This window comes from Rhinolophus ferrumequinum, chromosome 8, assembly GCF_004115265.2.
Source record: "Rhinolophus ferrumequinum isolate MPI-CBG mRhiFer1 chromosome 8, mRhiFer1_v1.p, whole genome shotgun sequence".
In the NCBI taxonomy this organism is placed as follows: Eukaryota; Metazoa; Chordata; class Mammalia; order Chiroptera; family Rhinolophidae; genus Rhinolophus; species Rhinolophus ferrumequinum.
This window is the reverse complement of record NC_046291.1, coordinates 33,584,503-33,721,883: the sequence shown is the minus strand read 5'-3', so window position 1 is coordinate 33,721,883 and position 137,381 is coordinate 33,584,503. Positions and strand designations below refer to the sequence as shown.

The 137,381-nt window shown below is 35.2% G+C and overlaps 3 protein-coding genes and 1 pseudogene across 3 annotated transcripts; all 4 read right to left on the bottom strand.

The window, feature by feature from the left end:
• Positions 1-16,423: 16,423 nt before the first annotated feature.
• On the bottom strand, positions 16,424-43,473 carry GTF3C3 (general transcription factor IIIC subunit 3). The gene is made up of 18 exons (XM_033112759.1): positions 43,249-43,473; positions 42,209-42,320; positions 39,017-39,204; positions 37,980-38,103; positions 37,483-37,674; positions 36,823-36,988; positions 32,899-33,046; positions 32,312-32,384; positions 31,137-31,240; positions 30,127-30,298; positions 27,479-27,681; positions 27,042-27,143; positions 26,276-26,411; positions 23,989-24,226; positions 23,165-23,355; positions 21,413-21,537; positions 18,143-18,295; positions 16,424-16,850 (listed from the first exon to the last, which is right to left on the bottom strand). Exons 1-18 carry the CDS (start codon positions 43,348-43,350, stop codon positions 16,728-16,730), a joined length of 2,652 nt encoding a protein of 883 aa, XP_032968650.1. The 5' UTR covers positions 43,351-43,473; the 3' UTR covers positions 16,424-16,727.
• A 4,361-nt stretch (positions 43,474-47,834) lies between these two features.
• C8H2orf66 (chromosome 8 C2orf66 homolog) lies at positions 47,835-51,274 on the bottom strand. Its single transcript, XM_033112760.1, has 4 exons — positions 50,988-51,274; positions 50,662-50,793; positions 49,371-49,569; positions 47,835-47,955 (listed from the first exon to the last, which is right to left on the bottom strand). Exons 1-3 carry the CDS (start codon positions 51,087-51,089, stop codon positions 49,390-49,392), a joined length of 414 nt encoding a protein of 137 aa, XP_032968651.1. The 5' UTR covers positions 51,090-51,274; the 3' UTR covers positions 47,835-47,955; positions 49,371-49,389.
• A 15,941-nt stretch (positions 51,275-67,215) lies between these two features.
• Positions 67,216-137,101, bottom strand: PGAP1 (post-GPI attachment to proteins inositol deacylase 1). Its single transcript, XM_033112414.1, is given in 28 exon segments — positions 67,216-75,011; positions 76,428-76,532; positions 77,737-77,924; positions 78,393-78,443; positions 80,198-80,355; positions 81,276-81,472; positions 82,378-82,405; positions 82,408-82,467; positions 84,772-84,865; positions 88,254-88,292; positions 90,071-90,179; positions 90,606-90,672; positions 91,172-91,223; positions 91,322-91,395; positions 93,141-93,216; positions 98,988-99,065; positions 102,536-102,587; positions 103,011-103,057; positions 105,500-105,583; positions 106,968-107,023; positions 107,750-107,855; positions 111,460-111,526; positions 113,712-113,764; positions 116,829-116,986; positions 120,546-120,717; positions 127,385-127,560; positions 130,705-130,858; positions 136,763-137,101. Coding segments are annotated over 28 exon segments (2,787 nt in total). The 5' UTR covers positions 136,910-137,101; the 3' UTR covers positions 67,216-74,872.
• On the bottom strand, positions 97,168-98,962 carry LOC117026011 (heterogeneous nuclear ribonucleoprotein H-like; annotated as a pseudogene).
• Positions 137,102-137,381: the final 280 nt, after the last annotated feature.

Genomic DNA, 137,381 nt, shown 5'->3' with positions numbered 1-137,381 from the left:
GCAATATAGACCTCCCTCAAAAAACGAGGAAAATTTCAAATAAACTTTACACCTAAAGGAACTAGAAAAAGTACAACAAAACCAAAAGTGAGAAGCAAGGAAAAAATAAAGATCAGCATAGAAATAAATGAAATAGAGTCTAAAAAACAATACAAAAGGTCAATGAAACCAAGAGCTGTTTCTTTAAAACGATAAACAAAATTGATGAACCTTTAGCCAGACTCATCAAGAAAAAAAGTGAGAGGACCCAGATAAAAAAAATCAGAAATGAAAGAGAAGTGACAACTGACACCATAGAAATACAAAGAATTATAAGGAAATACTATGAACATTATATGTTAACAAATTGGACAACCTGGAAGAAATGGACAAATTCCTAGAAACATATAATCTTCTAAGGCTGAGTCAGGAAGAAACAGAAAATATGAACAGACCAATAACCACTAATGAAATCAAATGAGTAATCAAAAAACTCCCAACAAACACAAACCGTGGACTAGATGGTTTTACAGGTGAATATTACCAAATGTTCAAAGAAAAATTACTACCTATGCTTCCCAAATATTCTAAAAAAGTTGAAGAGGAGGGAAGGCTCCCAAACTCATTTTATGAGGCCAGCATTAACCAAAATCAGGCAAAGACACTACAAAAAAAAGAACATTATAAGCTAATACCCCTGATGAACAGATGCAAAATCCTCAAAAAAAAAAAAATTAGTAAACCAAATTCAGTAATACATTAAAAAGATCATACATCATGATCAAGTGGGATTTATTCCCAGGATGCAAGGGTGGTTTAATATCCACAAATAAATTAAGATGATATACCATATAAACAAAATGAAGAATAGGAATTATATGATCATATTAATAGATGAAGAAAAAGCATTTGACAAAATCCAGCATGCATTTATGATAAAAACTCATCAGCAAAGTGGAGATAGAGGGAACATGCCTCAATATAATAAAGGCCATATATAATAAACCCATAGCTAACATCAAACTCAGTGGTGAAAAAGCTGAAATCTTTCAAGATCAGGAACAAGACAAGAATATCCACTTTCACCACTTTATTCAACGTAGTATTGGAAGGCCTAGCCACGGTAATCAGACAAGTAAAAGAAAGAAAATACATCCAAATTGGAATGATAGAAGTAAAAATGTCATTATTTGCATATGATATGATACTACATAGAGAGAACCCTAAGGAATCCACCAAAAAACTATTAGAACCAATACATGAATTCAGTAAAGTAGCAGGATGCAAAATTAACATTTAGAAATCAGTTGCATTTTTATATTTCAATAATGAACTATCAGAGAAATTAAGAAAATCCCACTGGCCGGCCCGGTGGCTCAGGTGCTTGGAGCGCTGTGCTCCTGATGCTGACGTTCCCCAGTTCGATTCCCACATAGGCCAGTGAGCTGCACCCTCTACAGCTAAGACTGTGAACAACAGCTCTCCCTGGAGCTGGGCCGCTGTGAGCTGCCGTGGGCTGCTGAGTGCTGCTGTGGACTACCATGTGCTGCTATGAGCGGCCGGTGACCAGCTTGAGTGGCCAGCAGCCATCACGAGCGGCTGGCAGCCTGCGAGAGCTGCCATGAGCTGCTGTGAGCAGCGGACTGACGACACTGGTGACCGACTGCCTCAGCGGGGAGGAACTCAAAGCTCATGAAACAGCATGGGCCAGGAGTCTGTGTCCTACACAACTAGACTGAGAAACAACGGCTTGAACTGGAGTGGGGGAGAATGGGGGGGGAGGTGGAAGAAGGGGAAAAAAGAAAAGAAAATCCCACTTATAATTGTATTAAAAGAATAAAATACCTACGAATAAATTTAACCAAGGAGGTAAAAGACCTGTACTTGGAAAACTATAGACACTGAAGAAAGAAACTGAAGAAGATACAAATAAATGAAGGCATATACCAGGCTCATGGATAGGACTTAACATCGTTAAAATATCCATACTACCAGAAGCAATCTATAGATTCAATGAAAGCCCTATGAAAATACCAATGGCATTTTTTCACAGAAATAGAACAAACAATCCTAAAACTTATATGGAACCACAAAAGACCCTGAATAGCCAAAGCAATCTTGAAAAAGAACAAAGCTGGAGGTTATCACACTACCTGATATCAAACTATAACTACAAGGTTCTAGTAATCAAAGCAGCATGGTACTGGCATAAAAACAGACACATAGATCAATGGAGTAGAATAGCCCAGAAATAAACCCATGCCTATATGTCAATCTATGACAAAGTAGGCAAGAATATACAATGTGGTAAAGACAGTCTCTTTAATAAATAGTGTTAGGAAAAGTTGACAGTTACCTGCAAAAGAATGAAAGTGGATCACTTTTTTACACCATATACAAGAATAAACTTAAAATAGATTAAAGACTTAAATGTAATACATGAAACTATAAAACTCCTAGAAGAAAGCATAGGCAGTAAATTCTGTGACATCACACTTAGTAATATTTTTCTAAATATACTTGGGCAAGGAAAACAAAAAACAAATGTGACTACATCAAACTAAAATATTTTTCCATAGCGAAGGAATCTATCAACAAAACAAAAAGACAACCTACTGAATGAGAAGATATTCACCAATGATACATCTGATAAGGGGCTAATACCCAAAATATATAAGGACTCATACAATTTAACACCAAAAAAAAAAAAAGAAAGAAAGAAAACAATCTGATTTAAAAATCATCAGAGGACCTGAATAGACCTTTCTCCAAAGAGGACATACAGATGGCCAACAGACATATGAAAAGATGCTCAACATCACTAATCATCGGGGAAATGCAAATAAAAACCACAATGAGATATTACCTCACACCTATCAGAATGGCTATCATCAACAAATGAACAAACGTGTTGGTGAGGAGGTGGAAGGAAGGGAACCCTCATGCACTGTTGGTGAGATTGTAAACTGGTGTAGCCAGTATGGAGGTTCCTCAAAAAATTAAAAATAGAACTACCTTATGACCTAACAATTCCACTTTTGGGTATTTATCTGAAGAAATCCAAAACACTAATACAAAAAGATACATGCACCCCTATGTTTATTGCAGCACTATTTACAATAACCAAGATATGGAATCAACCTAAGTGTCCATCAGTAGAAATTGAATAAAGAAGTAGTACATGCATACATACAATGGAATATTACTCAGCCATAAAAAAAAGAAATCTTACCATTTACAACAACATGGATGAACCTAGAAGGTATTATGCTAAATGAAATAAGTCAGAGAGAGACAAATATCATATGATTTCACTTGTATGTGGAATCAAAAAAAAACCAAAACAAAATAAGTGAACAAACAAAAGAAAAACAAACTCATAGAGACAGAACAAATTAATGCCTACCAGATGGGAGGGGCGTTGGGGGGAATCAGTGAAAAAGGGGAAGGGATTAAGAAGTACAAACTGTCAGTTATAAAAACAGTCAAGGGGACGTAAAGTCCCCCTTGCATAATCAATAATATTGTAATAACCATGTATGGTGTCAGATGGGTACTAGACTTATTGGGGTGATCACTTTGTAAGTTACGTAAATGTCTAATCACTACGTTGTATACCTGCAACTAATATAATATTGTATGTCAACTGTAATTGAAAAATGGAAAAAAAATTTTGAGTAAAATAAAATAAAAAAAGTTAAGCAGCCCTCCACTTAAAAAAAAAAAACAGCCAGAAATTCTGGTGTGTATAAATAATAACTGTTATCTCTGTGCTTAGATCTTTATTTCTGAAAATAAAGTATGCATCATAAAGCAAAAAAAAAGCCACAATGAGAAAGCCATTCTAACACTTGTGAAGTCATATTATGGAAAAGACAACAAATAAGTGTTGTGAAAATGTGGAGAAAAGGGAACCTTTTACACTGTTGGGATTGTAAAGTAGTACAGCCACTATGAAAAACAGTACAGAGTTTTTCAAACAATTAAAAATAGAACTATATGAGCCAGCAATTCCACTTCTGACTATTTAACTGAAGAAAATGAAAACACTACTTCGAAAACATATATGCACCTCAATCTTCTTTGAAGCATTATTTATAATAGCCAAGATATGGAAGTAACCTATGTGTCCATTGATGGATAAATGGATAAAGATGATGTAGTATATACCAGGGTATATAAAATGTGGTATATAAAACGTGTATACAAAAAAAGTATACACATTTTAAATGATGTTATCTATGTGTTACTTTTCAAAGTTGAATTGAATTACGGTAGCAATGTGTAGTATGACATTTGCTCAAAAGATGGCATTAATCAAATGAATGTTAGCGTCACCATGCAACAGGCAGGACAGTCAAAGAAAATGGCGGAAGCATGGTTGTCATTTGAGGAGCGCAAGACCATTTTGAAGTAGTATTTGAAATTGGAGAACGTTGTGGAAGTACAACGACAACAGAGGCATGAATATGCAACAGAACCTCCAACACGCCTAACAATTGCACGTGTTCGTGAAAGTTTGAGAAGCATGGTACTTCCCTTGTGATGTGCACAAGGGAAGATCCAGGAGGCCTCGCACAACAAGTCCTGCTTCTTCTGTTCTGGTGTTAGAACAGTTTACGCTGATGGTAACCACTTTGAGCACCTCTTGTAATTGCAGAAGCCAAACGTGACTTGTATTCATCTCTTGTTATCCGTATATATTGAGTATTACAATTTTAATACAGTTTTCCTTTCTTAAAATGTGTATACATTTTTTGGCACCCTCTGTATATATAATGGAATATTATTCAGCCATAAAAAAGAAGGAAATCTTGCCATTTGCAACAGCATGGATTGACCTTGTGAACATTATGCTAAGAGAAATAAGAGAGACAAATACCATAAGATCTCCTATACATGTGAAATCTAAAAACCAAATCTAAACAACAACAAAAACCGAACTTATAGAGACAGAGAATAGATGGTGATTGCCAGAGGCAGGCGGTAAAATGTGGGCAAAATGCTTGAACAGTGTCAAAAGTGACAAACTTCCTATTATAAAATAAATAAGTCATGGTCATGTAATGTACAGCATGGCAACTATAATTAATAATACTATGTTGCATATTTGAAAATTGCTGAGAATAAATCTTAAAAATTCTCATCACAAGAAAAAAACTTTTGTAACTGTGTATGGTGATGAATGTTAACTAGATTTGTGGTGATTATTTCCAGTATATACAAACATTGAATCAATATTTCACCCCTGCAACTAATATGTCAATTATATCTCAAAAAAACTTAATGGAAAAAATTATATTTAAAATGTAAGGGAGAAAGTCATCATTATTTACATAGATGCTGAAAAAGCCTTCGATGAAATTCAACACCACTGAAGATACAACTATGCAAGAAAATAGAAATAGAGAGGTTTTTTAAAAAAACATCAAATATGTAAGTATAAATAAAAATATACATTTATTTTATATAAAATCTTATTCCTGACACCAAGGCAGGCATGCCCACTATCTCCATCGTTATTTAACATTGTATAAATAGAAGTATTAAACAATGCAATTAGAAAAATCAAAGGCATAAGAATGGATAACTAAAAAGTAAAATGATCTATTTGCAGATGACTTGACAGTGTACCTGGAAAACTTTAGGGAATTAACAGTAAAACTAACTCAGTAAAAGAATTAAGTACCTAGTAGGATGTAAATCAAACATACAAAAATCAGTAGCTTTTATAGAGGTTCTATTAGGAAAGCACTGAGTTTTATTAAATAAGGAATAAGGCTTCGCACAGTGGGGAAGTAGGAGGGAGCAAAGGTCCAGAAGGAGTAGGAAGATCCTAGCAGTCGTTAACCAGCCTTCCTAAAGCCGTGATGTGATTTGCAGGGGAATCTGGAAAGTCAGGCTTGTCCAGGGGCCAGAGTGAGAGCACAGAGGGTAGCTGGTGAACACCTATGGGAAGCTGTGGCGTGTGTGTAGGTTTGGGGCAGCAGAGCTGGCAGTAAGGCAATGAGCTGGAGGAAGGGCCGAGAAGAGCAAGGATAAATGAAACCCACCAACACCGCTGCATTTGTCCCCACATCTAACCACCATGGTTAGCACAGAATAATGGCTTCTGCTTTACTTCCATGTTCTAAATTTCTTGCAGATTCCCCTGGCCATCTCTAACATGGGACCACAGAAGGAAAGGGATTCCAGGAAACATAGTTCCAACTTAACCAAACTGACACGGTTAAAACCACACAGGGCCATACATCCAGGAATGGGTGTGGGTGGCCTATAGGGGAGCCGGTCACCTGCTTCTTGATCTCGGTGGTGATCTCATGGCTATGTTCACTTTGTAATAAGTCACTGGCCCCTACACAGGATTTGAGCCCTTTTCCTTAAGTACTTATACATCCATTAAACAGTCATTTAAAAAAGAAACGTGTTATACAGTTACAATCATTAAAATAATTTGGTACTGGCTCAAAAATAGACAAACAGTTTTAATGAAACAAAACAAAAAGTCCAGAAATAGTCACCATTAGAATTTGGTATGTAGATGATTGGATAAAGAAGTTGTGGTATACATACATAATGGAATACCTTTCTGCCATAAGAAAAGATGAAATAGTGCCATTTACGACAACATAGATGGATCTTGAGATTATTATGCTAAGCAAAAAAAGTCAGACAGAAAAAGTCAAGAACCATATGATTCCACTGATATGTGGTATGTAAAACTGAAAACAACAAAGGAACAAGACAAACAAATGAAGAAACAAAAACTCATAGACACAGATAATAGTTTAGTGGTTACCAGAGGGTAAGGGGCTGGGGGGTGGGAGATGAGGGTAAGGGGGATCAAATATATGGTGATGGAAGAAGAACTGACTCTGGATGGTGAACATACAATGTGATATATATAGATGATGCATTATAGAATTGTACACCTGAAATCTATGTGATTTTACTAACAATTGTCACTTCAATAAACTTTAATTAAAAAAAAAATTTGGTATGTGATAAAGATGATGTGAATAAAGAATTAAAACCCTTTCTCTTTTTCCGGGAGGAAACGACCTTGGATTTACCCTCTCCCAGCATTCTTTGCCTGGAAACCTGATAGGGTGGAATGTCAGCTGTGTTACCAGGCAGCGCTGCCTAACATAAAAGTGACTTCCGATGAGGACATTGCACTTAGACTGGAGGACTAGAAACGGCCACCAACGATGGTGGGGAGCAGGGCTCTGAGCCTTCCCTGTGCAGCATGAGCTCTCAGACACGTGTGACCTTCCTTGCGGGGGTCAGGAAGTGATCAATTCATGGGCTCTTAACAGGCAATATTGGTTCCTGTGATGGTCTTGGTTCCTGTGAGGCCTTGTTCTCTTACACCTGCGCTGTCACTTGGGGGCCAAAAGCCAAGTCCTGGGCTGTTGTAAGATCCTGATGCTGCTCTGGTGACATACTGTAATTCCTGTCCTGTATGCTTCAGCAGAAGGAAGAGAGGCTGACGCCAGGTGTGGCCTTTTAGTCGTGTGAGTGTCAGTGTCCCGCTGAACCTGAGCTCACTGTACTGGAGACTGGACACTGCACATGGCATCTCAGAACAGGGGTAAAAGATTATTCAGTGAAGTCCATTGAGACAGTAAGCTAGTTAGTTGGCCTTTGGTAAAACAAAGGTGGGTTTCCACCTCATCCTACCTCACAAAACAAATCTTTATGTTCAGCTAGACTCGCAGGGGTGTCCAAATTTTTTCAATGTTTTTCACCAGGGGCCATATGCGGTAAAATACACAAACAGCCGGGCCACTCACTCGAGGTGAAGTACGTATTGCCTCCCCTGGTTTATTTAAGTAAACTAAAGATATTTTTGGTATTTGCTGCGGGCCAATTAAAAATGGATTGCGGGCCGCAGTTGGCCCGCAGGCCGCAGTTTGGACACCCCTTAGCTAGAGTATATATTTAAGGGGGAAAACACCACTTCCAGGTATACACCGAAAAGAATTGCAAAGAGGGACTTGAACAGATATTTGTACCCCAATGTTCATATCATTATTCACAGTAGCTGAAAAGTAGAAAAAACTCAAATGCCTGTTCATGGATGAATGGATAAAAAAATACAATATAGACATAGAAAGGAATGTGATTCAGCCTTAAGGAAATTCTGACATGTGCTACAACATGGATGAACCTTGAAGACATTATGCTATGTGAACTAAGCCACACACAAAAGGACAAATACTGTACGATCCCACTTATATGACGTACTTGAGTAGTTAAATTCATACAGAAAGTAGAATGTGGGTTGCCAGAGCATAGGGGCAGAAAGAATAAAGAGTTAGTGTCTAAAGGATACAGAGTTTCCGCTGGGGAAGATGAAAAAGTTCTGGAGATGACAGTGGTAATGCTAGCACAACAACGTGAATGTACTTAATACCACGGAACTGTACACTTAAAAATGGCTAAAATGGTGACTTGTGTGTGATGTATATTGTTACAATTTTAAAAAGGTGGGAACAAACCATAAAAGTACTAGATTATATGAGTGTAAAGATTTGTCATCTTGTGGAGAAAGAGACATTTCTAAAAATGACACCAAATGCAGAAAATCTAAAGAGAAAAAACAAAGACTAGAAAAAGAGCCTGTGTTACGAACAAACTGAACAGGCACGCAACAGACCCAAGTTTTCTCCCCCTCTTTCCTGTGTCTTACACCTGTGGCCTGCATGGAAAGGGTCAAACACAAGGCCCCTGTGGCCGTCAGCACAGACCTGCATGGAGCCTGCATGTGTCCTACGACCACTTCAGTCTAAAGCACACAGGACACACAAGGCCTCGCTGTCAGATGCAACCATTAGCACATCCCACAGGTTTTCCTGAAAATCTTCCTGAAAGAAAATGGTGCAGCAAGCAAGACTTGGGAGGTTGGGAGGGGTGGGGGTGGGAGGTTGCAAAGCCTCCAGTGGCATGTGGGCTGCTGCTCATCCACAGGGCAGCTACTGTTCACTTCCTAGTCCCAGGAGAGGTTCTCGTGCTGCCCAGTTACTCGCGTCAAACTGGTGATTTCAGGACCGTCTCTGACAAACACCCATAATTCCCACTGAACTCAGAAGCTGATGAACCAGGAGGAAAATCTATGTGAATTCGATGCTTACTAAAAATGATGTGTCTCGCATACTTCTCTCAAGTGCAAGAGAAATTACAATTATCAAGTGACATTTCTTCCCTCATTTCCTCTAGGAGAGCCAGCATCTCAGGGACTTGTCTCTCACGCTCTTTCAAAGCCTTTCAATGTCACTGAATCATTATCTACAGTAGCATCACCACCTTACTTCATTTCCTAACCACGCAGGGGCTGAAGACAACTGGGTCTTCAGTGACACCTCCTGCTCACAAATGTAAGCTGTCTTCTCCACCGTGAGCATCTGGTAACACTTCTAACACACGGTTCCCGTCGGGCAGTCCCGAACATCCTGACCTCGGGGTACAGTGAACTGATCAGTCTAAGTCCGTGTATTCAGAGACCTGTAATTCACACACAGCCTCCACCTCTTGGGGACTATTGGAAATGCACAAGGAATTTAAAACTCAGATATAATGCCATTAACTAAGAATTCCTTAATGTGGTCCCTCAAATCTATATAGTCCAATATGGGAGCCAATGTGGCAATGTTAATTTAATTAAAATTTTGTTCCTCAGTCTCACTAGCCACGTTTCAAAGGCTCAATAGTCACACGTAGCCAGTGCCCACCAAATTAGACATCACCGACATTTACAGAATCACAGAAAGTTCTATTGGTCGGCACTGCTTTAAGTCATGCACCTCTGACCGTACTCTTGCCAACATTCACCAAATGTCTGCACTTCTATGACTCTGTTATTCCCAGGTGCAGACAACACACCTGTTCCTAGCCCTCAACCTCCATACTAACCTCCTTTCCCTTTCTAGGGTGGATGCTGGGGAGTGCCAAGCACTGCCCTGACCTCAGCCCTCCTGGGAGCCCTGGGAGACACTGCTGGCTGTGTTATACAAAGCGTACATCAGCATGTGTGTGTGACCTTCTTCAGCCTGTTGCCAACAGTAGCGGGTGCAGGAGCTGGCTGTAACCGGCTCACCTACTGCGCTGAGCCAGGATCTCTGGCACAACCGTGTACCACGTCCGCTTCTTCTCTTACCCGACAACATGCTCTGGAAATGTGTAGGCTCATTACAGGCTACGCCAACTATAAGTAACTTTCTGTTTTGAAGCCACAGACACCTTACAAGTATTAACGTCTAGAATGACTAATAAAACATAATTAGTTGGGACCAGCAACTCTAGACATGGTGACACAGCTTTTCACCATCCCTCCAATGTAGAAAAGGGCCTGAAGTGGAGATTGAGGTGAACTGGGCAGAGTCTCTGTGGATTAGTCAGGACCCCAGTCCACCTCCTGACAGCACTTATGCACCTTCCAGTACCGAGGGCGGCGCCTTCGGCCAGGCAGGTAGAGTTTGCCACCAATAGTAAGGATCCAGCCAAAGGGGATTCTGTGATCTCAGACAGGAGCTTTCTTCCACAGGTGAGGTTTCTGATTTCTACTGCCTGATATTCTACGCAGGTGTTAACATCTCTTCCCACACCTTTCAAGGCCACTTCTGCCTCAACTGCTTCAAGATGTTGTATTAGCTGAGAAGAGCTACCCTTTGTTTTCTCTATTTCTCTAGCTCCAGCTTTCCCTTCTTCCATCAGAATCAACAAGAAGAATCTCAAGGGTGTTTTGTGGGGTTTTTTGCCTCTTAAGTTGCCTGAAGTTGGCCCGCAGATGCCAGCACTTACACGACTCCTCCCTGTCTCCACTGCTTTTAAAAACATATTTGATTAAGTTCTTGACTCGTCCTAGAAAAGACTTCTGGCTTCACGATGAGACTGGAATTGTGTGTAAGGCAAAGCCAAAAGCTCGCTGCAAGGGCCCTGCAGCAGTCAAGCACACGGGCCATGTATTTTCAATCCTTACATCTCAAAGAGGGCCTTGTAAAGGCTTCAAAATCCACCTCCGCCTCAATTTCCAAGAAGTCCAGCCGTATTTCTAGAGATGCCTCTTCGCTCCTTCAGCACCCACTTTCTGCTTCCAGATCCCATTAGCTTTCCACCCAGGCTATTTCAGTGGTCCTGAGGTTTATTCCCTACTTCCTGTCAGTCCCGATGGAGAGGAGGCTGGCTCTACCTTCTACTGGGACCTTCCTAAGATCTTCCAGGATCTTCCTTACTTTCCTAAACACAACCCAACTTTCTTCTGAGGTTTCATGTTGGCCAGAAAAAGGGGGGTAGGAGGTGGGTGATTAACAAATTGACAAATTTGATTATACCAAAATTCAAAATGTGAGTTTTACAAAGAGAGACCATAAATAAAGTGAAAAAAAGAAGTGACAAAGACTTAATTCCAGATTAAATAAAGAAGGCCTACAATTCAATAAGAAAAATAGGACCCACTTTTAGAAAAAAACAAAATGGGTAAAGGATACGACAAAAGCAATTCAGAGAAGAAAAAATACCCAAAGGGTTTATAAACATGAGAAGATAGATTTCAACCTTACTAGTAATGCAAATGCAACAACCATTTTCCACCTGTCAATTGGGGGAAAAAGATCAGGTTTGAAGTGGGCAAGGGGAATCAGGTATGCCCACACAACTGACACAGCCACAGGAGGGCAACTTGGCAGTACGTATGAAAACGCCGGTACTCTGCAAGCCACTAATTCTGCCTACACACAGAGAGACTTGCACAGTTCTTTTCTTTTTCCCGTTAGGGCTAAATCAGTTCCTGCAATTCCTATGCATCCTTGGAGGAAATTTTTAGGTCTTTCTGCATGAATCATATGCAAGACGAACAGACCTTTATGTTGTTAATATTGACTGACAGAATAAAACTTCAGTGTGTCAACATGGCAATCCATCTCTTTTCTCAAGCTTACCAGAGACCCTGAGAAAGTGGGGAAGGGAAGAGAAAAGAGATTAAGGAGAGAGGGAAGAAAAACCATCCTGTCATTTAATACTGCTGAAGTTATCAGTATATTTTTAGGCTTTGATATTCTCCTGGAAATACGGAGTCAATGTGAACTGTTTCTCACTCACCCCAAAGCTGGTTCTCTGTGTCTGGAGAACGAATCGAAGGTAGTGCTTTCAAACCTTTTTCAGGGTGAGGCACACAGCTAAAAAGGCAGTATTTATAGGGTACACCAGCGGCTCTAGGATTTGGCGGCCTCCCGGGCCTGATGAGGTGATTAGACTGCTCCTAGCTGGAAACCTTCCGGCCTCTGGGAAATTCTGTGCGTGTCATGCTCCCTCTAGTGGTCAGAGTCACTACCTTTCTCTTCCTTTGGTCAGAGGAGAGGAGCATCTGTAGTGGAGATGCACTCTCAGGCCTCAGCCACAGCACCAACTTACCGTGTGTCCTGGAAAACAAGACCCAGCCGGACCATCAGCTCTAATGCGTCTTCTGGAGCATAAATTAACATAAGACCTGGTAATATTATATATTATATTTAAGACACGGTATTAATATTATATTACATTACATTATATATTATATTAAAGACATAGTATTATATTGTATTGTAGTATATTTTATATAAGACCGGGTCTTATATTAATTTTTGCTCCAAAAGACGCATTAGAGCTGATGGTCTGGCTAGGTCTTATTTTCCGGGAAACACGGTAAAAGAAGTATCTCTGTCCAAACAAGACAGAACTAATACTGGAAAGCAAGAGATTAGAAAAATATTTATTTCAGCTGTCTATATGTATGTAGGTGTACTTAAATAAGAAACACTTGTTTTGCTGCATTCAAACCACTCTGAAACTAGAACCTGAAATTAGAATCTTTAACACTAACTTTAGAACAAAGAAGAACCCTCTAGCAGGATTGACGTATACGCAGCTGTGGGTCGCTGAATCGGAGGTATCTGTTTAGCTCTCTCTTTCCTCTCTTCACTTGCTTGAACTCTTTTCTGAAATATAAACACCTGTCTTTACTAAAATGCCACATGGTCCTGCTTGTTGTCACTCTAAGCTTGTTTACCTTGAGTCGGCAAACAGGGTAAATTTCGGGTATGATTTTCAGGGTGGGATTAGATACTTTTTGTGCATGATGTGGTCAAGGCTGAAAAATGGGCAAAAAACACACATTAGATTTCCGGCTGTCCTTTCAATGCTATTGGAGTTCAGTGCAAAGGGACAGAGCTTTGTATATATTATTGCTCAAACGCCCAGGATTTTCCAAACTGAATTTTTCTATCCAAATGAAAAATGGGTGACACCTGCCTTGCATTTGGAAGCTGCTAGTGTACTGCTCACATAGCCCTGAGGGGCAGCACGTGTGGCCCACATTTGTTACCCTTTTCTGAGCCCCATTTCTTACTGTTGCGCTTATTTGGAAAAAACTAGCATCACAAACAAAAGTGGTCAGTCACTACCTTTCTCCTCCTTCCTTGGTCTGAGATAAGAGGACCGTGTGAAATGAAGATGCAGTATCATGCCTCGCCCACATAAATCCAAATAAAAACTTAATCCCTCCCAAAATTAAGTTCATTTTTTAGGAAAATGTTAAAAGTTGGTATCACTGTACTTGAAGTACAATTCTAAATTTATAGAAATGTGCTGCCATCTACTGCATAAAAAGAATTCATGGCAGGAGTTTGTTCTTCCACTGGAATTACTGATAATCAAGCAAACACCTTGAAGTACTATAAATTAATTTATAAGGTATGGTGACTGTCACACCAGACTGTCACAAAGAAATTGTAATTTAGACTATTTTGTAACCTTTCATTTTCTCATCTGAAATTTTCTCATCTCTACAATGTTCCATTTTGTCTTTTTAAAATTCTAGTTTCTGCACCCCTTCCATTAATTGTGGCAGTTACATTTTTAATTTCGTAAAGCTCTTACTTGAATATTCCTTTTTATAGCATTCTTCATGTGTACAGTATTTTCTCATCTGAGGATATTAATTACATTTTATTTTTCTACTACCACATTAGTTCTGTTCCGTGATTGCCCCCACCCCCACCCATGTGCTTATATGGATCTGTCATTTCAGAGGCTTTCTTCAGACCTGCTTTGCTCTTTTCCTGTGTTAGTCACCAAAGCACCTTTTGTACCCAACATTTGCTTCCTGGGAAAAAAACCAACCAGTATGCTAGCTTATGTATGAAAGAAATGTATGGGAAAGATATAGTTATCTTAGAGAATCAAATGAAGAATTCACTTATACCCTTCCTTCTTGTGAAAATAGCTAAAAAGCATCAACACTAAATGAAAAGGAAGATGGAATGATAGGGGATGTTAGGACTTTTTTTTTTGATGCAAATAACAGAAAAACTCAAGCTACTGTAAACTTTAAAGTGGAATTTACTATAGAATCAGGGATATCTTATAGGAAGAACCTATGGGTAAGAATGCAGCCTTAGAAAGGATGGAAATGGAAAACTGGAAAAATCTCTGGGAACCCAAGCAGTGCTCTCTCCATTTCTCATCTCTGCTTCTCTTAATGTATAGGCTTTATTTTTCTTTCCCAACAGAGTGGATTAAGTGCTAGTCGGCTCACAGGGAAAGCAGAAAATGGCCTCATAACTCTCAAGTCCTAGCTCAACAGAAAGGCTCTATCTCACTTCTAAATGTCCCAGGGAAGGAAGGAGGCAACTCTTGATTGGCCCAGCTTGTTTCAGGGCAGACTCCCTGCTGAATCAACAGTGACCAGTAGAAAAGAATCTCATTGTATATAGTAGATATCAGGATCTTATCCGTGACTGGGCTGAGGATGATGGGTAGGAAGGGAATAGCAGTTTTTAGAAGACACCCCAAAAGATGTTTTCTACAGGGGCTTTTAATAGGCTGAAGGGCTGAAAGTCTCCCTTATCTTTCTAAAATAAATTTATGCACAATTTTGTGTTGTTACTCTGAACTGGGGCAAGTATGTTCCCCTGAAGGAACATCTCTGAGTAAGGAGTAGCTTGCTAGTGATCTTGAACATGCTGTGTAATCTCATATTTAAGATGGAGACAATAATAATAACACCCATAACACCTACCTACCTTGCAGGTGATCCTCTGAGAATCGGAGCGAACCTAGCTGTATCTGGCACTATACTTAGCACATAGTAGCATGGCAAACACTCAGCAAATGGTGGCTATGATTTTAAATGCTCAACAAACTCATGCAATTGCTTATCAACTTCTTTTCTTAGAAGACTGCTAGGGAGATTTATTGTTTCCTCCAAGGCTGTTCAGCAGATACTGCAGTCACAATCCCATGAATTTAATGGAAGAGAGAAATTGTGAACTCAGGATACTCAATTCCACAGGATTCTAAGACACAAATGTCACTCGTTCCTCTACCACAGTTAGCTTTATCATTGCCTGCAAATGGCACGAAATAAAATATATACAAGCATGTGAAACAATTCACTTTCATTATAAAAATAAAATTTATTTAAATATCTATGCATATATGTAAACACATACAGAGGAAACAATACATTTACTTATTACATACAAATTCTGCTTCTCAATTACAAAGTTATATATACAATGTAAATAGTGGTAAGAATTCCTAAAAAGCCCCCATTGTATTTTTTTTGATCCTATGTCTCATATCTACTTACCTCCCACAATTGGACTCCATTTTACAATCCATATGCACATATAGCATTCATTTTTCCCTGAAAAGAAACTAAGTGCTGTTATTAAACCAATAGTATATTAACAAGTATTGTTATTTTAGATTAAAGAACATACAATATTGGAGATAAGTAAAAGGCTTTTATCTATTCTTTTTATCAGCAATACTGCATTCCACATCTACAATTCCCCCATTCTTCCTATCTTCTCAGTGATCTTGAAATGGAATCCAGCTCATGTTATTGAACATGGTCCTCTCTTTTCTTTTTCTTTGTTTCTGTTTTGTCAGAAAGCCATTGACAAACACTAATAATGCATTTTTTAATTAGCCCCGGAGCGTGGTATTTTGAATTAAGTCCAGCTTCCCAGGTCATAGTCTATATAGTTAAGATACATACAGACGAAAAGTAAAAAAGTAACTCAATTATTTGTCTTCCTACCACATAACCATTTTAAATAATTCTGTTAGGAGCTAAGTGAATTACATAATTGTGTTAACATTAGAAAGAGTCCCAGTTTGTCTTTCCCTTAATAAGCAACCTCATTTTCTATGTATTTGAAAAACTATCCATGCAATAGTAACAGGGCACTAAGAAATGCATGACTGACAACAATGATGACGGATGTAGAAATGCAGCACATATTTCTTACAAATAAGTATATGCTCAAGTCCTGCATTTAAGGAATTGTATTGAGAGGTCACATATATCTTACTACTGTATTCCTAGCACCTATCACTGTGCCTGGTATATAGTCGGTATTTAATATATAGCATTAAATGCACAGGTGAATAAATGGTATGAGTGAAAAATTAGTGTATTTGACTCCAAGCTAACTCAAAGATTATTACTGTCCATTTCAGCTTTGGGGACAATTTTACTAAAAAATGCTAAAGGAAAATGACAGAACAATATACAAATTCTTATAGGAATGATAATTTTTGCACATCTACCAAAAGATGATTATCACATATCAAATATGAAATACACGGTTAGATAATTCTGAAATTATCATTTCCATTTTGGGGCTAATAATAAGCCCTGAGACAGAAAACACTGGTCCACGCACAACAGCTACTCTGTGCTCCTTTTCAGCCGAGGTGCCCTATATAGAACAATAGGTATACAAAAGTTTTTGTGCCATTGCAATATTCCCGCTGCCCTGATAAATGATAGATAAGTTGTAGGCAATATCTCTTCGTAAGTCGATCTGATCAACTTCTATACCCTAGAGGGGAAAATACATAAATAAGGTATATTTCAAACTGACAACCAGGACAATTTTATCGCAAATAAACAGTTTAAATCATAAGCGTAAGTGTTCAAGTTAGTAAAATTCATAATACTAAAAAAATTATAAAATTATGCATTGACCTTGATTCTAAATTTTTATCAGATTATGCTGATTCAGTTAATCATTATAGCAACTGTATCCATCAAATGTTTAAAATTGTCTAACCAATAAGTTAAGGAAAAAGTCTGACCCACATGCCACAGCAGAATAAACTCCAGATGAATTAAGGATTTAAGAATAAAAAATGAAATCATAAAAGAAAAATATATAGTTGGGTAATATAATATAATCTTGGATAGGAAAGGCCCTTTTAGTATAATAGCAAAAATAGCAACTGTAAAAGGAAAGATTAATAGCTATGACATTATAAAAAATGGAAAAAAATAAGTAAATTACAACACGAACAACCAGATGGGGGCAAAATACATGTACTATATAACAAAAAGGCATATACAGAATATATCTAGGAGGGCACACACCAAATTGATTATGATTCCCCTAGGGGTGTTATTACCCAAAATTTGGGGATTAACAGAAAAAACATCTGCAACAATGAAAAATGATACCTGTAAAGCTTAAGGAGCAATATGTAAAGGTATTAATGAAATAAAGAACACCAAAGTGTATGTATTTCATTAGAGTAACTATAAAAGTATATATTCATTTGCTTAATAACTAAAGTTAAACAAGGGTACTAGAAAACAGTTGTAGGGGAATGTAGGGATTATGAGTGTAACTTTAAAAATTTAACAATGAAAACATACACTTTTCTTCAGAAATTAAAATAAACTTTACCCCATACTGTATTATCTTGAAACAAACAAAATTACATCAATACTGGTCTTTCATCTTTAGAAAGAAGTATGTTAATTACACTTGAACTTGGAAATGAACAATGACTACTATATTACTCAAAACTAAGGTTTCATGTCTACCAGCTCATACCTGTAAACTACAGGGGTTATCTTAGGATAATTAAAATGGTCATAACCACAAGTCATGTATGTCCACGTGGTTGCTCACCTAGTCATAAAGCCAAGATGTCAAAGATTGACTTGTTGCTGAACATAATTACATTAATACATTCGATAAGGGAAAAATACATTTTAATATATAAGCTGATATTATTTCCCTGTCTGGACCATAACACTGAGCTAACTACACTTATCTACGAGTATATATGAAATGAAGTGACTCCTCAGTTTTGAAAGTAATTCATACAATACCTCTACCACAAGTGGAGGGAGCTCCAGGGCCTTCTGATAATAATGGATTGCAAGATGAATCAGCCCCAGCTGGTGAAGGCCACGGCCCAAATTGTAGAAAGATTCCTGGCAAGGCCCACGTAGACTGAGGTATCGATTAAGAAAGGAGAAGCCCTACCAAAAGAAAAAGACAAACAATTCAGTATTTCACTCACTTGGCAAATATGTACCACCATATGTGCCAGGTGCTGGAAATATTACCAATATTAAAAAAAGAGACACAGTCCCATCTGAAAAGAACATGTGTCTCTACTGTTGTGTCATATCACAGTATAGTCGAGAGCTCTTCTGGAGATGTAAAGGAAAGATTTTTTTTTAAGCTAAAGACAGAAATATTTACGAAAACAAGGTCAAATGTTACAACTAGCTGTCAAAAATCTATAATCTATAAGAACACAGGATATATTTTTTCATCGTTTCAAATTGGCTTTTGTGGCATTAGAAGCCAGTAAACTTTTTGGTTTGAAATACATGTCTGAAAACTTGAGCAGAATATAAAATCTGAGCCCTTATGATGTTAATTTAGAAAGGTTTATCATCTGGAACAAACTCACTTGAGTATACCTAATCCTTCTGGGTAAATGGTACTTCTCAGACCTTAATAACTTCTTAACCCCAAAAAGCTTGTTTTTTTTCCCCCTGAAAGCTTCTGACTCCAGGCTTTATGGAGAAAACGATTATTTCAGAGCACGGCTATAATAATAATGCAGGTTCCCTGTGTGTCACAGCATCCCAAAAGCAACTTGCTCCTCTGCCTCTTCCCTTAATTTCATTTTCCCCTTTAATGCAGCTGCAACTTTTATCAACCACAGAAAGGTACACACAGCAAAGGTGCAAGTGTCCTAAGAAATAAGTAAATATGTTATTGAGAAGAGTAAATCCACTAATTTGTGAGTATAGAATTTAAAATGCAAGTATTCCCTGGTGATCTATTATACAATAAATGGCCACAATTGTTCTTCATAAGTAAACAAATAATGAAGTTAATGAATTCTTTAGAATTAATGCATTTTAGGGACAAAAATAGTTATGTTCAATAAACAAATCATACTTCTGCATAATAAAAGAACCCATTTGTGTATGTGAATATGACTTCTACTCTACTGAAAACCATGGTTCTGTTAAGTAATAGAAGATAAATTATTAATCTCAGAGAAATATCAAATCTTTATATTTTAAAATGACAAATTTAAAGGTAAAAATCTGAGAAAGAAGGAACGGAAATACCAGATGAATTGTTGCAACTCAAATGAACTTGTACGTCTTCTGATACAATAAAAGGAGTTATCTGCTGTATTTTAAGAAATTTTTAACAAGTTGAGGAGGATAATCTCCCTGACAATTGAAGGACTATTCAAATATTCAGTGATTAAAAAACTAGGTAACATAGGTGTCCACTTATTTCTTAGATTGAATCATCAAATATAAAACTACAAAAAATGACAAATAAAAACCTTTAAATGGAAAAGAGAGTTCTTTTTACATTAACTATGTTACATATCAAGTATTTTTATCACATCACTCACTAAAGACCTCAAGTATATACTGTTTAAATAATCATAAAGGTAGAAGTAAAGAAATGTAAGGTTTTACTCTTAAAATATGATATAAAGGTAGGAAAGATAGTAAAACATATGAAATTAGTTTTTTTTTAATTAGTGCAAAGGAAAACTATAATCCTGTAGCATGAAGAAACAGATTCATGCAAAATTATAACAATTTAAGAATCACGCTCTTTAGAACAAAACTTACTTTTTAAAAACCTTTTTCAATGGAAAATGTCTAACATACACAAGACACTAGTACAACAAATTCCCATCTACTGATCACCTCGTTTCATCTCTAGCCCCAACCATTTAAAATCTACTATTTAACTATCAAAGTGACTTGAAATTTAGCTTCCAAATTACTCTGAAATACAGTTAAGTCCTTACTTAATGTCATTGATAGGTTCTGCAACTTTAAGCAAAATGACATATAAAAAAACCAATTTTACTATAAGCTAATTGACAGAAACACGAGTTAGATTCCTACATCATCTCATCAGTGTTATAACGAAATGACATTTAATGATATGATGTTATTCAAGGATCTGCTACATGTAAATTTTTGTCTTACCAGGCCTAAGTTATTCCACAAAATTTTCCTGTCAATTTTTACCAGAATATAAGTTTTATGAGGGCAAGGAATTCTGCCTGTGTGCTCACTCAATGCCATGTTCCCAGTAATGGTACAGTGGGTGCTCAATACATGTTTAATTTGTATAATCCTATATTACTTAATACAGCAAGGTATCCATTAAAGAAAAACAAGCTTAGAGGAAGATGTGAAAAAAATATTATAAGTAAATACCCAAGAAAAGGAAAAATCCAGGTTTGGGGTTTTTTGTTTTGTTTTTTCACTTTTTATTATAAAAATTTTTAAATATATAAAAGTAAAAAGAACATTATAATGAATCCCAATACCCAGTTTTAACAATTATCATCATTTTAATTTAGGCATTCTTTTTACCTTTTTTAAATTTAAAAATTTTTTTTTAAATTAAAAAATACTTTACTAAATCCTACTAACCCACTCAAGCCAACCAACATTTTCTCTCTTTCTCTACTTAAAAAAACATGTCTATACATACATCAAACATATAAACATAAAAACAAAAGTGTTGATGATACAGTGGTAAACAAGATCTCTGATCGCTTGAGTGTGTATTCTTATTAGAGGAAACAAACTATATAAAAAGTAAACAAGAAAACAAAAAGGTAATCTCAAATTGCTATATAAGAAGCATGAAAACTTTAAAAGAGCAATTTGTTGGTGATAATGTTTGGAAACAGTCACACATTCACATATTCATCTATTATTATATATATATATATATACATATATATATATATATTATTATATTTTTAAAAACTAATTTAAAATAAATCAATCTTGAGGACCTGCAAGGCTGGAGGACTTAGAGCGTCCATTGTATAAGGAAGCCTGCACACAGGTCCCCGAGATTCTGCCTGAGTCTTTTTCCCTTATGATCTGGCTTTGTTCCCTTTCTACACGGCTGCATAAGTCTTAGCCAGCAGTACTCTAGGTGTCGTGTCCATGAGCGCTGAACATAAGGATACGTATTGGGGATTCCCAACACATGTACTAAGCCGTTATTACTTTTGAAGCAGGATAACAAATGTATCATTTTTAAAGATAATCAAGTAATGAGAAATCCAAATAAAATACCTGCACAATAAGAGCATGTCTCCTTAATACATACTTCTGAGATGCCATGTGAATAAAGGTTAGGCCTATACAGAGGTTATAGAGAGGTTCATCGGGACGGGAGCGAAAGGCTTGTACATACTGGCCTGAAAAATAAACAGTGATGTCAGATGGTGTGACAAGAACATAGTTCCTTATTTCCTCAACAATTATTCAACTATAGTTCAAGGCTAAACAAAAACATTACTGATATTAACAAATGCATGGTGTACATTCTATAATATCAACCAGGTGCAAATTTGAATTTTAAAATAATATATAACATACAACAAAATTAGAAAGATTTACCCATGAATGTATCCTGACTATGAAGATGAAATATGAATAACTAAAAGTAATATTCTTTTAGGCACAGCAAGTCATTTTCATGTAGAATAATACTGCCAAAATAAACAATTTATCAATTGTGATCATAAATCTTATGATCTTAAATCTATTTAAAAAACAATGGAGGGATGTGTCTTTTGTTGAATTCTTTTGTAAAATTAATTGATTTGTCTTATAAATTCAAATGTAATGGATCATGGAGGTAAAAAAAGAAAAACAGTTTTGTTTTTTAGATTATGGGTATTTCCCCAAAAGTAGCTGCTACTATGTCTTTCCTCAGAAATGCTAAATGCTAAATAAAATAAGAATGTGCAGTTTTGTGAATTCCATGTATTCTGCATACGTAACCATTTCATGTCAAAAGCTTACCCATATGAGATAGAGGAATTTAAGTAATTTTTCTTACAAAGGAATGACCTGTAATTTACCATATATAGATAAAAGTTTCTATTCCAGAAGGAACTGAAATCTCTTTAGCAGCATAGATGGTGGACTGACATTTGGACTTTAGAAACCTGTAAGTTTCTAAATATAGGAAAATAAGATAAATCTCCATTTTATATTTTCTTACTATAAATTAATAATTCCAAAAGCACAAACAGTGGAGGCAAGTGTCAACATCTGATGTTCAAGGTAACTGGCTGAACAATTCTAAAAACACCACCCATACACAAAGAAATACAAAAGTATTAAAATAGCCAAATCAGTTTATTCAAAAGAAATGAACTTGGCAACACTAGCTTCTAGACAGCAGGAAACATATGCCTCACTTTAAGTTTAAACATTTGGTTAGGTATTTTTCTACTTATTTGTTTCTGATTTCTTATTACAGAACTTTGTTCTATATGATTAATGAATTTTCCCTGAGTTTAATTAGAATTAGGAAGCACTCTGTAAATAAATCTTGATATAAAGACTTTTCTCCTAAAGGAATGAACTATCAGCAAGTCTTAAATCCTTTGTATAGCAAATTAAAATCAGGTAGGAAATCATCCATAATTAATAAAAATTAATTTAAAAATAAACAAGCCTAAGTAGGGAGAATGGTTGACCTTTAAAATTAATTGTAAGACCTACTTCAGCCTTTTGAAACCAAAACTTCATAAGAAAAGTAAATTATTATCATCGTTGCTAACATAGCCACTTACTATATGTGCCAGGCATTGTTTTAAGTACTCTATATTAACTCACTTAATTTTCACAATATCTACAGGATAGGTCCAATTATTATCTCCATTTCAGAGGTAAAGCAACTGAGGCAGAAGGAGGTAAGATAATTTGCAATGCTAGAGCTGCTGTTTGAACCCAGGCATTCTCCGATCCAGAGGCCAGGCTCTTTAAGTACCACACTGTTCCTGCTTGACAAAGTCATGTCCCAGAACTTACCAAGGGCGTGTTTAAAACTACCAGACACGAATGCATTGTGTCCATTTAACACACACAGGGCATGACTGTCTGGGTTTTTCAGCATTAAACGGAGACAGAAACGATGATGGCGTACATCTTGAGAATGCATGGTAACTTGATTGAAAATGTTCCAGAGCTGGGGTTTATTGACATTTTCCATTACCATTACCCTAAAATTACAGAAAGAGGGTTGGGGTAAAAAATAATGTAAAAAGAAAACCTTCCTGATTTCTAAGAATGAAACCCTTCAGTGCTATCCTATCATTGAAATGTACTATCCCCCACCAAAGAAGAACAGATTGTTTCTTCCTTTTTTAGCAAAACCAATTATACAGTGAAAGATTTTTCCCAGAAAATTCTGCTTTGTAGTTAGTATTTCTACAGCTTGTTTCTGCTTTTTAACAAAACATTTAGATCAAAACACAGAATCAAGTGGTTTAAATTTTACCTTTTCTCCCTGCCCACTACAGCTGCAATACAATGAACACTGAATTACATGTGTCAGGCATTGTTAAAAGGATTTATATATGCTAACTCATTCAGCCCTCACAATAATCCTATAAGGCAATCGTATTATAATGTCCATTTTATAAATGGGGAGATTAAGGCATAAGGGGTTAAATATATGAATGCATGTTCTCATATATTACCTCTGAGAATCACCAATGAACTGAATTAACCAGTAAGTAGCAGGAGAGCTAAAGTAAAACACTTCATTAATTCTTAAGCAAGAGAGACAAAGTAAAAGTAAATATACATACCCTATCAGAGAACCTAATTAAAATAAATTATTAGAAAATCACCTGATATAGTTGTATGCCTTTCTGAAATTTTTGTCCAGAATTGCAGCAGAGAGACCAAAGTATTCTAGTTCTTTGCGTTTTTGTCTGTCATCGTAAAATGAATAATATTCCAATGAAGAATCCACAAGTAACTCAGCCTCCTGAAATCGGGATAGGTCACATAAGGAATATATGGCCTTCAACAGAAGGTTCCACCAGTCATCTTTCGTCAAAACACTCGTGAGTACAGCAAATATTGCTACAATGAGACCAATGAAAAACAGTTAGGATACTGTACTTCTAGAAACAGCAGTATTAGAAAGAAAAATTCACATAATTGATTTCAAGGTTAAATTTTAAGGTTAAATTTAATAACCATGGTCCTAATAACACTCTTCTAACAATGACGAGAAGTGGGTAGTTGCCTGTTTACACTCCAACACCAGCCCCTCTGCTCTGCCTAACAATCTGCAATTCCAGGTGATTCTCACTGCTGATTTGTTCTCTAAAAAGTCCAGCTACCTCATTTGTGTTTCTCAGTGAGAGCTGGGATATATGGTCCTCCATGCAGAATGAGTGTGCTTTCCATAACTGAGGTCAGATACGGATTTTGCACATACAAGGCATTCAAATGTTTGCTCAGCAAAAAACTTCAAACTTTGAGATTCAGATTGTTCTTGTCCTTTTTTTATAACCTTAATTTTCTTTTCTCTGCCTCAAAATTTCTCTTTTCCTTCAAAAATCTTCTCTTATTTGTCTGTAAAAAGCCTTCCTTTTACAGCCCTTGAAAACCACAAAAATGTTTTAATCTTTGACCTAGTAATTCTCCTTCTGGGAATCTTTTCTAAACAACTAGTCAAAAATATGGATAAAACCATAGGCATGAAGATGATCACAACAGTATTATTTATAAAAGAAAACTATTGGAAGCAACCATATATCAAAAAATAATGACAGAATGATTAAATAAATTATGGCACTGCTATCCAATGGAATATTACACACATTCCTTAACTATAATAGCTATCAAGAGAATAGAGCAACATGAGAAAATGTTAAGTGAAAAAAAACCGGAGGACAAAGACATATGTAACGGCAAAGATGCCTAGCTCACCCTGTCCTGGTATAATGCGATCCCCACTGGGGTAAAATTAACTAACAAAGCAAAACAGCAAACACCTTATGAGCCTAAGAAAAACCAGCAATGGAGCTAAAATGAGGAAATACTGAAAAGAAAACAGAGAGGATCAGATATAGAGATAAATATGACTTCAGGAAATAGTCCAAATACAAGCTGCAGAGGCAGAGGCCTTTGGGATGAGCTCAGAATCAGTGAACTGAGCAGCTAAGCACTCACTCCCTTCCTCTTGACTCTTCCCACACACCTTACCTATCTTACATCCTTGTATCATGCTAATAGAGATTCAGCTCCTCTGCATTCTAAAACCCTGGCCATTGCACACTGCCATGCCTGTAGCAGTGATTTAATAAATGTCTCTTGAATTAACAATGAAATAATTTTCTACCAGATTGATCTCTCTAGTTTATAGCCTAGGTCTTTTCTAAAGTTCTCTAAGTAATAACCTCACCTAAGCACACTTGATGATTTTCCAACTAAAAACAAATGGTTTTTAAAGTCAGATTACTTGAGACTGCATCAAATCAACTTATTTTCAGCGTTTATATGACTACTGCTACATTTGTCAAAAATGAATTTAACAGAGAATGGAATATATGTAATTGAAGGGCCTGGACAGATAGGGTAATCTGTACTGTCATCTAATCTTCACAAATTTCTTAAAATAAGACATACAATGGTACCTCGGTTTTCGAACGTCTCCATTGACGAATGTTTTGGTTTATGAATGCTGTAAACCCGGAAGTAAATGCTTTCGTTTTCGAACACGACTCAGAAGTCGAACATGTCACACGGCTTCCGCTGAGTGCAAGATCCTGAGGCCTAGTTGTCAGCTGTTTCGAACGTTTCAGAACTCATGGATTATTCGAAAACTGAGGTACCACTGTAATGTCTTCTTAAAAGTACAAATTAAAAGTTTTGGTTTTTTTCCACAAAAAGATCCAAGCAGATGTTTTCCTCTTAATTTTGTAAAAATTATTTACATATGGCCTTTCTTTTCTTTTTTAAAATATCAACTTTATTATATTCGAAGGATTTAGATGAGAAAATTTCATTGTACTTGAAAAGGGTATAGTTTCAATTAGATTACTGTCAGGTATTAATTACTTCCTGAGTCTTTTTTCTAACTCAGCCAAGTTTTATGTAATAAAGCAAATGAAAAGTAGTTACCTTTTGCATCACAATTTGCTGTCTCTTGGTCATTGTTGTCTGATATTTTGTCTCTTGACACTTTAATGAGGTAGAGATGCCTCTCTCCAGATTTGGAACTGGATATCAAACAGACCTGGGCTCTATTCATTGCTACCTACATTAAAGATAAATTGAGGGTTTTTTAGTCATATAACTTTTTTAAAAAGTTGATGGGCCACAAGTACCACAGTAGTGCCTGAAAGCTTCTGAAATAAGGAAAAAAGAGACCAAATTACTGCGTATATGAACATCTAAAAAAAGACTGAATAGATATTTTTTCTTATCAAAGGAATCTGGGTTACACTACACTACTCACAAAGAAGGCAATTCACATCAATTTTATAACATACTCGTACACACACACACATATACATAACCACCTCCCTGCAAAGCTAGACTAGGAAAGGATGTCATAATCTGGAAAACATTTTTACAAAGTGAAAAATTTTGACACATATTAGTGTCTGCAGGGCCAATAACATAAAACTATGGTTCTCACTTTTCTAAATATGTACTATGAAGGATTTTATTTCACTTCATCTACAGTCAAATTTACATACTTTCATGTAGGCTTTCAGTAACATACCATTAATCTTTAAGCCTTTTGTCTGTATCTGACTTTTACTTTAAAAAGTTTGAGTTTAATAGAGTAAAACAGTTACAAAATAGCTATAATCTATGTTTAAATAGAATTCTAAACATTTAAAAAGCAACGGCGTTAATATAAAGAAAGATCATTACCCACCTTTAAAAACATAGCTAACATGGTAAGTAGGGTGTCCACATAACCATACATTTTGCCTTGTGAAAACAATAGAGTAGAACGATGAAGCAATAACTTCAGTTCCTAAATAATTAAGCACATGATAATCAGTGTGACAAGATTCCTTTACTGTAAGTTGTTTTGTTCCAACAGAAAAGTTTTATCTTAGAAACCAAAGTTTAAGATCATTTGTTTTATGGCCATTTTTTATAATTAAGATACAATCTTTTAGAAACTATAATTTATGATGTCTAATGAGTGGCTGAAACTTAACACTCAAAATCATTTTTCAAAAACATTGAATTTAATGCACTAAAATAAAACGTTTGGATACAAACTGTACAGACATCCTTAACTGAGGAGAAAGTTTTAAAATGTAATCCACTGACAGAAACTTCCTTCTAGGATACATGGCCTACCTGCTGTGCCGCATTTGCATCCTGTGCTAAAGTGTCTGGATCATACATTGGTTCAAGAGCTTCCAGAGCTTTCTCAGGACGGCCCAGCTGCTGCTGAAGGGTGGAAAGTGAAATTCTTGCATCCAGATGGAGCGGAGCCAGATCAACCACTTTCCCATAGCTTTCAGCAGCACGTTCCATGTAGCCTAAGGCCTTTAAACAGTCTAAGATGGTAAAATAAAGTATAAATATGAACTGCAGATGTGTAAGCTTGCCAAAACTATCCAATTTTTACAGACATATTATAGCAATATCAAAAGAATTATAACAAGAAATAAATGTATGCATATTTCCAGTACTTTATAACAACTGTTGGTTCTAACTTCTATCTATTGATTGATTGTTCTATTAAATCCCCTAACTAAATTCAAATTGCTATCAGGATGTAATCAGCATATATATACAATTTGAGGTTCTGCTTTATTCACTTAGCATTATGCTTTCAACATTTTTCCATGTCTTCATTGGCATTTTGAATGTTATAACATCCAATTAAATAGATTATTTACTTAAACATATTTTTTGACATTTAGGTTATTTCTAAATTTTCATTCTAATAAATAATACTTCAGTAAACATCTTCATGTATCTAAGCCAGAATTCACAAATTGGAAGACCAGTTTAACCCACAGATGTGTTTTGTTCGGTCACAGTGCTGTTAAATAAATTATCTACATTTTCTAAATTTAGGATTTTTATGAAATCCAAATCACTCGATTCTTTTGAAAAACCTGCACTTGGCAACAGTGGGTCCCGCATGCCCACACGGCACATGAACATCTGAGAAACAGCAGCATCCTTCAGACAGGGCTCTCCAGCTCTCACCCTCCCCAGTCCTCTCACTTGCCTTGCCCACTTTATTCATTTTTGTTACCTGCCAGGCTCCTGAGTTTTGTGATCTCCAGTATAAACTATCTCCCTTCCCCTCACTCAATTATTTCCTTGGGATAAATTCTCAGAAGTGAGGTTATTGGGCCCTATTCCTCAAACTTTGTGCTAATCAATTATTGAACTTGAAAACATCGCTATAAGCATTTCCTCTCTCCAACCTAATAGCTATAACACTAATGTAGGCCCTTTTCATCACTTTTGTCTTTCACTGCAATTATCTGCTAAAATGGTGCTTTTGCCTCCAATCGCTCTCTCAAATCTCTCCTGACCATCATGTTTAGGTTAAACTGTGATAATAAGGGAAGACTACTAAATATGGACGGATCATCACAGTGACATTTCTCATATTTTTTTATTTTTCACTTTTAAAAATATTTTGTTATGCTAAGCATTAAATTCCTCTAATGATCTTTCTCATATCATCATCCCAAATTTCTTTATGATGTTGAGATGATTCTAAAGTTTTATCTTCCACTTGTCTCAAGCTACACAGTCTCAAAATGGAAACAGTGTCTATCAGCATCATGATCATAATTACATAGGATTTGTAAAGTACCTACTATTAGTAATAGGAGCAGATTCAATATCACAGCCTTAGTTAGGAAGGCAATAAAAATTCCAATTCTCTGTTCATGTCTTTAAAAGTCAAATTCCACAAATAATATAACTTTTTACGATGTTATATTACATTTGTATTCATATTTACTCAAAGTGTTATATTAATCATTAATATAATGATTTATATCTATATTATATTATATCTCTTTGCTATTTTTTATCTGTGATACATCTCAAAATATCCCTAAATGTCAATCAATGCTTCTCCAGAGAACTTTCTGCCATCATGTAGTATTTTAAAGACTATTCAAATTTTAATGCATCTTTTATGTTGATTCAATAGGAAATCCTATTAGAATATTTTTGGCTTTCATATGTTTAAGAGATGTAGTTGTTTTTCTTAAGCTACTTTTCCTACTCTACATGATTCATTTCAGATTACTGTAGACTTAGAAATAAAACGACAGATAAAACCCAATCTTGATCCTATTTTCAGCTCAAAGAATATTGAAAATACTTTTTTTTTCAAAATAACATATGAAATATAAATCCACAAAAGCTCTTCAAAAATTAGATTGCACCCCAAGTCTATCAATCTACTACAAGAAACCAGAGTCTATGGTTAAGACTGGTAAAAGATAGGTATTTAAGGTATTTTTAACAGGGACACATTAGTCCTGTTTCACTCTGCTACTATTAAATGAATTATTCATCCAAAGCATTAGTGAGGGATAAATCATTTAGTGACATACCAATTAAAAATACTAAACTTCAGGGGCAGCCAGATGTCTCAGTTGGTTAGAGCGCGAGCTCTCAACAACAAGGTTGCAGGTTCAATTCCCGCATGGGATGGTGGGCTGCACCCCCTCAACTAAGACTGAAAACGGCGACTGAACGTGGAGCTGAGCTGCGCCCTCCACAACTAGATTGACGGACAATGACTTGGAGCTGATGGGCCCTGGAGAAACATACTGTTCTCCAATATTTCCCAATAAAAAATTAAAAAAAAAAAAAATACTAAACTTCAAAAAAGTACCCTGAAACCAGAAATACTTTCTCTAAGACATTAATATTTTATCATAATTATTACTATGTTGTGAACTAAATTCCTGTTTCCTAATATGTGATTACAACTTCTCCCTCCCACAAAAAAGTATTACCTGCATGCCGAAGCCAAACTACTGCAAGGTTGTATCTTTCAGAGCAGACTAGTGCACTAAGGAGAGGAAGTGCAGAATTATATTCACCAACATCCAGAAAAGCTTCAGCAACATCTAAATAGAGGTCTCCCATATCTTCAGGATTCTGTTCCACTAGTGTTGTCAAAAGAGGCTAGACCGCAAAATTAAAGCCTGAAGTCAAACATTTATTACAAACGTGCACATCTATGTCTACTTCTCTTTTAACATATATATCAGTTATCTGGGGCAAACCTAAAAATTAATAAAAATAGCTTTAAATAATTTTTCTATTCATTTTTTGTATCTCTATTAAAAGAACTCATACAGCCGTTATTCACTCATTCAACACATTACTTTTGAAGCCCTGTTATAAGGCTGGCATGGCAGAAGCTAAGACAACACTGCTCTTCTGTGCCCTTTCTCTAACAAGTCAAACATACCCATGGCCTCTGTGTCAGACCTTTCCTTACCACCCTATTTAAAACTGCAACTCCTCCCATTCCCAATGTTCCCTATTCTTCCTTGTTTGATTTTTCTCCAGAGCATTTATCACCAACGAACATCCTATATTTTACATATTATTTTATTATCTATCTAATCACATTAGGACAAGATCCACCAGGGCAGGGATTTGTATATTTTATTAAATACCTTATCCTAACGTCTGCAAAGTAAATGCTCAATTTTTTTATTCAATCAAATACTTCATCGGAAATTGGCAAGAGAGAATTAGCTGTGAGAAATTACCAACTGTCTAGAAGCCCAATCTCAAATTCTGATCCCTCGGTTGTTCTGATTTTAAAAGAAAAAGTATTACAAGCCTAGTTCCAAAATACTTTTAGCTTTTATAAGACATTCACACAAAGATGCTTATGGTAACTTCCTGGTTATTAAGGAATGTGAAATCTGGGGTCAACTTCTTGTCATCTAAAGAAAACATTGTGAACTCATTCTGAAGTATCTCAAGTACAGATCTTAATGTCACTTACATTAAGTGGTTCAAGGATGTTGAGATGCACCAGGCAGACCATCAGCTTCACTGTGATATCTATCGGCACTCCGTCAGGTATAGCACAGGTAACGTTCTCCCCAGCTGTGCATTAGCAGACAGACAAACAGCAGTTCCTATATGCAAGCTTAGAATGTGGGGCAAATGGAGTAAACTATTTTCTTTGTAAGATCTCATTTACTTAATTCAAAGGAAATGATTCCATAGTCAATTCTAATTTGGCCAACTCTAGTACTACTGTGTTTCCCCGAAAATAAGACCTAGCCAGACCATCAGCTCTAACGCATCTTTTGGAGCAAAAATTAATACAAGACCCAGTCTTATTTTACTATAATACAAGACTGGGTATAATATAAAATATAATATAACATAACATAATATTATATATATATATATATATACACACAATATAAATATAATATAATATATACATAATATTATGTTACATTATATTATAACACATCATGATATTATATTGTAATATTATATAAATACTGGGTCTTACATTAATTTTTGCTCCAAAAGATGCATTAGAGCTGATGGTCCAGCTAGGTCTTATTTTCAGGGAAACAGTAGGTACTTATACCTACCTACTTATCCAAAACCTACATAAATTCCCACACCTTCTATCAAAACTACAAAGAACTAAAAAGACAAAAATGACACTATCTTTTCTCTTCTTGAATTCAAGCCTCTGATAGTCTTCACCACAAAGAGGCTGAAAAGAAATAAAATAATACTATGCTTAAGTTTGAAGGACGATTTTATGTGCATGCTTAAGTTTGAAGTAGAAGTTTTTCAATGCATAAATTTGAAGTAAATTAGTAGAGAGCATTTTAAGTCCTTTTTGAAAAATAAATTGCTTTAATACACTGTTCAGTAATCCATTCTTTTTTCACATAGCACTAAAAAGACCCTGGTTCAGTGAGAAATGCCATTTCTCACTGAGGAATGAACAAATTGAGGACAAATTGAGGAATAAAGGGGACTGAAAAATAATTTTTTTAAAGATTACAAAAAGATATGACATCTCTCTTAGGAAAAAAATGCTTCTTGGGAAAACTTGTTATGAAAACATTAACTATCAATTTCAAAATACTAGACTATAAAAAGACAGGATTAAATGCACTTTCCTCTGCAGAGGAAAACTACAACCTTTATTGTCTTCCGAAGTGCCTTCTTCTGCAGTTTTTTTTTCTAGCACGATTCCAGAAAAATCTGTAATTACCTAAAAGCACGGGGGGAGGGGGAGAAAATAATACAATAGGTATATGTGAAAAACTTTTTCATAATGCAAAGATTTCTATAGTTAATTCAAATATTCCTTACAACATATAAATGGGCTATAAAAAGCAATAGTAAGTCTCTTTAAAATAAGGAAGCACTGTGATATGTCAACATTTTTATATCATATTAACTAATGCTTAATCAACAGATTAGGAATTTAATCGTAGTAATTAGTCTGGCTGCTGAGTCCTGCTACACTGAAGTACAGACATGGCTGACACCTGTGATAATGGTGATAGCTTTTATCATGTGATACTACATTTTATATTTCATATGGAATTACAATAGAATGTAGAAATGTTTCCATGCAGACTTTAAATATATATTAAATATATAATTTAGTACATAAGTAATTTAATATATATAATTAAAATGAGGAATTGTCAATTTGCAAGAATTTCTAGAACACAGAAGTGTGTTTAAAACCTAACAGAGAAAGACTTAAGTGCTCCTACCTCCAAAGCTTTGTCATATTGTTTGTTAGAAATGTATAGTTCAGCTGCTATGTTAACATCTTCCATGGAGACTAGGCCCTGGTGTTTTGAGAAAGCTTCTTCAATTATGTTAATAGCTGAAGTAACATCATTGGCTTCATAGTAACTCCTAAAAAAGTAAGTAGGAAGGTGAGGGGATTAAAAAGCACAAATTGGTAGTCACAATATTACTACGGAGATATGAAAGACAGTTTAGGCAATACAATCAATAATGTTATAAAAATTTTGTAGGGTGTCAGATGGGCACTTGTCTTATTAGGGAGACCACTTCATACCGCTGAACTGTACACCTGAAGCAGAGGCTGAATGATACTGAATGTCAGCTATAATTTAATATATATCTAGCCATGAGATATGGAGTACAGCATAAGGAATAAAGTCAATGGAATTGTAACAGCTATATACAATGTCAGAGGGGTAATAGATTGGGGGAGGAGGGTTATCACTTTGTGAGAGGTGTAAATGTCTAACCATTACATTGTTTTGTACACCTAAAACTAATTTTTTTAAAAAAATCTTCCTATTGCCATTAAAAAAAAAAGTAAGTGGCAAAATGGATGAGTGCTTATTTAATTCTGATTATAAATTTCATTTCCTTGCTTAGGCCCTTTAGCTATTAACTGTGATTTTCACTTTCTTAAATTTTGGGACGAGAAGAAATTCTTCTTTAAAATCATAATCAGAGCTTATCCAGAGAAAAATGTGCAATGTCAATATAACAACGTCATAATGTCAAGCATCTCACTCTCCTAGAGCTACCTCATATTATTCCCGCTCATTCCCTCTGTACCACAATAGCAACTCGTCTACCTCAATAGGAACTACAAGGCATTGATCCTACCACTTTTTCACTGTCTCTGCACCCTTCCTGTTTTCACTCCCCTCCTTCTCCATGCTCCAACATTATAATTACTTCCTCAATTCTCCTGCCCCTCTCTCCCTTTAACAAAATCATCTGATAAAACTCCAGCCCTAGTTAATTCAAATATGCCTACTCTTCACGACCAGCTACCCAACTGACCATGCTGACTGGACTCATTCTAAATTAATGGCCACTAGCCTCAAATGGGTACATGGTGCTGAGCAGCAATCTTGTTACAGTTATTTAGTCCAGTACTTTTAAAACTTGAATGTGCGAATCAACTAGGGATCTTATAAAAAGGCTTATTCTGATCCAGTGGTGCTGGGGCAGGGTTGAGTTTCTACAACTGTGACAGGCACCAAGGTGATACAAATGCTGCCACTCTGTGAGGTAGCAAGGTCCCAAGGACCTAGACACTACGTCACATGTTCTCCTCTCTAAATCTCCAACACTCTCCTATCCTCACTCTCACCTGATGACCTGGCTTCTTTTACAGAGAATTAAATCCACCTACTTACCCATATCTTACAGCCGTATCTTCTCCCTTCTCCTTTATATAGCTGATTCCCAACTAGCTCCCATTCCCTCCAATCTAGTCAAGGATATCACTCAAGCAAATAGTCCCCTCTCTCATGAATCTTCAATATGTCCCTCAGTTGTGAATCACTCCTATCGAAATACAAATATATTGCAATTTTTCCCAACTTAGAAATTATCTCTTACCCCTACAACCCATTCCAATTAGCGTCCCATTCCTCCGCTCCCTTTATAAATTCCTCCAGTTGCTCATCCTCCAGAAGCCCCGCCTGTCTTCAATGTCCATACTCAGTCCTCATTTTACATGATCTATCTACACTATTTCACACAGACGACCGTCCCTCCTCCTTGAAGTGCTTTCTTTCTTTTTCTTTCTTTCTTTCTTTCTTTCTTTCTTTCTCTTTCTCTCTCTCTCTCTCTCTCTCTCTCTCTCTCTCTCTCTCTCTCTCTCTCTCTTTCTTTCTTTTTGTTGCCTTTGTTCTTTTTTTGAAGTGCTTTCTTAAATAAAATTCTAGAATGTGATGTTCTTTTCATTTGCTCCTATTTCGTTGCCCATTTCCTTTCAGCTTTCCTACTGTTTCCTCATCTTCCAGACTTCTAAACACTGTTGTACGTCAGGGTTAGGCCTCAGAATTCTTCCTGTCTCTCCTCCTCTCCTCTTCTCTTCTCTCAAACACACATGCACATAATACACCTCACATCCAATATATCAGAAAACACTGAGAGCTCAGCCTTCAAAATACATCTAGAATCTGATTACTTCTCACCACCTCCTGCTGCTTTTACCCTGATCTAAGCTACCATTATCCCTTCCACGGATTATTGCAATACTTTCTTAACTATTCTCCCTGCTCCTGCCCTTACTTTTCCTTAATCTGTTCTCAAAAAAGCAGCCAGAATTGATGCATTTGAAACTTAAGTCAGATTATGTCACACTTCGACTCAATACCTTCCAATGGCTTACCGACTCATTCAGAGTAAAAGCCAAAGCTCTTACCGTGGCCCAGAAGGGCCAAGTGATCTTTTCCTCAGACCCCTGACATCACTCCCGCTATACTCCCTAAACCTTCAACTTCCATGATGTTTCTTGAGCACTCCTTTGCACTTACCATTTCCTTTGCCAGTGATACTCTTCCCTGCTATCTGCTCCCATACTCCGTTCACTCTCAGGTCGGTATGACCATAACGTAGGGAATTAAGTCCTTCTCTAATCACCCTACTTAAAACGACAGACACACTTCTATTCCTCAACTTCCTATCCCGCTTTCCCTGGATCATTTTTCTTCATATCACTTATCAACATCTGACATACTAAATATTTAGTTGTTCATTTGCTCATTGCCTATCTTCCCCCAACTAGAATGTAAGCTCCACCGGGCATGGAATTTTAAAACTCATTCAATACTGGATCTCCTGGTACCTTGTACAGTGCCTAGCACATAATTTTTATTCAATAAGTATTTCTGGAGGGAAAGAGAAAGCTCAATAAATCAGAATTTATACTAACAGAATTTCATATAGGAAAGACTTCTGTGGAAGTGGCAGAACTGTCCCTCACTACCCTGTCCCAACAATAAGATTATAAATCATAAAGTGGAAAACAAATTTACTATCTAATAGTTCATAAAGTAGACGATCACTGGGCTAACCACTATGAAAACTAGAGATTTAATTAACAGAAAAACCTGTCCTCAATGCTCATTATATACATCAAGGATCAATTTAGTGTTGCCTTGCCTCAACAAATGTCCTAAAATGCTTCCAGTAATCCTACATAACCCATTCTAGGGAGCACGGTGTTCACAGCTAAGCATCATCATGACAATGGCCATGGAATTAATAGGGTTAACCCGAAGATACCTATATCAAGATGGTTAATCCCAGACTGAAATACAGTAACAGATATCGCTAGAATAGAAAGCATACCGCAAGGCATTACTTAGTCAAAATGTTTCCTGCTTTGTTTTGCTTTACAGTATATCAGAGAAATAAATGTAGTTGGGCATAATATTTTAGAATAAAATATATACCAAAGTCAGTCACATGTGCCAACTACAAAGAAAATTTTTCATCTTAAAATGTTATTCTAGTATTGGCTCAAGATAAAATGATTACAGAAGACCCCAGATCCCAAACATTTCATCAGCACATTTGCAATAGTTTATAATAATATTACTGCAAATGTGCCTAACTTCACATAAGTTATAGAAACCTTTCAGAGTATAATTTATTTTTCAGCTTCTGAGCACTTGAAAGGTATTTGTACATACAAATTTTTCTAAGCACTCATACAGTTCACTTGGAAACAAAAAAGTACTAAAACAAACAAACAAAAAAACCCCCCACCTCTACATTTAAGCACAAACACAGGAAGCAAAACACTTCCTTGAACCTTAATAAAAAGTGCATTCTAGTTCAAATATACTTTGACTTCTAAAATAAGATGATTAATAACAACATTTGTACACATTTCACTCCGAACTTACTTTGCCATATCTCTAGCCAATTGCATAAATCGTTCTCCATCAGATGGAGACAAAAGGTTTAAAATACGCCTATAACCATCCATTGCCATTTTATGATCTCCCATCTGTTCGTAAAGACTTGATCGCTCCCACAGGTAACGGACATTAGTAGGTTCATATTTAAGAGCTAAAAAGTAAAAAAAGATTTATCATAAAATGGGGTTCATGGTACCTGGGTGTGACCCATGTTGTCTTCAGAAAATTTAATAAACACTCTAATTCTCCTATGAAATCAAGTGGGTTATTCAGGAATATATCTACCTTCACTGGAATTCTCAACAAGGTTTGATCTAAAACCAGATAGAAACTGAATCATATTAATCTTAATTTGATCACTCTAGTCTGATATTAAACCTCAAGGAACAGCTTAGAACCGACACTGACCTCAGTGGGAAAATTAAAGTACTGTTGTTCTTCTTACTTTTATGCTACATTATCTCACAATATAAGTAAAGTTGCTGATTTTACATGAAAACAGAGGAACCCCAAAGACTTAACTCTGGTATAACAGAATATAATGAATAAGTATATTTCAGTTAACATCACCCCAAAGTGACAAGTACAATTATAAAAAAACCTATTATGTAATATGTTATCAAACAAGAAAAACATTTTAATTACCTTTTGTGTAGCAAAAAATAGCCTGCTTAATATTATCTTGTTCCAGAGACATTTCTGCCAATCTAACCCATTCTTCAGTGTCACTGGGATTTAAATGTGCAGCAATCAACTCAAACTGCAGAGATTTCTCCATGTCACCTTGGTCCTCATAGATCATGGCAAGAGTAGAGAATGGCTCATAAGCCAGGGGAGCTATAAAAAATTTTTAAAAAAACAAAATAAATTCTATTGGTTGACGGAAGAGGCTTGAGCTGATGTCAATCTTATGGCTCAAACTATGGGTCATTTTTAATATTTAAAGTCTTTAAATAACTCTATCAGAATTATATAAACTACTAAATGGAATTTAGAATAAGCACTAAATTGTATTATTTTTAAAGCATTCTCTTCTCTAAACAAAATGTAATTTCATGGAAACCCCTATTCTACACCATGCCCCTCATGAAAATCCCCCTTTGCTAATGCTAACCTGCAACTATCAATAAAACAGAAAGCACCTTGTCGTATGATTTCCATGCACATCAATATTGCCTCTTCATGTTCTCCCCGAGCAAAGCGAATGTTGGCTTCCCCCATGAGACCTCTCAGAGCTCTGGGAAGTTTACTCCGAGGCCTTTTTTCCTGTACAGAATAAAAATGACAGTTAGGTTAAAATATAGTAATGTCTGAGATTTCAATTCCAGCTATATTAGTAAATACAGACCATAATGAAACTGAAATTTTTCTTTAAAACTTTTAGATCTACATTCAGAACTAAAGACTAAATGGCTGTAATTCCAACTGACTCATTAACATTAGAGTCCATATTTCAAGAAAAAGTCTAAAACTCAATCATAGGAAACAGAAATTAATTTATGATACTCTCCAAACGGGGCACACCTCAGAAAATTAAGACAAAAAATGAGAAAATTTCCTATAGTTTAAAGCACAGTAAAATATATAAAGAAAGTAAACCAAAGAGTCAGGAATTAATAAGTTACTAACTGGAATAAAAACAAATATACAACTGGATGCTGCAAAATGAATTTATGTGCCAGGAGACTTATTATGATGCAGATCCTACTAAAGATCCTCCTCCTTTCAAATTTATCTACTAAGAATGAAGTATGTTAAAAAATATCAAGTTACAATATGGACCTTTTAATAGCAAAACTATAGTACATCTCAATAATTAAGGTTTTACAGTTTAAAAAAAATCTCTAAAATGAGACATAAGAAACCAGTAACAGCTGTCTCATAATATTTCCTTTCTTACAGTTTGAATTCTTTCCAAATATATGTATAATTTAAAGATTTATTTTTTTATTTATTTAAGTGTGTTTGTCCAGGACCCATCAGCTCCACGTTAAGTAATTATTTCAATCTAGTTGTGGAGGGCACAGCTCAGAGTGGCCCATGTGTGGATCTAACCAGCAACCTTGTTGTTAAGAGCACCACGCTCTAACCACCTGAGCTAACTGGCTGCCCCCAATTTCTTTTTCAATGTCACATTTTTACATTCTCTTTATTAATACCAAAATAAGTAACAATTTACTTTCATCATTTTCTTGGTTTCACGATTAAGGACCATCTCCAACACAAACACATCTCCTGCAGTGGGTTGCTCAGGTGTTTCTTCTTCCTCCTCCTCTTCTTCCTCTTCTTCCTCATCATCTTCATTCTCTCCAAGCATGGAAGCAAAGACTTTGTGAACTGACTTACTAACTCCATCAGATGTTTCTCCTGAAAAAAGACACATAGAAATGGGGGGGCGGGGGAGGGGAAGAGGTTTAGAATGCTCAGTAGTCAAAAGAAAAGAAAAAACCCAGTATTTTCTGGAATATAAATTTCTACCCCAGCAATACCAAACTCAAAAGTAAAAAAGAAACAAATGAACACTTCCAGAAACAACCCAAAAAAGAAAGCTTTCACAAAGCCATGTATTTCGTTCTGTAGGAATTACTGATACATCCTCATCTAGATATACATACAGGTAAAATTAAATAGGAAGTCAGAAGTACACACAGAAACAGTTAAGAGTAGAGAGGGAAAAAAATTAAAAATTGTAAGATGAAGACCTAAGAATCAAATAAGTCAAGTGGTCCAGAACCAGGTGATACAGCATAGTGGTTAAAGGTGAGGCCTCTAGAGCTAAGCTGTCTGGTTTCAAACTTCCTCTCCATCTCTCACTAGCTGTGTGACCTTGGGCACATTACTGTAGTTTTCTGTACCTCAGTTTCCTCATTTGTAAAAAGGGGTTAATAATAATGTCTGTGTTATAGTGCTACTCTAAGGATAGGTTTTTATTTATATGCACTTAAAATAATGCCCACCATGTAGTAAGAAACTTAATGTTATTAATATTAAAATAGTATTATTAGTATTTCAGTAACAAAATAACGATATACTTCATTTCTATCTAAGGATACCACTACAGTGCAATGATTTTTGTAAGTTCATAATGATAATCTTCAATGACCAAAAAAGTTAAGTTTAGAAGCCAATTTTCTTTTAGAGACATGTAACATATTTTAGAGAGTTCTGACAAAATAGTTAAAATTTTAAAAATACATGCATCTTTGTGTTAAAAAATTCTTAAGCTTATTCACTTATGTGAAAAATCTCAAACCCCAAAGATGCTGGGTTAAAGAGATAGTCAATATGTTTACGAAAGAACAGAGTTAAAAAAACCCACATGTTCTGAGCAACAAATAAGTAATTACAATTATGAAGTCTTAAGAATCATCTTCAAGAATTCTGAACATCCAAAATAAATATGAACAGAAATGTGTAAAACAAAACACTATCAAGCAATAAAATTTATTACAGTCACAGGAAAAAAGGAGGGAAAAAAATCATATGATCATCTCAACAAACACAGAGAAGTATTTGATAAAATCCAACACATTCCTAACAAAAATTCTTAGTCAACTAGAAATGCAGTGGGATATCTTTAATTTGATAAAGAATATAATTTTTTTTCCCCATAAATACAGTTAATGGTGAATTATTCAGTCACTGGGAATAAGACAAGTATGCCTGCTATCACCACTCCTTTCAACATTTTACTGGAGGTCCTAGCTAATGTAATAAGGGAATAGAAATAAAAGGATAAAGATGAAGGATAAAAATAAAGGATAAAGGAAGAAATAAAACTATCATTATTCACAGATACAATTATGTACATAGAAGATCCAAAAGAATCTACACGCAAACTGTCAGAATACATGAACTTAGCAAGGTTCCTGTATACAGTGCCAATAAACAAAAATTAATTGTACAATAGTTTTTATATCAACAACAATGAACTGAAATTGTAATTAAAATAAGGTCCTATTTACATGGTGTTCAGGAAAGGTGCTTAAGAGCAAAAATTTAGTAGTGTTATTCAACAATGTACAGGAGGAAAATGACGCCACTGGCCATATAATCTAATTAACTGACTTTGAGTAAGCCTGTTCAAAACTAATCTCTTCTGCTCTAAATATGTGCCCATGCTCACCAAGGGTCTTGATAAAGTTCTGAAACAATTTCATCCTGGGAAATTGGGAGTTTTATATCTTAAGCAGTCTGACGGAATTATTTGAGCCGAGGCCATCCATTCCTTCTGTGCCTTACTGCTCTCATGATGAGTTAGAATTCGATTCAATTTACCCCCTTTTTCGGGAGGGCCTCACAGCCACCTGTCAGGGGCAGCTTTAAGCAAGAGGACTAGCAAGCACTTGTGGCTGTACCTCCAAGGACCTGATGATGGAAGAGCAAATAAGGAAGGACCTGAGCAGATAAGGAAGGACCCACAGGTTCTTAAAACAATTTCAGTATGCTTTCCCACCCCACGTGCAGGGCAAGGTAAGAAACAGTAACCCTAATTTTCTCTCCTCTTTGCCATTTCTTCCCAACTTGGTCCAAGGAGGCAGGAATGAAGCCTGTTTGTTTTCTGTCCACCCTTCTAATGTGTTTTCTCTGTGTAAAGACTTATTTGCTTAGAGTGGGGAAAACAGCCTTTTCTACCTTCTAGGACTAGAAAGTTTAATTTAGTTCTCAATCAGACGCTATACAGGAAGCTACATTCTAACTGACAGTTCATTACCCCAGGAAATTTGATATGGGGAATGGATAACATGAATTATTAATAGTATTCTGATCATTAGAAATAGTATGTAGATCACTGGAAATCAATGTATTCAGACTAATTCATCAGTTAAGTTCTGATGAGTTTAATTAGTCTGGATGCACTAACAAAATCTAATACCTGGCCAGGCAGAGCTAAGGACTGAATCCCGGAATGAGGTAACATACCAAGATACCTACGTTATGTGTGCGGCCCCATCTGAGCAGCCAACTGGGCTTCCACTCTGACATTTCTGTCTCATCTCCTATAGCTAACACAGTGTTTTGGAAGCCACTTTGTATAGAAGTATATAATTCATTACAATTTTAGAAATATAGTCTGGAAGTAATTAGTAACCAACTGAGAGAAGAAATTTAAAAAATAACTCTAAAAAGGTTCCCAAATACTGATGTCAATTTGAAACATTTTTCCACAAAAATAACCCATAAGGCTAACAACCACCATATTCAATAACTCAACAAGTATGTATTGAGTACCTACTGCATACTAAGCACTATGCTCCTAATAAACCAGATAATCAACAACAGAATGTCACTGCAATGAAAAAATAACATTTTCACTAAATTATTAGGTACTCTTAAAATGTAATGCAGGTAACAAATGATCTTAACATACCTTCACTGGCATCTTTTTCCTGGGATTTGGTAGAATCAATTCCTGATGATGATGGAACTTCAGAGTCATTTGGATTTTCTTCAGCTGATAACTTTCCTTTTTCCTGAAGACTCTGTGATTGAAAATTGATAAGTGATTCCAAAAACTAATGTAGATTTAGCTCTCTTCAGTTGAGAATAGGGCATTTGCCTCACTTTCTATTTCTATAAAATTTGACTTTCCACACATATAATATGTGGGATCTAAATTTGAATATTGTCAAAGCATTTCAGAGTACTTAGGTCTCATCCTTTAGACTCAGTCATTTCTAAAAAACATCTTGAGGATTTCATTAGCCTACACATTGTATCCTAGTTTTTTAAGTGAAAAGAAATAAGGCACTATTAGTCACATGAATTAGGAAAGAATCCACCAATTAATTTCAAAAAGTGGAATTTCATTTTCCATCAGACTTCAAACAGAGCAAGTATATATATTGAAAATTCTAATATTTCTTCATAAGTATGAAAAATATGTATGAGTGAAGATTTTGTTATCAGACAAGAAAATTCACTTTTTTTGTGGAAGATTACATCACACCATTGGGAGACTCCTCAAAAAAGGGAGCTCAAATCCCTCAGTTTAGCTAGAGAAACTGAGAACTGAAGAAGAGAGGTGAGTTGCCCACCCAAAGTCACAAAAAGACTTAGTGGCACAGCTAAGGTTAGAACCAGATACTCTTGACTCCAAATTCGACACCCCCCGCCACACACACACACACACACACACACACACACACACACTTCCCCATTTAACCTACCAGCGTTAAGCTACTTGCAAGTAAAAATTAGTAAATTTGGCAAAAGAAAAAAGAGAAGAGGTTACAACCAAGACAAAAGCTTTTTGGTGGGGGAAATGTTTTAAAGAGGATCCTGGCACAGGCATGACAGGTAAGAAATGGAGTTTCGGTAACAAGGGGAAGAAACAGGTGGGTCCCCCACATTTTTCTAAGCGTATTAGGGTGAAAATCTGAGGGGCATCCTGGCCTAGCATCTCCTCACTTTCTTCTCGCGGGTTTTTCTCTCTTCTCTCCGCCTTTCGAACTCCTCAAAGGAGATCTTCCCTTCCAGATAGTCGATGAGCTCCGGGCTGAACCCCGACATGTCTGCGGGGTCCGGATGTGTAGCCCCAGGAACCCAGACAGTGAAAGAGCAGCGCCTCTCAAACTCAAACCCGCACCGGGGAGCCGAGAGCAAAGACGCGGCGTCCAACGGGGAAACCAGCCCGGCCTGCGCCGCAGCTGCAGCGCTCGGGTTCCGCCGGAGCGCCCGCCCGGCCTCCTTCCGGGTGGAGTGGGCGGTACCCTTGGGGCGGAGCCTCCTTGCGCCCGGCTCTCGCCTCTTACTTACTACTGGGAAGATGAAAAACAAAATGTGCCTTAAAGAGAGTTTCCTTAATTTAGATAATTTCCCTCAACCCTCCGTTAAGATGTTCACTCCCAACCCATTTCCTTTTCTGAATGTTTGTGTAAATCAATTTGATCTTGGCTGTAGTGATTTTTTTTTTTTTTAATTAAACCAGTTGCTCTGTTAGGTGCATGTTCCACTTTCCAGTTCTCCCCTAGCACAGAAAGCTCAATTCCTCCCCCCAGTTTACGGTCTAAATCTCATTTCCTCCAATGAATGGCACCATCACTTTTCTCTTCTTCCACAAATCCTCAAACACTCCCTTTCCTCAGCCTCCTTCTCAATCTGTAAATAAGTTTATCTGGATTTCATGTTCCACGCCTAACTCCCACCCAAGGTTTCTTCTTTTCTTAACAGTCAAATGCTTGATATGATCACCACACGCTTGCCCATATACTATAGGCCAGTTCTTACGCATATTGCATACGTAGCACAAAATAATTCTTAAAAATGGATGCTGTTATTCCTAATGTCAAAGTCCCATATCTAACCAGTAGTAGAGCCAGGATTTGAACCCTGGCCTTTCTGTCTCCAAATCCCATGCTTGGAATTAATATGATATACTGCCTCCCCTCAATGAAACTATTCTTCACCTCCTACATGCTCCTGTGGTTTGTGTTTTACCTTGTCTTATAACCATTTCTCTGCTGTCCTACTCTAGAGACACTAGCTATCAACATCTTGAGAACAGTGCTACCTGATCTATTTTTGTGAACTCTCTATAGCCTAGTAATCTGGGCTCAAAACGCATTTATGAATTAAATTGGATGGAATTGAAAGTGCATTAGGAATGGGCAAGGGCGTTGAGGTATGGGCAGGACAGCCCAGCGTGCAACTAAGGTTAGAGAGACAAGTTACAGGGAGCCTATCACCTGGCCATTGGTGCCTCTTTATGACAATACAGACGAGAATAAGCAACAATAGAATGGCAAAGGAGGAGGGGCCAGGATCTATAAGAGGGGGACTACCAGGTCAGAAAAAAATATTTCACAGCTAGAAATCATCCCTTTTCTCATCATGAAGGATCCTCAGGGCCCTAGCTGGGTATAAAACATGGGGGCTAGCAAAGTGGTTGGGCTGAGGTAATCCACAGAAATCACTCACAGGGAAATGCTTCCCTGAATTTCTTCAGGCAATCAGGGAACTGCATTTAAGAGGAAGTCAAAGGTGTCTAGGCCTAACTCTGCTAGAGGAAGGGAATCAAAGGAAGGAGAATGCTCTCCTAAGATCCAGCTGGCTTAGGCTGTCTTGTTTATTGTTGGCTGCCTGGAATATAGGAACAACAATTGTGAAGATATAGATTCATGTAGAGAATTAGGAGTGGGGAGCAAGGGACGGAGAGATAGTTTTTGTGCTATCAGATACCTTTATGACATGAAAATTATTTTACAGGTCCGAATGGAGCAACATAACTTGAAATTGTAATCTTTCTGTTTTTCTTTTCTCTACTTCCCTGTAAGAGATTTGTCCCCTGGTGAGTCAGAGACATCCACATTACATTGAGATGTCGTGGAATTGTTATGACAGTAATGAAAATAGCAAGAAGAAACTCTTTACACTTGCAGACTCATTTTTGAGAATCAAAATGGAATGTCTTGAGACAGCATAACATTGAATTTGTGCCATGACGATAGAATTAAGAGTACAGAAGAAGGAGATGAGTCCATCCTTTTTTCCTTGTCAAAGGGAGAAGCCAGAATGGGGTGTGTTGCTTCCGGGGAGACAATTTTTCGATGGTTCTCTCACTTTTCTATAAAAGCTTGTGACAACTTTCATCCAGGGCTGTCTTTTCAAGGATATCTGTAGAACAAACAGCCTTGAAAGACAGAGATATTGTCTCTCTCTGGGGCAGAGGGAAGATTTGTTTCCTGACTAGTATAATAAAGATACTGTTTCTCTCTGGGGCAAATGTTGAGCTTGTTTGCTAGTAAACCCCTAACAAGAGTGGGTATTTCCTATGTTTGGGGTTCCTCCGCTGTGGTACAAACCCACTTGTGCACAATATACATCTGGACCCACCTCCACATGGCCCCATGATACTTGGGGGATAAGGAGAACCAAGGCGAATGTAAAACTCATGCTTCCTACTGCACCATGAGTAATCAAGTCCCTTGCTTCCGACCCAGGAGTCTCATGTGTCTGCCAGGCTCTGAGAAACTACAGCAGGATAACATGTAGCTTACAAGTAGAGTAAAACCTCATACCCTTTACAGTGCTTTACCACCCTATATCTGGGATCGGGGACAATAGGCCATGTCCTAAGCATGGGGAATGTGGTACTCATCCAAGAGGAACGTCAGTGTTGAGAGGCTGTCAACGTAAGACATGTCCAAACCTGTAGACAAGTGTTATGAGTTTATTTGAGCCAAACTGACCACATATGCCAGTGAGCAAACTCTCAACCGCTCTAGAGAATCACAGCTTTGCAGCTTCCTTTATGCATTTGAAATTAAGGAGGGAAGGTAAGGAAGATTACATGGAGGTGGGAGAAAGCAAGGTGGGGATTGGATTATAGGACAGTTAACGAAATTATGTGCTCTCTTGAGGGCGGTTAGGGCTTATTTCAAAGCTGTTTAACCTAGATGCACAGAAACACTGGACAGGGCTTGCTTAAGGCAAAGATAAACCTTTCACTGAAAAGTTATATGCCTGGGGTGTGACTACCCGGCATGACCTGCCCAGTTAGGAATTCGTGATCTGATAAATCCTGTGAGATTACTTTCCATAGAACTCCCTTTTTTCTCCCCATCCACAAGGCTATCAAGGACCTATGTAGAGAAGCACCCACGGATCCCTTGAGAGCCTAGATCACCTGCAGAACATTTATTTCTAGAGGAAACACTATACTTCTGCTGTGTTCCTATCAGTGGTTCTCAGCTAAGAGCAAAATCACTTCTCCAGTGGGCTTTTAGAAATGTGTGAAGGGAGGTTTGGTTATTAAAATAATAGGGCAGGGGTGGGAAAACTACTAATACATAGTGTCTGAGGAGCAGGTGTGCTAAATGGTCACATACAGTGAGCAGAACTGGACAGTGGTGAAGCACTCCCTATTTCTCTACCATTTATCTGAATAGGTTATATTTTTATGAGGAATAGCTCATCAATAGTTACTTATATATTTCAAATGGTAAAAAGAATATTCTTGACATTAACTAGAATCAGCTTCCATTGGTGTGTGAATAACAACAGAATAGCACACATTTGCTTCAATTCAACAAGTATTTATTGAATATTTGCTATGTGCTAGGCATTGTGTTAAGTGCTGGAGAAATAAAAATGGTTTACAAAGACCTCACAACTGTCCGGTGAAAACAGACACATATGCAACTAATTACAAAAGAACATATTAAACCAGACGTAGAATCTGTTCTTGCATGTTGTTACACTTGATATTCAATATCAATCATCCACAAAAAAGCCACAGAAAACTAATGAGGAATGCACAGACTAGTGTTATTAGGACACAGAAGTTTCTTTCTAGTACAGTGTTCCTTTTGCAGGAATCACAGAGAAAATGGTGCAGCTCTCCATAAAGATACAGCAAGAGTAGTGATTCCAAATGAGAATATGAGAATCAGAACAAGTCAGCCCAAGTAGGGAGGGAAAGGAGAAGGTTAGCTGTAATTCGTACCAGTTTCTACTCTCCCTTCTTGAGGAGTCTGTGTACCAGAGCTCAGACGTGGCTAGGATATTTTGGTGTAGCACAATGTCCACCTCTGAACACAGTGGCAGAGAACATCTCCCAGAGACCCTAGCAACTCCTAGAATCCCATGTTTCTTTGCTTTCTATTTCAACTTAATTATGGATATTTATCACTTATCTTTCTTGGTATGAAACTATGACTAGGAGTCTTCCAATAGAATATGCTGAAAGTACAAATGCATCTTTTTTCTAGGAAAAAGACAAATTTTAAACCCAAGTCCCTATTACATATAATAAAGTAAAAACAAGCAATGTCCCTTTCAAATAAAAATAATAAAAAGTAATAAACACATATAAGATAAGCTTAAAGGAAACATGTAATTTAGAAGATCATCATTTCTTCTGACTATATGGTATTTTTGTAACTCTTGCAATATATTCAGTGCTCTACATGGATATTTATGGTTATAAAGTGGAAAAAACACCAAAAACATACACATAAGTTGCATAAATCCCAAGGCAAGCATTTTATATGTAAACTTGGAAATGTAGAATAAATTCATTACAAATTGACAAACGTGGAGGGGGAAAAAGATTAGCCATGACCATGATTGAATTTTTCTAATAAGAAGCTTCATCTGTAGTTTTAAAATAGACATCTGAAAGAAGAAGAAGATATCATATATAACATAGAAATTGAAGACTGTACAATTAATACAAAGACTCAAAGATCAGCATCCTTTAATGAAAAATCTTTTTGTCTTCATTTTCTAATCAGAGATATTAGGGAAGGAGAGGTTATAAATATGAAATATTCTCCAAATCAGAAGCTTCACTTCTTTCACACAGTTGAGTTATTCCCCTTATAATGCAATACCACCAACTGGGTGCTTTCTCTGTTCCCTGCCCTTACACATGACCTCATTCCACGCTCACATGAAAGTATGTATTTGATATTTTTCTCTGATCCTTTCTATGAGTTGGAGACTAGTATCTGCAATTTATAGATGAAAGTAAGGCTTACAAGCAAATGTACGTAACACTGCTTCATACCAAAGTAGGTACTGTGGTATTAATAGCTAGTCTCTGTTTTAGTGTCTGATAGCCTAGGGTCTAAGTGTAAAAAACAGCCAAGGGAACCCTTCATTAACATCTTTCTGTTCACACTTTTTTTTTCTCATTGCAGGACAATGCATATGCCACAGGTATGTTTCATCTTCTTTTTAGAATAACATCATTATTTTTTTTAAATCATCACCTTTGACAGAACTGACAATCAAACTCCTTTCATATGCACAATAAAGTGTAACAGCAGTATGCTTGCTCACAACATTATTCCTACCTTGTGGATGAATGGGAGTAACTTTTAATTTTGATTCAGTTCCCTGCATTATTCAGCTGAACAAAAACCCAATAGATTACACTCAGAATGTATTTTCTTGGAATACTCCATACCTGTTTATTTTTTAATGGTAGGTATTTATTTGATAGGAGTGCTAAAGTAATAAGAATAATAAAACTCCTATCTTAAATGTAAATAAATTTTAAAAAATTTTCCTATGAGACAAATCCATTTTTACTAATATTTTACCATTTTTTCCCTCTAGATGAGGAAGTTCAAGCTCAAAATAAAATATGCTTGCTGCTTTCTCCTAAAAAGAACCATTCTTTTAACTTTACTTTCTATTTAATGCAACTGGACAATTTGACATAATTTCTTTTTATATGATTTTCCACATAACTTGGCTATATGACCTCACCTGAAAAAAGGGTATAGGTAAAAGTGTGTGGCATTCTATTACATTTAGTAATCCTATTAAGAGGGATAATTCTATTTTAATATATTTCTTCCTCGAAAACTATGCTTAAAAATTCATAACTGTCATTTCTTTTTAAAACCAGGTCATGAAATACCTGAACCATATCCAAATCTTACCAATGATGAATATCTTCTGAACTAAGCACTTATTTCTATAAGGAACTAAAATCATTTTTCAAATAAATACTTTCAAAATCTCTTTATGAGTGAGTTGTATGTTTGGACAGATCCTGGGAATAAAGAAGTAACTTTTACCTGCTCGCAGAAGAAACATTCAGCCTTTGAGGTAATTGGGAAAGGAGTTTTTCTGCTCTTCATAATCTGCAAATGCAGAAGCAATAAGTTCTGATTGGAAAGAGAGAGGTCTGGGATTCTTGTTCATGGAAAATATATTTGGAAACCTTTCAAGATCAAGACCTCTTTCCTTAAAATATTCCTGAAGAGTTCTGAAAAGCTGAAGAGAGAAAGAAAACATTCAGTTACCATATATGAATTAAACACCAAAAAACTTCCCCTCTTTTTTCCCCCCTGAATTGATGTTAGGGCTTATCTAGGAGGCAGGAGGTGAAAAACTCAGACATAGAAGCCCAGCTTTGGCTGCTTCTCCTCCCCCTCCACTGTCCTCCAGCCTGCCTTGTTTCTGACATTTCAACCCTAAACAAGATGATAATTCACCATTCATGGTGGAAATCGAGAGAGGAATATCAATTATTTAGCAGCACCACTGTCAGAGGGTTCGTTGTAAACCAGCCCTGAGTAGCAATGTCAGTGATGAAATTGAACTCCACAGTGATCAAAGCTTGGCACCTCCTCTCTGACTGAAAATAAGACCCCAATCATTGTCTTCTGAAATAGTTTCTTTCCAGACATGAGTTTTTTGTCTTTCCTTTAGGAAATAAATACATAGAAGCTGAACAAAGGGCTATTTGATTGTTTTAATCCTATATTGCTATATTTCACATCATTTTCCTTAGGAAAAGTGTATTTTGAAATAGCAGTGCCAGCAGTTTTATTGTATTTGGCATATTTTTTAAAAAAGAGTATTTTTACAGATATTTTCAATTCTATTTCTTAGATAACTTTCTGTTGAAAATAATGCCTAGTAAACTGATAAGAATTCAGGTCAACTTTCATTTTTTTGCAATTGTGTTTGCAAGTGTGGCTTACCTGAGAATCTGTTTTATTATCACTTCAATCTAAGCTGTGCAAAAAGCAATTCCCTGTCATGCTCTTGATTTTGTATACGTGTTAAAAATCAAGGTTATAAAGTCAATGTGTATATACGATCATTTACAAATGTAATGTTCTATGTGTGTATACGATCATTTCTAAATATAAATTTGTTTCTCCATATAGAAACAAATGTAAATTGGCCAGAGGAACAATAGGATGCCAGCTAACAAAACTCTCATCTGATCCTGCTGGTGGAATCTTCTCAGCCCTTGGTAGCCTCTTCTGCACTGTGCTCTAGCAGAATGCAGTGCACATACATCCAGAGATGCTGATTTCACCCTGTAGCCCAGCATGTTCCAGTGAAAGTTCTCACCAGATCTCTGTTTCTGGGGTTGTTGAGTGGCTTCCATTTCTCTGTGTTTCTCAACATGGCTCCGTGCACAGGCCCAAGTAGCACCAGGGCAATACACAGCAGCAGGAATGCTTTGGACATGGTGGAATGAAGCTGAGTGAAAGGAAAGATGAGGAAATGTCCTGGAGAGAGAGAGAGAGAGAGAGAGAGAGAGAGAGAGAGAGAGATAGAGAGAGAGAGAGAGAGAGAGAGAGAGAGAGAGAGAGAGAGGTGAGAGAAAGCAGAAAAGAGAAACAGGAACCATTTTTAAAGTAAGACAAGAAAGAAGAAATACTATATTGGTTCACCTGAATTTTGCAGCCTTTGTTTTTTCCAGATTCATTTGCACATGAGACTTTCAAAATCCAGTTGATTAGCTTAAAGGAGTCCATGATGATGAGAACATTCATTATACAATGATAAGCAAAGTAATTATGAATACAACCTACAAAGTTTGAGTACGCCTTTTTATCTTTGAAAAAATACACTTTGTTATCTTCAAAGGAAGTGAAATTCTTAAACAAACAAACAAAACACCCAAAACCAATCTTAAATTACTCATAAGTGTTAAGATAGGAGTCTCAACAGAAAGAAAGAGAGAGAGAGACCCAAACTTTGAAATGCACCTTACACACACGTCTGAGACAGACGCACACCACACCAGCATAAGTAAAGATTGTCTCCCACCCCAAGGTGTGAAATGGAAACAAAACACATATTAAGGGCTAATAAAGCTTACCAGGAATTTGGATTGGGCTGGCCCTGGTTAGTTATCCTGCAACACATGGGAATTCATGGTTTCTTATAACCAGTGGATTGGCTGCAGGTGGGAGTCACTGACATGAGCAGAAGAAGTTCAAAAATAATGATTCCATTTTCATCTAAAGCACACAGACCCTTGAGAACCACATCTTCAAGCTTCTTCAGGGGTAACCAATTTGTCTTATAAATATAGCAACCACTGAACATTTTATGTGGATTTTATAAAACACACAAGGCACTTCCACACAGCAAAGAGGCTTTTTCCTTTTTTACTTTTAAGAGGTGTATACACAGCAGCTGGGACTATGAAGATGATTATTCCATCTAATAGAATTCTTTTTTGGAGATGTCAGCTTCTGAAATTAACAGCATTTTCTGAACAGGAAATTCTATTGCAAGAGACAAAATTGCTCTTTTTATGACCTACCCTTTATATTTCTTCTGAGAATCTCAGGAATCTTTCCAAGTTTTAAACAGTGGCATGTTTTATCATCATATCCCTTCCAAATAGAGCTGTAATATAGCACGTTTCGTGGAAAAAAGAACAATAACTAGACCTATTGCATCCCCTCGCTGAATAAATGCCATCATAGAAAATGGTAGAGTTGAGAGTTGTTTTGGTTCCAATAATTCAGACAAGCTCTTTGTTGAGTAGGTTAGTAATCTGGACTGGAAATTAGAATTTCTGGCTAATATCTCGGCCTTCCATCTTGACCTTGCGCAAGTCACTATGACCTTCATTTGTTCATTCCTTTGTTCATTCGTGCAGCAAACTCTTACTGAGTGCCTACTTTATGCCAGGCACTACACTAGGCTTTAAAGTTAAGTGATAAGAATAATCAATATAGGTGCTGTCCTCATTGAACTAACATATTACTGAGCAAGACAGATGTTAATCAAATCATTATACAATAAAATGTATAAATACAAGTGATGATAATTTCTACAAAGAAAAACTGGGTGGTATGAGAGTGTAGAATACGGAGATTTGGTTTAGTCTCAGGGGTCAGGGACAGCTTCTGTGAAGAAGTGACCTTATACCTGGAAGTAGGAGTTATGTAGGCAACCTAGGGAGGACAGAGGCAGACGAGTTTTAAATGAGGTGAACAACTGTACTAATTAACCCTGAGGCTGAGAGCAACATGGCACATTGAAGAACTGCAAGTAAGTTGGTATGCGAGGAGTAGAGAGAGCAACAACGAGCCCGATTCCAGACCTGGCTGGAGAGGTAGTCAGATTATGATCCCTCTGCTGCAAGCAATGCTAAGTAATTGAAAGGTTTTAAGCGTCCAAGAAGTTTGATCAGACTTGCATTTGTAAAAGTTGGATCAAACTTCCCAGGTTGCAGTGGGGAAGGGTGATTGAGATAGAGAAGAGAGATGAGGAAAACCAGTTCGGTGGTTACTACAGATGTCCAGGCAGGACAGAATGCTAAGTTGGATTAGGGCATTATCACAGATGCAGAGATGTGGGCCGATCTGAGCTACTTAGAAGGTACTGCAATGTACGGTATACTATGGAAGGCAGAGCTAAGATGAATAGTTTCAAAACCAATCCCTAGGTCCAGGATGATGCTTGAGTGGACACTACAGCACTTTTCGCTGAGATATCAAACACTGGCATGGAGGGATGAAGGTCATGAATTCCATTTGGGACATTTGAGCTTGAGAAGACTTTGAGATCTCCAAGTGGGGATGAAGACACACAATTGGATGCACAGGTCTGGAGCTTAGAGGGGAGGTCTGAGAAGGAAATGTAAATATGGGAGTTGTTGGCATATAAGTGGATGAGATTACCTCAGTAAAGATTAGAAAATGAAAAGAAAAGGTTTCCTAGGACTTGAGCTTTGAGAAATTTTAATGTGTACCAGCCATGTACAGGAATCTATACAAAAGAGACTGTGGAGGTAGGGGGAAAACCAGAGAGTATGGAAGCAAGAGAAGAAAGTATTTCAAGAAGGAACAAACTGAATAAAATAAGGGCTGAACACGGTCCATGGAGCATTAGAGATGTTTTGGTAGATGGACGTGAACGTCAGATGAGAAGTGAGTGGGTGATGAGGAAAGAGAGATAGTGACTACATCACGCTCTTGAGAAGTTCAGCTGTGAAGACAGGGGTCATAGGTGGGAGAAGGCGGTACCTGGAGGGGGAAATGGAGTCAGGGGAAGGTGGTGTCATCACTGTTTTTAATGTGAGAGATTGGAGGCTGTTCAAATGTCAGCGGTTAAGTGAGTAAGTGAATACCCTGGCATCACATTACATCACCTCTCCTTAAAACCCCAGGACTTTGAAATTAAAGCACGCAACAATGTTGAAGCATTAAATTGTTAATGAGATTTTAGCAAAGTCACTACACTGTAAACTCCTTAAACAATGCTCACCCTTACCTTCCCAGTGCCAAGCACTGAGCCCAATACATAGACAATGTACTTTTCAAATGGAAAAGTCTGAAAAAATTAGGATAGATTTTCATAGCCATTTATCTATTAATACATTTTAACTGTAGTTCCATTTGTATAAAAGCATAACCCATTTGTTCTCCCTTTTAAGAGCTCTCCGCTTAAGAAATATTTAGTTTCTCAAAGAAGCCATAGACGAAAGGCAACATACGTTTTACCATCTTGTTCACAAAGAGTGGAGTTTCCCTGATTGTTAAAATAAATTATGTATTTAAAAAAAACAATTGTTTTTAATTCCTTTTATTGTTTTTTAATCTTAAATCTTTGTTTTGAAGTGCAGAATGTACTATTGCGAAAGCCGATGATGATGTTTTCTTCAGAATGTATGAACACAGCACTAAGTAGATGTTTTGCAATTATTTGGTTGATATGGGGGGGGGAATCAAAAGGGAGGGGGAAATCAAAAGGGAGGGGGTAGTTCAGGTTACCAAATTCTTAATTTCTGGTGTAAACTATCCTGTTCAGCCTCTTTATTAAATAGAGCATTTGCAAAAGTAGCCGTTGAAATATTCTAGGCAAAAAGGTCCTTTCAAACCCAGAGGCATCTGAATGAAGGTCTTTGCTGGCATTTCTCGACTAGAAATTGAGAGAAAAATAGAGTATTCCGCACAGAGCTACATATAAAAAAGAAATCCAATAAATATGTGTTGATTAAATTTCAAACTTAATTATAAGTTCAAACACAATGGTAAAGGTGAGGAAAGGACGCTAAATGAAAAGGATATTGTGGGAGGCAGAGAGAAAATTTTAAAACTTTCGCTGTTGGACTATATAACCTTTTCAAATCCTTCCTCTATTCAGGAAAAAAAAAAGACAGAGCTGATGTAGCTATTTAGCTGTATTACGAACAGGGACAAGAATTTCATCTCCTTTTTCTTCCCTCTGGTCTGAGGAAGGGAAAGGGAAAATTATTGTTTTAGGCTGCTTCCTCAGTGAGGATGAGAACTTCAAAAATAATGGAAGGATTATTGTCCCCGTGATTAATGGAGTAGGCTAGGTACCTTTTGCTCATAGCAATCCTAACTGCTGTTCGTGGCAGATCTGTTTGAAAGCAGAATAAAGAGAAGAGGGGAGAACAGAGATAAGCCTCTTCCCATTCACAGAAGCAAAGAGCTGTGAGTCAGAGGACCACAGTGACCACAATGGATGGGAGAGATGCTGACTCTGCATGTCCTGGGGCCACATAAAGCTTCCAGATCCTGTGAGACCCTGGGAGGTGAGGGAAGGCCCAGAAACCACTGAAATTGAATTTCTCCCCCAATCTTCCATTCAGATATGGGCTCAGAGTCAGACAAAGTTGGTTTAAAAAAAAATATATATATATATATATATTTAAAATATTTATATATATTTTAAATATTTTAAAATATTTATATATATATATAAAATTCTCAAACACCTCCACCATATGGTTACCACTTGTCCCTTTCGGCAGTATCAATAGTGTTAGTAATCTGATTGTATAGAGTTGACCCTTAGAAGTCACTGTGGAGAAATGTTTTATTCTTTGCTACCCTCAGTTTTGTTATTAAAATGCTAAAGGGGTATATTAAAGAGGAAAAAAAGATCTTCTATTTAAAACGTGTTATAGCTGTTTTACCTGTTAGGGCCAGTGTGTGAGCCAATTCTAGAAGCCGGGGCCTGTAAAGGAAAAATAACACTGTCTAAGTGGGGTGGCCGTCCTTTCTGGAGAGCGTTTGCTCGCAAGCCCAGCCTGGCTTCACTGCTTCTGCTTTTGTCAGGTCTTCCTCATCATCAGCTGGGACTCAGCTGTCCTTTCTCCCATGGTCCCTCCCCTGGTGCCACTTCCTCTCTGTCACCAGCATTTCCAAAATGCAAACGCTATAATTTGGGCTAGTCAGAGAGGGACAGCCCACACGTGTCTTTCAATTCTGCCCTAAATTCAAGCTGTTTCTCCTGCAACCAAGATGAAGGAGGAGAGACAACAAAAAGTAAAAATCATGAGAATCCTGCCTGATGTGAAGACAGCTCACAGAAACAGAGCGAGAAAAGGCACATCCAGGTTCATTCAGGTTCTGTGTGAACTGAGATACAAACCGAACTCCCTCAAGCTGGATTGGAGAACCAGGTTACCAATCCAGTGTGTGCTCAGGCCACATTGGTATCTCCAAAGCCATAATAAAGGAGTAAAGGATTTTTCTGAAAATATAAAAGGCTCAATCATTTCTTAGGGCTTTCGAACAGCTTTTCAGCAGGCAGTCTGCTTTCGTTGCAGAGAGCCTGAGGTGGTCGCCAACACCTTAGGCCTTGCAACTGACTCTGGAGCAGAGACAACAGATAAACAAGGTCACACTGATGAGGAAGAGCTTACTAGCATCACATGGCCTCCAGTGGCTTCTTGATGTCCATAAGATGAAGTCTAAACTCTTGACTACAATGTAAGAGTCCTCAGTACGACCCATCTGACCCACTCCTACCATTGCAGTCATTGTACCTCGTCAGTGAACACCACCCACTCTTATACCCCAGTGCCTTTGAACTTGCTGGAATGCCTTCTCTAGCTTGCTGTGCCCTCAGAACTTCTCCCTGTCCTTCTAGGTCCACCTCAAATGTCACTTGTTCTGAGAAAAAGAAACCACTTAGTCACTTCAACAGCTCTTACCTGTTGCATTAGGATGACTCCATTTGCTTCCACGGGTCTTGTTTTTTACAAGATAAGCTCCCTGAGGTAGGTGCCTCGTCTTTTTTATCATTGATTCTTCAGAGCTTGGCATACAGCCTGGCATAGAGTAGGCAAGCATTCACAGATGTTTATGGAATTAATAACTCTTAGGTAAAATTTGAGCTTAATCCTGACAGTGTCCTTTTGAAATTTGAGCCTTGGTGCATTTCTACTTTGCACACAAACCAATGGAGATTGGGGGGAATGTGTCACTTTTATGACCACACACACACCTTTCTATTTAAATTGTTCTGGAGTTGAAGCCATAAACCAAGGAATGTGGGCAACCATGAGAAGCTGGAAAGGGAGTGCAGCCCTGCCCGTACCTTGAAATCAGTGATACTGATTTCAGACTTCTGCCTTCCAGAACTCCAGAACTGAGAGAAAATAAATGTCTCTTGTTTTAAGCCACCCACTTTTAAGTAATTTGTTACCTCATCCACAAGAAACAAATACAAGGAATGTCAAAATGTCAGGCCAGTTATGAAGGAGGAAGACCTGTAGCTCAACCACAACTGCTTTAGCTTCTACTGAATACATTGCACTGTGGACAGACCTAGAAGCTGGATTTATTAATAAATTCTTTATTCCCTTTTGAGAAAGGTGGAGCTGCTTCTGTCATTCAATTCACAATGCAAAGTGGATTTGGGTTGAAATGTCTATTATGAACCTGAGGACTTATGTGAGTCAAATTATACTTTAAAATGTCTTTTTGATACAAAAAGAATGAGAAAATGTTCCATCTTAGACAACTAAATTAGACAGGACCCCATCCATGAGTCACATAGTTTTGTAATGGACCACATATTTTAAACCATTAATAAAATTGTTTAAGTATCTGGAAGAAAAAAACATTTAAAAAAAATATTACCTAAATTTCCAGGCACATATTTTGTACAACAAAGGGAGTAGTTTCAGAGAAGGAAAAAAATTGAGAACAATTCAGATGGGTATTTCTTTGTCTATTTTTGGGTTTAATGGGCAAATGATTCTCTTTCTTAGTGCTATTCATCAATTGTGAGCTCTGTAACAGAGCCAGTGAGCTTTTATCTTAGAAAGAAAATCAACAACCCCTATCTCCAAACCAAAAGCACCCCCCCCCCAAAAAAAAAACAATTGATGGTTAGGTCCTAGTATGCGGGGAGCTCTTTAGTACTCTAGGTACATAAAATGTTATCCAATTGTTTAAACAAAATAGAATAAATGGCAGACCTTTACCCACTCCCTTCAAATGTCATTCTGTAAGTCTTGTCCTGGGAAAATCCTTGAGAAACCTCAACAGCAGAGATGGTCACCTTTTAATCCTCCAACAATAACGTGCTCCCAAGTAGCAGTGGGGACATTCTAGGTTTCTGCTGAAAATATTACTTGCTGACTTCCATTTTTTAAATTGGGTTATTTGAGGTTTTGTGATTGAGTTGTAGAAGTATTTTAAATATTCTGAAAACAAATCATGTATCAGAAATACATTTCTGTCTGTGGTTTGTTTGTATATTTTCTTAATGATGTCCTTTGACGAGCAGTCTTTAATTGTGATACTATATAATTTAGCAATTTTTAAATAGTTGTTGCTTTTTTAATTTTGTCTAAGCACCTTTGCCTACTATGTCACACAGTATTCTTCTGTATTTTCCTCTAGAAGCTTTATAGTTTAGTTTTTACATTTAGATTTATGATTCATCTCATAAATTCAGTTTTTGCATGATGTGAGGAAGGGTCCAGGTTTATTTTTTCCTCCCATATGAGCTATTCCAGTTATTCCAGCATTATATGTTGAAAATATTTCTCTTTCCCCATTCGAGTATTTTGGCACCTTTGTCAAAGATCAATTAACCATAAAGATGTGGGTGTATTTTTGAAATGTTTTGTTCCACTGATGTATGCACCTATATTTCTGCTGATACCACACTGCCTTAATTACTGTAGCTCTGTAGTTAGTCTTGAAATCAAGTAGTGTGATTCTTTTTCAAAATTGTGACTATTCAAAATTGTTTGCTTTTCCATATAAATTTTAGAATCAGTTTGTAGATTTTTAAAATAATAACCTGCTGGGATTTTGATTGAGATTGCATTAAATCTATATATTATTTTGGAGAAAAACGACAACCTAAAAATAGTCTTCCAATCAATGACTCTTATCTCTCTCTTTATCTGAGGGCTTTAAAATTTTCTCTACGCAATATTTTGTGAGTTTGGTACAGAGGTCTTTTGCATATTCTTAAGTACCTCATTTTTGTAATAGTGTAAAAGGCATTTTATAAAAATTCTTTCACAATTGTTTGATGCTTGTACATAGAAAATATTTCTTGTATATTGACTGTATTCTGACCTTGCTATGTGCAATTCTAGTCTTATCAGTTGATTTGTACATTCCTGAGGATTTTTACATATTGCTGGATTGATTTGTTACTTTATTAAATACTTTCACATCTATATTAACGAGGGATACTGATCAATAACTTTCTGTTTTTGTAATTTCTTTGTTATGCTTTGGTTTCAGGCTATGCTTGCTTCATAAATGATTTGAGAAATGGCTCCTCCACTTTTATTTTCTGAAATAATTGTACATGGGTGTCACCCAATGTTCAATAGAATTAAAAATTCAATAGAATTCGCCATTGAAATATGGGCCTGGAGTTTTCTTTGTGGGAATTTTTTATTTTTAAAAAAATAATTAAAAAAAAAGTTTGTTAATATGTAACATATCTATCCTTTTGTGGTGAACAGTTCCATGAATTTTAAATGTATATAGTTATGTAACCACCATCACTATCAAGATTTAGAACATTTCCATTACTCCCCAAAATTTGTTCAAGCCCCCCAGGCGTCAAACCTTCTGTAACCACTCATCTGTTTTCTATCTCTACATTTTTTCCCCTTTCTTCAGTGTTATATAAGTGGATTCACACCATACGGCATCTTTCACTTAGCATAATGCATTTGAGATTCATGTGTCAGCTGTTCACTCCTTTCTTTTACTAAGTAATGTTCCATTTTATGGATGTATCCATGCACCAGTTGACAGACACTTCGGTTGCTTCCAGCTTGGGGAAATTATTAAAAGTTGGTATTAATATAAATATCCACATACATAGGTTTTCATTTCTTTTGAGTAAACACATAGGAGTGATATTGCTGGTTCATATGGTAAATTTCTGTTTAACTTTATAAGAAATTGCTAAACTGTTTTCCAAAGTGACATACTATCTATTTTGTATTCCCACCAGCAAGGTATGAGATTTCTAGTTGTTTCAAAGTTTCACCAGCACTGGTGTTGTCAGCTCTTGAAAATTTTTACTTTAGGCATTGTGGTTGTGATTTACATTTTTCTAATGCCAATGTTGACCATTTTTTCATGTGTTTATTTTGCCATCCATGTATCTTCTCTGGTGAAGTGTCTGTTTAAGTATTTTGCTCATTTTAAATTAGATTGTTTTCTTATTGTTGAGTTTTGAGAGTTCTTTATATGTTTTGGATACTAGTTCTTCATCAGGTATATGTTTGGTTTTCTCCCAACCATGAACTGTATTTTCATTTTCTTAATACTGTATTTTGAAGAACAGAAATTTGTATTTTTCATTGAAGTCTAATTTATCAATTTTTTTATGGTTTGGGCTTTTATAATATGTACTTTTAAATTTCTATTTTAATTTCTCCATTGGGATTTTAGCAGTACCACTTTGTATAATTATTTTAGTAGTTACTTTGGGAATTATATGTAGTCTTATACATTGGATAACCACAGATAATAATAATTCTTTGGAAATAACTAGGAATGGCAAAAAATAAAAACAAATCTTTTCTCAATTATTTCTGTAAGTTTTTCTAAATGTATTAATCTACTTAGTGAATATACTCAGACCATAATTAAAATGTTTTCATTAGGTAAAACTCCAATACGAAAGTAAAGAGAACAGAATAATAATGAAGTCCATGTACTTATTATCACTCAGCTTTAACAATTAACACATAAGTTATGCATTGCTAAGTGTGGGAATACAAAGGGGTACTATATGGAAAGGGCCACGATACCTGCCTGCAAGGAGAAGACAATCTATTTGGAGAAACAGCATGGTGTCGTGGAAAGAACTTCAGACCAGTGTTCCACACTGGGTTTGGCCATTCCCTTGGTCAAATATTTAATCTCTCTGCACCTCAGTTTCCTCACCTGTGAAGTAATCCTACTTTTCTGTGTAAGAATTTGAAATGATACATATAAAGGGCCTAGCACAACATCTAACAGGTAGATGCTAAATAAATATCACTATTATTAAGAACTGTACATAAAGAGTACACAAGATCTAATGTGACGGTTCCCCTCGTGTATGGCACTATGACAGTAAGAGCTAGAAGCAAGGACAAGATCAGTCCTGATTGGCACCTGGTAGATTTCTATGGAGAAAAGTCTGACAAATGTGGATGAAGAATATCTTGAGCAAAGGCAGAGAAGTCGAAAAAGGGAGGAGATACTCAAAGGGGTGCAGTGGACCAGTTTGCTTGTGTGGCAGACTCTGCCCGTTGCTTCCTTTTATTCCTTTTTGCTATGGACTGAATGTGACCCCTGTAAGTTCATATATTGAAGTTCTAACCCCGAGCTGGCACGTTGATCTCGAACTTCCCAGCCTCTAGAACTCTGAGAAATAAATTCATGTTGTTTAAGCCCTCAGTCTGATATTCCGTTATAGCAGCCCAAGCAGACTAATACAGTTCTATTCTTAGATGTTGTTTGGGGTAGCAACATATATAGCTTGAAAACTTGCTTCTACAACCTTCCAGGTATTTCGTAGTGGCCATGTGATATTATTCAGGCCAATGGGCTGTAGATGGAAGTCGGGGAGGGTGGGAAAAGGAGAAGAAAGAATCTTTTCCAAATAAAAAGCAGAGCTCTTTGTGTTCCTCCCGGAATGGAAACATCACGCAGTCACCATTTTTACGAAAGTCATCCATTATGGACAGAGAACGAATGAGACAGGAGCTTTGGTTCTTGATGAATTCATGGAGTCTTATTCTGTACTTTCTTCCTGAAGATTTGATTGTTTAAGGAACTGTTTGTCAGGTTTCCTATTTCTTGCAAATGAATCCTAAGTGAAACAGCCTGTGTGGAGAGATGAGTATCTGGAAAATGGTAGAAGGCTGGAATTGTAGACTGGTCAAATTGTTAAGTTTAAACTGTATGGGGGAAGATTAAAAAGTTTTGGCAAAGAGAGTAATAATACTAAATTGCTGTTTAAAAAATATTTATGTGAATATAATATGCAGGATAGAAGGGTGAAACAGGAGAGGAAGACCACTTATGAAGTTGCTGTAAAATTTGTAATACTAATAGTCTAAACTAGTGCAGGAGCCCGAAAAGGGGCAACCAATGTAAGAGTCATCTTAAAATGCTAGACTCTTTAGGGCTTAGAAACCAATTGGATGTATGTGGTAGGCAAGAGAGAAATTCGCAAAATGAAAGGACTTTCAACTTGTGTGATTGGGAAGATTTAATAAAAATTTGAAAACTACAAGTTGCTATTTAGGGAAAGAAATTGTACGGTTAAATTTGAACAGTGAGTTGAAACTAGTTTTTCCAGTTTGGAGAAAACTAGAGATTGGCAAGTGAGGAAGAAAGAACCAATCATTTATCAAAGACCTACTATGTATCAGGAACATTTGGTACATTATCGCGTTTAATCCTTTCCCCAGGTTTATAAAATAATATTACTAGCTGTAATTTATGGATGAGGATAGTCTCAGAGAGGCTAAGTGGCCATTGATTCAGAGATACTTCGATATGCAACTGAGGGAACAAGTCTGTCTGGTAGGGTGAGTCATCCACCAAGAGTACAACACTGAGTCATAGAGTTAGATGGGATCTCTAAGACAAAGTGTAGAAAGAGTAACAAGGTAGACTGTGGGCACATCATGGAAACTTTCCTTTTTCTCAAGGCAAGAGGAATAGCTATATGGTCAGAAAAGATTGTGACACATAGTAGACAACGAATGAACATTATTACATTTTATAGGTCTTCAGTGGAAGAATTCTACTTTTTAGACAATCTGGTTTAAATTCTACCGTAAGCAAATTGCTTAAATTTTCTGAGACAATTTCCTTTCTTGTAAGGTGGGGAGAACAATCCTTGCTCTAAAGGTTTTTAATGGAGAGAGAAATGAGTACAATCAGTGCTCAATGAATGTCTGCTAAGAGGATAAAGTATCAGTGACAAGACAGTCTGTACAAACCCCGTAATATGGTCTGGAATGTTTTTATTGAAAGAAATTGCTTGTACTTTTTAGTTTTCCTATGTCTTGTTTCTTTTCCTTCAAAGTTGAATTAAAGCATATATTTCTGATTAAGGATTCCAGTTAGTTGCATTTTAGCACCCCAAAATCTTATTGCATTGTAGTCTCACCAGAACAACAAACTTGTTTTTTAAAAGTTAATTTAAAACTGTAAGATACTGCAACAAGATAAAGAAAAACCAAAACGCAGATTCAGAAAGCCCATTGTCCACTCTCTCTCGTGTCGTTACAGTACCTAACATCTTGAGGATAAGGAAATTAAGATAGACTATTGGCTGACGGCATCTTAAGAAATTTTAATCGTCTGCAGGATATTCTCCACATCACGGGAGCCAGACAAGGTCCCAGGTCAAATCTAACACAGAAGAAAGGCTTGTCTACTGCATCCACCTAATGGCTAAACCCTAAAAGAGTCCAAAATTTCAGGTCATTAAATGTTTCTAACAGTAATGTCAGGAGAGAGGGGCATTGTTTCTGAATTTTGTCAAGGAAACAATGATCGGGAAATAACGCTTCATGAATATTTTCACATTTCTGCATGGTTTGGCCCCTGAGCAAAGGAAATCAACATGCTGTAATGTCTCTTTTTCCCAGAAACATTTAGTCTTCCAAGTTCTTCTTCTGTTGCCTCCTGCTTGGTGCAGCCAAGTGTTTACATTTTATGGGGAGATGAAACCGGGAGTCATATGTTTACATTCCAAAGGACTGTGAACCATTTGAGAGCAAAGTCTTCTCTTGCTCTCTCAGGAGGGGAGGGCAGTGTGCGGCTTATATAAACTACCAGCATGATTTCAGAGTTCCTCTTCTGTGGTGCAAAACAAAACAAAAAACAAAAAACTCCTTTTGCACAGGCAGGGTTCACCTGGCTCTCCTCCCAGTGCCCTCAAGGGGGAAGAAAGGGGCAAAGGGAACTGATGTGGTTATTGCTTTAAGTAATAATACTCTGCTCCTGATCCAGAAACCTCATTTTTGCTTTCAGAATAACACACATATATTAAAAACCTACCACAGACAACCTCAAAGGGTTACACAATATATTCTAAACTAAGTTTCTCCAAAGAGGGTGTGTATATTCTAAGGGGTGTGCAAGACAACATATTGGGATGGGGGAGGAACACATACTCCATTTTCATGTTTTTAATCTAATAAATGAATGCACTGACATTTTATACATGGATTGAGACCAGGGACCTCACACACTCAGCCCTTATCATAGCTGATCACACATAGTGTGTGGGAACATTCTGAGAGAAGAGTGGGAATTCTGCAGCATGTGGGAAGATGACAGGGCACCCCAGTAGTTTGTTCATTTGCTTGTTCATTTTTAAGCCGCTTGTGACATTGCAGTGTATGTGAGCCAGTTAAAGGATTCATGGATTACATTGTTTATTACATTATCTAGTTTTAACTAAAATAACTATCACAAAATGAATGAGCAGCCGTAAAACTACTCCTCACAAGAAACTGCTCCTTACCACAAAACGTTGAAAATAATATCAGTAACGAAAGTACAAACCAACGAAAGAACTTATCAGTGCCCACCCTTCTGATCTTGTCAGGTTTATGAGGTCTGATAAGAAGCTACTTCTCTTTTAATGTTGAAAATTATCAAGATTTGAAAAATCTATTTATATTCACTATTGCCCTAACCGTATTTTCTGCCTGGAGATATTGGCTATTGATATTACGAAGCTATTATAATAAGACATTACAAATATATCCTGTCTAAATTTTCTATTTATATATTAGTATAGTAATAGTATGTGAGGGGAGGGAAACTTCAAACTTTTTTTTAACAATAAGGGTGTGCAATCAAAAAAGTTTGGAGATTACTGTCCAAAACAACCAATTTCCTTTTACAGTACTCTGTGGATCTGTAATTTTAAAATATAACTAAGTCTTTTTTTTAATTAATTCTACTTAAAAATTAGTTGGAACAAATATTTTTTAAATGCAATCAATGTTTAAATGCAGTAAATAGTTTAAAATGCAACTATATGGCATACTTTGTTTTTCTGAAAAAGGTAAACCAAGTTCCTTTCTTAACTAAATTTTAACTTAACTTTATATTTTTTCCCAGTAGGTCAAAACATTTTATAGAAAGAAAACAACACTCTCTTGTCTCCTCCACTCCAATTCTGTATCACCTTTTTAAGGGCAACAATCTCTGTAATGCCCACAATGGAAAATGCTGTTACTTTCTGCAATTCAGGGAGCAAAAAGAAAGTGAATCCAAGTTTCCTCTTCAGATACCTTCTAAATAAATCTTTGCAGTTTCAGAGTGAAGAGGCCTTTGTTTCAGTTGACTCTTTTGCTTGAGTTAAAGTCATTACTCTTGACCCATATCCAATATAAAATTATATCTATTAAGTATAGTAAAACGCTTCCACTCACTCGATAAAGCAAGTTAGTCTACTCTTCTTTGAGTTAAGGCTATATCTAAGTCTGACTGCTCAATACAAACAAGAAAACAAAACCATTATCTAAACAAATCAAAATCACATGCAAAGCAACCAGGGGATGGGAGACTGTTTTCTTCTCCTCTAAAGGCTGTTTAAAATTCAAAGAATTGAGGGGCTTTTCTTGCACTGAAACATTTTATATTTATCAGCTCTTTCAACTAAAACTATGGAATAAAACATAAATATAGCAAATATGAGACTTTAGTTCCGATATACATGGTAGGCAGACTCCTAAAATGGCCCCTAAGATTCTCACTCACTAGGGGACACCCCTTGTATCATCCATGCCCCTTGAGTGTGTGTGGAATTGGTGAGTATGACAGGAACATGATTATGTTAGACGGCAAAAAGAATTTTGCAGTAATTAAGGTTGACCTTGAGTTAATCAAAAGGGAAATTATCTAAGCGGATCTGAGCTACTACTGTGAGCCCTCTACATCTGGGTGAAAAGGTCAGAGATAAAGTTTAAGAGAGTCAAACTGTGCAAGGAGTTCTCCTGCTGGTCTTGAAGGAGCAAACAGCCATTTTGTGGAGAGCCATATAGCAGGGAATGGCACAGGAGCTCAGAGGACATGAGCCCCTGGTCAACAGCAAGCACGAAAACAGGAACCTGAACGAGTCTCAGATAGGGCAGTAATGCTGGCTGACACCTTGATTTCAGAAATGTGATGGTGAGCAGAGAACCCAGTTGGTCTTGCCCAGACTTTTGACCTACAGAACTGTAAGTAAATAAATAGGTATTTTAAGTTGTTAAATTTGTAATTTGCTATGAAACAATATGTTATGGAAAGGGAGGAAAGACGAAGTGGGAATTGAAAAAAGGAAGAAAAACCAGTAGGAAAGGCCTATGAGGCTTTCATGTTGTATATATACTCCAGTGGCCAATATATTGGGGTGGTTTCAAGATAACCCTTTAAGTATCCAAGGAAAATATTAAATTTTCTGGTTGTATATCTCTCATCTTTAAAAATTTACCTTTTTGGGTATATTTAATAATGTTCACAATGTCAATACAGATAATTTATATCTGTATTAATGCAGATAACTTAAAAATGTTCACATTTTATATTGGTTAAAATAGTTTAGAAAACATTGTTCTAATCAATGTATAAGAAGACACTTATCCCTCAAAAAATGCCCTACCACATTTATTTTTACTCCTCTCATCTGCTCTATACTCAAGTTTAGATCTATACTAAATTCTCAAATTACGTAGTGTCTCTTCTAGCATCTTGCAATCCTAAGGACAGTCTTTCTAGGTGATTCTAGGAGCCCTAGTAAGTTAATTTTATTGACTAAAGCAATGTGTGAGCATTACTATTTGGGGCATTTGTTAAAACAGAATCCCAGGTCTCTTCCCTACAGGTCAAATTTTGTAGTTCTAGGGAGACCTGGGAATCTGTTTACAATGTCTAAATCATTCCCATTCTCATGTAATTTGGGAAACTGGGCGTCCAAGAATACTCATATATGTCAAGTTAGTATAAGTAAAATGGAAAGTGTGTTCTCTGGGAGAAACATAACTGTACGATTCCTTAAAATACAGAGGGTGCCAAAAAAAAATGTATACACCTTTTAAGAAAGGAAAAAAATGTATTGAAATTGTAATACCCAATATGTACTGATAACAAAAGATGAAAACAAGTCATGTGTAGACATTTTTTTGGCACTCCCGGTAGAATGTGAACCACGTAATAACGTCCGTACAAACGCGTGTGGGAAGCTACAAAATACTAAGTTGGGAAATACTAGAATTTACTTTGTTTCTAATATTTACCTGTGATGTATCATGTTTATCATATCCCATGCTTAAGCATTCAAATTTCTGAAATGTCAGACATGCTGTAAAGAAATCATTTTTAAGGATTTTTGCCTGAGGTGGTATTATGGAGAGTGTGTGAGTGGGCAAGCAATCTCTGCATCACATGTTCTTGTTCACCAAATTTATTGTTGAACATTCAGAACACCAGATTATGACAGGTTAAAAAGAAAGCACCAAAAATTGCTACACATCAATACCTGAGCAGAGACTGAAGGCAAATATTCATCTATTAAACCCTACACCATAATGTTAAAACACAGATAAAAACATTCACAACATCCTACAAAGTACAATAGCACTTTTTGTGAATTACAACCAATTAAATGTAATAATGTTAATTATACCATACCAAAAATACACACAAAATTACACAGAAGTGTATATTTAGTACACCATACATTGTACAAAGCACTGGAAAAGATCATGCATGTTTCAATGGAAAGATGTGCAAGGTGACAATCATTTTTCAGTAAATATTATAGGACAATTTCCTTTGCACTTAAGTAATGATACTATGCACTGCATTTTCTGGTTGAGAACAAAATTATCAATTTGCAAATAAATGATTACTGAATCTATCTCAGTGTAACACAGTTTATTCTCTACAAACTTTTAACTATAATATAAAAACTGATGCAGGTTGACAGCCATGTATTTTATTTTATTACATACCCTTGCCCAAACTACTTCATCTCAATTTGACCATGCTTTAAGGAAAGACATGTTTTCTTTTTACAAATTTTTAGAGAAACCTATATTTTTGTCTTTGGGGGAGGTAGTGGACATGAAATGAGAACAAATAAATGTGTTGCGTTTATGTTCAAAATCCAAAATCGAAACTGACAAACACACAACAAATTCTGAGAGATGTAGGCATCTTTTAGCAGAGACCATGAATGTCTTATGAATGGAATAATTTGTTTTAATAGAAATTGTATCCATTATTTTAAATAAGCACTGTAAAAATGCAAGTCTTTACATTAAAAAACAAAACAAAACCGGAGCTAATTCTCTCAATACGTTAAAAATAGGAAGGAAAAAAAAAAAAAACACTCAGAAGGAGAAAATAGTGTTTAAAAATATACTACATGAATCTAAGTTTAATTACTGAAAAATCATTATTGGGTAAAATAATTTTATTTTACATATGAATACAAACCTCAATAACCTGAGGAAAAATAAATACAGGTCTTAGGAAAGAATTTATGTCTTTGATAGAGTATTCATTAAAAAGGCAAAAAAATTACACTTAAGATTAATCTTTCCACGTATAATAAGTTCAGAACAGAAGTGCCACTACCTTCTCCTAAAAAAATCATTTTCAGAAACTTTAGTGAAACTTAAATTTCTGCGTCTATAAAGTGTAAGTCAATTTTAACTTGAAATGAGAACACTGAAAATTAAGGGCGGCCTCTAGAGCAATAGTTCTGCAAATACTAAGGAAACACTGGTCAACTTCAATTTTCGATTTTCACTTCACCAACCTGAAAGGAGTTGGGGCCAATTTGAGAAGACCACCAATAATAAAATATACAGTTATAAAATTGCAGGGCATTCCTTCATCATTTTAAGGCACAGTCTGTTTTATCCCAAACAACTATAAGTTCAAGGTCACAGTGATAATATGCATTCAATTTTGGTCTGGTTTCTCATGGGTACGTTGCTACATTTAGTCATAAGATTAAGAAACTGTAATACAATCACTTTAAAATAATATATTTAAGTCATTTCTATAGTTTTAAAAATGTAAATATACAATTTCCTAATTTATATACACTAAAAATTGGAGTTTTCCCCTCATCCACAGGGGAGGAGGAGAAGGTTATTTTTACCAATATTCCAACAAATATATATTTGAGTATGTAGAAAGCATGGTTATGTTAAATACAGGCATCTCCTATTTAGGATAAAATTATTCAACACAAAGGAGAAACTCACCCCCAAAAAACAACGTTCACTTAACTTTTAGGTCTTGTACGTCATCTTTTTACTAATATCCACAGTCCTCACCAAATAATTGAATAAGCTGTCACAATATCAAGGCTAAATATTTTAATATTTGGCTTTCTCGGCTATCTCTTTACTTCCACGGCTACTTCTGCAAACTGCATCAACATTATTAGGCAGAGAAACAGTAAGTGACATTAAATGATGGAAAAAAACTATAATATGAAGGACTGAAATTCCCTGTGAGAATTTCCATAGAGGAGAAATAAAAAAATTTTAACTAGATAAACATAAGTTTCTGAGTCTATCATATTTCTATTTTCTCTCAAGAGTATAACACCGTATCAGTGTTAACACTTTAGCATTAACAACTTGATTGTTTCATATTTTCAAGACATGCATTTTAAAATATTTACTTCAATGTACTATGTTAGGTTCTAGTGGATAATTTTTTTTCTGTGAAACATGACTGTACAAAGGGACTGAATGGAAACACAGAGAAAAGAAAAATTCTGTAAACTTTCATTACAAAAATGTGAGACACCTGTACTAAAATGAACTGTGCAACAAAATTTAAAATTTTATATGCATATCACAGGATGAATCTAAAGCAAGATTACTTCAATTAATTAGTTCAAGATCATTACGGGTAAACTAACTTTTACCCTACAAATCAGAGAACATTATTCCAGAAGTCATATGAATAGAATACAACTATGCTATAAGCTTTATATATTTTCAAAGAAAAATTAGGGTATGGAATACAGTTTTGAGGATTTACACATTTAATATAAATCCTAGACTTAAAATACTGAAAATATTTTTGCTTCAATCCCAATATGCTAAGAAAAGTTCATTGGCACAAATATCTGGAGGTATTTTTTTCACTCAGCTTTGGTGGCAAAGTGTGTTTTGCTATCAATATGAATACAGTTATATTTTCCATTGTAGAGGTTTATGCTAAAAAAAAAATTCAAATGTGTCATTTTTTCCTAAAAAAGGGATGTAAAAAGTCCAATATGAAATAAAACAAGTGCAACATGAAATACAAAATATGCCTATCATTTAGGCTTTTGAACAGTTAATAGTTCTATGTTTTGTCTATAAATCTTTTACTAGTAACATTCCTACTATATAAATACTAAAAACAAATATAACATTAAAAAAAAATAGCATATGAACTTTACAAAAATGGCTACTTTTAGACTTCCTAAACTAAGATTAGGATTCAAATATGCAAACAAATTTATATTTAACTAATCAAAATACATCAACAGGTACAGTTTTTCTAAACGTTCAAAGTTACAATGTACAGAATCAGTACAGAATAATTCTGACATATATATGTACATATATATATATCAAGTTCTATACAAAGTCATCAGAAATCGACTGGTACTTGGTATTTCAACTCACAGTCATTTTTGGCAGCATAACATGCCAAACACTTTTAGGAAGTACTGTACTTGATTTAAAAAATTTTAGCCATAGACAATATAATCAAGATGAAGCTTAGAATATCATCTAAATTTCAAAAGACATATGTTATCAATTCAGATGTACCGTTATATTTATACTATTAATGAAATAACAGTCTGTTCTTACTGTTTCCAAATTATATTCCATTCTTAAAACTAAGTTATTAATTCCGGTATACAAAATTCAGTCTTCTGTATTTATAATTTATTTATCAAAAAATGTGAATTCTTGAGCATTTATAGTACACATATTTGGGTTTAGATTACTGACCTGATTTTTCTTTCCTATCATCCTTATTAACAATAAAGATTATGAGTAGCCTCATAGACTTTCTATCTCCTCAGGCTGTTACAACTTATTGTAAAAGAATGCATGAATAATATGTATAAATAAAAGTTCATTAAATAATTTGAAATGTTGTTCTTTGTTCAAAACAACCAGGATAAAATTTAGCTCCCAATCATCATCTTACTACTTTGTAAAAGTATCTTCTACATTTACCTTATGTGGCAAGGAAGTTTTGTGTCAGGGTTTAATTTCATAATACAAAGACACTTTTATTGTTTCCTTTATCCTGGGGAGTGTCATTCTCTCCAAATTAATTTTCCCTCCTAAAATTTCACAAAGTGTCTTGTTTCCTATGATACAGAAATTCACAAATCTAAAACACTGAGAAAACAGTGTTAATGAAAAGTAATCAACCAATGCCTACTCATAAAAGGTCCCAACACATTTAACATTTTTTTCCCAACTGATTTTAACTTACTAAAATTGCAAATGCAGCACTGTAAAGTTTTGCACTAAACCTCATTATAAAACCAGACACTACACTAATTTAAGATCTAATGCCTAAAATGAAAATATAGGCCATCTGAATTATCTGGGGATTCAAGAAATCAACAGCCCTAGTTTATCTCATAATGTTTGTGTTTCCATTTTTCCCAGAGCTTTCAAGAACTAAACTGAAAATTGAATTTTACCTCCTTTTATTTCCTTTGACCACCTTCTGTAAGAGGTACTAATGAGCAGTGAGGTGAAATAAATATACTACTCTGTAAGTGAAAAGTCTGAAGAGATAAGAAAAGTATAGGAACTAGATAATGAACAAATAAGACAGTTTGCCTCATATAAGTGTATGTGTGTGGTGGAAATGTGTACCACCTGCATGAGCAATACGATAATCAACATTTTCAAGGCCTACTGTAGTTCTTTCTTTTTTCTTACTGTATAATCATATAGATATCATAGTGTATAGTTCAATCAAAAAAAGGTATTCCATTATGTACTATCTAAATTATCTGACCAAAATATGAAAAAAATTAAAGATTAATACATGACAGGCATGAATGGTTTTGTTTTTTTTAGAAGCCTATTTTAAATAAAAATTTTCATTCTGGTGACAAGAAAAGAGTTAGCAGAACCTATTTAATTTCTGGTGTGAAAAAGGTTTAGAGGAAAAAAAAAGCTTTAATGATTTCTATCATATTAGCAGTTCTAAATTATAAGAGTAGTAACTTATAATTAGACTTCAGAAACACTGACAATACTCAGTGTTTCTCCTGCCCAGTCTATATTTGACCCAGTTATCAATAATAGGGTCCAGGAGAAATTTTTATAAGCACAAACCTTACTCCAAAACTCAACAAGTTGTACTAAAAATGTTGTAACATTAGAGCTCAGAAGTTTGTTGAGTCAGATAATCCCTAACTATCAATAAACAATTTCATTTTCAGTAATGTTGCTAATAAAGCTGTGCTGTTTTACCACCTAATAATATAGGCTGTAAGCATGATAGAAACAATGTGTAACTTAAAGACAAAAAGACTTCCCTTTTCCCAAGTGAAAGAAACATCGATTTGGCTAATTTTCAGAGAGACTCTACTTTCTGATCTCTGGTAGTTATTTGAGTTTAAAGTGCATCAAGATTTGATGAAGACCCCGTCAAAATGTAAAAAAAAAAAAAAAGGAAAAACAAAAGTCTCTCTCTAATATACACATGTATGCATATAATGGCTAAAGACCCAATCTACTGTAGTTTCTAAAATGTTTAATCAGAATCCTGTTTGTAGTTCTAAAATGAAACATTTTGTTGGAATAATTAAGACTTCATGATAATTATACTCACATGAAAATACCTTAGTAAGAATTTGTGTGTCTATTCTCCGCTTTAAAAAGCTAATGTACTAATCTCAAAGGAGAAGTTTAAGCTTGCTACATTTTATTCATGAGCAGTACTGACTAAACAAGGAGATTTTAGATCACATAAACAATGATTATGGCTGTTAATAGAGGATCCAAATTAAGGGATTTTCTAAAGTTCTTTCTGTATATGGACTTCTTTAAATTCGGAAATACTCAAATGACACATTTAACCTGTAACTTGAAATCCATGAAAAAATAAAAGATACCATGTGTGAAAGCTGTTTATAATAAAATAAAAACAAGATAAAATATTTAAAAAAAAAAGTTGTTTATAAGAATATATATAGCTAACAGAGGCAGATGTGTCCTCATTTAAATAAATACGTGGTATGCTATGGGACAAGTGTACAATATAATAAATTCTATTTCCTTTCAGGAACTGAACACAAGCATTTTGTATTTTATCCCTTTTGCCACTTTTCTCAAACAAGAGCCTGGTAGGTGTGCCTTTTCTACTATGAAGTTATCACTTCCTTTTAATGGTCTCAGTAAGTGAAAGTATGAATCCTGAACTATAGGCATTAAGTTTAGAAAGACAACAATGGAATCAAACAAACTTACAACTCTCAGAGAAGATAGAAAGACCCTCTTCAATTGATGCTAAAAGAGCAAGGACCCAAGAAACAACTGACAAGTGGGATAACCCTGCAGAGGCAGTAACGTGGGGATAGTAACCCTCTGTAGGCAGTAACAGCTGAGAGGTTGTAATGGAACCCAGATGCAATGGCGGATAAAGTGAACCTGGTACTCCAGGACATCCCTGGGTAATAAAGACACAAGTCCATGGGTGCAACTGTGGCATTACTAGGAATTGAGAGGTTTTAGGTATTTATAGCATACACATCTAAAGGAAGGGCTCTATCAGCAAGGTATACCTCAGCCTGAGTGTATTCTTTCTTAAAACAAAGATAACTAGCTCCACTACCTACTTCCTACTCTTTCGTAGTTAAATGTGAGCTGAAATCTGAAATGAAATAGAAATATTATTCTCTTATCTGCCAAACAATAACCACCGTAGCAAATTAAGATTCCACTTTAAAACTAGTGACCAAAGTCTCTAATTTATTCAGGTATACTGTTTATACTTATGCTATTATTGGGGTAAGAGTTTGTCTACTGTTATTCCATTAATATTATAATTTTATATATCAAATGTAGTACTGCACTTGGTCATGATCAGTTTTTCACAGTAGTCCACAACTGTGAACACCTAGTTTTTTTCTGACCACTGGAATTTAGTTATTTTAACAATCCAACATGACCTGAGGCACTTTTGGCAACCATGGGGTCAATGGTTAAATTGATTAAAAAAAAAAAAAAAACTGAACTGTTCCAATCCCAGTAAGTAAATACCTATGAGAATTTTCTTTAAATTTAACAATATTTACTAGTCTCCTAATATTCACCAAGAATAGAAACAAAGGTTTGTATTGGAAAAGTAACAAGAAAATTCCATTAAGTTTTGAGTTAGAATTATGTTTCTATCCATCAGTCTTGCGTTGGTCACCAAGAAAACATGTCTCCTTAGAATTAAAAGGTGTATTTTCATAGATGTAAGAAAACAAAACAGCTACTTTGTTCACTGTGGCTGCCAAAAGCTGAACAAAGACTCTGCGTAGCTACTTCACTTTTGAGAAACCAAACAGTTGTGAATTTCATTAATCTTTTAAGACTTATTTCTCAAACTATGTCCTGTAGCAAATATGAAGTAAACCACTTTTCAGAAGAAAGTGTGATGACATGAGCAGAATGCTTGAGGTGAGATTACCAAAAATGCTTTACATTTACTGAGTGTTTAGGAGAAGATCCATAGTATGGCCAATTAAGCAGACTAGCTGATATGCTAGCATCCTCCGAGACAGTGTCCACCGTATCCTTTTACTAATTTTTCAAAAATGACTAGTACACAGATGCCACACCACAAAACAAAACCATGCTTCAACTACTTTCTTCAAGCATTACAAAACTAATTTCCTATTTTCAATGTTGTAAAAATAGACTTGTCTTCTCCAAAGGACCTTGCTGGATCTGTGCATTCCCTCTTATTACTGACCTAAAGACATAAATCATCTTCATCATTCATTAAATCCAATCTTACATAAAGTTGCATAACGCATGGAATAAAAGAGGAATGAAGACAAAGCATGGAACCCTGTATAAGTGTGTGGACCCAAAAGCAATCACACCAACAGCCAGAGGAAGTGGAAATTGTGAAGTAGTCTTCAATAATTTACTGTAAAGAGACAGAAAAATATACGTTATGTAAACTATGTTGTGAGCAAAAACAGAATATGTTGATTTTTTATAGTTTTGAGAAAGTGTTCTAAGTGATTTTAGATAAAGCAATTTTTCATATAATTTAGCTGTCCATATTTTTGAAATGATCACTATAAGCCATATTTTTGCCAGAAAAAAGAAAAACATTTCTGTAAAGAACCAGTTTTGTTTAGTCTTTCAAATTTTCACAACAGAAAAAATACTCGTTGGACATTTCCTCAGCAATTCTACCTCTGGAAATCTAGCCTAACAAAAATAATCAATAATGTTTACTAAGACTTAGCTACAGAAATATTTAACCCTACTGATAATAGCAAAAAAAAATCTTCAACCAAATAAAAAAGGAACCATCCTTAATTAAAGCAGGAGCATATAAGACAAGACATTAAATATTTTTAAAAGAAAAATACAGATGGTCCCTGACTTACAATGGTTAGACTTACGATTTTTCAACTAGACGATGGTGTGAAAGCAATATGCATTCAGTAGAAATTATAATTCAAATTCTCAACTTTGATCTTTTCCCGGCTAGTGCTATGTGGTAAGATACTCTCTTGTGCTGTTGGGCAGGAGCAGTGAGCTACAGCTCCATCAGCCACGCGATCACAAGGGTAAACAACTGATACTCTACAGTGTAGTACTAAGCACATTTTTGACTTAACGATATTTTCAATTTACATTGCGCTTATCAAGACGCAACCTTATGGTAAGCGAAGAAGCATCTGTACTATCAGAAAAGTCTATTACTTTTTTTACGCTGAAAATAGAGAAACAAAGGCTAAGAAGGGTTAAGGAACTTTCCCAAGGACATACAGCTATTAAATGGCAAACCCGAGGTTTAAACCCCAGGGTGGCCTGATTCTAGATTATCTGCAAATATCTGCCAGAATCAACTGAAAAGGTTCTGAGAGCAAACAACCAGTCAATGAAAGTCAAGTTTTACTATGGAGAAATTTAAACGTATACATAAGCAGACTAACACAATAATGAACCTCATGTACCCATCACCCAGCTTCAAAAATTATCAAGTCATGGCCAATCTTACTTTACCTATATTCCTATTCACTTCCATTCCTCTATATTTCTTGGAAGCAAATCTTAGACATCATACTTTTTAGTATGGGTTAACTTTTTAAAGAAAAAAACATTATATCCTGATAAGTAAAACCCATAATTAAGAAAGTAAAGAAAATATATTTTCATATAAATTATATTTACATATAAACCATAGCTACTACTATAGTTTTACCTTTAGGAATAGTCAAAGTAATTAGGAATAAAGAGAATGCTTCAGACAATAAAAAAAAAAAAAAAAAAATGGTGATAAAGACCAGGAATAGATGTGAGAAAAAGAAAGATTAAACTACTATACCTTGATTTTATTGAAACAGTGTAAGTATTTCCAAGAATTGCCATAGTTGGAATAAGGATAAATGCCAAAGGTTTACATGGATCAGGATTCAGTTTAAAGTAATACCTATATCAAAGAGAAAAAAATAAAATGTAAATCAACAAAGCACACTTGATCATTTTAAATGATCAGAATTAACCAAATTAAATAAATTTCAAAACATTCTAGTAGCAATATGGATATAAGAGAACTCTAAACAGCTCATAAAATCTGATAATTTGGCTCTAGATCATCTTTATACCCAAGTTTTATGTGGAGAATTCTGTTCAGAAACTACTAAACAAAATTAATATTCACTCTGAAAGCCTTTCCTTTTTATATAACAAATTATTTAAAATATATTAAGGCTCCTCTATTTAAAAAAGATAAAAATAAAGGTTTTTAGTAATAGTTTCTTATCTTTTTAAAAACTCAAATTCTCATCTCTTCCATTTATTGACAGTGAAACATCTATAGCCTTTGATGAATCATACATTTGAGCTCCTTAAATAATTTTCTCCCCAAATCTGTGAACAAAAATCTGGAGCTTAAAATGAAGGACAAAAGAAGGATATTAACATCTGGTAACCTATGATTTAACTTATCACACTTATTTTGGTTCTGCCAACTTGTCAAAAAAAAAAAATACTTCTAGTATTTAGATAACCTAAAGTTTTATATCATTTCTGAAAACTATATTTGAGTAGGTGTTCAATTATTACTTGGATGAGGTAGTTTATTTTTTAAACAAAATTTATCAATAACTAAATATTCTAGAAATAGGAGGGACTTTTCAGACTCTGATTTAACCTTATTAGATAGCAAAGCAAATGACGGTTTTCAGTAGTAAGATAGCTAATCATTTATTTTAGTTAACTGTATGGGGGCACATTAGAAAAGTACACACTTCTTTCATTATTTCTAGTATTTTTAAATGGAAGCATTTTTCTTCCCCCAAAATTTTAAACAACATAAAATAGATCATGAATTGAAAAATACATAAAACACAAGCATTATGAATACCTTAACACAACAAAATAAAGCACATTTTCACATATGTCTAGATCAAAGGTTAAAGTGACAATTCCCTCTTTTGGGGGAAGTTTATTTTTCCAAAGTTATATTCTCATGCAAGGGAGAAAATGTGAATGTATTGAAAATAAATGTCAGGTGATATGTAGCTTCCTGTCCTTGAGGAAGTTTTATGCGCCATGAGGAATCTAGCAAGTCACAACTTATAGATATTTATTGTTTGAATCACGTAAGTTTTCAGTATAAAACTAAAACGAACCTAAGATTCTTTAACCAATAAATTAAAGATGGCATGCTGAGTAATACAATCCACGTTAATAAGTTAATCACTGTACTGTGCATGCGAAGACTATCTTCAGCATCATTGGCAGATAAACGAAGATGGTGTTCCTTAGAGTCTTTGTGGTGATTGGATTTTTTTTCACTTCTTCTAGAGTGTTTGGGATTCTATAAAGCAAGAAAGTAAAAATATCAAGGCATTAAGTAAAATGTAAATTTATTATTGTATTTAGAATCATATTCAATTACCTAACAGCTAAATAAATATATCTTTCCACTACCAAACTGATTAAAAAAATACTGAAATTACCTTGTTTTAAAGTGGTTATCAGTTATAAAACTTTTATGCCTTTGACTTGCTATTTCCACTGCTGACAGTATATCCTCTAAGTAATTACTTAAAATAAAATTTAAAACATAGTGTGTAATAGCAAAAATGACATAAGTACTGACAAAGATCAAATTAAACTCAGACGATCTATTATAATATTCATTAGGTTCGCTTTCCTTAAAATTACTTAAAGTCATAAAACCTTTTAAACACTGTAAAATCCCAATTTAAAAAAAAACAAACTTTACAATTTTCCCATGTTCTTTCCTATTAAAGTGATGTAGAGTTTTGAAAATAAAACTTACCACAGTTGGGCTATTTTTAAAAGTTGTTAAACTGGCTTGCAGATGAACAATCTAGGAAAAAGAAATGACTGTTTTATTTTGAAACAAAAACCACCCATTTTTATTAAAATTAAGAAGCATTAAAATTTAAAATTTTTAAAAATCTAAATAAGTAAAAATTAATTTAAACACGGGCAAATATTCTTTTAGAAAAAATGTATAATTGGGGCTACCAGATGGCTCAGTTGGTTACAGCATGAACTCTGAACAACAGGGTTGCCGGTTCGATTCGCACATGGGCCAATGAGCTGCGCCCTCCACAACTAGATTGAAGGACAATGACTTGGAGCTGATGGGCCCTGGAGAAACACACTGTTCCTCAATATTCCCCCCCCAAAAAAAAAGATAGTCACTTAATTCTTAAAAAAAAGGAATTACATTAAATTATTAAAAAATACATACATACATGTATATATATATATATATATATATATATATATAGAGAGAGAGAGAGAGAGAGAGAGAGAGAGAGAGAGAGAGAGAGAGAGAGAGAGAGAGAGATAAATACACATGCTTGCTATCATGGATTAAAAAACAGAAAAAAATACAAACTTCCAGAGTATGTTGGGGCCAGGATATACTGTGATACCTTTTACATTCTGGAGCCTCTGAATGTTGCTTTGCTATAGCAACTTAAAGTGTCTTGTGAGTAAAAAATTTAATTATATCCAGCATAGTATAAAGGGTAACATGTTTTATATATTCTAAATCTTTGAAAATCGAAACTCAATTATATATGGTGGTGAAATGTTTCCAAGAACCTGAGGAAGTAAGTTTAATTTATTACTGCGTTTGCTTAAGTATTTGAGAAAGTTTTGCTTACTGGGTCAGTTGTTTGAAATACCCAATTAAAAAACTAAAGATATTATATTTATAAATCAAAGTAGCTCTATATAGTTTTTTTCTGATGGATATAAATTTCCTTTGGAAAATTGAAAATAATCTACTGGGGTGCCAAAAATAATGTATACACGACTTGCATTCATCTTTTGTTATCAGTATATATTGAGAATTACAATTTTAATAGTTTTTTTCCTTTCTTAAAATGTGTATAAATTTTTTTGGCACCCTCCATATAATGTGCCATGTATTAGTGTTAAAAGCGGATGCAAATAAACCTTTGTTTAAAAAAGAAACAAAATATTATCCATTCTGGTGTCAACTGTCTCTACTAATATACAACTATAAGACTAATGTGGAGACTATGCAGTGTATGACCTCTTCCTACAAAGCTGTCAGTCTTCTTGGAAGTGTTTTTCACTTCCTCAGTAAAATTATCAGCCTAATTATTTCTATCATTGTCTTCTGATTCTTCAGCAACATATGTAACATTTTGCATTATTTCAGCATGACTGATAGCTTGATCCTACTGATAGAACTTTGTGTTTGGTCTATTACCCATGTACAAAGGGAGGTATGAAAAAAATTGCTCTAGTAAAATGTTTTTTAAAAAGTTTAACATGAAAAAAAATTAACATTACTTGCAAGAGCAAGAAACAATTTGAAACATTATATCTTCTCCCCTCCCCTTTTTTTTAAACAAACGAACCCAATTTAGACTAATGATTTCAGTTCTACAGTTAACTATATATTTTAAATAACTAAAATGTTTAAAAAAAACCAAAAAAACACCTTACACTTAAACCTGTTATATAACAGAAGGTTACTGCTGTGGTAATTAGAATTTTTATTAACAACACCTACAGGAAATCCTATGCCTGCCTGATGCAAAGCCCAGGCATTCTGACTATATTGATCTGACATACCTTAAACACATAGTAAAGATAAGTAAGAAGTATGGCAAATGCTCCACAAGTTGCCCAACTAACTATAATCAAAACAACTGTGAAAAAGGGCAAGTCTGGTGATATCATCTTGATATCTTTAGGAAGTTCAGAGGGCCTAGAAAAACAAGAATAAAACTCTTAATAGTTATTTAAAGTCACATGTAAGAAGAATACAACACTGTACTCTACCAGACTTTTCTATTTATTAATATGAAAGCAGCATAAGGTAAACAGCAAGGTATTTTTTAATAAAGGCAAGGGGTAACGTATTTGATTGTAAATTCTGTATTACACTGTGATAGCTCCTCTTCCATTTAGATACACTATGGCTGATATTTATACTAAGAAAAAACGTTGCTAAAGATAATCATTAATTATAAGCCCCCGTGCTATACATTTCCAATCTTGATAGGTGGAGGAACAGTTTTCTATTTTTTAGTCTCGAGATCACTCAGACATCTGATGGTGTTCAAAGCACCTCAGAAGGGTGGAGAAAGAAGTATTACACCATAATCCCCAATGTGACAGTAAATCACATAACATATTGGTGAGGAGTGGGAAAGAAAACTACATCAGTGGTTTACCAGAAAAGTCTACCAGTAACTTCGAACTATGCCTTCAGGCCATTAATAAAACCATAGGCAATGCTTTGGAGCTCTTATACATTTCATCTAATCTGATCCTAAATATCTTAATTGGAGCTTCCTGCTCTCAGGTTTGATTGAAAATCAACATAATAAAAGCAGTGCCATAGAAACCTTTCCTCCTTAGAAAGATTTGTAACAGTGAAATTTACAAATATGAGTATAATCTATGTAAACTTTTTTGATTAACTCGAGCACTAAGGTCAAAATCAAAGTAGCATTTAATTTGCAATAAATGATCTTTGATAATGACATAGCTTTCAACACCAATCCATGTTTTGCTAGTTATACATCTTCTTTAGAAATTATAGTTTAGTGAAAGCAAAATTAATTCTAAGGTTCACCATCAGAATATAATTTTTTTCTTAATTAAGGGCAATGAGAAAGTTTTAATCATTCATTCTATTCTTTACCTTTTCAAGCTAGCCACAATGAAGAAAGGAGTCTCACAGATGCAGAAGAAAGTAGGCCACCCCAGTAGGCAGTACATGTTCCAAACAGAAAGAGAATCAAGGACACAAGGGGGAAACACATACTCTGACTAGTTAAAACGATGGCATCTAATTCTGGTAGTAATAACACATCCCATAATTCTTTAAACCATTTATACCTGTGAATAAAAGAAAATATACAATAAAAAACAATTTAAAAATCAACAACTGCCATTCAAGGATTTAATATCTGAGGTGTATGACCATTCACTAGAGTCCCCAAAGGACCATGACACACAATTTGTAACTACACTGAAAAACAAATTTCAATTCCTTGTAGGGAACAAGCCCTTTATCTTCCAAGTAAGTCTACTGATCTTCAAGATTTGAGTCCTAAGTCTCAATGCAGCTTTACTGCTCTCTACTGATTCTGTAAAGACAGAATAAGTGGTCTTTTTAAGTTAGAAAGCCAAAACCTATCTGTAATGACAGAAGAAGAGATCTAAATAATGGTTCTTAAGCAAAAAACAGAATGTGAATAAATTAAGAATGGAAAGTTAAGTAGGGTAGAGAGATCTAAAATACATCTTAAATGTATCCTACAAATTGCAATTCATTTTATGGTTTATAATTTCTGAGTGTATGTCAATTAAATTATATGATTCTTTTAAAAAAAATAAATAAAATAAAATAAAATAAAATAAAATAAAATACACTTTGTATGGGAAGTAAGAAAAAGTAATCTGAGGCACTGTTTCATCAACATCCTACAATGGTTGTGTTCTGGGATACTCAAAGATCATGAACCATATATATCCCTCTACAAATGTTAAAGGCCTGGTATATTTACAGTCTAAATTTAGATTAATATGTACGATAAGTTAAATGGTTACTTTGGAAATAGTTATACTACTGAAGTAAATGTTCATATACTTATCAGGCCTTTGTCTAAGAGAAAAATCTCATTTAATAAAACAAGTCAATTGCCGTATTTGTGTGAAAATTTATATTCCATTATGGAGACAAACATAATGTTTTATATACAATACAAAATTAAAATCATTATCACAGATATAAAACTTACCCCAACAGAAACTTAATCATAATTACAAAGGATCAACTTTGTATGGTTTGGCTTCTTTATCCAATATAGTAGCATATTCTAAGCAATGACCTGGTGGATAAAAATAAATCATATGTAGTACAGAATTCAGTCATTAAGTATAAAATATATTATACCCTGCACTGTCTGTAAGAGCAGCATATTCCATGTCAGATAAAGCAAGGGTCTTTATTACTATCACAGAAACTCTCTTCAAAAGATTTAAAATTACTGGAATTCAATTGTTCCCACATAAGAGTATATATTCAATCACTTGTAAAACAAATTCTGGAAGTCCTGGCTGGGGTTTCAACATCTGTATTTTCACAAAGCTCCACAGATGATTTTTTTTTTTTAAATACTTTACTGCGATACAATTTGCATACCATACAATTCATCCATTTTAAATGTATGCTCCTCCGTGGTTTTAGTATATTTACAGAGTCATGCATCCATCACCACAGTTCATCTTAGAATATTTTCATGACTCCCAAAAGAAAATGTTCCCCTTAACTGTCACCTCCAATGCCTCCCCAATCCTAGGCAAACACTAATCTAGTTTCTTTCTCCGTAGATTGGCCTATAAGGAACATTTCATATAAATGGAATCATACAGTATGTGGTCCTTTGTGATTGGCTTCTTTCACTTAGCACGTTTCCAAGAGTCATCCATGTTGCAGCACGTAGCAACACATTTTATTTATCCGCTCATCAGCTGATGGACATTTGGGCTGCTTCCACTTTGAGGCTGTCATGAATAGTGCTCCTGAGAACATCTGTGGATGAGTTGCGTGTGGGTGTACGTTTGCCTCTCTCTTGGGTATATACGTATGTAGGGGTGGAGTTGCTGAGTCATATGTTAACTGTTTAACCATCTGAGGAACTGCCAGACTGCTTTCCAAAGCAGCGATACAGTTTTACATTCCCACCAGCAGTGTATGAAGGTGCCAATTTCTCCACCTCCTCATTAACACTTGTAATTGTCTGTCCTTTTTATATAGTTATTCTAGTGAGTATGACCCATGGTGATTTTGGATAAGCATCCTTGGTTCAGAATTACTTGTTTAATTGATGTGAGACATAATCCCGGACTTACAATCTCTAGATGAACTAATATCATAATCTCTGGCGTCTCTATGGACTACCTGGATATAAATTCTGTATTGTTGAGAATCAGTTATCAGTTCACTTGAAAGTAAGGAGAATGAAATATCTCTTTCAAACTTTCAAAACAAGATATTTATATTCAAGTATAGTTGATGTTATACTGCCAAATAATCTCTTAATTACAAGGCTGGATCTGGGCAGAGCATACTGAATGTTTTTTCTTTCTTCATGGAATATAAATTAAATCAGGTTAAAATGAACACTAAAGGCAGACCTGAAATTGTAAAAAGTCATTGAAAAGGAATTAGCAGCTGTAAAAGGAATTGGCAAGATGGAAATGGCGGAGGAATTTTGGTATTGCTTTTATTTATCTTGGCCCCATTCTTTTTCCTATCTCTTGCCTCCCTTAATTACTATCCAAGCCCAACAAGTGTGTAAGGACCTTACATCCTGGGAAACTACTAATTGCCATTCTCTACGGAGGGTTTGATCCAATATACTATATATTCTATATTTGCCCCTCCAGATCTATTCTCCACCCTTTACTTTGCTCTGAATTGGGGGAGGCTGACTTTTACGGACAAGCTTCTAGTTAAGTTCAGCGAATGAGGGCCACTGGCAGATAGGATAATGGGTGGAAATAAGGTTAGTGTATTTCTTTTCCCGCCTTTTCCCCTGTTGAGCCACAGACTGGCTGTGGCCACAGCTGTACCCAAGGCAGCAGCTGCAGTAATGATGTCCTCTCCGACAGTTCTAGGTTTGCTCCCTCCCTTGACCTGAACCTAGGAGTATTAGATGGCTCTGTTGTTAATCTGGCACTTCATCATTTCTTGTTGCTTTTCCTTAACCCTACACAAACCTTTGAAATAGTCCCTTCACCAGACTCTCAGTTATTCGATTCAGTGTGCCAGGACCTACCTGATACAGCCCAAGTATCACACTGAATAACTACTACGTGCTTGGCCCTGTGTTAGGTACGGGGGTCAGAGTGAAAACAAGATCCCTATCAGTGAGACTCTAACCATTAAGAGGTCCTCCAAATAGAGGGAAGACACTTCAGGCACAAGGATAGAAAATGGAGAAAGCAAGAAAGGGATTTTCTTGGGGATCTCTTAAAACTGAGAAGATCTCAAATCCCTGTAAACTTGAGAGAGATGGGCTATAAAATTTTCAAGAAATTGATGTGTCTTCCTTAGCCACAGGAAGGATAAAAAAGTAGTAATGGAGCACAGAGGAAGGAAGGGAGGGAGGAGGGAATAACATTCTTACCTGTTGAGAAAAGAGAGTATAACTGTCCTCCATAAGCAAGAAGAATGCTAGATATCACATAAGCAGGAAGAGCTCCACCATGAAATCTAACTACCTAGAAAACAGGCAAAGCAATGGGCAACTTCTGAACAGTCATGGTAATGAAATCAATGTATTTTCACATAAAATAAAAGTGTCATTCTTCACTTTAAATCTTTCATGACGTGGCCACAAAGGTATTTCTAGTAATGGGTATCAGAAGTCTGTGTAAAAATAAGTGTTAAGAGTATAAGCATAATAGAAACATGGTATCTGAATTTTTCATTAAAGGCTACTAAGGAGAATAATAATTGAATAACAAGTGCTACAAACTTTTTTACAAGGCAAGTTTAGTGAGCAATTAATATGTTCTACACATAGCAAACATCTTAAAAATGCATTATCTCATGCTCTCCTCCCAAAAACCTTTGAGGTAGTTTTTATCCCTATTTTACAGATGAAATTCACGGCACAGGGAGCCAAAGTAACTTGCACAGTTAAAAACACAATACACAGGCAAGTTATTTACTTGTTACCTCTCTATGTCCTCATCAGTAAAATGGGGACAATAGTACTTACCTTATAGGTGGTTTTAAGGATTAAACATGTTCATTTGTATAAAGCACTTAGAATATTAACGTGAACATGATAAGCTAGCAGAAAACATAAGCTGCTATTATTAAACTTCTATGTCCATCACTGTCTTTGGAAATCTTGTGGAATGGGATTTAACTCAGAGCCTAAGTTCATAAACATTATATCATAGTGCCTCAAATCAGTCTATCAGCTGATCCAATCTCTGTGAAAAACATACATACAAAAAATAAAGTGTTAAGTTTTTGTTTTAATAATAAAGTTTTAAAAGAAAATTTAAAGCATGTCTCTATTCACAGAATTTTTTAGAAAATGTATAGATTCCCTTGGAAATTTGATAAAAGCTATGGAAATGCATGCTTCCACAAAATGCTGTGTAAATTTTCAGCAAGTTCAAGGTCGTCTGGAACCTCCTCTGCGGATATCCAGGTTAAAAGAGACAAGAAAGCCTCAAAAAACTTATAGTCTATATTCATGATTTATAGTTTATAGCTTTGAGTGGAGAGTGGAGCAAAATAGAAAAGGTCATTTTTCTACCTATTACTAAATGATACTCATTGCCTGCTAATGACATGCTAAGAAATATACAGCATACATTAGTTACCAACAGTATGAAAGGCAAGTTAAGCAGCATAGCAGGTTCTGAGTCAGACTCCTCGGTTTAGAGTCCAGTCTTGCCTCTCACTAGCTCTGTGTCCTTGGGTCAAGTACTTTACCCCTCCTTCTCTCTATGCCTGTATCAGTAAAATGAATATAAAGAGCACTTCATAGAGAGTCTGAGGCTAAAATGTGTTCCTTTTGTGCAAAACATTTGGAATAGTAACTGCAAAGGGAGATGATCAGAAAATATTAGCTGCTATTATTAACCTTTAATGCCTTCACTGTCTTTAGAAATCTTATAAGAGGTCCTACACAAGTATTCTATACAAAAAACTTTATAACGACTGTCATTGTTACAAGTGTTAAGGGTTATACTGGGCCATAGAATCAACAATCATAAAGTGATCTCCATGAGTCAAACCATAGACATGCTTCATTTAGTTTTGTGTTTGACACAGTATTTCTTTACATTTTTGAATTAGATGCCAACATTGAAAAATTAAAAGTTTAAAAATCTAGATTTCCAGTGTCTCTTAAAATCGAAAGATTTGGCAACATTGGACTTCACTCCTACATAGAAATGATTTATTAGGGCTTATGTGTTCTTTTGAGAAAGTACCTTTCAGCTTATTTTTTGCCCTCTTTTTCATAAAAGTAGACTAAAGAATATGTAAATACATTTTCCTTCTCTTTTTCTAGAAAAAAAAATTTATGAAAAATTTTCTAATTAAATACTAAAGATTCTCCCAAGTGGTTCCTTTTTATTCCTCTTCCGAGCTTTCTTTGAATGAATCAGCAATGCTGAAAATATGTATTATTTTTTAAATATAAGTAAGATATATTACACAACTTCATTTCATTTTCCTACTGTTCTCAAGCTAAATTTGTAAGCAAACATAAAAGAAGAACATCTTATGTCTTTTCAATAATTTGAGAACCTAATTACCATAAATCCTTTGATATTTAGAAAAGTACCCATCTCTGATCCTGTAATACCCACACATCTTCATTTTTTTAGAAAAATGTCTAAACAAGAATATTAACCTGTCCGTTTTTGGTGCACATATAATTATGCTTGACTATAGAGTATCGAGCTAACTAGATTCATCTTGTCACTAATCTGAATTATGAGGCACAGGGATGATATAAGAGAGTATGTTATATCCTCAGCTAATACCATCATGAACAGTAAAATGCCGTTTGGTTATACTAAAAATAGGACAGCATGAATTCTTCCCCTATATTCCAAGAGATAATTTTTCTTAACAATTGTTCCTTAATGCTTTACTTGTAACTCTCCATGATTTTTTCTCCAATACTATTTTCCAACTTGTATTAACATGTAATCTTCTCTTTCTAATGGAACATAAAATTTTTATACATTAACTTAGGAATTGTCTAAGGTTCACAATTTAATAATAATCATAATCCAGTTCTGATCAGGTTGTTGTGAGGACCAAATGAGATAATGCATATTAAAAAGTTTCTAATTTAATTTTGATTTGAGTTTTATTATAATTGTAGAATTAAATGACTAAATTAAAAATATTCTGCTATGCTGGGACTGCAAAACACAAAAAATAAAGTGAAAGTAATAAAAAAAAGGCACAATAAAAAATCAGTAAATTTTAAACCTGTATTTCTCTGACTAATCAGTATTATTTATTTATGTCCTGGCTATACAATTCTGCAAATTACAGTGATGTTTAATATAATAGCAATTAAACTTTTGTAACACAATTTATCTATGAATTATAGAAAGATACTCCTCAAATGAATTTAAACTATTTCAACACGTTTATTTTTAATATAATTCACTTTCACCTTTTACAAATTGAGCATGCACAAAATAAAAAGTTCTTTGAAAATGTTCATTTATATGACAGAGCCTACAGATTTATTGGACTATGAATTATAGCATAGTATAAGCAACATGAAATCTTAATACAACATTCATTTAGCCAAAAACTATTAACTTGTTTGAGAATCAGGAATCAGCTCTCATTTCTAGGAAGTATCAAAAATGAAAGCATCTCCTTAAAGTTGGCCACCTAAGGCATGTGTGACACGAATGATTTTTAGATTTTATTTAAGTGGAAAAAAGGAGAAAGAAGAAGAAAGAAGCTGCAGTAGTACAGGCAGCAGCAAGAGAACATAGGTGGTCTGCTAAAATATTATAATATCCGGCCCTTCACAGAAAAAGTTTGCAACCCCTACCTTACAGTTTCTATTCACAAGGCAATAAATAATCAAACAGGAGTGTCTCTTACCTGTCCAAGGATTTGTGGAAAGGAAGTCTTCACTGTTACCTAGTTTAAAACAATCATTTTAAAAAAGGTTATTTTTCCTACACTCCTCTAGTTCATTTTTTATTAAATTGAGCACTTCTATACATCTCTAAGCATAATCATTAATATTTAATAATAAACCTAAAGGCACTCAAGATCTCAAAAGAATCCTCTGAACCACCAACAATTAATTTGTATCAAGTGTAATTATACTGTTTAGTATGTTTTCCCATACTCCAAGTCTTTAACAAGTGGATGAATACTACAGAATATATGGTAACCCTTTACTAACTAAAATATTTAATTAACCTGAATAACTTATTACCAGATCACGTAAGCTAAAGAATTTATTGAACGATTGAGCCCAGAAGTTATACATGTTTGTTGAAAAATTAAGCACAAAGTAATCAACCTATTATTTAACTAGTACTTTAAAGTCTCAAACCCAGCATTAAATAGAGGTAAGCTTCTGAGTAAATTTTATAAAATTAGTTTCATATGTTACATGACCAAAACACATAGCACATTTAGTAAAATTTAAGCCAAAAAAATATTTTGAAAAGAAATTCATCATTATGTCTAGCATAAATACACTTTCTTTGATATAAGGAAGTCTGGGAAAAGGAAATAAATCTTTCATAGAGAGGTTATAAAATGACTATATTTTGTCAAAAAATAGACTTTGAAAATATAAAGTATTTGTAAAAACATGAATATTTTGAGAACATGCAGTATTTGGAGCCAAATTATTAACACAATTCTTGCTATATCTGTAATATCAGAAATATGAAGGTACAAGTTAAAAACCACTACCGCCCTGCAAAATCTTTCAATGTCGGCAACAGAAAGCAAGACATCAAAGTATTAATAAATTCCATAAAATCTTTAATAACTCATAATATTAGTCCAATTAAAAATTGGTTGTAGGAACATATTCTACTCATTTGAGCTACCAATCCTAGTTCACCCTAAGAAAGTTAGTTCTAATAAAGAATCCAAATATTTAAGTTTGGTTTAAAGTGGCTGAGTAGAAATAAGATATTTCACATAAACCAGAAATCTGTGATGTCACCACAAATGTGTACTTCAACCACTTAAATCTGGGATCCTTAGAACCCAGGCAAGTTCTAATACAGAAAGGAAGTTGTTTAGTTCATGAGTCCATAAGTAAACAAAATGTTACTCTAGAGTTTCCCTTCTCTTAGCACAGAGATACATGTGATTGTAACACAAATACAACAGGCACTAAATTGTACATATTAATGACTAACTGAGCTTAATAATCAGTAAAAAGGAAAAGAAGATCCTTAAGCTTATCCAGTAGAGCTGGAAACCAATATACATCATATTGACTACTGAATTTAAGCCACTTAAGCTGGTTTCATGATGTTCTTCAACTTATAAAGGATTCTGGACTTTGGGCTTCCAAATTGAAAAGGTTAATCTACAGTCTCAATTTTTATTTCATTTTCTATTATTTATTAAGATGTATACTTTCAGTGGCCCAGGTAAGAAAATACTGAGGTATTAGCCTCAGGTATATGATGATGTGGAAGCAGACAAAATGGAGAATATTTAAAGCAATATAAACGGCTATTTCTTTTTTATATAAGTGTTTATTTCTAATATTTATTGTCTTCCACATAAGACCTGGTCTATATTAATTATTTTTTGCTCCAAAAGACGCATTAGAGCTGATGGTCCGGCTAGGTCTTATTTTCGGGGAAACACGGTATAAAAATATACTTCCAGTTAATTCTATAACTAAATCTTAAAAATTAAGCAAACATACAGCTTACCTCATACTGACAGTCTGATGATGTGTACATTTTTAATAATGCTACATGGCTGTCATTTTCTGGTTGAGCAATATGGAGTTTCACAGAAATTTCTGTAGAAGATGGAACCCTGAAAAGATAATGTAAGTATCAATTCTCAAATACAAAATGCTGTTAAATCACCATGGTTAAGTCAATCCTCAGCACAACCCAATGCAATAATGTAGAGGATGCTAGATGTCAAACCCACTATGGATGGACACTCTCAGTCATATCACAGTTGTCTAATGCTCCCTCTAGGACACAGAAGTTGGGGAGAGGGTTGGAAAAGGTTCCTGTTCCAGGCAATTCAGGTTTAAATTCTACATCATTTAAATAAGAATACTATATATTATCTTCTGGTAAGTTATCTTATGGGCACAATCTACATAAAGGATACCTACATTTTACTAACAGGCACTGTAATAATTTCACTATGATTTAAATAAACAAACTAAGTAGAATACATATTATTCAAAAACACAAAAGTTTAAGGTAAATTCTTTCATATACTTACTGTGCAATGGTTAGTGAATCTTCATAAGACCAGGGAATATGAAGTTTATAGATACTAGTTATTTCTTCTGTGAAAACATAAAGGAAATACATTATTACTAATCTTATCTCACACTAAATGTTATATAAGCTACTATAATATCTAACTACTTATACAATTACCTATTTCATAAATAAATCAGTAAAGTTACATCACATAATAAGAAATCACAGAGGATTATTAAGTAATAATGTTTAAAAAGATTTACAAAAGATATTGGGGCATATGGGAGGTACTAAGAAACTAGAAAAACATTAAACAGCTAAATCTAAATTACTATTATAATAAGACAGCAAGATATATAGTATTTTTTAAATGCAGATATTTAAATGAAACAGATGAAGATGTTTACTGTTAAGAAAGGGTCATGATAAATATGTTGGAAATATAAACAGCTTTTCTGTTATGACGTATTTAATTTTACTTCACATAAAATATAAAGAAACATAAATACAGAAAATTCAAGTAAAGACCTACTGATTCTTCAAATGACAATATCATTATACTTTTTAAGAAAATACACTTACCTTTGACTCCTGAGCACTTGCTTACTACGTTGATTTTAAAAGCTTGGTATATCTAACAGTTTGACCACAAAAACAAAAAGAAAAGTTTATTTGTTTGCTTAACTAAACAGTAAAGTAAAATCAAATCCTTGCTATAGTCAGGATAATTACCTGTCCAAAGTTCAGAAGCTCTATATTATAGAATAGGCCACTTGTATTTAATATCACTTTCCTTGAAGTCAATCCTGTTAAATTAAAAGTACTGTATTGCTTAGAATACCAAAGAATAAAAAAAAAAAAAGAAAAGAAAAAGAACCAATTGCTTAAACAATGTTAAAATGATACCAACAGATTTTTAATGTTATAAAACAGTTTACACATTCTGGCTTCTGATATGAAGGAATGAACTCCTAAAAATATGATCCTTCTTCAATAAACTCTGGACAAAAATATTTATAATGCCTTTTAATCATATGTATGTTTTAAAAACATCAAGCTTGTATTTCCAACTTCAAAAAAGTACGCTTTCTTGGTAGATCTCTTATTTTATAAGCTTGCTATCTTTAATGAGCTAAGTGATTCAGCGTTATCATTTCTACATTGTTTTGAGTATTTTTCTATCAAACAAAAAAGGGGGCGGTCCAGGGGAGGTATAAAGATCTTAAAGGAAGTTTCCTCTACCAAGTAATACAGATTGTTTTCATGAATGGCATATAAGGACACAAGAGCCAATCAAAAAAGAGATTCCAACATCCAATGCCAGAATTTAAGCAAAACAATGTAACAATAGTATTGGATTATAACCCAATGAATAAAATAAATATGCATGAGTCCATTACTGACATAAATAAAAACAGAATAAATAAATAAATCAGGGAGAAAGGGCAACTTCTCCTTAGGAAGCATTCCAATACATATAGAATACCAGTAATAATTATCTCAGACTAGATGAATCAATGGTTGCTAAGATTAGTGGTTTATTTTGAAGAAAAACAGGATGCTTAATCTCAGAGTATCTCCCCCAAGATATTCATTAATTACAAAAAGGAAAGCAGTAACTTGACAGTGGAAACACCTGGCAGACACCACCTTAACCAAGCGACCAAGGTTAACATCACCTCTAATTAGACACAGTGCTATCATGTGTCCTTTGATATGATACACTGAGAAGTACCCATCACTTCTGTGATATTCTTGCCAAAATGCATAACCTCAATTAATCATAAGAAAACATAAGACAAATCCAAATTGAGGGATATTCTACAAAATAACTGACCGGTACTCGTCAAAGGTGTCAAAACTATGAACAAGTAAAGACTGAGGAACTATCAAAGATTCGAGGAGACTAAAGAAACAACAACTAAATGCAATGTAGGAACCTGGAGAAGAACATTGGTGAAAAAACTAATGAAAACCAAATAAAGCCTGTAATTTAGTGAATTTCTTAGTTTTGTAATTGCATTGTTAATATTTTTAAAATGTGAATGAAGGATATTTAGGAACTCTGTACTCTTTCTGTAACTTCTCTGTAAGTCTAAAATTATTTCATAATGAAATTTAAAAGAATATGTAGTTATGTGTATTTTACCACAATAAAAAAAATTGTGAAAAATATATTTAGAGAAATTTTGAAACCTTCTTAGGACAGATAAAATTTATACCTTATAATAAGCCTTTTTTAAAAAGGGCCAACATTTAGTATAAATTGACATGAGGACACACACACAAACACACAACTACTTGCCAATGTATGTGATCACGGAGAAATTTCTTTTAAAGTTCACTTCTCAGAAGATGACTGCTGGCCCAATATTAAATAAGAATCAAACCACTGGTCCACATCATATTGTTACTCTAAGAACCACACTTGAAATACACAACAATACTCTTGTTACATGGCTCTGCTTTATTGCAGCTAACTTGCAAAATAAATCAGCACTCTGTGAAAGAAAAAAGCAATTCTTAAGATTCCCAAAATCAAAATACTTACCAAAGGAAAAAAGATGAGTTACAGGGAGCTGTATGGATCTTTTCTCTTTTTTAAAGAATTCACAATCTACAACAAACTAAATATAAAACATTGGTTTATTAGGAAAAAAACAGATTTAAATTTATAGTAAAATATCTTGACTTGATGTTTGAGGAGAAATAAAAGTCTTTAGCTTTGGAGAAGGTATCGTGTGTCACACTCTAACTCTGGCTATACTTAAATGGCAAGAATTCCTCAAGTAGAGATGCGAACCCAAGAAAACTTGATAAACAAGCTTAAATTGATAGACAAATTATTAGAGGGTCATTTCTGTAACAACAGATCTATACAAAGTTTTCTTGTAGTTAGTGTTAGGTGTTTCTAGAAGAGGGGCATTGAAGAATGGAGCCAAGTATTAAGAGCCATGGTTAACTCAATATTAATTAGGGATTTAGATAATACATTTGAATATTTTCATAGTCAAAATGCAAGTGTCATTGTTCCTTTTTTAAAATTCCACATCTATTAAGTATCTACAGTCTAATTAGACTACAAAAGGCATTTAGAGACATACTATGCCATTCATTAACAGATGGCTAATGTTACTGTATAAGATTATTTTAGGCTAAACAGTGATTATAGTAAATGGAAAAAAGGTTTACTATGTATGAAGCAAAAAAAGTAATGACATTTCAAAAAAAGTAAACCTAAAATGTGACATCTGCATCACTACAATTTTTGTAATGACATTTCTAATCGATTGTTTTTACAAAGGCATATGGAACTCTGCTCTCAGCTGTCTGCAGTAGAACAGTTTCATTATTACTTTGATCTATAGGAGCTAAAGAAATTAATCTGATGCTTAATTGTAGCTAGCAAATAGTTTGCTGTCTACAGAAAGCAGAAAGCCAGTAGGGTCTATCCCAGGCTTTTCTAATAATTACACCCTGTATTTGTTTGAAGCAGCACTATTGTGTTTGCCTCTTGGATGAATTTTTATTGTTTTTGAAAGTGAAAAAGAGATGAGGGAAAATGCTATTATGCTGTAGTGCACACAAAGGAATTAAAGGAAAAACATGTTAAGGGGCTTTGTTTTTATTTTTCCCTCTTTACTAAACAAGGCAAAGAACACATATTTTCATTATACGAAGCAGCTATTAAAATGTCAGAGAAATCATCTATTGAACAGGACTATTAATTATATTTTACAAATATTTTTGAGTTAAGCTATTGCCCGAGATAGGGACAGAATTTTAAATCACTTTGTACAGGTATCTTAAATAATACAATTTTTATTATTGTTTTAAAAATTTGGCCATGCTTTTTATAGAATTAAACCCTTCCCCAAGAAAAAGAATTCAAGTGTCTCTCTTTGAAACAATCAAGGGAAATAATTTCTAGTAGATTCATTTTGTTTTCTGTCATCAAAAAAATGCAGATAATTCCACATTTGCATTTTGAAAATTATATTATCAGTTTACTCAAACACTTTTAAACTGTGTATTTATATATATATATGTATATATATATATGTACACACACATATATATACATATATATCTTTATGACAATAGGCTCTGACAGACGTGCAAAATTATTAAAGACCTAAGTTATCATCCTAGTGAGATGGTGTGTGCAACAGTAGCACCAGCAAGTGTTACTTTCCAAAGAGCATTAAGGCATATTACACATTTATTAGGCTGCTTTGATTTCCTGTTTGTGAAAACTCATTAATTTCTTGGAATAAGCAGAGACCGTCTTTCCAAGTTTGGGAAAGATGTTAAATTCATTCAAAACCAACTTGCCTGACAGGAAAACCCTTAAAGAGAGCTGTTAGTATTGAAGATGTTGAATTATTAGGTTGGTGCAAAAGCAATTGCAGTTTAAAAGGTTAAAAATAATTCCAAAAACCATACTTACTTTTGCACCAACCTAATACCTCTCACTTGAGCCAAGCAAAACAAAACAATGAATCTATTCTAAGCTACTTGTGAGATTCAATCTTTGAGATGCTTCTCAACTACATCCCCCTTTTTTAAATTTTCCTAATGATTTTGGCCAAAAATGTCATCAACTTTCTCTTTCAAGAAACATTATTTGAGCATTTATGTGGTAGTACCTAAAGGTTGAAGATACAAAGTAGAATAAAACATATCTGGTGTTCACTCTCAAAGAATTCACAGTATGGTGATGGCAGTGGAGACAAAAACAAATAAATTATAATTCAGTGTCATAAATTCCTCAAATAAGTTATAAACAAAGTAGCATGGGGATAAATAAGAGGTTACTGGAGGAGTCCAGAAAGAAAACAGGAATACTTAGGCTAGATCTTAAAGGATAAGTTTGTTGGGTGAAATATGGAAGGATACTAGAGGGTCTTTTACCTCCATCTTTTTCCTAACCCCCTACTTCTCTCAAAAATCACCATCCTTTTATTTCTACTTCCACTTCCATAGTACAAGCTCTCATAACTCCTTATGAAGTGCCTATTCTCTCTGTTTCTAATCTATCTTATACCATAGATCCATCTTCGAAAATAGCTCTGAACCCATTACTAGTATGGTGAAAAATCTTTCAAACCCCTACTGACTCCTTAATTCTTTAAAATCCTGAATCTTCCAATTAAGATCTTCCACAATACGTCTATGAACTATTTTTTCAGACTTTTCTTCCATTACTATTCTACTCATGGTGGCCATCCTTTTAAAATTATTATTTACTTATTCACTGTTTTCTAAACATACCTCAGGCTTTCATACTTTCATGCTTGGCTCCCACTGTTTTTCTCTCAACAGTGCTGTTCATAATAACTTTCTGCAATGATGCTACTATATTTAGCATCTTGAATGTTGTTAGTACAGTCAAGGAACTGAATTTTTAATTTTATTTTATTAAGTTTAAATAGTCATACATGCTAGTGACCCTCTTATTGAATAGCACAGGTCTAGAATGTTCATTCTACCTATAGGAACATTAAGTATCCTCTAAGACAATTTTAAATTCACTTCATAATAAAGCCTTTCTTGATTCCATCAATCAGAGATATTTGCCCCCTTTACACTTTCCTTTTTTTGTTTTTGGTTTTGTTTGTTTTGTTTTTAAAAGGAAGATTTATTTGACAAGTTTCACTTAGTGCAATACACCTAAAAGGAAATCACAATACAATGAAGGCCTCAGAATTTCATACAAACACCAAGACCAAAACCCTAAAGTATTGGTATTGCGTCTCAAATTTTCCCCTTTAACTTAAAACAAGCTTAAACTTGGGTACGTTAGAAGTTATTAAATGAAACTAGAATTAACAAACATGCCAAATGTTTCACTTTTAATTGTAGATATAGCTCCCATACTGAGTTTTACAAAAAAGCATGTCTTTCAACAGACACCCAAAGTGTTCAATGTAATGTGATGTAAGAGCAACATTTAACATAATTCAACTGCTTTAACCTAAATACACTTACTGCTTAAGTACATACTACAATAGAACTAACTTGAGAAAAGCTAAAAATTGTTTAACAGTTATACTCAACTTAGTTGTTACATCCTAGATGAATGTGTTCAAAAATACTGAACCTTAGGTCTTTAAAACAATCCTAATTTCCACTTAGAGTAAGCATAAATCACAAGCTGGTATTGCAAAACTGTTATTAAGTTTTGTTTCTTTCTTTAAAAAATGTTGCCTAGGAGTCAGTGATGGGGCTGGTTACATTCCCCACCCACCCCTCATAGTGGACACGCTAGACATCTCTCCCATTCCATTCACGCCCATAGATGCATGGCTTCCGCCATTGTGCTGTGTTTCCCCGAAAATAAGACCTACCTGGACCATCAGTTCTAATGCACCTTTTGGAGCAAAAATTAACATAAGACCGGGTATTATATTATATTAATTTATATTATATTATATTATATTATACCCAGTCTTATAGTAAAATAAGTCTGGGTCTTATATTAATTTTTGCTCCAAAAGACACATTAGAGCTGATGGTCTGGCTAGGTCTTATTTTCAGGGAAACACGGTAGAAGCTGCTGTTCACTGCTCCTTGGCTGCCTATGCAATGTTTGACTGAAAATCACTGGAGTTTTCCTGTAAAACTTGGCCATATCCACTCATGCTGCTCTGGCTGCCACAGCTGCCTCAATAACCTCCACCCAGCTGCTGGCTTGACGGTCCCCCATAAGTGGACTGATTTGACAAGCCCATGCCTTCCATCATTTGGCTACCAGAAGCACCAATGCTTGCTCCTGCTGTAGAATTCAAGAAGAGTTCTACATATCTGTGTTGCATATTTTCTTTGTCTTTCGACATAGCTGCCACAGCCATCTTCATGAGTTGCAAACTCAAACATCTGCTTCACCAGCTACTCTGCCATCCGGACCAATTTCAGTACGTACTCTCACAGAGTGGAGTGGTGAGAAAAAATTATAAATGTCATTCTCAGTAGCTTTGTAAGGTAATCCCCACATGTGCACACAGTGTCCTGTTGTGCTCTGGAAAGTGGAGCCACCATCCCCATATCTGTGGTCAGACATTCCTGAAAAACAATAATTGAGGTCTCTTCCAAATCTATCTGACCCCAATCCATAGCCGTTGTTATAGCCATTATAATCATCACAGCCTCCATAAACACCACGCCTCATCCTTTCAACGCCAGCTCCCATGCCCATGCTGTTAAACCCTCTGCCAGCCCCAGGTCTGTCATAGGGACCTGGATGCTGCATGGCCGTAAGCTTTCGTGGTGGATCATAGTGAGTTCTAACTTCAGCTGCACTGCTCTTAAAGATTTCGATATACCTGTGCCCGCTTCTTTCCCTGTGTGTCTTTAGAGTCTTTTCAGCTATTTCCTGGGAAGCAAACTGCATGAAGGCCTTTCCCATCCTGCTCCCCTGGAAGTCCTCTGGCAATGTTATCCCATTTGGCACGATTTCCAACCCTGAAAGAACTGAACAATTTCTTCCTTACTACATCCAAAGGGGAGTCCTCTAAGCCGTACAAAGCCATCACTGGCTGTGTCAGGACTATTTGGACCAGTATGCTTCAACACCCAATCCATTTCAACGTTGTTTGACTTGAATGCTTCAACATATCTGTGTCACACAGTTTCTCTGCCTTTTTTCAGGGTCAATTGGACTTCACCTCCTGATTCAAGTTCAACAAAAGCCTCGCCACTCGGTCTGCCTTCTCTGGTGTAGATGAGATGAATCCCTAGACCCCATTTTGAATTTTGCAGTCAGAAAAAAACAGCAGCACCTCATCAGCCGAGCAAGACCAAGGCAAGCCCCGGACCTTCACCATGAATCCCTCCCGGCCTTTGGTTCCCAATATCATCGTCTCTTAGTGGGTCCTGGCATCAAGACAGACTGAATATATGGCTTCAGCGTGGCTGAGAAAAAAATCTCCACTTGTCATATGTTTGCTATATTCTGATTTTATATGTATTTTTGGGTACCTCTTGTATCGTCACTCTTCTCCATTTCTAAATATATTTCTCTTCCCCAAGGGTGCTTAGTTTTTTGAGAACAGGGTTTGTTTCTTCCTCATTTGTGTGCCTTCTATAATTCCTGGCATAGAGTTTACACATAAAGGGGCACTCAATAATCAACATTTTGTTTTTCTTTTTCAGTTGTAATAGAAGATTTTGAAAGACTGATAAAAGTATAACTAATTCCCACTTGGAACAAGGAGACTTGTGTTTATTCTGCTTAGTTCAAGTTAGAGTAGCTGATCCTAACTGTCTTAGGTGAATCACCAAAGTGGCTATTGTTTTAGATAAGCCCTGTGCTGAAGAAATCATCAAAAACCAACTTAAATATTTAGCATGAATTTTCCCAAAACATTCTGATAACAACCCTCAATCCATTTGTTACCTTACTTCCATGAATAGATGGTACATAAACAACAAGATGAGACAAAGATGGATAGTCTTGAAGTCTTAACGTCAGAGACTAAAAAAAAGATGAAAGTAAAAAGCTGATATTATTTCTTAGGGTATTTAGAGATTAAAGAACATTAAAAGAAAAATAAATTGCAAACACTATTTCTTATTCAATAAGTTACAAAAACACAGATTTCAAACTTTATCTTCAATACTTCATAAGATGCCCATGTTTACATTTTCGGGTTAATCCTGCTGAAAGTCAAATTCCTAATAATTATGTAAATATGGATCACCAAAAATATTCCTTGAACTGTGTCCATTCATGTAAAAACAAACGACATTTAACACTAAATTTAAATATTTTACATAATTATTTCCAGATTTGGTCTTTCTTTTCATAATTTGTCTATTTGTTTCGTGATGTTACAGTAGTACATCTATATTTATTTTGGTAGTATATGACAGAGACTCAACAGCTGATAAATGAATGAATGCTAAATATGATAGAAGAGTTGCAACTTAATCTCAAAAGGCTGTGATCTACCCCAAGTAGTACAGACTTGGTGGCTAATGATGTATATGACTATCATCCCCTGGAACTTATCTCAGTAAATGACATGAAGGCACAGTAAGGTTAATAATACCCCTCGCCAAATGAACATCTATTCTGTGCAAGAGAATTAAGACCAGACCCTACAGTCCATATTTTGAGGAATAAGTAGATAGGAGACTGGCCTATTTAATGAAAAGGAAGCCACCAAATACAGTTGTTTTTTTTTTTTTTCCTGGAAGTACATGTAGGGTTGGGAGTATTTATGTGTTGTTAACAATTTGTATGCATTAAGAAATTTCTGCAGATACTTAACTTTCTCCATTGTTCTTCAGATGCACCTGTGTGGGCAAGTCCAGGCAGAGGTTCTGAAGCTAAAGAACTGCCTGCCAATGAGTGGCCCTCTAACAACCTGATCAGATTTACTTGGGAGTGCTTGTTAAAAAAACTCCTGGGCTTCACCTCAACTCAGCAAAGTCTCTGCAACAGACATATATTCTAATATAAATGAAAGGGTCTTAAAAGGGCCACACAAACCACAGCATAGGCACCTGAGACCAACCAGACAGATCATAGATAGTATGAAAGACAAATTAATTAGAAAGAACCATGGATATTCCGTGTAACTGTCCACTCTAACAGCTTTTGTTATTTATTCTCAAGAGTAACATTTTTCTCAATATTCTTTTTTTAGGATCAGAATACTTTTAAAAAGAATCCATGTCAAAATACATTTCCTTGTAAAGTTAAGTTCCAACATAGTTACAATGTTGTCAGTAGAAATTTGACAATATAATAATATTCATCAAATCATTATGTTGACAGGTAAGATTAATATGAAGTTTGAAAATTTTTCAGTTTTAGTAAACCTGCAAGAGTAAAATGCCTTTAATGCTGAGGCACCATCCAGAGGAAATCAAACACAAGCTGGTTGAGATGTCAGAAATCCTTGAAGTTCTGCCACTGTGTGTAAGGCAATGCTATGGTGACAAAGTATGATTTAATCAGGCAGCGACTGGGTAATTTGTCTCATAAAACTTAGATTTCTTTTAAAAGTTAATTTTTTTGTTTGTTTTTAGCAATAAGTACTTACTAAATTCTTGGCCTTCTGTGTTTGTGTGTGTGTTTAGAAACTTCTTCATAGTACCCATGACAGAAAAGGTCCACATGATTGGTATTTAAAAATTGAATTTACAAGTGCTTTCTGGAGGCTTCCATCTATTTATTAACAGTACAGTCAGCAGAGATGCCAAAAGTGAAATGATTCTCATCAATTATATAAATATGAATAAAATCCACAACATTTTTTCACTTTAATCTTTCCTTTCCCTTCAACTTCATGGGAACGTAATTCTGTGTACTTTTTATAAATGGTAACACATATTATATGTAATTTTGATTTTCATTATAATGGAAAAGTTTATTTGACTTTAATAATTACAATACTCTTCAACTGAAGACATTTAAGATTACAGAATATTGTAATCCTGTTTTCTAACTTCTCTCTTTCATTTCCCCCCCCCCCCCCATAAATTCTAGTATACTTGTAATGCTGCCTGGCAATCTCTTCTAGCATTAACTATAAAAAGTAAGGAGCTGGAAGAGTTTGTTCTCTTGCTGTTCAGCCACCTGTTTCTTACATTTAGAACAAACAACACAAGGGCCTAGAACTAGATGAATATATTGTTTAATCTCTGAAATTAAAAAAAGTAATACAAGAAATATCTTTTAAGAAAAAAGGAGCAAAGTAACATTTTATCAGGCTTTTAAAAATCATTTATTGCTTCCTAACTTTTAAATTACAGACTGGATAGTATATCCAAATTGGATATTCAAGAAAATATTTAATATATTTTATGAATTGATCAGTAAGTATAAGTATATCCTAATACTTTCATTTTGCTCCTGCCTAAAATGTTAAGAAAAAACCAGTGAAAGACCTTAAACATGTTTATATGAGTCAAATTACTTCCTTACAGTATTTGTTTCATAAATACAAAGTCACACGAATTAATATCCACAAAGTAAGAGTAACCAAGCTGACAGAAAAAATAATTGCAACCATTCCAAAGTCAAGTGTAAGTGACTGCAATTATTCATTCTGTTACCATTCTTCTCCGTATATTTAAGCTCCTCTCTGTTGGTGTAACAGAGCTGACTGTGCACGTGGATAAATATAAACAATAAGCACAACTAAGTAACTGAATTGCAGTGGGCGATGATGGGACCAACAGGATGACTTCACTTTCAAGTCTATGACTCTATTCATTATGGAAATATATTTTATTTTTAAAGTATAGTTTTATTTGAATTCTGAAAACTATCAGTTCTGGCATGAGATTATTAACAAATATAATTAGGAAATTAAAACAGATATTTTCATCAAATTTTAGACTTATTTTACATTCTCCATAATAGCTTTTGAGATGCACATTAGCCTGTTGTAAAAAAGAGTTGCTGACCTAGCAGAGTTGCTTAAGGAAATCACTAACAACTATTAAATAAATTCCATGAGTACTAGAAAAAGTAGATCATTATCAAAATGCTTGACCACAAACTGATGTTGAAGTTGATTTGGAAAATGACTTTATGTCTCTTTGAGATACTCATTTCCTGACTGTAGGTCCTCTCAGGAAATGAATTCTGAGTATACTACTCAGTTCATATTTTAGGATAGACCATTCCAAACATACTCTCACAACAAATTTTAAAAATTTATCTAGCTCTTGGTATGATGCTATAACAGATAGATTTCATTTAATTTAGATCATTGTTAACTTAGTTTTTACTTTGGAAAGTTAGAAAAAAAATCATGTTATCCTCCTTCAAATTTTTCCATTTCTAGAGAAAATATTTCTAAAATGCAGATTAGCAAATCTCAAGTTTATTTAATACCTAAATGAATTAATAAAAGAGCACATTCTAAATTGCCTATAGGCTCAAGTACTTTTTCAACTAAATATTAAAATTCTAAAGCCATAATTTACCTTAATTGTTGGCAACAGTTCAGCTTTCCATGACAAATCAACCCCTTGCCGGCTATGAAATAAATATGAACGTATAATTAAATAACAAACATATTATTATATAAATATAATATTAAAGTATATAATGTTAAAGTATTATAAATTATAAATAAGCTTCAGAGGAAAAAGAAACCATCTACAGACCTAGTATCAGGGAGAGTTCTAATGAAATGAAGTTTAATAAGTCTAATCTAATATATTCTATCCACATAGTCCCTTTGTGAACAAAAAAATTGTTTTTCCTAGCAACCAACTCTTTCAATGTTTAAAAAAATTACTGGCATGCTAATTTCCTTTTTTTTTACTTAAAATCAATACTGTAATGTAGTATAGCACCAAAATGAGCTTAAAAATGTATGAAGCTACTGTGAAACTGTGATTAAGTGAGTATTGTTTATGTTGAGAAAAATGACCAATAGAGGTTCAAAAGACTCACCACATGGAAGTGCTGTTTATGCAGCCAAAAATCCAACTATTTGTATCCTGTTGGTTAATAACACAAACAAAGCGCACTAAATATTGTAGAAAATAATTATGTAAAATAGGCATCTTCAATATTTTACTGTTTTATGATAGGGTCAGTAAGCACAATGGAAACATAAAATAGCAACTTACTATTTAGCAATGTATCCAAGATCTTCTCAAAAGTCAAATAGGTCAAGGGTAGGCAAAGAAGTCTAATGTCAACAAGATAGGTAAGCAAGTAACCTAGAGTAGCAGTATGAGAAAGAGTGACCTGATGGGATCTCTCCACAGCATATTACCTAAGCATTTCTAATTTTTGAACCAATGCTTTCAGAGTTTGGCAAAGTCCATACTTTAGGTAGTTACATAGTCAGTAAGTAACATACATTTTAACAAAAATAGAGAAATGAACAACTAGAGTTGCACTCTTACACCAACCAACAAACAAAAAAACCCAGAGCCAAGTAATTAAAAATAACAATCTAAGTACAGCCTTTTAACTTATGATTTGAGGTCTCATTTGATTACCAGGCAGATAACTTCTCCGCAACTGAGAAAGTTGTTTGGATTGAAGGCTTATTACAAGGGCTGAAGACTGAAACTAGATATTGCTTTATCAGCACAGTGTGGGAATGCTGTAGAAATGGTTATGATATTTTAACCAATATTACATGTTTAGCTTCAGTCATTTAAGAGAAGTATGACCTAAGGTTGTTTTCACTCCAGCTTTTAAGTAAGTAGTAGCAGCAATGCTCCAACATTTGATGATCCAACAACTACTGAAATCTTACCAGGGCATAAGAGGATGAGAAACACTGCTCAGGCAGTCTCATAAATTTTTCCTTAGCTTACAAATAGGATTTAAAAAAAAAATCAATCCTTTCATTAATAAAGTTCATTCCAGAGCCAAGGAATTATGCCCTCAAGGAAAAGAAAAGGCAGACATAGTTTGTGCCCTCATGAAACTTAATAAAATTTTAAGACATTTTTCAAGAATACAGAAATGGAAGCTGAATGAAATAAACAAAAAAATAATATGGCATTTCTCTGCTCTCTTGATTATAATAACAGAAAATGCTACTTGATTATAAAAATGCAGTTCTAAAGAAGAAAAGAAAAAATCTGCCTACAGACCTTAATGGCAACTAAAATCATTAGATAAAAGATTGATTAGGAACTTCATAATGAATGACTCGTCCTGGTGACACCTAAGTCCACTTGTAAGTTTTTATGTCACTAAAAGCGTGATAAGCAGATATTATATACACCCTGATGAGATACACAGCTCTATTTATAAAACATTCTTGCCACAAAAATTCATCTGAATCTCATCGAGATTTTACACCTAACTACCATTTTACAGAAAACATAAGGGATAAAAATACATGTTAAAAAACACCACAAGAATACAATCACCGAAACCCAAAATGTGGAAAATTCTGGAGAGAGCACATTACTCTTCTTTAACCAATAAAAGAGTTAAAATCCATGAATCAAATGCAATGTACACCCTTTGGCTTATGATTCAAATAAACCAACTTAAACATAATTGAGCAGAGGAAAATTGAACATGGAATGGATATCACATGACATTAAGAAATTCGTAATTTTTTTGGATGAAAATAATGGTGTTGTGGTTACGTGTAAAATTCTTATTTGTTAGAAAAATATATCGAAGTGTTTATGGATGAAAGGATAAAATGCCTAGAATTTGCTTTTAAAAAATTATTCAGTCAAAAAATAAAAAGTGAGGAAGTGACAAATGAAGTTAGAATGGCAGAGAACTGATAACTGTTAAAGCTGCATGCGATGGATCCATGAGAATTTGTTATTGTATTCTCTCTCTACTTTTGTTTGAAAACTTCTATTATAAAAACTGAGGAGATGGTTTTAAATTCACCATATGGCCTTATGCTAATTAATACCCATGGACATTGATTACAGAAAAGGGATCCTCCAATAAGCCAAATGGACAATTTGCACTTTGGCAAGGATTTTTCTCAGTATAATACAGACACTCTGATGTGAAATTTAGTACTGAATATGAATATTTTCAGTCTCAGGGCCAGAATCTTGTGGGATAAATTGCCCATCCAGATTTTAGGCTGAGAGATGCTAGTCTCTGTGAGGGATGCAAAACTCTGGTAATCCCATTAAAATTAGTATTCATTAGCACCTCGCCCACAACGCCTGCCAACCATCTTTTCTAAATGCTTTATTATATATCAAGTGGCAAAATCTACCAACTAAGTGGTATAATAGATCCTAGTACATTATCAGCTACAGAAACATTTTAATGAATACTTTTCAATCAAAACTCTGTTCCAGACAAATATTTTTCAACTAATTAGATTTTTAGTAAGAGTGTATAGCTAAAGATGAGTTCTATAAACAGTAGTTGAATTTAAAAAGTGAATAGTTAGCCTTTTAAATTTACATAAAATGTACCAGTTATCTTACCAGCATCGTGCTCTGACAATAGGCATGAGTGTAGATTTTTCTATGATTTGCAAGAGGAAATGTAAAATATATTTTATCAGATTCCTAAAAAAAGAAAGAAAACACAATAAAACTATCACGAGAGTAGACAATTTCATCATTCAAAAATCCAGATAAGGCACGCATTAATTTTCTAATTATATTATTCCTGGTGCTGCTGAGAACCAATATTCTAGAAGTGGGAAGATAATACAGATGTAAGATAGAGAGAGCAAATAAAAACCCTGTAGTCCTGAATTTGTCTTAAAAGTATCAGTATGAATGCATGTGTTTTGTTTTGGTTTGGTTCTTTGGCCTTATGTTAAAGATAAAATACATTTCTTAGCTCTCTGTCCATTGAAAAGGCCTAGAAATGCTAGCCTACTAGCCATAAACATCTCTAGTGCCCAGATTATGGTTTTGGGGTGTAATTTCCCAAATATCAGAATAGTTCCTTAGAGAAAATAGTTGATTCAAGGTCTAGGGCAGGAGATATACAAAAAGCTCTGAAACATCTTTTCATACTAGATAGTGAGAAAACTGTCAAAGACGACTAAAGAGACAACTGTATCAAAAAGATTCTGAAGCCTCACTTGAAATGGCTTACGTTGGTCAAAGATAGAACAATTCTAATATCAACTTTAGTATCAAAAATAGAACAATTTTAGTGTTTCAGTTTAGACAGAAACACAAATATCCTTAGATACATGAGTTCATAATACAACTCACTATTCTGAAAACCAGTGCTTGTAAAAACCAAAGATTCAAGCAATTATCATTTTTTTCTTTATGATTTGTTCCACTTTTGACAAATTTAGTAGATGAAGAGGAGTTTTTCTACATAGTGTTCCAGTTAATAAATAAAGAAGGAATATTCAAATTAGAGTATCATCATTTTTGAATCCCCTAAATGAATTAGTGACTCTAGGCATTATTCATCAATAGCTGCTAACATCACAAAAAGAGTGTCTAGCAAACACAAAAACCTGAATCTGATCAATCTTCTAGATCCAACTAGTAAGTCACAGGAAAAGAGTAGGCAGAGGAACATATTCAATGACACCACAGAAATGCAATCAGAAAATCAAGACCGAAACTTTACAGGACAAATGACTTTTTTCTTCTCAGCAAATAAACTGCAAGGAAAAAAATGGTGGTGAAGTAAATATTGGAGATTAAAAGAGGAATAAGAGACATATCAACAAATACTATGTGGATCTTGTTTGTATACTGATTTAAATAAACTGAAAAAGAAACAACAAATTTTGTAGTTACAAAACTACGAAACTGAACACCAACTAGATATTTATTATTAAGAAATTACTATTAAATTGCTTTACTGTGGGAAAATGATATGTAATTATCTTTTTAAAAGAGTTTTTAGCTTTTAAAGATAAATACTAATTTTTTTTTTTTAAAGTAAAAAAAAGTCCATTGGTGCTTTACTTACATTGTAAGCCACATAGGTCCATTTTGACACTTTTACTGGAACCCACATAGATGTCCCTAAGGTAAAAGGAAATTAATTTGTTTGACACATATATATATATAGATATAGATAGAGATAGATAGATAGATTAAATAATTTCTTTTATTGAATGCTGCTGAAATACTTGTCAATCATAACTGGATTTGAAAGAGAAGTGGTTTCCAGAACATTGGCTATTTTAAAATAAAAAATCCAGTGAAATGTTCTCTATATACTCATCACTAACCAGCATTCACATCAAATAAAGCATTTTAAATCTATTTGGCATCCTTAACTCTAAGGAAGTACCACTAGAAGGAAATCAATATTTCATTTTCCAAACAAGACAAGTAATTAAATAGTGTTTGACAGGTATTATATTTAAAAGAAAGATTTACCAGCAAAACATATGCTTTTAATTCAAAAGAAAATTGAAGAATGCCTGATGATACTGAGGTTCTGAGGCAAGAATAATATGGCATTTATTTTAGGTGACTGTCAGGAGAATACAGACATTTAACTCTATCTTTTAAATTTTTCAACTTGTCATGTTAGCTTTAGGACAAAATTTTTACCAGCAACTTCTTACAACTGCTTTTCTATTTTTTCCCTTCCTTCACCAAGAACTTCGAAAGAAACCAGCATAGAGAAATTAATACAATATAGTAGGATTATAGTACCTGAAGTATCCCAGTTTCAAAGACTATCTGCTAATAAAAATAATAAAGCGCTACTTAAAATTAAAACACACTATTACCACTAACCTGTTAAGTCAGAAATTATTGCTGGATTTTCCTCGAAATGTTTTGCTGGGTGTCTTATAAAGTGGTGATTTAAAACCGACAATTTCTTCTTGGGATTTTCAGTTATCTAGAAAGAACATTGATACATCCGGCATCCTTTCAAATTCATTATGATAGTTCAATGAAACCGCTTCAAGTAATAATGATAAGAGCCAATAGTTACTTACTCTGGGCTACACACTATTCTAAGTGCTTAACATGTTAGTAACTATTTAATCATCACAAGAACTCTAGGAGATAATAACCTTCTTATCTGTATTTTAAATATGAAGAAACTGAAGCACAGAAAAATTAAATAACTTACCCAGGGTCATGCTCCTATTAGGAGTCTGGACCAGTATTCAAACCCAGGCAGTCTGGCTCCAAAGCCCATGCTTTCAATCATTATGCACTAGTTCCTCTCAAGTAACAGTTGATTAAAAACCATATACCGTGTTTCCCCAAAAATAAGACCTCGCCAGACCATCAGCTCTAATGCATCTTTTGGAGCAAAAATTAATGTAACACCCAGTCTTATTTCAATATAAGACCCGGTCTTATAGAATATAAGACCTAGTATAATATAATACCGGGTCTTATATTAATTTTTGCTCCAAGACACATTAGAGCTGATGGTCCATCTACATCTAGGTCTTATTTTCGGGGAAACACGGTATGAGGTGTGATAAAAAACTACAGTAAGTGTTTAAATAAAAAAAAAATTTTTTACAGTCAAAGATACATTGCCATTAATCCCCCTCAAAATACTCCACCTCGCTTCAAATACTCTTATCTCATCATTCTCACCAGTTTTTGAAGCAGTTCTGGAAGTCCTCTTTTGTGAGAGTCTTTAGTTGTGCTGTCGTGGCTGCCTCGATGTCCTGAATCATTTTGACTTTGGAGAGGAGCCAGAAGTTGCACAGTGCCAGATCTGGTGAATAAGGTGGATGAGGACACACCATAATGTTTTTATTTGACAAACATCCGTACCAAAAGTGATGTGTGACACAGAGCATTGTCATAATGGAGGATGATTTATAGCACACTTTAAAACACATCTTCCCTCAACCATAGCTCACACTTGACTGACTGCACCAAACAAGTTGAAACTTGTCACACACTGTTACTAAGGTTCAACATGCCGCTTCCCTTTTTGAAGGTCCTTGCCTTTCCATTGGATGGCACTTGGCAGCAGCATTCACCATATTTTGTGATCACAACTGAGAAAGGCTCCATGTCACACATCGCTTCTGATATATGACAATTTCTGTCCAATAAAAACATTACGGTGTGTCCTCATCCGCTTTATTCACTGGATCTGGCACTGTACAACTTCTGGCTCTTCACTGAAGTCAAAATGTGACCATGGAAAGTAAACATTTTGAATCGATTCAGGATATCGAGGCAGCCACGACAGCACAACTAAAGACACTCACAAAAGAGGACTTCCAGAACTAGCTCAGAAAGTGGCAAGACTGATGGGATAAGTGTGTTTGAAGCGAGGGAGAGTATTTTGAGGGGGATTAATGGTAATATGTCTTTTACTGCAATATTTTTATTTATTTAAACATTCACCACATTATTTGATCACACCTCATAAAGATGTACAGAATCAGTTAAGTGCTCCTCCAATCTAGTGACTCCAGTACACTTAGTTCCCAATCTCAGACCAGTGTCAATCTAACAAAGAATTCACTGGTCACTAAAGAAAATATGAACTGCCAACTGTACTTCCTTGGAAACTCCTTAACTCTGTTTTACTTATTTTCTGTAGCAAAATATCCTTTCTTTCATGAAATGAAAATGCAAGCAGATAATAGTATTTTTCTGTTGTCTGTCTTAAAATAGCTAGCACAATAAATACTGGCAACTTTATATCAGACCTTCTCTTTAAAAAAAAAGTATTGGAATATAAAATTCATTTAGAATCTACCACTATTTAGTTCTCTAGCTTCACACTGAGGCCCTGACAGGGAATTGATTTTCTCCACAACATAGTGAGAGAATGATAAAGAAATGACTGTGAGGACCCAGGTCTACTAAATCTTTTCAATGCCTTAGAAAGTCATCCAGCATTTGCTTGAACATTTCTAACCTTGTACTTTTCAAAATACTACATTCCAATTCAACAATTCTTACTAAGAGAGTGTTCTGCCTTTTTTAGAGCAAGTATCTGACTCCTTCCTGCTTTGATATGTAAGTTGGGGGACAGCCCTTCCAAATGAAACATTTCTTCTATAGATTAAATAACTTCAAAAATTCAACTGTTTTTCACAGAACTGTTTCAGACCCTTCACCACTCTGACTGCCTTTCCTGGATAAACTCAAGTTTCTTAATGTCCCTCCTTAAAATATGATATACAAAACAGAATATAGTTCTCTAGATATTGTGTAACTAGAGTGAAGGAATATGAAATTTAACTTCACTGATGCAAACTTATTACTTCAATCAACTTGGTCTAATACAAAATTAATTTTGATTTTTACAAATTTAAACTTCACTGATGCAAACTTATTACTTCAATCAACTCGGTCTAATACAAAATTAATTTTGATTTTTTAAAAAAGCAACCACATCTGTTTGCAATCAATTAAAAGCCATAGGTCTTTCTACCAAAATTTCTGTTAAGTCAGGACTCTCCCATCCTTATTCATGCCCCAGAAATCCATCCACCCACAAGTTTTCAGCTTTGACTTTTATGCTGATAACCATCAGAAATTACGCTCTAATCCTGATTCCTTGGTATCACATGTTCGGGACTAGTTATGCTTTGAGTTATAGTTTCTCTGTATATGTTTGCTTCGTCTCCTAGACTATATGCTTCTCGAGGGGTAGGAATCATATCCTAACATTTTATTGTCTAATATTTAGTCCAGTACATTATATGTAGTGAGTTTATGAAACAGAACTCAGTTTCATAATATTTTGATTGTTAGCAGTATGTTAGCAAAATTTTCTCATTTGTCCCTTAAAATGTGTCTGTAAAATACCCATTCAGAATTATAACTTATTACTCTCTAGTATTAGTTTTCTCATCTTAGGATTTAGTGGAAAGCAAGATTTGATTTATTAAAATTAGGTTTACATACAATTTTTTAAAGAATATGACTGAGATACTCCTGTTTTTCATTGGCTAAAAGGGGATTTTTCTTCAAACTACCATATGTCATTTCAAATACAAACTGATCTTACAATTTTAATTGATTATGTTATTGTATCTAGTTGCACTCTCTCAAGCAGACTAAAAATTATTGCCATAGTTAAGACTTACAATTAAAACAATGTTGAAAAACTGAAAAATATTTGCATCCCATAACCAATTCACAATGTTAACTCTATAAAGCTGATTTACTTTAATAAATATACTAACTTAAATATGGTATCTTGAAACTTAACATGTGGTAAAACACAGAACAACTTGGGACTCTGTTATTGCATTCCTCAGGGGAGAGCTAAGTATCTGATTCTAGCGGTAGTTATGCAGTTTTCTGAAGGGTTAAGGAAAAAACTATAGACACTATCCCAGTATTATCAGATGAAAATAAAGATATTGCCATTTTGAAAGTGATTATAGTCGACATAAGGTGTAGGCTTCTATTTACATCAAAGTAAAAAATATGTATTAATTCCATCACTTCTATAACAAAAGCTCTTATTTTACTGAAACAATTTTTAATTTAAAAATACATACTTGTTTAGTGTCTGCATCAATAAGATCAAAGAATGCTCGAATTGTAGTCAACTGCAATTGTTTACACCTGAAAAATAAAATAAGTGTTACAAATGAAATCCTTAAAAATATATACATTTTTAAGACACAGGGTAGCTGAATGGATAAGAAAACAAGACCCTTACATATATTGCCTACCAGAGACTCACTTCAAATCGAAAGACACACACAGACTGAAAGTAAAGGAATGGAAAAAGACATTTCCTAAAAATGGAAACAAACAAAACAGCTGGGGTAGCCTTTCGGTCCTTGCACACAGGGCAACTAGGTCATAAAAAAAGGAGGACTTGATGTGGAACTGCCATTTCCCCCGTTTTCGGTCTCTGCACCTTTCACAGGCCTCCCAACAGTGCTATGTTGGGACAGAGTACATGGAGGTTCACAACCTCTTTGATCCGTCCGAGCCACTATGAGGAGGGCCCAGGGAAGAATTGGCTATTTTTAGTGGAAAACAAGTGGCAATTACTAGTTATGATGACTCTGTACTTTGGATCTGGATTTGCCGCACCTTTTTCTGTAGTTAAGACACCAACTGCTAAAGAAATAAGGATGCTTTACTTAATCCATGAAACAGATATGAAGAGAAGCATTTTAAGAGATGCAGTCACTTTGAAAAATGGGTCAAACTGTTGAACTCAACATACTACATATGTTTGTAAATAAACTTATGGCATGAATCTTTAACAAAAAGCTGGGATAGCAGTACTTATACCAGACAAAACAGACTTTAAAACAAAGGTTATACCAAGAGAAAGAGAACGACCCAGGAAACCCACTTCTGGGTATTTATACAAAGAAACCCAAAACACTACTTTGAAAGGACATATGCATCCATATGTTAATTGCAACCTGGGTGTCCATCAGTAGATGAATGGATAAAAAGGAGGTGGTAGACATTTACAATGAAATGTTACTCAGCCATAAAAAGGAATAAAATCTTTCCATCTGTGACAACATGGATGAACCTAGAGGGTATTTTGCTGAGTGGAGAAAGCCACACAGAGAAAGACAAATGCAGCATGATTCACTTATATGTGGGATCTAAAGAACAAAATAAACAAACAAAACATAAATAAACTCATAGATACAGAGAACATTTTGATGATTGCCAACTGGGAGGAGGGTTGGGGGAATGGGTGTAAAAAGGGAAGGGATTAAGAAGTACAAATTGGTAGTTAAAAAAACAGTCATGGAGATGTAAAGTACAGCATAAGGAACATAGTCATAATATTATAATAACTGTGTGGTGTCAGATGGGTACTGGATTTATTGGGATGATCACTTCATGAGTTGTATGGATGTCTAATCACTGTGTTCTACACCCAAAACTAATATAATATTGTATGTCAACTGTAATCAAAAAAATAAAAAAATTATTTTAAAAAAGCTATTTTAAAAAACAATATGCTACAGAGACCATAGAAATACATACTTTTCATACAGACACATACAGTTCTATTATTTAATCAAATTTTAAGTTTCCTTTAATGCTATAAACTCTAAAATTATTTAACAAATCATTATTGTTAAGCATATATGTTCAAGTTGAAACATAAAATTAAAGCAAATTAAATATTCTTGGATGTTTGACAGTAGAACTGCCAGGGTCCCTGTATCTTCCCTAAATCTCCTCATCTACCCCAACTATAGATATACTGTCTGCCCCATCTTTTTATGCCTGCACTGTTGTGTTTCTTATAGACACTATTGATTGCACAGCAAGAAGAGGCGAAAAAGAAAATCTTTAAGCCAAAACACTCAGAGATTAAGATACTAGGGTCTACGTGTTTCTTGATCCATATTTAATCTATTTCTTTATTTATATTAAGGTTAAATCTAATTCCTATTTGGTTTTCCATGTGCCTCTCCAGAATAATAAGTCCATGAGTTTGGTGACTGGCTGAGAGCTCAAGAAGTCTTACAAGAGTCTTTGATTCCGCCCAACTATGACAAATGCTAAAATTTTGATATTTCACACTAGCGTCATTTGAGACTGATGCTAACAGTTCTTCAGATGATTCTGTAAGTTGTCAAGGGAACCTTGGTCACACTGAGACAAGAACCAAGGTTACAGTCCTAAGCCCCTAAATTAATCTGTCCCCCAATCCTTATTTATTTATAACTAAAGCTCTCAAAAGGCTAACAAACCAATTGATGCACTGATGAGAAAAGAGGACCACCACAAATCACCAAAATAAGTTATATTAACTTACCACACAATAGAGAGGTGGTCTGTTGAGACCCAGGTCTTAGGCACTGCTGAAGTCTAAAAGGAAAGAAAGAAAAAAAAATCAAACTTAAGAAAAGCACATTTGTTATTCTCCAAAAGGCCTGAAATTCTTACAAACTAGTATTTAGAATCATGTAGCATTAATTTCACTATTTTTGATGCATAGACATTTTTAAATGATGCATTCTTATAAACAGTCGTCCAAAAATATTAAGATAGTTCCTGCATAAAATAACGTAATTCTCTCTGTCACACATAATTCTGCTTAGTCACACTTAAATTACCCTTTAAGAATTATTAAAGCATCCACAGAACCTTTACTGAGGTTTAATGTCTAACCATTGCTGTAATAAGAGGGTGAGTTTATGATTCTTTAATAAATCATAGTTTATGGAAAAACTATAAGATATTTTAGTAATTTAGTTCTGATTAGACAACCACTTGATAAATTCTAAGATGTTACTTCTAAATCAGGGTGTGCGTGAGAAACACTTAAGCCTGGGGAAGCGTTTCCAAAAGAAATATGCTTGATCACAATTCCAAAACCTTGACCAAATCACTCTTATAAGTGGGGTCCAGGCTTACTTATTTTGAAAAAAAAAAAAAATCAGCAGATGACTGGGATATATATGACTGGTTAGAGACATAAGGGCAAAGGCTCGTAAAAAATGTAAGTATTTGGAGAAGGCTTCCTAACAATGACATAGCACTCTTCAATCCAGCCTGTAAAGTTGGAGGAATCTATAGCTTACTTGCTGAACTTATAAACATTAGATAATCTTATTTAGGAATCACTGCTGGCAGCTTACTTAAAAAAAATGAGAAAATCAGAGTCCACTGTGGTTCTAAGATTACATTAGGTGCTCAGTAAAGTAAAAATGCACAATAGAGAACACTATCATTACTAAGAACATAAAAAGGGTTTACTTTCATTCAGGCTAATGAATGCATCAGAGCTAGATTTGAAAAGGGAAAGGCAAAATATAATAAAGGTATCGTGTTTCCCCGAAAATAAGACCTAATCGGAAAATAGGCCCTAGCATGATTTTTCAGGATGTCATCCCCTGAACATAAGCCCTAACGCGTCTTTCGGAGCAAAAATTAATATAAGACTTGGTCTTATTTTCAGGGAAACACAATAGTTGCTCAAGATTGCTGGTGAAAACTGCTGAATGTCCATCAAAACCCATTCTTCCCTTCTTGCACACTTGGCTAGACTACATCTCTTAGCCTCTCTTACTTTAAGATGTGGCTATTTTTCTTTAATGATATGTGAGCAGGAGTGATGTGCCATTTCCAGGCCTGAATGCTCTCCTTCCCCCTTCCTGTGGATTGAAATAGTGATGATTAGAGCAACTTCAGAAGTAGAGCATTCAAGAAGGGAGTGCCTACTGCCAGCCTGGGTCCCTTAGAGGGACTCCTTCAAAAAAAACCACCCTCCAACTTAAATACCTACCTAGGGCAGTTAGATGAGTTAAATGTAAACTTCTATTGTGTTTCAGTGCCATTACCTGCATGAATGTATATTCGCCTACCCTACTAACACAACTGTGCTAACTTAAGAAATTTTTCTAGTATCAATGGATGTAAATGTCATTTAAATGTACTTGAAATAATCATTTAAAAATTGTTATTTTAATAACTGTTTTTTGTAAAAACATGAACATACTTTAAAACATGAAAGACCCTAAGCTATTTGAGGCTAAAAAACTAAATAAAATTCAGATTACACAATAGCCAGATTTGAGAAAATTCTTTAAGAAGTAAAATATTTTCATCAGAGATACAGAAATACAAGATGCCTTGACAGCAATACATTATCAAATGGACTAAAAATGAGGGAAGCGCACAAGCACACACCCTCACACAAGCACACATACACACACACACACACACACACACACAAAAAAAAAAAAACTAAAAAGGCCAGAATTATTTTAACAATAAGGTGCATGATAATAGTATCAATACAGCATCATCCTCCAAACCAAGTCTAGGAAATAAGTTATATCCAATTTTATATGACTAAAACATCTGCATTGACAAGAGTCGACATTTAGTGTTTTGAGGACTTCAGCAAACACATGCACCAAATATTCAACATCAAATAAGATTCATACCAATAATGAGGTTGTAGAGATTTACCAATTTTGTTCCAAAGCTGTTATGGCTAAACCGCAAGTTCTCCAGTTATAAGAAAATGGTGAGTAATAGCAGAATAGCTTAACATTTTTTGTTCTATGTATGGCAAGCATTCAGCAAATATCTGTTTAATGAATGAACAGCAATCTAAGGTGGGGCAAAAGCTAAGCAAAAGATTACTTACGAAGAGAACAACTGGAAACAAAGCACTATCTCCTAAAAAGCAAAAGCAATGCTATGGATTTTATTTAGAAATTAAATTAAGTTATATTTGAAGATGATGTGTATACTGAGTTAAATAGTTAAGATCTTAACTGAAGAAGTCAAGGGTAAAAATATAAGAAATAACGTAAATCCTAAAAGGAAACCAACTCACTTTACAGAGGCTATGTATCCCGGTTAAAGACCAAATACATGATGTCCTAGCAGGGAAGAATAATTAGCAAATTAATCAAACATGTTTCTGTTTATACTATCAAAGCTAATTTTTTTATTTTAAAATTGGTAAAACTTTACTCTAGTTTATCAATCCAGAGTATGTGACATGTTTGATAGACTACTACTGTATACAGCATACCACTCGGATACAAGAGGCCCTTGGACTCCAGTCCATACTTTCTTATACTTAGAATTTTATTCAATGGATAGGCACTTATTTTGAACAATTATTTCTCATAAATAAGAATTATTTTCATAGTTTCTAACATCCTTTTTACTTTCTATGGACATAAGCATCCATGCCTCTGCCTTCCCAACATTTTCATATTATTCATTCACATTCTCTCTCCGTCTCTGTCTCTCTAGCTCACACACATCCACACACACATGCCCGCAAGCACATACAGCAGACCCAGACCAACTCAGCAGTCATTTTCAAGCAGCTAAATATCCCTCTTCCTTTCATGCCCCGCTGTGTCCATCACATTACTTATTTCAGTAGAATCTTAAAAAAGATTACCACGACAGATAAGGCACTGGTATGATGGCTTAATTTTGGCAGAAAAGTCAGTCCTGAACGAACTTGGTAATCTCGGAATCCTCCAGCAACAGAAAGTGTGGTTAAATTTATGTGTCTAGCATTTAGAATCCAATAGTTGTTTACAGTCATATAAAAATCTGGTAGAAAATAAAAAAGACACACATTAAAAATTAGTAATCATTCCCTACAACAATAAGATATTCATAAGATTAATATTAAACTGAATTTCTGTTTAAGCCACCCAAATTTTCTATAAACAATGTTATTCACATTTCTCTATTTTGAGACAGTATCTTTCCACACATTCTGCCTTTGCCATTAAATCAGAGTACAAATACTAAGAGTTACTAAAGGTATCAATAATGAAAAAAGATACCCAGATTTTATTAGCTTTGACAAGTCCATATGCAAACAGGTCTCTGTATTCCACAAGGCTGCTACTTGTTCATGAGCCACAAAATACAGCAAGAAGGAAAAAAACCCTAAAATTCTTCCAAGGATAATAGTTTACTATGCTAACGAGTTGTAGATCTTCCTAATTAGGCAACGTCCCTGCTTATCAGGGCTTAGCAGCTCTCCTGCGGCCAACCATCACCACACCAAGTACAACACTATTAAAGTTCCTAAAACAAAATATAGCAGAATAATGACATTCACATTAGTCTTGGGACTACGCAACTGTGAAAAACCTGAGGGTTATAAGGTTCTACCCCTTTAGTGTAACAAGTAGTTCAAAGGGAAGAACTTGCAGACAATTTTTCCACTATATCTATGGAGACTGAGAAAATTTTAGTGTCAAAGAGTTGAGGCCAGGGCAGGAAACTTCTCAGTTCCTTTTCTGCTTATCAAAACTTACAGCATTCTTATTCCTGGTATTTGATCTCACTGAGGGCTTCTAACATTTTGGAACAGCATATTCCTCCCATTAAAGATCTCAGCGGTATTTATCGAGCCCGTGAACAAGCAGACCCATTCCTAACATCTGCAGGGCCTGGGACAAGGCTACCAATGCCGTACACATGCCACAGGCCTAAATACGTATGTACAAGTCAAAATTCCAGCTAATAAACTGCTAAGTAAAAATATTTTCTCAGCCTACCTTCACAAATATATCATCAAAATAATCTGGAAGACCAAGTTTGAATGAAGAATTCCAGGACACGGCAGCACAGCGTGAGCAGATCTCTGGTCCAGCCCATTGCTATGCTATCATCCTTCTCTGCCCACCCCAATTCCATCCGCATCACAAGGGCCTCGGTGCACATCCAAGCTCTGTCTGCACCTCATGCAGGCCACTCCGTGGCCACAACTCAAGTTTAGGGTTGTGCTTATCTGCCCTCAGGACAGATCCATGTAAGAGGACCACATGGACCCTGGAAGTGGGCTTGGGGCATATGCACAAGAAAAGTCTAGAGGCTCGGTTCCCTGGAACATGGCCTAGAAGTAAAGGCACGGGCTCCAGTGGGGAGGCTGCTGGGCCTGTACACGCCACACCCTGCGGCGAAAGGCAGCCCCAGAACAGGGCCCTCTGAAGTGCAGGGCCCAGTGCATGGCTTCCTTTCCCCTAGTTAAGGGCAGTATTTCCATCCATTATAAATGCAGAATCCATTTTTGAAGGTCATAGGGTCTCCTACCACCCCTTGAACTTTTGTTTTTTTATTCTGATTCGGATTTAATGCAATAAAAATTAAATACATACTAAATGGGAGAGAGGCATCCTAATTACAATAAAAACACCTTGACCGTAAGAATCAGTTCAGCCTGAGCCTTTTAGAGACAGACCACAGATATCCTTCAAAACAATGAAACCTGAGGGTCGGCCCAGTGGCTCAGGCAGTTAGAGCTCCATGCTCCTAACTCCGAAGGCTGCCGGTTCGATTCCCACATGGGCCAGTGGGCTCTCAACCACAAGGCTGCCGGTTCAACTCCTCGAGTCCCGCAATGGATGGTGGGCTCTGCCCCCTGCAACTAAGATTGAACACGGCACCTTGAGCTGAGCTGCCTCCCAGATGGCTCAGTTGGTTGGAGCGCGTCCTCTCAACCACAAGGTTGCCGGTTCAACTCCCGCAAGGGACGGTGGGCTGTGCCCCCTGCAACTAGCAACGGCAACTGGACCTGGAGCTGAGCTGCGCCCTCCACAACTAAGACTGAAAGGACAACTACTTGAAGCTGAACGGCACCCTCCACAATTAAGATTGAAAGGACAACAACTTGACTTAGAAAAAACAGGCCTGGAAGTACATACTGTTCCCCAGTAAAGTCCTGTTCCCCTTCCCCAATAAAATCTTTAAAAAAAAAACAATAAAACCTGAGTCTCTTGAAAGTTTTCCTCAAAATTTTTTTAAAAATATATTCTGAGTCATTCCAATTTAACCTACATGGCTCACCTACATATGTCATATGAAATGCAGTAAGAGAAAGAGTTCTCAGTTATGGTGACAAGTATTATGACTTATCTATGCCTTTGCTTTTTTCTTAAACCTATAGGTTATTATAATTATCATAATTAGCAAAACAGATTTCAATAAGTTCAATAATAAAACTAAAAATGTTTATTAAAAGGTTTCCACAGGAAAAGCTTTAAATGTGATAAGAGAAAAATCAAACTTCACCTTAAGTACTATTGTACCAGATATTCCAGCAAATAAGTTACACCTTGGCAATGTTATGTTAAATTGGGTGTTTGGAAAACTACTTTGAACTGGAGTCACCAGGGTATATTTCTCACTTAACTATAAACAAAATTTTCATCACACCATTAAGATAATGGAAATTTTGATAGGATAAGGAGTTGTGTAAATTTACTGATCAGGAAAAAGAATTATTTCTTTCTTATATTTTATTCTATTCACGTAATATTCCAAAAAGCAATAAAGATAATATTTGCCTTTAATAAAAAGTTGAGATAGGCATTTAATTCTTATTTTGTGACATTATCACTATTTGATTAGATGACAGCAATCATAAAATACTATTTATTCAAAATTCCCTGCAATAGTATAGTACTGTCCATAATTTGATTTCTTCTGTAAGAGTAATGCACCTCAAGTAGGAGGCAGTATAGCATGCAAAGGTAAAAAGCACAGGCCAGGAACAAGTTCACCAGGGTCAAATACTGGCACCACTATTTTCCTGCCATATGACTCTGGGCAAAAACTTTATCTTGGCCTTTTTTTTTTCTATCCATAAAGATGGGGATAACACTGGTGTCTGCCTCAAATGTAAAGTCCTTAACACAATACTTGAAATATAGTAAGAGCTCAATAAATATTAGCAATTCTACCTCACCGTATAAAGTGTTAGCAGACCTACTTATTTAAAAACAAGACATTTCTACTATTTTGTTTAAAAATAAGCTTCTTTGGAATGGAATGCTGGAAGGTTAACGAAACATAGGGAGTTTAAACATACTTGTGGAGATAAAGAGTCATCCCCAAGAATAACTAAACTGAAGCCCAAGCGCCTAGGGATTATAAACCACATGCCATCCCTATTAAGATGCTATAGACAGAGAAAACTAATAGCAGTTTCCATCATGGGCCTAAGTTGAAAGTCAGAGAGAGGGAGAGAGACTCAGAACCGGAGGTGCTGATTTGAAAGAGCTGCTTCACACACGGATGAATCTGTGGCACACTAAAGGGAGTAATCCCAGACAACAACGGGGAGGTCAGTTAGTGTTTATGTAACAGTACTCACCAGTAATGAAACGATCTAATGGCATCACAGGAGCAACATGAGGGGTGGCTTGTGTAATAAGAAGGTTTATCAGATCTTGCTTAAAATTTTTCAGTGTAAGCAATGCCCTTGCAACAAGGCCACCCATAGAATGACCAATTATAGCCACGCTTTTTGGAGCAAATTCTTGACCCTATTAAAAATAAATCACCAAGGCATAATTAACACTTACTATCATAATAAAAATACTAAATACTTCTAAATATGAGCAATTTTATAGAAAAAGAAAATTATTTATATAACCTATCATAGGACACAGAAATACATTTTCATATACTTGTAATTAGTGTATACATACTATTTTGTGTTCTGTCAAACATTTTTGACAGCTATGTTTTGGTTTTCTGAATCAAAATCCAAAAACTTGGGTCCAGCAAATCATGTTTTACCATACATTATATTGAATGTAAGAGGTGTAATTATATTTTTTGTGTACCAGAATATTAGATTTTATAGGATATAAGACGATCTGGATATCTGACAATCATTTATTCAAAATCGGAAATACCACAAAAAACTAAAAAATTGTAACTGCCATAGCAATATACTACCTCGTATTAATATATCTTACCTCATCAAATTCTTTTCCTATTGTGCACCTGGGTTTAAAAATAAACCAGATTCCATTTATTTATTCACGGATAATTACATAATTTATTTTTTAAATACGTATTGCATTTTAAAAAAATCTTTTGTCCACATCGTATCCTCAGTTCCGCTATCAATTTTTTGCTCATCACCCTCCATACTGATCCTTCATGTCTGCCTTCTCTCCTGTTACTATGCATTCATTGGACCTTGTGCAGAAATGTTACCATAGTAGGCCTGAAATTGCTGTCCTTAGAATACACTGCACATAAGGTAGGCTCTGGTCTGTAGTCTGGGACCTTAGGTTCTGGGAGAGTTCTCATCATTCCCTAAATGATAAGAATGGCTCACTGTGTTGAAACTGTAAAGAATATGCTTTATGCTGAACCCCTGCTGTCCTTCTGGCTGGGATTTTGCCAGGCACAGGGTCTCTGTGTAACTAGCCCCCAATAAAAACCTTGGCCATTGAGTCTATGATGAGCTGCTCTTGTAGACAACACTTTACACATGTCACAATTTGTTGCTGTAGAAATTAAATGCAGCCGGTGTGACTCCCCTGCAAAGAGGACTTTTGGAAACTTGTACCTGCATTTCCTCTGGATTTCATCCCATGTACCTTTTCTTTTTGCTGATTTTGCTTTGTATCCTGTCACTGTAATAAATCATAATGTGAGTACAACTATGTGCTGAGTCCTGTGTGTGTCATCCTGGAGAATCATAGAGCCTGGGATGGTCTTGGTGATCCCAACACAGAACTGATCTTAGCAAAAGCCAAACACTACGTATGTGCTCTGAAAGCTATCCCCTCTGGCCTTCTCAAGTACATCACTCTAGCAATTCTTCTCCCTCTCTTCTTGCATCATTGTTTCTCCCTCTCTACTACACCATTCTCACTAGCATAGAAAAATAATGTAAAAAATAAAGACAACTGCCTTTTTACTCCCACTTTCCCCTTGGTGACCACACCTTTCTCTACATCTCTTCACAGCAAAACTCTTCAAAAACAGGTATCTATATAGTACTTGCTGTTTCTAATTTTTCCAATTTTTCAATTTCCACACACTCTCAAACCCATTCCAATCAGGCTTTCACCCCAACACTCCTCCAAAACTGCTCTTATCAAGGCACCAAGGAATCTAATAGCCAATCCTCAAGCCTCGTTTTACTTAACCTACCAACAGCGTTTGACATAGTTGATCACTTCTTCCTCTTTGAAATGCTTTACTTGGTTTCCTTGACAATATACTCTTGTGGTTCTCCTCTTACCTCACTAGCTACTCCTTTCTAGTCTCTCGCTGGTTTCTTCTCATCTCCCCTTATCTCTGAATAATGGAGTAATCCTTTGATCTCTTTCGTATCTTGACTCAATTAGTGATCTCATCTAGTCTCACAGCTTTAAATACATCTATATGCTGTCAACCCTCAAGTTGTTATCTCCAGACCCGACCTCTTCTCTTGAATTCCAAGTTTCAACTCCAGTGGCATACTGGATACCTAGCGCGCGTCTCAAATTGAACCTTCTAAAACTAAACACTTAATCTCCTCCAGATCTGTTCCTCCTATATTTTCTCCCACCTCAATTAATGGCACTTCAACCCTTGTAGCTAGCTGTTCAGCCAAAAAATTTGGGGTCACCCTTAACTCTTCTTATTCTGTCACATTGCCCCTCTGTATCTGATCAGCCAGCAGATCTTGCCTCAAACTTTAAGATTTACACCAATCTGACCATTTCTTACCACCTCCAATGCTACCAACTTGACCTAAACTACCATTAGTTCTTGCCTGAATCACTGAAATAGCCTCCTAATTGGTCTCTCTGCTTCACCCTTACATCCCTTCAATATATCCTCAGAAGCATCCAGAGTGCTACTGCTAAAATCTAAATGAGAACATGCCACTCCTTTGCTCAAAAATCTCTACAGTGGCTTTCCATATCATTTGAAATAAAAGGCAAAATTCTTAAAATTGCCTACACGTCTCTATAATCAGCCTTCTCCCCAACCTCTCCTTCTACTAACTCACTCTACCTGCTCCAGCCATTCCAGTCTCCTTGTTTTTCTGCAAATACAGCACACTTATATACTGGGGGTGCCAAAAAAATGTATACACATGACTTGTGTTCATCTTTTGTTATCGGTATATATTGAGTATTACAATTTTAATACAGTGTTTTCCTTTCTTAAAATGTGTGTACATTTTTTGGTACTCTCTGCATTTATTTCCTCTGCTTAGAGCACTCTTTTCTTAGATAGGCTAATGAGTTATTCTCTCAGGTCCTGAATTTGCATTAAATTGTCTGCTTCTCAACAGAGGTCTCTGTTGGGCACCCTTATTTATAATTGTAGTCCTCTAGTCTCAGCTCCCTATCTCTCTTTCTGTTCTATTTTCCTTCCTGGCATTTATCACCATATAAGATATACCTAGGATATAACATTAAACACATAATTGTTTATTGTGAATGCCATTTATGGAAATCTCAATTTGTAATCACGTCTTATTAACTATCCAATAAGTATCAGATATAAAAAAGATCCTGTACCTAATATGGCTTGTTTCCTCCTGTAATACTCAGTGTAGATTGAAAAAAACAAACAAACAAACAAAAACCTACTTTAGCAATAACTTCAAAATGCTGGCTTATGCAAAGAACCATGATGTGTACAATTTCATTTTCAAGATGCAAAGGAGTACCACACTAGCTGGATTACAACCTCACAGTTAAGTCTTGAAATCGGGCAGTACATGTCCTCCGACGTTGTTCTTCTTTTCTAGACTGTCTGGCTTTTAGGTTCTTTGCATTTCCATATAGGCTTGTCAATTTTTACAAAACACCCACTGGTAGTGTGATTTGTATTGCATTAAATCTATTGGTCAATTTGGGGAGAATTTACATCTTAATTGTGAGTCTTCAATGCATGAAATTGGTCTGTCCATTTATGTCAGATTTCTTTAATTTCTCTCAGCAAAGTTTGAAGTTTTAGTGCACTGATCTTGCACATTTTGCATTAAATTTATCCATAAGAATTGTTTTTTTACATTACTGTAAATGTATTTTAAAATTTCACTTTCCATTTGTGAATTGATTTTTGATTCCTGACCATTTATCCTGTAACTTTACTAAATTCACTTATGAATTCTAATAATTTTCTGTAAATTCCTTTAAATGTTTCTGTATATTTATGTCATCTGTAATTTATCCTTTTTAATTTTTAATTGTATTTCTTTTTCTGGCCTTACTGCACTTGCTAGGACCTCTGTACAATGTTGAATAGAGGTGGTGGAAGCAGACAGAAGCTGAAAAATAGAGAAAAAAAAAACTCCCCATTATACAACATCAAAGACATTCAACTATTGTGAAGAACATTTATGGAAATGAATTTCACTTTGTGATCACATCTTATTTATCTTATCCAATAAATATCTTATCAAATACATAATGGTTCCTCTCATACATGTAATACTATGCAGAATACAATTCCTCAGGGTGAGGAAGTTTATTTCTATTCTTACGGGGCTGAGGTGTGTGTGTGTGTGTGTGTGTGTGTGTGTGTGTGTGTGTGTGTGTGTTTAAAATCATGAATGGGTGCTGAATGCAGTCAAATGAGTCTTCATCTATTGAGATGCTCTTATGAAGAATTACATTTATTTACACTTGAATGCATTGTTGGGAGAAATCCTACTTGGTCATGAGGTACTATACTTTAAAATATTGCTGGATTTGATAGCCTAATTCTCTGTTGAGGATTTTATATCTATGTTGATGAGGGATACTAGGTCCCTATATTTTTTTTAAAACAATGTCATTGTCTGATTTTGATAGTCAGGATTTTTTGGTTTCTTAAAATGAACTGTTAAAGCATTATCTCTTCCTCCGTTTTCTAAAAGAGTTTGTGTAAGATGGGTATTATTACTTCCTTAAATGTTTGATAGAATCCACCATTGAAGTCATTTGGCACTAGATTTTTCTTAGTAAGATTTTTAATTATAAATCCAAAAAATTTTAAACAGGGGGCTAGTCAGAGATTGCTTCTTCTTGTGTCTGTTTTGTAATTTATGTTTCAAGGGAGCTGTGAATTTATCTGAGTTGTCAAATTTATTGGCATAAAGTTGTTCATAATATCCCTTTACTATCTTCTTAATATCTATAGGCTCTCTAGTGATGTCCCTTCTTCCATTCCTGATATTGTTAATTTGTGTCCCTCTTCTTTTCTTTCTTAATCAGTCTAGCTATGGGTTCATCAGTTTCATAGATCTTTTCAAAAAGTCAGCTATTGGTATAAATTTTTTTCTTTAGCTTGTTTTCTATTTTATTGATTTCCATTTCATCTTTATTGTTTCCTTACTTCTACTTAGTTTACTTTGTTCTTTCTCCAGATTCTGAATTTGGTTAGATCACTGCTTTTAAACCTTGTTTCTTTCTAATATAAGCATTTAAGACTATTTCTTCTAACCACTATTTTAATCTTACAAATTCTGAAGTTGTGTTTTCATTTTATTTCAGTTCAAAACATTTTCAAATTTCATGTGTGATTTTCTATTTGACCTCTGGGTTATCTAGAAGTAATTCCAAATATTTAAGGCTTTCCAGATATCTTTTTGTTATTAATTTCTAATTTAATTCTGCTATGTTCAGAAAATACACCCTGCATGATTTCAATTTTAATCATAATTGGAAAAATTGGGGCCATTAGTTCTTTGAATATATTTTCCTCTACTATTTCTCTCTCTTCTTCTTCTTCTGGGGTTCCAACTATATATATGTAAGACTGTTTAGCACTGTCCCATAGGATCCTGAGGTTCTGTCCTCTTCATCCTTTTATCCTTTGTGCTTCATTTTGGGTAGTTCTTATTGTCCTGTCTTCAAATTCAATGATCTCTTCTTCCATAGTCTTCAGTCGGCTTAAAACCTATCTTCTGAATTTTTCATTTCTGATATGTATTTCTGTATGTATTTTTGTATGTATTTTTCTGTATGTATTTTTTTATAGTTTCCATTTCTCTGATGACATTCCACATCTGTTCCTTTATTATGTGCATCTTTTACTTTAAATCCTTAACTTTTATATTTTTGAGGCTTATATTTAAGCATCGTTAAGTTGGACACGAGTAGCTCTTACTTTAGAACTGGAGTAGTCCTATTCTTAAATCATGTCCTTTCTGGGGTCTCACTTGAATACCCAGTGTGTTCAAATAGGTCCTTCTGCGCCAGCTGGTCAGAACTCCTATTTCCCAGCACCATGTGGCCTCTAAAATCTCAATTGCACTCACAATTCCCCAGTAGCTGTTTTTTGCCAGGACTTGCACTGTGGCATACCAATGGAGGAAGGGGCTCACCTCAGTGGGTAGTGTATTTGATCCCTGACACTGTTTTAGAAATGCTGGCACAAAATGATTTTGTCTGTTTTGCTACTCTTTTAAATTTCTCTAAAGACATATATTCCCCCTTATTCCTTGCAGTTGAGGTGGACACCACCCCCACTTCCTCCTTGGTATACCATTGCCTTGAACTTCTGGTCCTGTGTATATGCAGCATAGAATTCAAAGACTGAAAAACGCAAATTTCTAGAGTTCTTATCTCTGCCTAGTTCTCTTCTTTTACATACCCTGATCACAAATCTAGCCAATTTCAGTAGCCCCAAATTCCAATCTCTACCTTCTCCACCTCAGTGATATCAATGTGCTTTGTTCAATCTCCACCTATCTGACCGATGGTTTAGAAAATGCTTCCAGGCAGAAAGCCAGGGCAATCATGGAGCTCACCTCACATGTTATCCTTCTTTCAGAAATCATAGTCCTCTGCTGCTTGGTTGTCCAACACCTGAAAACATGTGCTTCAGATATTTTGACTAGTTTTATAGTTGTTTACATATGGAAGTGGTCTACTCTAGTACCAGTTTCAGTCATAACTAGAAACAGAAATCCATACTAATGGTTTTTAAGAAATACATTGCACTCCTAATTTATATACCCTTAAAAGAAATTATGTTTCCTAAATTCACTACAAGATTTCCTGTAAATTCAATTTAAACTTCTAAAACCACCACTGAGTTCGAAACAACACACCCACAAAAAAAACAAAACAAAAAAACTTTGTGCCATCTTTGCTTCAACTTCCATATAAACAAACAGATGACTTAAAATATGCTGAGTCCCTTTTAAAAAAAATGATACTAGTAGGTTGATCACTACTGATTTGTATTTTTATCTCTTACCTTATAGAGCTTGAGAATTGTTTTAATGCATTCATGTACAAACTTGGTCTGCTTCTGAAGAGTTCCACCATATAGCGCCACCAGTTCTTCATTGAAATTCACACTAAAGAAGTCAAAATGGTATTTGAAATCAATGTCTTCTGCTTTTCTAAGTGCAATAGAGCCGATCGAGCGAACTGCAAAGGAAAAGGTCAAAGTGCACATTAAACAAAATTTTTAAAAGTTTGTACATTCTTATCTCTTAACAAATAACTGTATCCGACATCCTGAATATTAAAAACCTATTTCAGGATAACATCCTTTAATTGTATCAATTTAGAAGAACAAAACAACCTAGAGGTTGTATGTCTTGTGCCCTATTTTTTAAAGCAAATAAAAAGTGAATAGGTCATTCATTCTCTGCTACTTCCTCTTCAGTAGTAACAACAATAAATAAAAGGGAGGGGAAAGATTCTCTGAATAAGAACTAGGAAGTCTGTCACACTTGAGTATTTTAAGAATGAGAATTCCTACAAAAAATGTCTGCTCATCACTTGGTTTAGGTACTCATGCTCGATTTGTCTCTTTTTCTCACAGATGATGTCCAATCCATGTGTAAATCCTGTCATGCTCTACCTTCTAAATATACCCGCAATGGTGGGGTCTCACCATGTCCACTGCAACCTTCCTAATACAAGTGCCATCTCTTGCCTAAACTACTGTTTCCTAACTGGCCTCCCTGTTTCCACTGCTTCAGATTGCTCTTTGTAACCCACTCACAGAATTTATGAATTGATTGCATTAATTGGCATTAAAAGTTGCAGTGTGTGGTTCAGCTAACAACATACCTGTTTGCCCTTCCATTTTTTAAAACACGTACAGTTCACATTTTACAACTCTTCATGTAAAGTGTACAACTCAATTATTTTTGGTATATTCACAGAGTTGTACAATCGTTTTTGCAATCTAACTTTAGACATTTTTTCATCATCCCAAAAAGAAAACCCTGTCCTCATTAGCAGTCACTCCTCATTCCTCTTCTCCTCCTAATTCCAGGAAAGCACCAATCTATTTCTGTCCCTCTGGATTTGCGTATTCTGGGCATTTCTATTAAAGAGATCATATAATATGTGGTCTTTTATGACTGGGTGCTTTCATTTAACATAATGTTTTCAAGGTTCATCCACATTCTAGTATGTAATTCATGTATCAGTAATTCATTCCTTTTTATTGCTGAATAATATTCCATTATATGGACATATCACATTTTATCCCTCCACTCATTAGTTGATGGACATTGGGTTGTTCCTACCTTTTAGCTATTATGAACAGCATTGCTATGAGTATTTGTATACAAATTTGTGTACAGATGTACGTTTTCCTTTTTCTTGGGTAGATACCTACTCGTGGGATTGTTGGGTCATATTAACTCTATGTTTAATATTCTGAGGAACTGTCAAACTGCTTTCCAAAGTGGCTGTACCATTTTACATTTACAGCAATGTAGGAGGGTTTCAATTTCTTCACATTCTCAACAATACTTGTTATGATCTATCTTTTGGATTATAGTCAATCTAGCTGGTATGAAATGGTATCTCATTGTGGTTTTGATTTGTATTTCCCTGATGACTAGTGATGTTTAGTATCTTTCCTACTTCCATCTTGTCCATTTACTGTATATTCTCTACACAGCAAAACCAGAGTGATCACTTTTTAAAAATAACTCATACCTATCAGAAGCGTTAAAATTTAAAAACCTGACAATTTCAATGTCGTTAAGGATGTGGAGCAAAGGGAAAAGGGAAATACAACGTTCTGTTTCTGGGAGTATAACTTAGCACAACCAGAATTATGCTCCTGTGGTATACATCTTACAGAAACATAGGCTTTATGTGCTCTAAGATAAAAATGTTCATTATTTGTAATAGCCAATAAATGTAAATAACACAAATGTCCAAAAACAGAATGTTAAAAATAGCCCTGAATGAGTAGACTGCATTAGAGGTGCATACTTAGACGCTAAAACTATAAAGTCGAAGAAATTACTACATTAAAGTTAGGATTGTGATTACATCTAGAAAGAGGGGAGGGAGTTTTAATCTGGAGGGGGCACACAGGGGGTTTCCAATGTGCTGGCAATCTTCTACTTCTTGACTTGGGTTTTGGTTCCTAAAGTAGGTATTCACTTTATAATTGTTTTTAACCAAATATCATAATCTATGCATTTGTTTGTATGTGTGTTTTATTTCAAATACGATTAACAAAAATATCAGATTATATCATTTCCTACCAAAACCTTCCAAAAGTTTCCCATCACACTTAGATCAAAATTCAAAGTCTTTTTCCACAACTCATATGATATAGCCTGTAGCTACTTTTCCATCCTCATCTCTTTTCACTGTTAGTCTCAGTGACCTTGAATACACCGAGCATGTTTCTGCCTCATGGTCTTCCCCCAGTTACATACCTCAGTCCCTTGCTACTTTCAAGTCTCTGCTCAAATGTCATCACCTTAGAGGGCCTTTCCTGGCCACTTCATCGACCCAGTTACTTCTTACCCCTGTTTATCCTATTCCTTACTCTGATTTATTTTTTTCAAACTTTTTACATTACCGACGTATGTGTTTGTTGTCTGTCTTCCCAACAAGAAAAGCAGGGACTTTATCTGTCTTGGTCTGTTTCAGATACCTATTACCTAGAATATTGCCTAGGTCATGGAGGTACTCCATAAATATAAGTTAGATAAATAAACATGTAAGTAATTATACTAAATGTTGAAATTATTCTATTCTCATTATATAAAAGAATACACCATTTAACAAACAAAAAAGCAGACTGTAACTGAAATTACTTCCAGATTACTTGATTGTTATGCCAGAAATAACTGCTATATTTCCAAACCAACATTCAGTTTTGAATCTGTAGATATAACTACCCTACCTTCACTTTTCTGTGTTCTCCTCTGTATTTCTAGATCTAACTTAAATAGCTCCAAAAGAAACCAATCTCCTTTCTTGTTTACTTCTCTAATCAATGCTTCAGGCTCTGTTTTCTGTTCCCTCCATTTCCAATACAAGCCTCTTTCTTTTTGCTGATTCCTGAACCCCTATATCATCTATTTATCCCCACACACACTCCATCTTCTTTTTCTCCTTCTTGCTCTTTGCAAAGTGGTTTTCAACTATTCTTTTCTATGTACTTCTCACACGTATTTCTCTCAGACAAAATGTTACATATTTGTGTTTCCCAGTATGTCTAACACTGTACTTTACACAGAATATGTATCTGATAAATTCTGCAAGTGAATTTTATAGCTTTCAAAATTCACTTCTGAGACTCACCTTGCTTGTAACTTCCAGCATTACCAGGAAGAAAGAGAACTGGAATACCAGTTAAAGGGAGAATTTTGTGTTCTTCGGCATAGGATCCTTCTCCATAAAGGTATAATTCATATGCAGGATACCGTTTCGCCAGTTTCTTTGGAAGTTCTATTTTCTACAGCAAAATAAACAAATATGCAATTCCACTTTAATCAATTTTGTTAATATCATTTAGCGTCACCATACCCAATCCTGAATTATACAAATTTGAAATAGTGCAATATAAAAATATTACTGATGATAAAACTGCACTTAATGCACAAAACAAGTTCTACTTTTATTCATATGGAGAATTAGTCTTGAATTATGTGAGTTTTGAACCATGCCGTCTTCAAGAAAGCATAAAATGGGACTATCTGAAATTCTAATGAATACAAATTACTCAAAATAGCCACTGTCAACAGAAAAACACTGGTAGATGTCAGCAAGTTACATGTTAACATAATTGGAAATGCATTTAATTCAGTATCAGTAGCAATTACACTTAGAAATGATAAAAGCTTTCCATTATCAAATCAATTCTTTTTTGCTATTTTAAACTGTTTTGTAATGTCTCTCTTTTTACTCAGGCCCAACTATATATTCCAGCTTAGAACAGAAAGTAAGTTTGTTCTATAATGCAGCTTTCTGACCTCGCAATATGCTTTGACCTACAATGTGCTTAACAAATTAATCCGAACCTTATAGCCATGTCTTGGTCAAGGCATGTACACTCTTCTCACCATAAACATTTCAATGAATTAGCATCTGTTTCAGTTTTCACAGACCAGGTGCCTGGTTTGTCAGCAAGCCTTAAACTACTCTGCAATTTATATTATTGTATACCAGATGAGTCAGTAATTCACGTAAAATTTTTGACAAAATATAAATTAGGTCTTAATGTCATCCCAAATAGGCATCTATAAAAGCAACAGTAAAGCACAAACTCTTCTTTTGCTTTTTTTAAAGAATAGAAACCATTAAAAATGAAATCAGTACGTTGAACAGTAGAGTTTATTTAAGCAGATACCAACAGATTTAATGATATAGCAATAATACACATATGCTTGATAAAAATCTTAACTACTGAATGAATTTTAAAAACTGAAAATGGTAATGACTATTGAAAAAAACCTCCCTGTTGTAAAAAGCAGAATTCTGGTTATTCATGCACATTACTGAATATTATTCAAATATTCCTTTGAGGATAGTACCACAAACAACCTGTGATACTACCATGACAACATCTTTAGAGAGTGTTAGCTTATTAAGATACTAGCAACTCTTTATCTTCTCAGATACTCAAAATAGAGAAATACCAACAAATATCTGCTTTATATGCATACCTGTACTTAAACTCAAATTAGTCCCAATATTGATTATATACTGTATATAATCAAAAATGAAAATGACAAAATATTTTGTTTCTTTCGGTACAAATGAAACAAAAAGGAAACGTGAGAGAAAAGAAAGTTATATTAATACCTCCCAAATGAGTGCAACATCTAATATAACAGTACATGCATATCAGATCAATTATTCTTTTGAAGATTATAGCTGAATAAAGTTTTGAATTAGTTGAAAAATTAACTCAGAAGAACAGGAAACTATCAAATATATCAAAAAATAAATATTTAACTATATGGAGATAGAAAAACAAGCGAAAGACTCTTCAATATATTTCATAGTATACTATTATGAAAAGAATTTTTATAGTGAAAGTGTACTTTTTTTAAAATATGAATGTATATAATGTGGAGTAGGAAAAAAAAGATGGAAAGGAGATAGAACCAAAAAATAAAAAAAAGTAAAAAACAGTGGGAGTTGTAGACAAATGGTAAAACCGCATTTCCAGACAGAATTCAAATTGGAAGTGAGTGGCAGGAAAAAACAGGAAGGGTACACTGACCAAACTGAGGACAGAAAGTTATAGGCATACAAATAAGATGCTGATGAAAAAACAGAAGAGGGTCAAAGGATTTGAAAAGAAAACATGTATAACAACAGGACTCCACTATATTTTAAACTGATTATTTTATATAGATTATTTAAATGAGCATCCCTATCCCCCAAAAGACCTTTAATTGAGATCAATTATTCTTACACTTAAATATTATCTCCGCAATCCTGCCCCTGCTGTCTGTCCATCCTTTCTCAACTCTTATCTGCCTTAATACAGGTACTTCTCATCTCTAAACTAGACAGACCCCTTTCAAAAGTCAAAAATTCTAACAATTTCCCAAGTCCCAAAAAAATACTGATTTAAGAAACTCAAGGCTTTTTTATCAAGTATTTTATGATATATTTCTTTTAACTGTAAATTAAAACTGAAAAATAAAAGTTTGAGCTCCATAATTAATCAAAAAAAAAAAAGGATTCTGATCAAAATGAACATAGTTCTAAAGCTCTTACAAAGAGCTAGCTCTTAGCCCTTTGCCCACTCAACACTTAAGAATACTCTGGAGGACTCCAGATTGATAAAAAGACCTGGGGACAACTGAGTTTTTCAGACCTGTCTTTCTCCCTGTCATAATCTCACTGTTACAATCCATAGTCCATACTGCATTCAAGAAATACCTTATTAAAACTTACACCTTATGAGTTTCCTCACTACATATATAGATGATAAAGGCGTAAGAGAGAGGTTCTTTAAAATCTGGCTCTAATTATTCTTACCTACTTTCTTATAACTTATATATGCCATGTTTTAAAATTTATTCTTAATATGTTTCAAAATTCAAGATTTAGTAGGATATACATAGAAAAGGCTCTCTCTTACACGTGGTCCTTTAGCCATCCAGTTTCCTACCTAGAAGGCCACCAATATTAGCAATTTGTGCTTCCAGAAATATTTTACATAAATGATAACATATTATGCATAATGCTTACACGTGTCCTGGTGCCTTCCTAGCTTCACAAATGCTATTCTTTATTCCTGCAATTTTCTTGTTTCTGCACTTTATGAACTATAGACCCTCCACAGTGCAATTCACTACCTCTTTTCCGCAGCTTTTGACTACCCAAAACGACGTGAATGTTCTCTTCTGTGAAGAACGCACACTCTTACAGTGAAATTATAACAGTTAGCACATTTTAACTATCCATTACATTCCATTGTATTATAAAGACATAATGCATTGTATTATAAAGACATAAAGGCACACAGTCTGATTCATCTCTAATTCCCTCTCACCCACATCCAGTATCTACAATATACCTGACACAGAGCAGTCATTCAATAAATGATTTGCTAATAAACATCAGAGTTAACAAAACATGATTTGTATTTTCCGATTATCAATATTTCCTTTCAAAGAGCAACTGTTAGATCACATATCTGAAGACAGGCAAACAAATTACTGTATGGGAGAAAACAACACAGATGTTTCTTCTCGAATTCTACAGTTTGCCTAAAACTATGAAAGCTTTGCCTTGCTGTCATAAGGAAGAAGCTTTAAAGGATAATGTGTATTTTGTCAGGCTCATGAGATGTTCAGTTAATTCTCAGTAAGTGAATCCAGGAAAACCAAAGGTGGAGAATGAACAGAGCTAATCAAACAATTTTAAATTCAAAACTTTATTTTTACAAAGCACTTCAAATTCCTTTCCCACCTTTCATTTTTCAAATGGAGAAAATCGATCATGCTTCAAATATTGTTCATTTCCTCAAAAATTCAGCTAACGAATATGAGCAGTCAAAAAGAAAGGCGTCAAGAAAGAGAAGAAAACCCAACAACTAGGACATTCCATCTGCTGGATATCAACTTGGAAACAATTAGAGAGCCTACTATAAAATATAATTTAAAATAAGCAACATATAAAATATGTTTAGAACACCTTTATTCATTAAAAACCCTTGGTTCTTAATAGAATGACCTCAGTTATCCAGAAATCTCACCATATTCAAAAAGTCATTTCTATAGACAGGTTTTAACTGTATTTATAAAATAACACAATCTAGTGTGTACCATAAGAGGACTAAGAGTCAAATATAAATACTGCAGTGAATTAACAGAGCTTTTTACATCTCAAAAATAAACATCTATCAAAACATGTGGATCAAAAACTCTTGTCACTGTAATTACTACTGTACTAACATATTATTGATAGAATGTAAAAACTCAAAAAGGCAATTTGAATCAAAATAACTAAAAACAGATGCAACAACAAAAAAAGCCAAATAGCTATTTTGCCTTAGCTACACTAATTTTGTGTCTTTCCAGTCAATTTTCTGAGGCATGAAATGCACCTGTGAGGTCCATATGCTTTGTTCCCCACGCTAAGCAAGTTCTACTACAGTTGATATTCAAATAGCTTTAATAATTGTGGGCAATCTAAAAATAAATGAGAATTAGTACCATACAGTTCCAAAATAATTTAATTTTAACCAAACTCTACAATGCCGTGAAACAAAACTAAAGTGAGCAAATTCAATCTAGTATTGGGAGTGTCCTAATTAACAAACCATAGAAAATTAAAAGGGGATTACCAGGGCTCTACTTTCAGTTTTTAAAAATCTAAACCAAAAGCTCAAGTATTTAACTATACATAGCCTCTGATAAACATAAACCAGCATACTCACTTAGAAATTAAGAGAAGACAGTAACATGTTAAAATATTCTCCTTCAATAATAGCATCTGATATCAAATGCTTCCACTCTCTTATAAGCGTAAGTGCAAAATGAAGGCAAGCATCTCAAAACAAATGAAATCTAAACTAGAATTTTGCCCATGGGTAAGGGCGCTTATCAGCAATATAAACCTTAAGTAGTTTTAAGATCTAAATAAAGTAGCATAATCAAATATGCTTTTCCACAATGACCTGTACACATAAGCAACCACAATTGGCATCCTTCACCTTAGAGAAAAATATCTGCTTGGTTTTAAAAGTGTACCAAAAATGCATTTTATCAATATGTATTATAGTACATATACATTTTATGGTCAGGGGTTATTATAATATGTATTCCATAATTAAGAGATGCCTTTAGAAATAAAAGAATCATTCGAGAGACATTTCTTTAGACACTTGTGTAATTTGTAACAACCGTTTATTACAGCTGGTCATGAATGAAATTCTGGATTGTATGCTGAACTGATGAACCAACTGTGCTAGAAAACGTTCAAAGTGGAATGGAAAGGGTGGGGGTGGGGAGGGAGGGAAAGAGAGGGAAGGAGGGAAAGAGAAAGGGAGGGAGGGAGAGGGAGGGATAGGGTGAGAAAGAAAAGGAAGGAGGGAGGGAGGGAGGGAGGAAGGTTGGGAGAGAGAGAGTCTCTCTTAAACAGCAAACAGTGCGAAAATAAAAACAGCACCATGAAATAGATTTTGTATGCAACTGGTAAGAGGCGACATGCACAAACACAGGCATGCATGCACACGCACGGAGCTACAACCCACAAAACAGGAGGCTCCGCAAAATCTTTACAGGAGATAAGCTCAGTAGCTTTCCATTGAATTACCTTTCACACAGAGGTAAAACCTTAGCGTCTCTAAGGCAGCCCTGGGAACTATCTAGCCAATACACACTCTGAAGCAGCTCGGTCCCTCTCTAGAAAAGCGAGAGCTGACACGTAAATCACTGGGGCGAGAGGGGGAGAATCCAGGCGCGTGGGAAGCAAAGGAGGGTCCAAGGGCACCTGTTAAGGCAGCAACGCAGGGAAGAGGGGATCTGGGGTTCAGCGAGAAGGGCTGAGGTTGCGTCTCCGGGGATGAAGCGGCTTGGACGCGGCCAGTCAGAAGAGCCGGTGCGTGGCTTTTGGGATCGGGACGAGGGCGGAAAGGCTGAGGAGCAACTACGAGTGGGGCGGGGAGGATGCTCCGGGGACCATCTAAGAAACACTCCACGGTGAAGAAAGGACACAAAGGGCAGGTGAGAGGGGTAGGGGGTTCTGCAGAGTCGCCGCGGACGAGCAAACAGAGGTGAGGGTGGCATAAAGGGACCGGAAAGGCGCGGGAAGCCAAGGCAGGGGAAAGCCACGGAAGGGCCAGGCAGGTGAGGCCCGAGTCTCCGAGCGCCCAAGTGAGAAGGTGGAACCTCACCTGATACTCCGGGTACTCGAACATGTAGCTCATACTGCACTTGTTCTCCTCGAAGCCGAAGAAGACGTCCCACAGCCCTAGGGTGGCCATGAAGACCATAAAGGCATAAAACGCCAGGTTCCAGAGGTTGACTGAGTGAAGAAGCATGGTGCTCCCGCCCCGGGGCCCCAACCCTGACCCAGCGAGCAGACGAAACCCGGCCGCCAGCGCCGGAGCGAAGCCGGAGCAGCGAGCGCCTGCGCGGACACCCGGCCCTCCCGCGCCCCGAGGCACAGTGCGCCTGCGCGCAGCCCGTTCGCGGAGCCTCCCGCTCCGCGTCTCGCTCGGAGCCCGGAGGCGGCGATGGCAGCGGGAGCGCAAATCCGAACCTAGTGAGGAAAAGCGGGAAGCAGATTGGGCTGGGCTGGGGGCTGATGGGGAAAAGGGGAGGGTCGGTGAGGAGGAAAAGGAAGAAGGGGGCAGGGAAGAGCAAAGAGAGACAGGCCGAGAAAGAGGAGAAGGGGGGGAGGTCTAGAGAGGGATGGGCGGAGCGCGGGAGCCCTGGAGGCAAAGGAGGGGAAGGGGTAGGTGTCGGGTGGGTTAACTTGGGGAGGGAGAGGCGATTAATGATGGTGAGCTG

What these genes read in the sequence shown, in the direction of transcription:
- C8H2orf66 (XM_033112760.1), bottom strand. Translation starts at nt 51,089, where the DNA reads ATGAATGTTCTCATCATCATGGACTCCTTTAAGCTAATCAACTGGATT. An exon ending in ACAAAGGCTGCAAAATTCAG is followed by an intron (nt 50,794 to 50,987) that starts GTGAACCAATAT and finishes CCTTTCACTCAG; the next exon opens with CTTCATTCCACCATGTCCAA. An exon ending in ACCCCAGAAACAGAGATCTG is followed by an intron (nt 49,570 to 50,661) that starts GTGAGAACTTTC and finishes TTCTCTCTTCAG; the next exon opens with CTTTTCAGAACTCTTCAGGA.
- GTF3C3 (XM_033112759.1), bottom strand. Translation starts at nt 43,350, where the DNA reads ATGTCGGGGTTCAGCCCGGAGCTCATCGACTATCTGGAAGGGAAGATC. An exon ending in AATATGACAAAGCTTTGGAG is followed by an intron (nt 32,385 to 32,898) that starts GTAGGAGCACTT and finishes CCGTGCTTTTAG; the next exon opens with GTAATTACAGATTTTTCTGG. An exon ending in AGTTTGGCTTCGGCATGCAG is followed by an intron (nt 27,682 to 30,126) that starts GTAATACTTTTT and finishes TTACCATCTTAG; the next exon opens with ACTGTTTAAAGGCCTTAGGC.